The 144,179-nt window shown below is 40.1% G+C and overlaps 4 protein-coding genes across 18 annotated transcripts in view; 1 reads left to right on the forward strand and 3 right to left on the reverse strand.

Moving 5' to 3' along the window:
• Positions 1–50,901: 50,901 nt before the first annotated feature.
• Positions 50,902–88,900, reverse strand: slc5a9 (solute carrier family 5 member 9). Of its 7 annotated transcripts, none has more exons than XM_044198996.1 (14): positions 88,202–88,900; positions 77,581–77,684; positions 73,777–73,848; positions 68,703–68,807; positions 68,115–68,279; positions 67,883–67,988; positions 65,526–65,606; positions 64,686–64,891; positions 61,878–62,013; positions 61,298–61,405; positions 57,953–58,103; positions 53,556–53,724; positions 52,428–52,643; positions 50,902–51,555 (listed from the first exon to the last, which is right to left on the reverse strand). In XM_044198996.1, the coding sequence occupies exons 1-14, from the start codon at positions 88,221–88,223 to the stop codon at positions 51,244–51,246; spliced, it is 1,953 nt and encodes a 650-aa protein (XP_044054931.1). In that variant the 5' UTR covers positions 88,224–88,900; the 3' UTR covers positions 50,902–51,243. The 7 variants fall into 7 exon arrangements, with proteins under 7 accessions (XP_044054931.1, XP_044054930.1, XP_044054928.1 ...); XM_044198995.1 differs by lacking the exon at positions 88,202–88,900 and adding an exon at positions 84,113–84,278; XM_044198993.1 differs by having other exon boundaries at positions 67,883–68,279.
• A 1,708-nt stretch (positions 88,901–90,608) lies between these two features.
• ndufa11 (NADH:ubiquinone oxidoreductase subunit A11) lies at positions 90,609–107,240 on the reverse strand. Its single transcript, XM_044199012.1, has 4 exons — positions 107,085–107,240; positions 97,437–97,529; positions 96,249–96,371; positions 90,609–90,802 (listed from the first exon to the last, which is right to left on the reverse strand). The coding sequence occupies exons 1-4, from the start codon at positions 107,161–107,163 to the stop codon at positions 90,690–90,692; spliced, it is 408 nt and encodes a 135-aa protein (XP_044054947.1). The 5' UTR covers positions 107,164–107,240; the 3' UTR covers positions 90,609–90,689.
• Positions 107,241–109,150: 1,910 nt separating this feature from the next.
• On the reverse strand, positions 109,151–114,685 carry mrpl55 (mitochondrial ribosomal protein L55). 3 transcript variants are annotated; one of them, XM_044199010.1, is made up of 3 exons: positions 114,525–114,685; positions 113,939–114,179; positions 109,151–109,607 (listed from the first exon to the last, which is right to left on the reverse strand). In XM_044199010.1, exons 1-3 carry the CDS (start codon positions 114,566–114,568, stop codon positions 109,458–109,460), a joined length of 435 nt encoding a protein of 144 aa, XP_044054945.1. In that variant the 5' UTR covers positions 114,569–114,685; the 3' UTR covers positions 109,151–109,457. The 3 variants fall into 3 exon arrangements, with proteins under 3 accessions (XP_044054945.1, XP_044054944.1, XP_044054946.1); XM_044199009.1 differs by having other exon boundaries at positions 113,939–114,203; positions 114,525–114,648; XM_044199011.1 differs by having other exon boundaries at positions 113,939–114,208; positions 114,525–114,629.
• A 14,431-nt stretch (positions 114,686–129,116) lies between these two features.
• Positions 129,117–144,179, forward strand: part of ctns (cystinosin, lysosomal cystine transporter) — a 24,721-nt gene continuing 9,658 nt past the window's right edge. Inside the window, exons 1-9 of one of the 7 annotated variants that reach the window (XM_044199001.1) lie at positions 129,117–129,262; positions 131,362–131,495; positions 135,002–135,096; positions 135,449–135,527; positions 138,161–138,251; positions 139,588–139,691; positions 141,866–142,003; positions 143,061–143,160; positions 143,992–144,111. In XM_044199001.1, coding sequence (XP_044054936.1) covers positions 135,021–135,096; positions 135,449–135,527; positions 138,161–138,251; positions 139,588–139,691; positions 141,866–142,003; positions 143,061–143,160; positions 143,992–144,111 — 708 coding nt within the window. In that variant the 5' untranslated portion in view covers positions 129,117–129,262; positions 131,362–131,495; positions 135,002–135,020. Of the gene's footprint in view, positions 129,263–131,361; positions 131,496–135,001; positions 135,123–135,448; positions 135,528–138,160; positions 138,252–139,587; positions 139,692–141,865; positions 142,004–143,060; positions 143,161–143,991; positions 144,112–144,179 lie in introns of those variants that run through there. The other 6 variants (XM_044199004.1, XM_044199002.1, XM_044199005.1 and 3 more) reach the window with 6 other exon arrangements.

Raw genomic sequence — 144,179 nt, forward strand, 5'->3', positions numbered from 1 at the left:
GTCAGGCAGAGAGATGAACACTTGCCATACCGAATGCGGCGTGTTCCAGACGTCATTACGACTGCCCTTCAAGGTGTCGATGAAAATGATGATTGAAAAAGCAGACAAACTGAAGGATCTCTTCCTAAGAAGTCAGACATTGAGAGACATTCTGATGATAAAATAGACTCTGTTCACAGAAGACACCGCCCCCAACTCCTCCTCTGACTCCGCCCCGTAATTCATTCCGCTTAAAACGGCAACTTCAAATCATGTCTGTTCCTCTTCTACCGCAACCAGAAAGCACAGATTCAGAATCTCTGATTCTGAGAAAAGCCATGTCTCTCCCTTGTATCCTGCGACCCGGGAGCCCAGATACCATCAGCACCCCTACAGCAGCAGCACCACCGCACGTTGGGAGCCCTACCCTTGATACAACACCCCCACCTTCACCGCTGGGGACCCCTGACTGGATTATCTCTCCTCCAACACCATCTCCCTCCCCTGACTGGCCCTCTTCTTCTTCTTCAGTATCCTCAACTCCAAGCACCTCACCACCCCCCTCTCCCAAGAAAGAGGTCAAACCTGACGGGGTGCTCTCCGACCTATTTCTGAACATGGTGAGAGCCGCGGTGGTTCGCCTGTCGAGCAAGGTTCTGACCATGTACAGATCTGAAATCTGTATCGGCTGTCAAATTGATCACCCGAGGCAGCTAGAGCACGAATGTCTGTTTGAGATGCCAGATTATTTCTTCCATCAGCACTATAACGAGTTGACGAAGCGGCTTTGGAGGGATCGTTTCATCAAAGCCATTCAACGGGCGCTTCAGACATGCCATATCCACGTGTCTGCATACAGAATCCACGGCGCTTACCTTTCTTCATAACCTCAAACAGACAAGATGCATCAGAGAGAAATTGGAGAAGATGTACGACGCTCTGATCGTTCAAGACGAGAAAAAGATTGAACTGATGAACAATGTGGCGGACTTTTGGAAGGGAATTGAGTAATTAAAAAAAAAAAGAAAAGGGTAACTTTTGCAGAAAATTTCAAAATTATGTAGAGGAACGTGTAATCATTAATCAGTTAATCAATGTTTTAGATAAGGTGATTAAAAACAGAGTCACCCATGTTTTAGGATGACAATGTTTTTTACTTTAGAGACGAAGTCGCAAGACTAGAAAATATTTTGGATGTTGTTCAAAATGTTGAAAACTGGGAACAGTTAGTAAGTGACACATTGCTAACGGTAAACAAATGCCTGATACCTTTTGTAAAATTATAAAAGAGATGACTAAAGATTCTTGCATGAAAATGTCTCATCTGTTTACTCTTTATACTTTATTTGTAGACGTTATTAGTTATTGTGTACAAAACAACATGTATCTGAATACCTGGAATGAATTGAGAACATCACACAATGATATTTACCATATGTATGGAATCAATGTGTTGAAGTTAACCTCCTGTACTTTGAGAAATGCTGTGTGTGTTTATAGTCAATAAAAAACGATTTAAAGAAGCTTGTGTCTCATTGTTTGTTTTCAAAATACCCTAGAGCGGGCAACCAGAAACATGACTGAAAAACATGTCATGAAAAAAGTGTATTATAAGCCCTCACATCCTGGTAGTTTTGGGGGAGTGGAACGACTACGCAGAGCTGTGCAGGATGAAATGGGGAAAAAAGTCAACGTAGAACGGGTCAAAGATTTTTTATCGGAACAGGACTCATATACTCTGCATATACCGGCCAGGATACATTTTGTCAGAAACAGAGTGTTTGTACCACGACCGCTAAATCAGTTCCAGGCAGCCCTTTGTGATATGCAGGCCTTAACTGAACACAATGATGGGTACAATTATTTACTCACGGCCATCGATGTATTTTCAAAACGGGCTTATGCCAGAGCTTTGAAGACAAAAACAGGGGCCGAGGTCTCTAAGGCCTTTGACTCTATTTTAAAAGAAAGCCAGATCCCTGAAAAGTTACAAACGGACGCGGGCAAAGAGTTCTTTAACAAAAGCTTTGAGGGGTTGCTGAAGAAACGAGGAATTAATAATTTTGCAACTGCCAGTGAACTGAAAGCGTTTGTTGTCGAAAGATTTAACCGCACGTTGAAAACACGAATGTGGAGGTATTTTACGGCTACAAACAGGGCGTAGGTACGTGGGCGTCTTACAGGAATTGCTTGACCTACAATAACAGTTATCATAAAAGTATTAAAATGACGCCTATGCAGGTGACGTCAGAAAAAGTCTCTTGTGTGTTTGAAAACCTGTACGGAACATTTCCCATACGCGACAAAAACAAATTAAACATGACTTTTAAGGAGGGAGATTTGGTGAGAATATCCAAACTGAGAGGAGTGTTTGATAAAAAATATCAACAGTTATACCGATGAATTGTTCACAGTAACCGAACGTATACCTCGCCAACCCCCTGTGTACAAACTGAAAGATTATGACGGAGAACCTATCCAAGGCTCGTTTTAAGAAGCAGAGTTGCTAAAAGTCAAGGTTGGTAAAGACAAAGCATTTCAAGTTGAAGAAATTCTGGACGAGCGTTTTCTCAGGGGTAAAAAACAAATGCTGGTGCGTTGGAAAAACTGGCCTGAGAAATTCAGCAGCTGGGTCAAGGCAAGCGACCTGAAAAATGTATAAAAACAATTAGGTACGTCAAATCTGAATCATTACAACATGGACCAAATCACAGGAGAAGGGTTCTACGTTATCCTACCCTCCAACGCCAGTCACGATGTATTTAAAAATATTGATTTGGAAGGCCCGTGGGAGGTAGCTCTGACAGAGATTTCATACCCCCACACCTGGTTTAACATTTCTAGGGAGGATGCTTATTTTGAATGGAGGAATAAACCAAAAGATGATGATGATAATGATGATAATGATGCTTCAAAGAGCGAGGTGTTCACCCGTCAGGGGTTTAGGGCAGGTTATTATCACAACCTGTGTTTATTATTTATGCCACAGAGCCTGCGGTTTATCTTTTGAAAATTTGTATCAAGATGATGTGATGAAGAATGATGTTATGGTATCAAAGTTTGTGAAAAAATATCAAAGTTGTATGAGGTTGCAAAGAGCCGGATCTTTTCACCACACCGACTGTTCGTTACAAATGTTTAAAGATTGTTACAATTTTATATAAATAAAGACGGATCTGGAGACTGTTAAATTCGTTTGAATCAACAAAATGATGCATCAGAGACTCGATCCTCACCGTTTTGTGAGTTATTATGAGAATCAAGTAGGGGGCGCTCTCCCTGGTTTTTACGGGGTGCCTGTTATGTACGGGAGAGGAATCGGTTCGATTTTTTCTAAAATATTTAATTTTGTATCGCCGTTGATGAAAAAAGGATTTGCCATTGCTAAGCCTCATCTTAAATCAGCTGCAAAAAACATTGCCTCAGAGGTGATAAGCCACGCGGTTAGTAGAATAGGGGGTCGATCGGACAACGGGGCTCAAGAAGGATCCGGCGGTATGATAGCCAGACGACTGAGGAAGAGACCTCCCGGGCAGCGAGTAAAAGTGCGTAGGTCAAAAAAGAGAAAATCAGTAGGGAGAAGTAAGTCCAAAGGAAAGCACGCTGTTGCGAACTCCGGAGATATATTTTATAAAACAAATATGGCGCTTTTACATCACAAATCGGCCGAATGTACTATGGGTGAGCTGGATTTATTTTCAGCACCCATGACGCAACTGTCTATCGATGAAAAGCTCTACACAGAAGTCCTGCCTTTGGCATCCATTACCGATGGAGGTCCTATTGAATTTTTTATCCCCGGAGATGGGGAAAAATACATGGATCTGAATGATACTTTGATTCATCTTCGTGTGAAAATTACCGCCGCCGACGCCGCAGTGGGTCTCATCAATTATCCTCTGAACACAATTTTTAACCAATGCAACTCACCCTTACAGAGCGATGATAGAGACCCTCCTCAACTATTCAGACGACACGCTAAAAAGTCATTTCACTGCTGGGCTATTTTACAAAGACACGGCCGGTGCTATGGACTCTATAGTACTAAATAATGGGCCAAACAGGGGATTAAATCAGAGAGCCCGGTTCACCTCGGAATCTAAAGAACTTCACCTACTAGGTCCTCTACACGCAGACATATTTTTCTGCGAGAGGCTTCTCTTGAACTCTGTGGATTTGAGAATTAAGCTCACTAGAGTTAACGACGCCTTCTGTCTCATGGGCAACACTGCCAGCACTTTCCGTTTAAAAATACTGGGGGCCTCGTTGTTTGTCAAGAAAGTCACTGTTTCCCCCTCCGTGTGGTTAGGCCACGCATCAGCTTTAATGAGGGGGAACGTTCTCTACCCTTTATCGCGTGTGAACGTAAAAACCTACTATTCCATCCCAGAGAATTCCAGAATATGTAACCAGGAAAATCTCTTCCTGGGGACAATGCCTAAATATCTTGTGATAGCCATGGTGAACCATGAAGCCTTCACAGGAAAAAGAGATCTGTCACCCTTCAGTTTTATTCACAACAACGTTGAATACATGGCTCTGTGTCAGGATGGGAGACAGGTGCCCGCCAAAGCTTTCCAACCTCAATTTAATCAGGGGTTATCCGTCAGAGAGATTTACCGCTACAGGGAGACACTTGAAAGATTTACCTCTAAGCATCGACCGGGAGGAATTTCAGCGGGGCTACTCTTTGTTTGTTTTTAATCTCAACGCCTGCGAAGATGCTGACGCATTGTCGCGCGTTTCCAACGGAAGTTTAAGACTGGAAATGAGATTCAGAGAACCGCTGCCCCATACTACCACTCTCATTGTTTATGCTTGTTACGAGTCTATTTTGGAGATTAATTCCAAACGACAGGTGCTTGTTCATACTGAGACAATATGAACAATCACCAATTGGACGGATTACTACGTCATTTACTAGGAGATGCTTTTTGCGGAGTGTGGGCCGCTGATCAGTTACCTTTACTGCGTCAGTCCTTTAGATTTCCAGCCTTTTTTATAGTCAACACACACCCTGCACACGAACCAGGAGAGCACTGGCCCTCACTCTTGAGGAAGGCAAAAAAGGCAGCTTCTTTAAATCTTTCGGATTCTCCCCGGATTTTTCACATTATCCTAAAAGCATCTTGCAATTTTTAGAAAACCGTTGCGAATCTATTTTATACCACAACCGTCAGCTTCAACACGTTCTGTCTACGGTGTGCGGTCAGCATTGTGTTTATTATTTATGCCACAGAGCCTACGGTTTATCTTTTGAAAATGTGCTGTCTTTGTATCAAGATGATGTGATGAAGAATGATGTTATGGTATCAAAGTTTGTGAAAAAATATCAAAGTTGTATGAGGTTGCAAAGAGCCGGATCTTTTCACCACACCGTCTGTTCTTTACAAATGTTTAAAGATTGTTACAACTTTATATAAATAAAGATGGATCTGGAGACTGTTAAATTCGTTTGAATCATTTTTTATTCAAATAAAGCCAGCTAGGGGATAAAGGTATATGTTTCTTTCGTTTTCCTGATCTTAACTGTGGAGGTGATGTTTCCATCTCATAGTCCCAACGCGGTGCTAAGGGCGTCTGTTTTTTTTTCTTTCCCTTCTTCAACACTAGGGGTCCCTCATCGTCGTCGTCGTCCCAAAGCGGTCCTCCCTTCTGAAGTTTGTGATATTGCTCGCGAGCACGGGGGTTACTCATCAAGGATGAAGGGATGTTGAGCTCCCGTAAAGTATTTAGAAAACCCATCCATCCCTTGGGTTCTCTGGATTTTTCATGCGTGATGGAGAGATTTTTAATCAGGTCTAGCAGGTGTGAGCCTTTCACAATCTTTCCTTTATGGACAAACTCTCCTGAAGGAGCCCATCCGCTCTTGGTTAGTTTCTTCATAATGTACTCTGCATTGTTACGGTAGCGAACAGGTAGGTTTTGCAGCACCTCGCTAGCAGTTTCATCCAGCGTTACTTGTTTGTCTTCTCGCTGATTTCTTGTTCCCCCGATTCTTGGGTTAGAGTTAAAGTGATACGACGGTCATCTTTCTCATCTTGTTTGAGGCATGCTAGGTATCTTTGCAGCAGACCGTTGTATTTTTTAATTTTATCATGAGTGTTCAAACCTTTTTCAATTAACACATCCCTCATTTTTACATCCAAATCATTTTCTGCCGTACGTCTCATCATTTCCCCGGCGCTGGGAGCAGAGGCTACCGACTGACTCAGACGGTTTAGCTGTTGCGGCGAAATCAAAAACATCTTTTGACTCATGATTTATCTTCTAATAAGCCCTCCCAGCAGCTCTCCAAATATCGGCACCACCGCTGACAGTAAAGGTAAAAGAAAACCTCCAGACTGTTTTCTCAGAGCCTGGTGTTTGGTTTTTAGACTGGTTTTTTTATTGGTCAGCAACTTGATAATTTTCTTTTGTTTTCTGAGTTTTTTATATTGAGCCGAGGTCAGGGGAATGTTTCCTTTTAAGAGATTTAAGGAGCGCTCGCACAGAGACTGCAGAAAGTCAGATGAACAATGGTTGAGAATATCTTTACGTTTCTGAGGCGTGGCATGACATAAAGCCATAAAGCGCGTAGTAAAGGCGCATTTCTTTTTAAACACGCCGACATACTGGATCAGGACTTGGATTTAGGTAGATAGACGACGGGCCACCGGTGGGGGAGTATGTATTGTTCTGGGCAGCTGGGTGTGATATCGATGATTAAATACCCGTGAGGACCTTTGGTAGCATCTTCAAAACTTTCTAATAAAAAGGCTTTTCGTCCGGGAAACATTTGTTGAGCCAATATATTCAACTGTAATCTGTCTCGAGGGATTTTAAACAGTACCAGATAATTACTGTTTAAACTGATGGTGCGGCTGTGCTTACCTTGATGGAAAAGATTTTGAGTCAGCATCATGACGGACATGTTCTTGTGATGTCTGTGTTGTGTAAAAATTTTGACTACATCGGGATGGTCAGAGGCCTGAAAAATGACATCGTCCAAAATAATCAAATGATTTTGATCAGCGGGAAACAGTTTTTCATCATCAAAAGAAGGAGGCAGGCCTTCAACAAATTTAATCTTTTTATTCTTCTTTTGCAGTTCAGCATACAACGGTTGAAACGATGTAAAAATCCATACAATGTTATCAGGCAGTATATCCATCACATAATTACAGTTTTCTAGAACAGATTTTACAAAATAAGTTTTGCCACAGCCACTCGGTCTTGTGACCAGACAAGAAAAAGGCACTTTAAGCCGGTGGTCAAAGTCAATTTCTTCAGTTGAAAACATTTTCTCCTCTATAACCAAAAGGCGGTGTATGTCCTAGACTCAGCAGCCGTCTTTGATCATATACAACTCTGAACTTTTTTTGGAATGATGTGTTTTTTAGAAGGAAGCCTTTCTTATCTCGCACAATATTGTGTTGAGGTATTTCAAGGACTCCCCTCTCATCAGAGTTTTGCACATAATCCTGAACCAGGTCTTTGACGCTATCAAAGTTGACAATTTCACAGCATTGGTGCGTCTGGTAATGCCTTTTATGCGTAAAACAACCTTGTTGTTTTGCGTTTGGTAAGCATAACTTTTTGGACCCGCCGCCACAAATTCTTTGATGCTATCTCCCCCTAACTCATCCGTCAAATCTCCCAGGTAATTACCCAGCTTGAGCAGCGTCTCTCCCTCTTTTGTGACATAGATGAGGCTGTCTGTATCGCAGTAAAGGACTCTGTCTTGCAACTGTTCCAAATACCTGTACAAAGTCAGACGTCCGTAGGCTGTGGTGAAAGCGGCTATAAAAACGTTATCTACCTTGTTTGGTAGCGGGATACAACGGTCTCCATAAGACCACTGAACCAAAGCCACTTTGTCACTGATGAAGGAGAAGTACTTGACTTTATATTTTTCAGAAAACATGAGGTTAAAGAATTCTTCCGGGTCTGTGACTAGTTTGGTTTGTGTTTGATTGCATCTCTGTGCGAACTTACCCCAAAAGGAGTTCAGACATAATTTAGACACTTGTCTTTTAGCAGGGTTTGGTCTGATTTTATCCGCCTCCAGCAATATCCCTTGGTTTGCATGATAGTCACTGATGTACTTTTCTCTGCTTTCCTGATCTACAGCGTCGGACGGGTAACCCGAAGCTTCCTGTTTACCTTTCAGAAAAGTGTGCATATAATCAGCAAAAATAGAATCACTGCGTCTATCAAAGTGCCATACCTCAGTTATTTCAGCTATCCGATAGCCCATCTCCAAAGCCTTGTTAAATTCAGGAGTGACCCAGACACCTGTCAACGCCCTGTCATCATCGCTATGCCGACACGGACCCTCCTGCAAATTGAGCTCGGCGCATGCTCGACAAAGGGTAAACACAAGCTTAGCCCCTGTCGTTCTATAGGGCAGGACTGGAAAGTACAACTCTCTCGGCGGGTAGACCCTTGCCCTGATTAGCCCAAAGTAGCATTGAGGTTCTTGGAAATCTTTATAGATTATTTCAGGGTGGCTGAGAGGATAGGGGAAGTTGGTGTTACCGTAAGGATAGAGATGTCACATCTACATAAGAGATTGTCTCATTCGACGCAGCAGTGTGTCTCAACTTTATAGCAGAGGTACGTCCTCCATACAAAGCTTCGCGGGGTGACAACGGCTGTGGAGCCTTATATTGTTTGAGAAACTCCTTCAGCCTGTGATGAGATTTTTTCAACATCCTCCACGTATGCGTGCGCATGATGAGTTTTACCTTGTGTGTGGCTTCTAACTCACGTAATTTCTCCTCGCAGCGCGTCTGCAACTCTCCGAAGGGACGGCCCGTCAGAGGATGATGCGCTTTGAACAAATTGAACAACCGTGATAGAAACATCCTAGAAACTCATAGGCATATTTCACCCCAGCGATTTCAGCATACATGTCTACAAAGAAGCGCCCCAGCTATTTTTCACCCTTATTTAAAGCATGTTGGATAGGGATGCCACGGGTGTGTGACAACCACTCTAAAGTTTGTCAGAAACAACTTCATGCATGCTGACGCAATGGTCGCACGGCTAAAGGGGTCAACGGCGGTTTCAGAGATATACTATTTTCTGAACAGCATGCAACCCTCAGCGAAAATGTCTACATCATTTTGACAATAGAGGCGAGCCTCTTTCATGAAGTTGAATGTGCCGTGCCGCACCGTCACATACCAACTGTAAAAGTCTGTTAGTTGCTTCGTTGTCGTGGTCTCAATACCGTAAGCCCGAGGGGGAGGGTACTCACCTGTATAACTCAAATGGGCCTCTGAGCTGAAACCATGAGGAAAGTACCCCTTTACTTTATCACTGAAACCGAGTGCTTTCGGGAAATTAGCTAAACGCATGGTTAAAAAGGATAGAGAGTTGATGTATCTTTGTTTGTAATCGATATCGGTGATACAAATTACTTTTGATCGAGATAGCTGTCAAAACCGCGGGCATTGTGTGCTATAAACACTGTATTTTTGTACAAAGGTCGTCTAAAATGCAGTAGAAACTCTTTGGCATAAGCTGTACCCTGAGAGCGCCATGTTTTACCATCTAAGGTTCGTGTACACACTAAAAACGGAATGTGAACGCCGTTCTCGTCAACATAGGTTTCAAAATCATAAAACACCACTTTTTCATTGTGTTTTGTTTCAGGGGGTATCGTTTGGATGTAGCACTGATGAACCTCAGTCTCAGAGTCAGAGTCAGAAATCAATTTCTCATCGCAAATTTTACATTTCGCAGTCTGACATTTGTGTTGTTTACCATTACCGTTCATAGCACAGTAGTACAGCCTTGCACATTTGGTACATTTTTTGTACAAGGCACAAGTGCTGGCATATGTTTGACTTCTCGATCTCTCTGTAGGTTCTTTGTGTTTGGCCAAACAGAAAGGCGAGCGACACGTTCTGTTGCATTGGTCACACACAACAGGTTGACACGGCCTCTGTGTACAACTGGGGTCAAAGCATACGGTGCAACGAGCTTTGCAAGTATGGCCTAACACGGTGTTAAAACCTGTAAAGCAGTGCTCACAAACATAAGGCGATTCTAGAAAGGCTTTGAGATTTTTAACTGCATAGTAGTGATTTTGGAAGAGAAACAAAATCAGGGTTTTACTCCGTCTTGGGCTATCTGTCAAGAATTTGCGGAGAGCCCTGTCTTCCTCGGTTCTGTAAAACACTACAATTGTACAGTCCAACGTGGTTTCAAATTTTGGGATGTCGCTAAAGGATACAGCTGTCTGCTCGTCTAACCCTACTTCATTTTGAAGCTGTCTACCGCGTTCGAGGGCTTCTCTATCGCTGATATCAGGATCTAACAGATGAGCCAAGACAGATGGCAAAACATAGTTGATTCTCTCTGTTGTGGACAATGTACAGAAAACGTCTTTTTTTTTTATGATTTCACTGTCTAGCATTTTCCCAAGAAATCATTTCCCCCCACCCCTAGGGTTCAAGTTCTAGCTGACCATCGGCCATAACAGCCCAGTTAGACTGCGCAACAAGGAGTAAGACCCTTTCAAAGTCGGCTAGGCTGGGGAGCTCGTCATTAGATAAGACGACGAGACGTTACTATGGAGATTTTGCCCGCGCAGCTCTAACTGTACCGTGTCTCGAGGAGTCACGTATGCTAATGCTTGTTGTAGCAACGCATCCGCTTGCTGTAAGGCCGTGTTGTAATAAATGCTGTAATACACTATTCCGATTGCGTTAAGAGGGGGTGGAAAGTTTAACAACTGTCTGATATGATAATTTGCAAATCGGCTTCGCCACACAACGCGTGGTTGTGGGGAAATACGAGCACCTCCTTGCTGCACAGGAGGACTGGGTATGCTGAGATCGATGTAGTTTGGAGGTGTCTGAGGGTCTGATAAAGTGGGACATTGTTCGAGCTGGACATTATTTATTCTGATTGTTTCGTCTAGTGATGATTCATTCTCTAACTGTTCAAGGTTAGTGAGAGCTTGATTTAAAGCAAGGAGAGGATCTACCGGCTGTTCGGAGGTGTTAGATGTAGCGGCTGTGTTGTTTTCATTCAAATCATTTTCTTTTTTTTTAAACTTTATTTTTTTCTTTTTTGACAAGAAAAAGAAAAAGAAAACCAGACAGACAGACCAAGGGACATCAGGCAAAATCATCATAGGTTAACATAAGTGCTCAACATCAAATAAAACATAAGTAGAGGAAAAGAAAAGGGAAAGAAATGAATAAAAATACATAAATAAAGACATATACATCTCAATTTGTATTCAGATAAGATATCCATTTTTCCCAATATGCTTCACATTTCTTTTGGGCATGTCTCAAAGAGAAAGTTAAACGTTCCATAACGTAAATTTCCTTAATTATTTCTATCCATTCAGCAATTGTCGGGGAATCTTTACATAGCCATTTCCTGGTTATTGCTTTCTTGCTACCTGCTAAAAGTATTTTTAACAAATATCTAACTGACTTTCTCAGCCCTGTTGGTAGATTTCCTAAATATATAACATTAAAATTAAACTTGAGCTCTGAGCCAAATATTGACCTAATTGCCTTCACCACCTCTATCCAATACGAAGAAATAATAGGACATTCCCAAAAGATATGGAAGTGACCAGCAGACATATTACCACACATTCTCCAACACTGACCATGTTCAGGATTGTTACTCTGTGCCATTTTTATATTAGGGGTTATAAAGAACCTTAAAATGTTTTTCCAGGTGAATTCCCTCCACAGACCTGAGCTCGAGGTGGTAGATAATGTCCTGCATATATTTGACCAGTCATCTTCGCTCATTTTTATATTAGCTTCTTTTTCCCACCTCTTTTTTACATACATTGTTGAAAGTCCCCTATCTAACTGTAAACATAAATATAACCTGGAAATCAGTTTTCTGTTAATGTTACCCTTATATGCATCAATGAATACTCTAATCAGGTCTTTTCCCTTCTCTCCAGTAGTTTTAATATGTTTATCAAAGTGATGTCTCAGCTGAAGGTATCTGAAAAAATCTTCCTTCCCTAAGTAGTAGGTATCCATGAGTTCTTTAAAAGTATCCAAACCATCAGTGGAGGATACTATACAGTACGAAGTGATACCTAAATTAGTCCAGTGTTTAAATCTACCGTCCAGTCCAGCTGGTGCAAATTCTGTATCATATTTCACCCAACGTAATATTCGTACATTTCTTTCGAATTCCTTATTTTTAAATAGTTTGTACCAGATGATAAGAGGGGCTACCGTCCAATTACTTAATATTTTCAGATGTTTTTTTCAGGAGAGTTTTGTCCCCCAGTATAGATTGAAGAGGTATGCTTATTTGATTTTGCTCTAGGTCCTTCCATTTTGCATCACACATAGGGTCACACCAACAGATCAGAGAACGCAACTGTGCTGCTCTATAATAATCCTCCAAGCACGGTAGAGCCATACCCCCTTTGTCCTTGGGGAGTTGTAATGTTTGAAATCTAATCCTTGGTCTTTGTTTTCCCCAAATAAAAGATGAGATAGTTCTATTCCAATCACTGAATTGCTTGGGAGGCACTTCAACAGGCAAGGATTGAAAAAGAAAAAGCAGCCTGGGTAGTATATTCATCTTTATAGCGTCTATTCTGTTGTACATATTCATTGGTAATAGTGACCAACGGTTTAAGTCTGCTTTAATATCAGCTGTTATTGGAATATAATTTAGGTCATAAATGGCCGAGACCTCTTTAGGTATATGTACCCCTAAATATTTAATTGTATCACTTTTCCATTTAAATTGAGAGATCTTACAACTATTTTCTTGTGGTTCGTAGTTGAAAGTAAGCGTTTGAGTTTTGTGCAGGTTTAGTTTATAGCCGGAATATGAACCAAATTCTTTAAGAAGAGATAATAATTTAGGCAGACTTGCATTAGGATTAATAAGTGTCACAAGTATGTCATCCGCATATGCGCATATCTTATGTTGTGTATCTCCTATTACTACCCCCGTTATATCATTGTCTTCTCTAATTGCTTGTGTCAAAGGCTCTATGAAGAGGGCGAAGAGAGTGGGGCTGAGGGGGCATCCCTGTCGGCATCCCCTTTCAAGAAATATTGTTTTGGATAAATCCCCATTTATTTTGATTCTAGCCGTAGGAGAGGAGTATAGGGAATTTAAACTTCTAATTACCTGGTCATTAAAACCAAAACGGCTAAGGACCAAGTATAGATATTCCCATTGAACAGAGTCGAACGCTTTTTCGGCATCAAGACTTATAACTACAGATTCCATATCACTGTTCCTCATATGGTCAATGAGGTGGAGAGCCCGTCTCACATTGTCCTGGGTTTGCCTATTTTTAACAAAGCCTGTCTGGTCTGTATCTATTAAATCTGGGATTATGTTTTCCAGCCGTTTTGCAAGTATTGATGCATATAGTCTATAATCTATGTTTAAAACTGATATAGGTCTATAGGAGCTGCAGTCTGTTTTATTTTTACCCATTTTAGGAATCACTGAGATTACTGCTTGTCTCCAGGACACCGGAGTCTCACCACCTCCCAGAACATAGTTAAAACAATCCTTTAGCATTGGTGTTATTATTTCCCTGGTGGCTTTGTACCATTCTGATGGGTACCCGTCTGCACCTGGCATTTTATTTGTTTTTAGTCTTGATATTGCTTTATTTATCTCATCCTCTGTTATCTCCTGAGTTATTCTTTTGTTTTGCTCTGTCCCTATAGATGGTAGGTCCAAAGATGTTAGAAAGGATGATATGACAGCTGACTCAGTTGCTCGGGGCTGAGCATATAATTTTGTATAATACGTTTCAAAGGCATTTTGAATGTCTTCCAAATTATGATACAGCTCCTTGGTCCTAGGGTCTCTCACTTTATGTATAAATCTCTCAGCCTGTTGTTTCCGTATTCTCCATGCAAGTAGTTTTTTGGACTTAGGGCCATTTTCATAGAAATTTTGTTTAATTAGTTTAGCTTTCTTCTCTACTTGGTTTTCGTATAGGTTGTTTAAGGTTCGTTTAGTCTCCGTTATGTCATTTAGAATACTGGTATCATTATATTCCGTATGTTTACTTTCTAGTGATTTTAATTTTTCAATCAGGTCTTTAATTTGTCTCTCTTTTCCCTTTTTCTTCTGAGCCGACCACATTATGAGTTTACCTCTAATAACAGCTTTTGCAGCATCCCATAATGTGCTAGGAGACACTGCTCCGTTGTCATTATGGGTCATATAATGTTTAAATTCTGTCTTTATATACTTTTGACACTGAGGATCATTCAGAAGGCTAGTGTTAAGTCTCCACAAAGTCTCTTTGGGTTTGTTGTCTAAATGTAATGTTAAGTATACCCCTGCATGGTCGGAAATGTCTCTTACCCCTATATCACAATTTATAATCCTATGTCTATCTAAATTTAGCATAAAAAAATAGTCAATTCTTGAATATGTGGAGTGAGGGTGGGAGAAAAAGTAAATTGTTTGTCATATGGATGCAGTTCCTCCATATGTCTATCATTCCAATTTCTTTAAGCATTTTTTTAACATATAGCGCTTCAGATCTTATATTTTTTGTTCTATTTGAGGAGTCCAGGGATGGCTGTAACTGGATGTTCCAGTCCCCCCCACAAATCAATACACCTGATGTTTCCATGGAGATCATATTAAAAACTTTCTTAATCAACTGTTTATCGTGTCCTGGTGGTCTATAGACATTCATTAATGTAACTTCTTTGTGGTCGATAAAGCCTTTGACCATTAGGTATCGCCCTTCCTTGTCAGTAATTTGTGAGGAGAACTGGAAATTTACCTTATTTGAAATTAGTATAGCTACCCCCCTTGCACTTCCTCTTTCGAAGGAGGAGTAAAATGAATTTTTGAAACCCATTTTCCGCAACTTTTCATGTTCAATATTCGAAAGATGCGTTTCTTGCCAAAAGATTATATCTTGTTTTTCCCTTTTCATTTTGGCAATTACTTTACTTCTTTTTATAGGATTATGTAAACCATTTACATTAAGTGTGATTATTCTGTATTTTTGATGCGGCATTTCAGTCAATATGAGAGTAAAAATGTTTACCAAGGCGTTTAAGCATCCCTGGAAGGCCTGAACAATTGAACTTCTGTCTGTGAAACAAAATGAAACTTAACACATAAACACAAACGCTTAACATAGATGACTTCCATCTCTGAAGTATGAATTCTACTTCCAAAACTAGAGGGGGAGCCCTACATCTGGAAGGGGCCCCTCTAAGCATGGACCAAAGTCTCTGACTACCTGAAATCAGAACTGTCCACATAGAAAACAGGCATGAATTCCCAGATGTGGTCAATTTAGATTTCTCAAACTAACATAAATAGGAAAGTTGGCCCGGTCTCATATTACCTCCTGGAAATACGAAACTGTTGAAGATATGATAGGCTACACTCTTACCAGGCGGTCTTTTCAAAAGTTACTCAGTTACTCAAGGCACCTTCGTTGCGTCGAAATCCCTTTAGTTTCTCCTGGATGTGTTTCATGCGTGCCTCCCTGTGACGACGTGATGTACCACCTGCCGTTTCCCAGGAGGGTTGTCTCCGTCTCGTCGCGGGTGTGGTACGATCCTCCGCCGGGGTCCCGGCCTCGCCATTCGGCATCAATCCCCTTTTCTTCAGGTCGTCCATCGCCTCTGACGCGCTATTGTAGATAACTGCACCGGTGTCAAGAAACACTCTAAGTTTTGCTGGATGAAGAGTCTGAAAGCGGAGCCCCTGTTCTTTAAGCGCCTTTCTGATGGTGGAGTAAGCCTTTCTTTTCATAACTATTTCAGTTGGGTAGTCTTGCTCAAAGAACACTCTTTTTCCGTCGCACTGGATGTTATTCTTTTTCCAGGCGGTACGGAGCACCAGCTCTTTGGTTTTATACTCCAGGAAATAGACAACCATAGACCTCGGATTGGCTCCTTGCGGTGGTTTGGCTCCAAGAGATCGGTGACAGCGTTGTATAGCGAGGGTGACATCGGGGAGGGACAGCTCCGCTTTAATGAGTGACTCTAAGAACTCCTGTACATTGTCTCCTTCGGCCCCCTCCGGGATTCCATGGATGCGTATGTTGTTTCTGCATGAACGCGACTCCAAGTCTGTCAGCCGAGCTTGTAATTTGTCTTGGAGCTCCAAAGTGTGGGAGAGCAACTCACTGTTTTCTGCACCCTGCTCCTCCATGTCCGCCACTCTCTGCTCCGTCTCCTCGACTCTGTCAGTTATTTCTTTTAAATCCGTAACGATAGCATTTAGCTTTTGGCTAACATCTTCCCTGAAGTCCACCAGTTCCTTCTTTAGTGGCCCCATTGTTTCAATAAATTCTTTTTTCAAGTCCAAACGGACCGCCTTTATCTCGGCAATAATGTTAGCCTGGATAGCATCCATACCCTCGTGGTCAGCTTGCTTGCTTGCACCGTCGTCAGTATCTCCACTTTCAATCGGTGATTTATCGCCTATCATCAAGTTTTGTTGCGGTTTTCCTTTTGTCTTTCTCGTGTTTCCCCCTCTCATGCTACAGATGATAACTTTTCCTATCTGAATAATCAGTATTTATTTCGGGGGAATAAGACCATCTGGGAGCCTCTAACTTATGCTGCCGGTCGCGTCTGTATCATGCCGGAAGTCTCCATTCAAATCATTTTCAGTTAAATCGTTTTGAAAACCCAACTCATTCTGAAGATTTTGTGCTTGTTCTTCAAAATTTTGATGCGGTATCACATCCCTTGGATCTACATTATGTAAAAATACATAATGTAGATCTGTACTTACCAGACTCTTCTGCTTGAAGGTCCAGCCCTCCGTTTAGAGTCACTGCAAAGAATGAAAAAAGTCCCTATGTTTCTGTCTAAAGGTTTAAACGCGTAAAATTTAGCTTTAAAGATATTGGTAATTTACCGGATGCTTGAGCCATTCTCCGTTGTCAGATTCAGAAGTCCTGTTCTCTGCGTCGTCTTTAACTTGTATTTATATCCCCCAATACAGATATATCTGGAGACACAGCACAGAGACCTCTCCACGCGCTCTCCCTGCTATGTCTGAAGCAGTTGGTAATATGACCTGAGCTCCTCCTGGTACACAATACTATGTAAATGCCTAAGTTCACACATCCTCCATTCTTCTTGATCTTCACAGACTGCTGCATTCCATTCTCGGGTGTTATCAGAGCGGCTGGTCAGTGAGGACATGTGAGTCACCCCCATGCAATGATCAAACAGTCCATATCAACAGGGTGCTGACCTGTACAAAGACAAACATCTTACATACAGGGTGTACGCAGCACGAGCTATCAATCATAATAACACAGCCCACGTTTTCATATCCACAGTCACTAGGTACCCCTGTCTTTATAAGGTCCTGTGTGAAAACAATGCAATGATCAAGCAACCCATATCAACAGGGTGCCGGCTCCGGCCTGCCAACACATAAACTCTTGATCTTCTCTGGTTCCCGTGTGTATGTGTGTGTGTGTGTGTGTGTCTGTTTGATGCAGAGATTAGCCTCTGAGATTTAACATTTATTTTACTTTCTTGTCATTTGAGATGTTTATTATCCAGACCTCCAACACGGAGCTTCACACAGAAACTTACAAATGTCAAAGTACATTTGACATCAGGCTCAGTGTTAAAGACACTAATTGTAATTTCCTATAATGATATTGTGAAACTTTAAAGTATAATCTTTTTTCAATATGCCTTAAGACCATAAAAGAGACATTTCTTGATCTGTCTTCATACAAAGGGCCTTCAGAAAGAGCAGGAAACATTGATCCTCTTAGGGACACAGGATGTATAGATGATTGAGAATTGCCTTAGGCAGCTGTATGGTTTTATTTACTCTGTGTGTGAGGAGATTCACACGCTGATTTCAAACTGTCTTTAGGGGTATTACAGAGGAAAATCTGACGCCCTCATTCCTTAATCTTCACACAATCTGCACAGGAGTTGCAAGAGATGCTGCATGTAGACATTCATCAACGGATATCTGGACATTTACTCAGCTTCAAAACTTAAATCATTTATTTATTAGTTCACAAAATTATTGCCTCACGCAAGCTCCTCCTAACCTATTTTCCCATTGGCTAACCCTCCCTTTGGTTCACGCAAACTCCGCCTACCCTCCCACATTTTTCCAATTCATTCACACCTCACTCTGCACCGGACAGACAACAGAGAAGGACGTGTCTTTTGCTCCTGAAAGATTAGATTTTACAGATGGTAACTTTGTCAATTATTTTTATACTTTTGATACTATTGATTTCACTGAAATGATTGAATTATTTAATCATATTATTTAATTTGCAGGGTTTTTCATTCCCACGCCTACTTTACTCACATTCGCTCCTGCTCACCACGCATACTTCACGCTCATTGGCTCCTGCTAACCACGCCCAATTCACGCTCATTGGTCCACGCATAATGCCACGCACTTCTGGTGTGACGTACGTCCTGGGAGGGAGACATCCGCGGGGTTTGATCAAAGGTCACCATCAATCATTTGTCAATTAAAAAGTGACAAAAGGTAATGCTTATCTCTCTCTTCCATTATTACAAGCTTCAAGAATCAAGCGATTAATCGTGATTACTCATAGCAAATTCTGCAAATCCACTAAAGTCAAATGACAACTGAAAGTGGAACAATAGTTTGAGAAGGAGCACTGTGTGGCATCTAGCTGTGAAATTGCAGATTGCAACCAACTGAACACCGCTCGCCTCATCCTCCCATTCCAAGTGTGCAGGAGAAACAATGTTGGCCGCAAAACTCTCGAAAAACACGAAAGGCCATATCTAGAATTGTTGTACTTATGATGAATTCAGAAATTAAGTCAATTGCAGTCGTACTTTGTATCAAATTAGACCAAAACTAGAAATAATATGTGCTTTATTTGACAATAAACGAACACAGATATACCCTAATTAATACACCTAAATTGTGCTGTAATTAGAAACTGCATATAATGTGTATTAGACCCAAAATGTACTTCACTATTATACCAACTTATGCTCTAATTAGAAACCAAATAGGAGATCCTAATAATTCACTCAAATTTGGCCTTTATTCAACGAAATAAAATTCACCAAAACCGTCTTGGTTAGTCTTTAAAGTGTTCCAACAATAACCGGCTCTGGTTTGGTCGAAATAAAACCTTAATCCACAGAATTATATTTTATAAGAATGGACCTATATTTAGTTTGTATTTTTAGTTTTTTCAGTGTAAATCCAGATCACGGGCTGTCTAATGGCAGCAGCTGATCTGCTCTCTGCACTACACTTAGGTAAAGATCTCTCTAAATCCTGGTCCAGGATTTCATTAAAATCAAAAAACCAACATTGATCATTGATCATGGTCATTCCCTAGTTCCAAGAGGAGCTAGGACAAGTCCTGAAAGAATTTTATATACATATATATATATATATATATACACATTACATAGAACAACAGTAATAAAACTGTGTAATAGTAACTGTAAAGTTCAGGTTTGTGTTGGAGTTGGGCTGTACTATAGTTTTGAGGAGGCTTCCTTCACTAAGGTCACAAAGTAGCAGCCTTTGATACTGACACTGTATAACATCTTGGGCAGGCTTATTTGTGCTGATTACTTGTCTTTGTATTTTGTAGTACTTACAAGGTTCTGCTCTGCCTCTGCATATCCGGAGAAGGCGCAGATACCTATTTCCTTCATTTAAGCTCATGTGTGGTACAGTATTGGAAACATGACAGAATATTATTTGAAAATGTCAGAGTTTTTATTGTCCAGTACTCTTTACTTTTGTACTTCTGATTCTCAGTTTAACGAGAGAGATCATAAATAAAATGAATGTATGGCAATGTTCCTTACATGTTCTTTAGGTATTGGGGCAGTGGCCAAGCTGACAGCAACAATGATAAGGCAGGTGAGAGCCAACAGGATAAGGAGCTAATTTAGCAGGCCGACGATCAGGCTGACCACAGGAAGGAGCTATATAAGAGAACTCCAGAACCATGCGGATCAGTCCCACCACTTGTCCAGTCTTCAGACCCAGAATGCACCCTGAGACATCCACATACACACAAATATTAGTTACAGAGCCACATGGAACTGTCAAAAAAGAGCCTTAAGGTTCTGCATTTTTAAACTTGTGGCCCTGTCTCGTAGAGGTGCCCAGTGTCAAATACACGTTGGGGTTACAGCGGCTATGGAGCTAGGAGCTTCGAAGAACTGTAATTGGCTGCTTGTGTTTTCTCATTCAAGTTTCTGATGCAAGTAGAGATTGTTGATAGTGACGACAAAGTTAAGGAAGTTGAAGAAACACTCAGCAGTCTTCGCCTTTTCAGTAACACATTTAGCAAAGCTATCACCACTGCAAACCTTCTGCTCTCCTTCTCAGCTGATATCTAATTTTAATGGGCTTGATGGCTTCGAAATTCAACTGGCACATATTGGCCTGGGTTTTGTTATTTCTGTTAGTGCATATGACAAATATGCCTTTCAAGCTGACAGTCAATTGCCTTGATGGTTTGATTGAAAATGTGTAGTACACAGGAGAGAATCTGTGTTCAAAGGTAAAAAGATGCCTTTAAACAGTAGTATTTGAATTTAAATATACTTCCATGGTGTTGATTCTACATTAATTCAAAAGAGTTAAAGTGATTTTACATTTTTATATCCATTATTACAAGCTTCAAGAAAAAAAAAGCGATTAATCGCGATTACTCACAGCAAATTCTGCAAAACCACTAAAGTCAAATGACAAACAATTGCAGTCGAGACAACAGGCAGTGAGCTTCGGTTCTGTGCAGCCTCGCTTCATTGTATGTTTAATCACAAAATATTCAAAAAGCATTTTTTCAATATGTTGTCAGAATCTGCCAATCTAACAAAAAAAAACATCTGGTCTTTCACACTCAAACAGTTCCTACCAGAATGTGTATTCATTTTAGAATTAATATGCATCTCTGTGTTTTTATGCATGTACACAAGCTAACTTGTTAATATTTATACTAGAAATAAAATTCTAATTACTTGGTCTGCACATTGACACATTTTACACACCAACATATTATTCCAATAAATGTAGTTTTTACAATTCTTGAACATTACTTTCTTAACATTACAACAGTTTACTCACGAAGTGATATCTAAATACTGCAACCGTGTCTGGGATACTACATGCTCATTTCGCATGGGAGTTCAAGTTGCCGAGGGGCGCCGCCATTACAAAACCTTGTGTTCGCCTGACAGTGACTAGCAGAACATAAAACAAAACTTTTCTGTAGTCTACGTTTACAAACCCACTCTTACGTTGGCTATAAACAACCAAAATAGTATACCGTTCTCTTGTATACATGTTTATGTGTGTTTTACATTATATTACCTGAATATACAGGAAAATAAGAGACAACAGGCAGTGAGCTTCGGTTCTGTGCAGCCTCGCTTCATTGTATGAAAGCGAGCGGCACAATCCGTATCAACAAGGGCCTGGCTGGGAGGCCCGCCACTTGCTCACTACACTGCCCCCTTGTGGCGCACCCCAAGAATGCAAGAGTACCTCACGATTAAACAAAAGCATATTAATATATCAATTCAATGAGGATTTAGTGCATTTTATCAGTAAAGTGATAAAATGTGTCTTTATAAGTTTAAAGAGACATTGTCCAGTTATAAAATAACATAAAAATGTGACTGCACATTTTTGTGTGCGTCACACATATAATGTGTATTAGACCCAAAATGTACTTCACTATTATACCAACTTATGCTCTAATTAGAAACCAAATAGGAGATCCTAATAATTCACTCAAATTTGGCCTTTATTCAACGAAATAAAATTCACCAAAACCGTCTTGGTTAGTCGTTAAAGTGTTCCAACAATAACCGGCTCTGGTTTGGTCGAAATAAAACCTTACTCCACAGAATTAAAATATTCTGGCTCTGCACGCTGTCGCTGCCTCTGAGCTCTCACACGGATTCGCAAAGCTCCTAGGAAATGTGTAATATCGCCTCTCTTTCTTATCAGCAAAGAGCAGTGTACAAAATCAGGTAGCCCGCTTAAACTGACAAAAGTCGCTGGCAGCCTCATTAATACCGTGAGTACCTTGTTGGCAGGTACTCAGTCAAATACATTTTGTGAGGGAAGAACCTCCACTATATGTGACACCAGAAACAGTGTTTCTCTAATTTGAACAGCTCCAAATTAGACTAGAGTCTTCTCTCTAGTGGATCGCTCACGTCATTTTCAGGAGTCGCGTTCTCCCAGTTCACCGTTCATCCACATCAAATCAATAATTTAAGCTTTTAATCGGAATAGTTTTGAAACAGGACATTCAGTATTTTAATCAAGAAGCTCGTTAAAATAGGTGTTTATTTACCATTTAGTTAACATATGTATCAGCAGATAATGACTCGGATCGGGGCCAAAAAACACAGTCGAGACATGTCTATTTGTTGCAAATACTACCATGAAAGTGCATCACATGAAAGTGTATCACAATTGAAACCTCGTCCTCCAACTAACAACATTTGAAATCAAAAACTATGGGGACTTTATAGGATGCAGCAGAAAAGTCTGTAGATGATCCTGGCATTTTTAGAGCAGAAGACCAGATGCAGGGATTCAAACCCTGGACCTTTCACAAGTTGAGGTAATGACATGAGGCAACATGTGCCTGACTAGGGTATTTTTTTCTGTTTAATCTTAAAACGCTTACAACGCTTACAACAGTTGGTGAGAAAATTCAGAAAAATATCACACATCATTCTGCTGGTTTCGGGTGTATTGACAAATATATTGATGACGGTTGATCCAACAATGAGCAAAAAAGAAAAATGTGTTAGTTTTGTTAGTCAGCAAGATATTGACTATCCATGACATAGCACAAGTTGTTATGTCTTCCCAGAACCTCTTGTATAAAGGATTCTGGATGAGAAACCTCAATATAGCGGAGGAATTTGAAGGACAATTCAAGTTTCTTTTCTTTTCTTCTAGACAGCAGATGTTCAAATTGATATCGGTGAGCTACGTTTTTTGTCCGATCCATTATAGGTGAAGTTGTTATTTCTTCCCTGCAGTTCTTGGGAAAAGCATTCTGAATGAACAAAAGTATTGTAGGAATGAGAAGAAATCTGCCGTTTGATTTGGTTACTTTTGATACTTAAAACTACACCATACAACTTAATTATGCTGTAATTAGAAACTGCATATAATTTATATTAGACCCAAAATGTATACCAATTTATACGCTAATTAGAACAAAAACATCCAGCTATACAGTTTATTCTTTCTGTGGCAGCGATTTTAGAGATGTGCCTCGAGGAAGTCCCTGTCATCATCGGAGAGTTGTGAAAGATTAAGGTCTGCAAGAAAGTTATCAAACCTGTCTAAATCACCCTGTGATGACTAATATTCTAAAATGATCTAAAACTATCATTTATCTGTTTAATGGAAGTAGAGATAGTCCCATCTGAGTGCCGTATTAGTATGATTCATACTGTTCTGTTGATTTAAGCGGCAGGCCAGGAGCCGGGCAGGTTGGTCGCCCATCTCCGAGTGTGTCTGATTAGTTCGAAATAGGGCATTTCTTATGGTACAATTTATTTAGTTGATATTTTGTGGTAATTATTTTATTAAGAATGGACCTATTTTTAGTTTGTATTGTAAGTATGGTGCACCACTTTACTTGAGGTGGCATGCAAAAAATGGGTGCATTACTTAGCACATTAATGAGCACATTATGGATTATGAGTGGAAATGAAATATCTTCAGGACATTTTTTCTTTTCCATAATTTTTCCATTTATTGCTTACATATTGAACAGCCACTTCTGGTAGGAGTGTCCGAATAACTGCATCAGTGTCACTCAGGTAGAGCTCTGTCTGCTTTCTTCTTAAGAATGTTTAAAAGTGATTACAGACATTGTAAGTTAGAGACTAAATGTCTCTCCTGATAAATACACATCTAAATGCATATAAATTTATAAATACACATCTAAATTTACAGTATGTTGATGTGGGTCTATGAACTTGGCTTGCTAAGTTCCTGATGTGCTGATTACTGGATCCAATATGAATGTTGTTAGAATGCAAAATGCTCAGTAATAAAACTGTGTAATAGTAACTGTAAAGTTCAGGTTTGTGTTGGAGTTGGGCTGTACTATAGTTTTGAGGAGGCTTCCTTCACTAAGGTCACAAAGTAGCAGCCTTTGATACTGACACTGTATAACATTATTTGTGCTGAATACTTGTCTTTATATTTTGCAGTACTTACAAGGTTCTGCTCTGCCTCTGCATATCTGGAGAAGGCGCAGATACCTATTGCCTTCATTTAAGCTCATGTGTGGTACAGTATTGGAAAGATGACATAATATCATTTGAAAATGTCAGGGTTTTTATTGTCCAGTACTCTTTACTTCTGTACTTCTGATTCTCAGTTTAACGAGAGAGATCATAAATAATATGAATGTATGGCAATGTTCCTTACATGTTCTTTAGGTATTGGGGCAGTGGCCAAGCTGACCGCAACAAAGATAAGGCAGGTGCGAGCCAACGGGATAAGAGCAAAGTACAGGTAGTGGACATTAGCTAAGATAGCAGGCCGACGATCAGGCTGACCACAGGAAGGAGCTACAGAAGAGAACTCCAGAACCATGCGGATCAGTCCCACCACTAGTCCAGCCTTCAGACCCAGAATGCACCCTGAGACAAATATTAGTTACAGAGCCATATGGAACTGTCAAAAAAGGGCCTTAAGGTTCTGCATTTTTAAACTTGTGGCCCTGTCTCGTAGAGGTGCCCAGTGTCAAATACACGTTGGGGTTACAGCGGCTATGGAGCTAGGAGCTTCGAAGAACTGTAATTGGCTGCTTGTGTTTTCTCATTCAAGTTTCTGATGCAAGTAGAGATTGTTGATAGTGACGACAAAGTTAAGGAAGATGAAGAAACACTCAGCAGTCTTCACCTTTTCAGTAACACATTTAGCAAAGCTATCACCACTGCAAACCTTCTGCTCTCCTTCTCAGCTGATATCTAATTTTAATGGGCTTGATGGCTTTGAAATTCAACTGGCACATATTGGCCTGGGTTTTGTTATTTCTGTTAGTGCATATGACAAATATGCCTTTCAAGCTGACAGTCAATTGCCTTGATGGTTTGATTGAAAATGTGTAGTACAGAGGAGAGAATCTGTGTTCAAAGGTAAAAGATGCCTTTAAACAGTAGTATTTGAATTTAAATATACTTCCATGGTGTTGATTCTACATTAATTCCGTGATTGTATATTTTTATACCCATTATTACAAGCTTCAAGGGAAAAAAGCGATTAATCGCGATTACTCACAGCAAATTCTGCAAATCCACTAAAGTCAAATGACAAACTGAAAGCGGAACAATAGTTTGAGCAGGAGCAGTGTGTGGCATCTAGCTGTGAAATTGCAGATTGCAACCAACTGAACACCGCTCGCCTCATCCTCCCGTTCCAAGTGTGCAGGAGCCCTATCTAGAATTGTTTTACTTATGATGAATTCAGAAATTCAGTCAATTGCAGTCGTACTTTGTATCAAATTAGACCAAAACTAGAAATAATATGTGCTTTATTTGACAATAAACGAACACAGTTATACCCTAATTAATACACCTAAATTGTGCTGTAATTAGAAACTGCATATAATGTGTATTAGACCCAAAATGTACTTCACTATTATACCAACTTATGCTCTAATTAGAAACCAAATAGGAGATCCCAATAATTCACTCAAATTTGGCCTTTATTCAACGAAATAAAATTCACGAAAACCGTCTTGGTTAGTCTTTAAAGTGTTCCAACAATAACCGGCTCTGGTTTGGTTGAAATAAAACCTTACTCCACAGAATTAAAATATTCTGGCTCTGCACGCTGTCGCTGCCTCTGAGCTCTCACACGGATTCGCAAAGCTCCTAGGAAATGTGTAATATCGCCTCTCTTTCTTATCAGCAAAGAGCAGTGTACAAAATCAGGTAGCCCTCTTAAACTGACAAAAGTCGCTGGCAGCCTCATTAATACCGTGAGTACCTTGTTGGCAGGTACTCAGTCAAATACATTTTGTGAGGAAGAACCTCCACTATATGTGACACCAGAAACAGTGTTTCTCTAATTTGAACAGCTCCAAATTAGACTAGAGTCTTCTCTCTAGTGGATCGCTCACGTCATTTTCAGGAGTCGCGTTCTCCCAGTTCTCCGTTCATCCACATCATATCAATAATTTAAGTTTATAATCGGAATAGTTTTGAAACAGGACATTCAGTATTTGAATCAAGTAGCTCGTTAAAATAGGTGTTTATTTAACATTTAGTTGGCATATGTATCAGCAGATAATGTCTCGGATCAGGGCCAAAAACACAGTCGAGACATGTCTATTTGTTGCAAATACTACCATGAAAGTGCATCACATGAAAGTGTATCACAATTGAAACCTCGTCCTCCAACTAACAACATTTGAAATCAAAAACTATGGGGACTTTATAGGATGCAGCAGAAAAGTCTGTAGATGATCCTGGCATTTTTAGAGCAGAAGACCAGATGCAGGGATTCAAACCCTGGACCTTTCACAAGTTGAGGTAATGACATGAGGCAACATGTGCCTGACTAGGTATTTTTTCTGTTTAATCTTAAAACGCTTACAACGCTTACAACAGTTGGTGAGAAAATTCAGAAAAATATCACACATCATTCTGCTGGTTTCGGGTGTATTGACAAATATATTGATGACGGTTGATCCAACAATGAGCAAAAAAGAAAAATGTGTTAGTTTTGTTAGTCAGCAAGATATTGACTATCCATGACATAGCACAAGTTGTTATGTCTTCCCAGAACCTCTTGTATAAAGGATTCTGGATGAGAAACCTCAATATAGCGGAGGAATTTGAAGGACAATTCAAGTTTCTTTTCTTTTCTTCTAGACAGCAGATGTTCAAATTGATATCGGTGAGCTACGTTTTTGTCCGATCCATTATAGGTGAAGTTGTTATTTCTTCCTGCAGTTCTTGGGAAAAGCATTCTGAATGAACAAAAGTATTGTAGGAATGAGAAGAAATCTGCCGTTTGATTTGGTTACTTTTGATACTTAAAACTACACCATACAACTTAATTATGCTGTAATTAGAAACTGCATATAATTTATATTAGACCCAAAATGTATACCAATTTATACGCTAATTAGAACAAAAACATCCAGCTATACAGTTTATTCTTTCTGTGGCAGCGATTTTAGAGATGTGCCTCGAGGAAGTCCCTGTCATCATCGGAGAGTTGTGAAAGATTAAGGTCTGCAAGAAAGTTATCAAACCTGTCTAAATCACCCTGTGATGACTAATATTCTAAAATGATCTAAAACTATCATTTATCTGTTTAATGGAAGTAGAGATAGTCCCATCTGAGTGCCGTATTAGTATGATTCATACTGTTCTGTTGATTTAAGCGGCAGGCCAGGAGCCGGGCAGGTTGGTCGCCCATCTCCGAGTGTGTCTGATTAGTTCGAAATAGGGCATTTCTTATGGTACAATTTATTTAGTTGATATTTTGTGGTAATTATTTTATTAAGAATGGACCTATTTTTAGTTTGTATTGTAAGTATGGTGCACCACTTTACTTGAGGTGGCATGCAAAAAATGGGTGCATTACTTAGCACATTAATGAGCACATTATGGATTATGAGTGGAAATGAAATATCTTCAGGACATTTTTTCTTTTCCATAATTTTTCCATTTATTGCTTACATATTGAACAGCCACTTCTGGTAGGAGTGTCCGAATAACTGCATCAGTGTCACTCAGGTAGAGCTCTGTCTGCTTTCTTCTTAAGAATGTTTAAAAGTGATTACAGACATTGTAAGTTAGAGACTAAATGTCTCTCCTGATAAATACACATCTAAATGCATATAAATTTATAAATACACATCTAAATTTACAGTATGTTGATGTGGGTCTATGAACTTGGCTTGCTAAGTTCCTGATGTGCTGATTACTGGATCCAATATGAATGTTGTTAGAATGCAAAATGCTCAGTAATAAAACTGTGTAATAGTAACTGTAAAGTTCAGGTTTGTGTTGGAGTTGGGCTGTACTATAGTTTTGAGGAGGCTTCCTTCACTAAGGTCACAAAGTAGCAGCCTTTGATACTGACACTGTATAACATTATTTGTGCTGAATACTTGTCTTTATATTTTGCAGTACTTACAAGGTTCTGCTCTGCCTCTGCATATCTGGAGAAGGCGCAGATACCTATTGCCTTCATTTAAGCTCATGTGTGGTACAGTATTGGAAAGATGACATAATATCATTTGAAAATGTCAGGGTTTTTATTGTCCAGTACTCTTTACTTCTGTACTTCTGATTCTCAGTTTAACGAGAGAGATCATAAATAATATGAATGTATGGCAATGTTCCTTACATGTTCTTTAGGTATTGGGGCAGTGGCCAAGCTGACCGCAACAAAGATAAGGCAGGTGCGAGCCAACGGGATAAGAGCAAAGTACAGGTAGTGGACATTAGCTAAGATAGCAGGCCGACGATCAGGCTGACCACAGGAAGGAGCTACAGAAGAGAACTCCAGAACCATGCGGATCAGTCCCACCACTAGTCCAGCCTTCAGACCCAGAATGCACCCTGAGACAAATATTAGTTACAGAGCCATATGGAACTGTCAAAAAGGGGCCCTTAAGGTTCTGCATTTTTAAACTTGTGGCCCTGTCTCGTAGAGGTGCCCAGTGTCAAATACACGTTGGGGTTACAGCGGCTATGGAGCTAGGAGCTTCGAAGAACTGTAATTGGCTGCTTGTGTTTTCTCATTCAAGTTTCTGATGCAAGTAGAGATTGTTGATAGTGACGACAAAGTTAAGGAAGATGAAGAAACACTCAGCAGTCTTCACCTTTTCAGTAACACATTTAGCAAAGCTATCACCACTGCAAACCTTCTGCTCTCCTTCTCAGCTGATATCTAATTTTAATGGGCTTGATGGCTTTGAAATTCAACTGGCACATATTGGCCTGGGTTTTGTTATTTCTGTTAGTGCATATGACAAATATGCCTTTCAAGCTGACAGTCAATTGCCTTGATGGTTTGATTGAAAATGTGTAGTACAGAGGAGAGAATCTGTGTTCAAAGGTAAAAGATGCCTTTAAACAGTAGTATTTGAATTTAAATATACTTCCATGGTGTTGATTCTACATTAATTCCGTGATTGTATATTTTTATACCCATTATTACAAGCTTCAAGGGAAAAAAGCGATTAATCGCGATTACTCACAGCAAATTCTGCAAATCCACTAAAGTCAAATGACAAACTGAAAGCGGAACAATAGTTTGAGCAGGAGCAGTGTGTGGCATCTAGCTGTGAAATTGCAGATTGCAACCAACTGAACACCGCTCGCCTCATCCTCCCGTTCCAAGTGTGCAGGAGCCCTATCTAGAATTGTTTTACTTATGATGAATTCAGAAATTCAGTCAATTGCAGTCGTACTTTGTATCAAATTAGACCAAAACTAGAAATAATATGTGCTTTATTTGACAATAAACGAACACAGTTATACCCTAATTAATACACCTAAATTGTGCTGTAATTAGAAACTGCATATAATGTGTATTAGACCCAAAATGTACTTCACTATTATACCAACTTATGCTCTAATTAGAAACCAAATAGGAGATCCCAATAATTCACTCAAATTTGGCCTTTATTCAACGAAATAAAATTCACGAAAACCGTCTTGGTTAGTCTTTAAAGTGTTCCAACAATAACCGGCTCTGGTTTGGTTGAAATAAAACCTTACTCCACAGAATTAAAATATTCTGGCTCTGCACGCTGTCGCTGCCTCTGAGCTCTCACACGGATTCGCAAAGCTCCTAGGAAATGTGTAATATCGCCTCTCTTTCTTATCAGCAAAGAGCAGTGTACAAAATCAGGTAGCCCTCTTAAACTGACAAAAGTCGCTGGCAGCCTCATTAATACCGTGAGTACCTTGTTGGCAGGTACTCAGTCAAATACATTTTGTGAGGAAGAACCTCCACTATATGTGACACCAGAAACAGTGTTTCTCTAATTTGAACAGCTCCAAATTAGACTAGAGTCTTCTCTCTAGTGGATCGCTCACGTCATTTTCAGGAGTCGCGTTCTCCCAGTTCTCCGTTCATCCACATCATATCAATAATTTAAGTTTATAATCGGAATAGTTTTGAAACAGGACATTCAGTATTTGAATCAAGTAGCTCGTTAAAATAGGTGTTTATTTAACATTTAGTTGGCATATGTATCAGCAGATAATGTCTCGGATCGGGGCCAAAAAACACAGTCGAGACATGTCTATTTGTTGCAAATACTACCATGAAAGTGCATCACATGAAAGTGTATCACAATTGAAACCTCGTCCTCCAACTAACAACATTTGAAATCAAAAACTATGGGGACTTTATAGGATGCAGCAGAAAAGTCTGTAGATGATCCTGGCATTTTTAGAGCAGAAGACCAGATGCAGGGATTCAAACCCTGGACCTTTCACAAGTTGAGGTAATGACATGAGGCAACATGTGCCTGACTAGGTATTTTTTCTGTTTAATCTTAAAACGCTTACAACGCTTACAACAGTTGGTGAGAAAATTCAGAAAAATATCACACATCATTCTGCTGGTTTCGGGTGTATTGACAAATATATTGATGACGGTTGATCCAACAATGAGCAAAAAAGAAAAATGTGTTAGTTTTGTTAGTCAGCAAGATATTGACTATCCATGACATAGCACAAGTTGTTATGTCTTCCCAGAACCTCTTGTATAAAGGATTCTGGATGAGAAACCTCAATATAGCGGAGGAATTTGAAGGACAATTCAAGTTTCTTTTCTTTTCTTCTAGACAGCAGATGTTCAAATTGATATCGGTGAGCTACGTTTTTTTTGTCCGATCCATTATAGGTGAAGTTGTTATTTCTTCCCTGCAGTTCTTGGGAAAAGCATTCTGAATGAACAAAAGTATTGTAGGAATGAGAAGAAATCTGCCGTTTGATTTGGTTACTTTTGATACTTAAAACTACACCATACAACTTAATTATGCTGTAATTAGAAACTGCATATAATTTATATTAGACCCAAAATGTATACCAATTTATACGCTAATTAGAACAAAAACATCCAGCTATACAGTTTATTCTTTCTGTGGCAGCGATTTTAGAGATGTGCCTCGAGGAAGTCCCTGTCATCATCGGAGAGTTGTGAAAGATTAAGGTCTGCAAGAAAGTTATCAAACCTGTCTAAATCACCCTGTGATGACTAATATTCTAAAATGATCTAAAACTATCATTTATCTGTTTAATGGAAGTAGAGATAGTCCCATCTGAGTGCCGTATTAGTATGATTCATACTGTTCTGTTGATTTAAGCGGCAGGCCAGGAGCCGGGCAGGTTGGTCGCCCATCTCCGAGTGTGTCTGATTAGTTCGAAATAGGGCATTTCTTATGGTACAATTTATTTAGTTGATATTTTGTGGTAATTATTTTATTAAGAATGGACCTATTTTTAGTTTGTATTGTAAGTATGGTGCACCACTTTACTTGAGGTGGCATGCAAAAAAATGGGTGCATTACTTAGCACATTAATGAGCACATTATGGATTATGAGTGGAAATGAAATATCTTCAGGACATTTTTTTCTTTTCCATAATTTTTCCATTTATTGCTTACATATTGAACAGCCACTTCTGGTAGGAGTGTCCGAATAACTGCATCAGTGTCACTCAGGTAGAGCTCTGTCTGCTTTCTTCTTAAGAATGTTTAAAAAGTGATTACAGACATTGTAAGTTAGAGACTAAATGTCTCTCCTGATAAATACACATCTAAATGCATATAAATTTATAAATACACATCTAAATTTACAGTATGTTGATGTGGGTCTATGAACTTGGCTTGCTAAGTTCCTGATGTGCTGATTACTGGATCCAATATGAATGTTGTTAGAATGCAAAATGCTCAGTAATAAAACTGTGTAATAGTAACTGTAAAGTTCAGGTTTGTGTTGGAGTTGGGCTGTACTATAGTTTTGAGGAGGCTTCCTTCACTAAGGTCACAAAGTAGCAGCCTTTGATACTGACACTGTATAACATTATTTGTGCTGAATACTTGTCTTTATATTTTGCAGTACTTACAAGGTTCTGCTCTGCCTCTGCATATCTGGAGAAGGCGCAGATACCTATTGCCTTCATTTAAGCTCATGTGTGGTACAGTATTGGAAAGATGACATAATATCATTTGAAAATGTCAGGGTTTTTATTGTCCAGTACGCTTTACTTCTGTACTTCTGATTCTCAGTTTAACGAGAGAGATCATAAATAATATGAATGTATGGCAATGTTCCTTACATGTTCTTTAGGTATTGGGGCAGTGGCCAAGCTGACCGCAACAAAGATAAGGCAGGTGAGAGCCAACGGGATAAGAGCAAAGTACAGGTAGTGGACATTAGCTAAGATAGCAGGCCGACGATCAGGCTGACCACAGGAAGGAGCTACAGAAGAGAACTCCAGAACCATGCGGATCAGTCCCACCACTAGTCCAGCCTTCAGACCCAGAATGCACCCTGAGACAAATATTAGTTACAGAGCCATATGGAACTGTCAAAAAAGGGCCTTAAGGTTCTGCATTTTTAAACTTGTGGCCCTGTCTCGTAGAGGTGCCCAGTGTCAAATACACGTTGGGGTTACAGCGGCTATGGAGCTAGGAGCTTCGAAGAACTGTAATTGGCTGCTTGTGTTTTCTCATTCAAGTTTCTGATGCAAGTAGAGATTGTTGATAGTGACGACAAAGTTAAGGAAGATGAAGAAACACTCAGCAGTCTTCACCTTTTCAGTAACACATTTAGCAAAGCTATCACCACTGCAAACCTTCTGCTCTCCTTCTCAGCTGATATCTAATTTTAATGGGCTTGATGGCTTTGAAATTCAACTGGCACATATTGGCCTGGGTTTTGTTATTTCTGTTAGTGCATATGACAAATATGCCTTTCAAGCTGACAGTCAATTGCCTTGATGGTTTGATTGAAAATGTGTAGTACAGAGGAGAGAATCTGTGTTCAAAGGTAAAAAGATGCCTTTAAACAGTAGTATTTGAATTTAAATATACTTCCATGGTGTTGATTCTACATTAATTCCGTGATTGTATATTTTTATACCCATTATTACAAGCTTCAAGGGAAAAAAGCGATTAATCGCGATTACTCACAGCAAATTCTGCAAATCCACTAAAGTCAAATGACAAACTGAAAGCGGAACAATAGTTTGAGCAGGAGCAGTGTGTGGCATCTAGCTGTGAAATTGCAGATTGCAACCAACTGAACACCGCTCGCCTCATCCTCCCGTTCCAAGTGTGCAGGAGCCCTATCTAGAATTGTTTTACTTATGATGAATTCAGAAATTCAGTCAATTGCAGTCGTACTTTGTATCAAATTAGACCAAAACTAGAAATAATATGTGCTTTATTTGACAATAAACGAACACAGTTATACCCTAATTAATACACCTAAATTGTGCTGTAATTAGAAACTGCATATAATGTGTATTAGACCCAAAATGTACTTCACTATTATACCAACTTATGCTCTAATTAGAAACCAAATAGGAGATCCCAATAATTCACTCAAATTTGGCCTTTATTCAACGAAATAAAATTCACGAAAACCGTCTTGGTTAGTCTTTAAAGTGTTCCAACAATAACCGGCTCTGGTTTGGTTGAAATAAAACCTTACTCCACAGAATTAAAATATTCTGGCTCTGCACGCTGTCGCTGCCTCTGAGCTCTCACACGGATTCGCAAAGCTCCTAGGAAATGTGTAATATCGCCTCTCTTTCTTATCAGCAAAGAGCAGTGTACAAAATCAGGTAGCCCTCTTAAACTGACAAAAGTCGCTGGCAGCCTCATTAATACCGTGAGTACCTTGTTGGCAGGTACTCAGTCAAATACATTTTGTGAGGGAAGAACCTCCACTATATGTGACACCAGAAACAGTGTTTCTCTAATTTGAACAGCTCCAAATTAGACTAGAGTCTTCTCTCTAGTGGATCGCTCACGTCATTTTCAGGAGTCGCGTTCTCCCAGTTCTCCGTTCATCCACATCATATCAATAATTTAAGTTTATAATCGGAATAGTTTTGAAACAGGACATTCAGTATTTGAATCAAGTAGCTCGTTAAAATAGGTGTTTATTTAACATTTAGTTGGCATATGTATCAGCAGATAATGTCTCGGATCGGGGCCAAAAAACACAGTCGAGACATGTCTATTTGTTGCAAATACTACCATGAAAGTGCATCACATGAAAGTGTATCACAATTGAAACCTCGTCCTCCAACTAACAACATTTGAAATCAAAAACTATGGGGACTTTATAGGATGCAGCAGAAAAGTCTGTAGATGATCCTGGCATTTTTAGAGCAGAAGACCAGATGCAGGGATTCAAACCCTGGACCTTTCACAAGTTGAGGTAATGACATGAGGCAACATGTGCCTGACTAGGGTATTTTTTTCTGTTTAATCTTAAAACGCTTACAACGCTTACAACAGTTGGTGAGAAAATTCAGAAAAATATCACACATCATTCTGCTGGTTTCGGGTGTATTGACAAATATATTGATGACGGTTGATCCAACAATGAGCAAAAAAGAAAAATGTGTTAGTTTTGTTAGTCAGCAAGATATTGACTATCCATGACATAGCACAAGTTGTTATGTCTTCCCAGAACCTCTTGTATAAAGGATTCTGGATGAGAAACCTCAATATAGCGGAGGAATTTGAAGGACAATTCAAGTTTCTTTTCTTTTCTTCTAGACAGCAGATGTTCAAATTGATATCGGTGAGCTACGTTTTTGTCCGATCCATTATAGGTGAAGTTGTTATTTCTTCCCTGCAGTTCTTGGGAAAAGCATTCTGAATGAACAAAAGTATTGTAGGAATGAGAAGAAATCTGCCGTTTGATTTGGTTACTTTTGATACTTAAAACTACACCATACAACTTAATTATGCTGTAATTAGAAACTGCATATAATTTATATTAGACCCAAAATGTATACCAATTTATACGCTAATTAGAACAAAAACATCCAGCTATACAGTTTATTCTTTCTGTGGCAGCGATTTTAGAGATGTGCCTCGAGGAAGTCCCTGTCATCATCGGAGAGTTGTGAAAGATTAAGGTCTGCAAGAAAGTTATCAAACCTGTCTAAATCACCCTGTGATGACTAATATTCTAAAATGATCTAAAACTATCATTTATCTGTTTAATGGAAGTAGAGATAGTCCCATCTGAGTGCCGTATTAGTATGATTCATACTGTTCTGTTGATTTAAGCGGCAGGCCAGGAGCCGGGCAGGTTGGTCGCCCATCTCCGAGTGTGTCTGATTAGTTCGAAATAGGGCATTTCTTATGCTACAATTTATTTAGTTGATATTTTGTGGTAATTATTTTATTAAGAATGGACCTATTTTTAGTTTGTATTGTAAGTATGGTGCACCACTTTACTTGAGGTGGCATGCAAAAAATGGGTGCATTACTTAGCACATTAATGAGCACATTATGGATTATGAGTGGAAATGAAATATCTTCAGGACATTTTTTCTTTTCCATAATTTTTCCATTTATTGCTTACATATTGAACAGCCACTTCTGGTAGGAGTGTCCGAATAACTGCATCAGTGTCACTCAGGTAGAGCTCTGTCTGCTTTCTTCTTAAGAATGTTTAAAAGTGATTACAGACATTGTAAGTTAGAGACTAAATGTCTCTCCTGATAAATACACATCTAAATGCATATAAATTTATAAATACACATCTAAATTTACAGTATGTTGATGTGGGTCTATGAACTTGGCTTGCTAAGTTCCTGATGTGCTGATTACTGGATCCAATATGAATGTTGTTAGAATGCAAAATGCTCAGTAATAAAACTGTGTAATAGTAACTGTAAAGTTCAGGTTTGTGTTGGAGTTGGGCTGTACTATAGTTTTGAGGAGGCTTCCTTCACTAAGGTCACAAAGTAGCAGCCTTTGATACTGACACTGTATAACATTATTTGTGCTGAATACTTGTCTTTATATTTTGCAGTACTTACAAGGTTCTGCTCTGCCTCTGCATATCTGGAGAAGGCGCAGATACCTATTGCCTTCATTTAAGCTCATGTGTGGTACAGTATTGGAAAGATGACATAATATCATTTGAAAATGTCAGGGTTTTTATTGTCCAGTACGCTTTACTTCTGTACTTCTGATTCTCAGTTTAACGAGAGAGATCATAAATAATATGAATGTATGGCAATGTTCCTTACATGTTCTTTAGGTATTGGGGCAGTGGCCAAGCTGACCGCAACAAAGATAAGGCAGGTGAGAGCCAACGGGATAAGAGCAAAGTACAGGTAGTGGACATTAGCTAAGATAGCAGGCCGACGATCAGGCTGACCACAGGAAGGAGCTACAGAAGAGAACTCCAGAACCATGCGGATCAGTCCCACCACTAGTCCAGCCTTCAGACCCAGAATGCACCCTGAGACAAATATTAGTTACAGAGCCATATGGAACTGTCAAAAAAGGGCCTTAAGGTTCTGCATTTTTAAACTTGTGGCCCTGTCTCGTAGAGGTGCCCAGTGTCAAATACACGTTGGGGTTACAGCGGCTATGGAGCTAGGAGCTTCAAGAACTGTAATTGGCTGCTTGTGTTTTCTCATTCAAGTTTCTGATGCAAGTAGAGATTGTTGATAGTGACGACAAAGTTAAGGAAGATGAAGAAACACTCAGCAGTCTTCACCTTTTCAGTAACACATTTAGCAAAGCTATCACCACTGCAAACCTTCTGCTCTCCTTCTCAGCTGATATCTAATTTTAATGGGCTTGATGGCTTTGAAATTCAACTGGCACATATTGGCCTGGGTTTTGTTATTTCTGTTAGTGCATATGACAAATATGCCTTTCAAGCTGACAGTCAATTGCCTTGATGGTTTGATTGAAAATGTGTAGTACAGAGGAGAGAATCTGTGTTCAAAGGTAAAAAGATGCCTTTAAACAGTAGTATCCATCCATCCATCCATTTTCTTCCGCTTATCCGGGGCCGGGTCGCGGGGGCAGCAGTCTAAGCAGGGACTCCCAGACTTCCTTCGCTCCAGACACTTCCTCCAGCTCCTCCGGGGGGATCCCGAGGCGTTCCCAGACCAGCCGAGAGACATAGTCCCTCCAGCGTGTCCTGGGTCTTCCCCGGGGCCGCCTCCCGGTGGGACATGCCCAGAACACCTCCCGAGGGAGGCGTCCAGGAGGCATCCGGATCAGATGCCCTAGCCACCTCAGCTGGCTCCTCTCGACGTGGAGGAGCAGCGGCTCTACTCCGAGCTCCCCCCGTGTGACTGAGCTCCTCACCCTATCTCTAAGGGAGCGCCCAGCCACTCGGCGGAGGAAGCCCATTTCGGCCGCTTGTATCCGCGATCTTGTCCTTTCGGTCACTACCCAGAGCTCATGACCATAGGTGAGGGCAGGAGCGTAGATTGACCGGTAAATCGAGAGCTTTGTCTTTCGACTCAGCTCCTTCTTCACCACAACGGTCCGATACAGCGCCCGCATCACTGCAGACGCTGTACCGATCCGCCTGTGAATCTCACGCTCCATCCGTCCCTCACTCGTGAACAAGACCCCGAGATACTTGAACTCCTCCACTTGAGGCAAGGACTCCCCACCTACCCGAAGAGAGCAAACCACCTTTTTCCGGTCAAGAACCATGGCCTCAGATTTGGAAGAGCTGATTCTCATCCCAGCTGCTTCACACTCGGCTGCAAACCGTCCCAGTGCATGCTGCAGGTCCTGGTTTGAAGAAGCCATCAGAACGACATCATCTGCAAACAGCAGAGATGAGATCCTGTGGTTCCCAAACCGGACACCCTCCGGCCCCTGACTGCGCCTAGAAATTCTGTCCATATAAATTATGAACAGAACCGGTGACAAAGGGCAGCCCTGGCGGAGTCCAACATGCACCGGGAACAGGTCTGACTTACTGCCGGCAATGCGAACACAGCTCCTGCTCCGGTTATACAGGGACCGGACAGCCCTTAGCAAAGGGCCCCGGACCCCATACTCCCAGAGCACTCCCCACAAAGCGCCCGGGGCACACGGTCGAATGCCTTCTCCAGATCCACAAAGCACATGTGGACTGGTTGGGCAAACTCCCATGAACCCTCGAGCACCCGATGGAGAGTGTAGAGCTGGTCCAGTGTTCCACGACCGGGACGAAAACCACTCTGCTCCTCCTGAATCCGAGGTTCGACTATCGGACGAATTCTCCTCTCCAGTACCCTGGAGTAGACCTTACCGGGAGGCTGAGAAGTGTGATCCTCTGTGATTGGAACACACCCTCCGGTCCCCTTCTTATACAGAGGGACCACCACCCCGGTCTGCCAGTCCAGAGGCGCTGTCCCAGACCACCACGCGATGTTGCAGAGACGTGTCAGCCAAGACAGTCCCACAACATCCAGAGACTTAAGATACTCAGGACGGATCTCATCCACCCCTGAAGCCTTGCCACCAAGGAGCTTGCCAACAACCTCAGTGACTTCGCCAGGGTGATGGATGAGTCCGCCTCCGGTCCCCAGCCTCCGCTTCCTCTTCGGAAGACGTGACAGCGGGATTGAGGAGATCCTCAAAGTATTCCTTCCACCGTCCGACAACATCCCCAGTCGAGGTCAACAGCTCTCCACCCGCACCGCACACGGTGTTGGTGAAGCACTGCTTCCCCTCCTGAGCCGTCGGACGGTTTGCCAGAATTTCTTTGAGGCCGACCGATAGTCCTCCTCCATGGCCTCTCGAACCTCTCCCAATCCTGAGTTTTTGCCTCTGTGACCGCACGGGCTGCAGCACGCTTAGCCTGCCGGTACCTGTCAGCTGCCTCGGGAGTCCCACGAGCCAACAAGGCCCGATAGGACTCCTTCTTCAGCCTGACGGCATCCCTTACTTCCGGCGTCCACCACCGGGTTCGGGATTGCCGCCGCGACAGGCACCAGAAACCTTGCGACCACAGCTACGAGCCGCGCATCGACAATGGAGGTGGAAAACATGGTCCACTCGACTCAATGTCCCCAGCCTCCCCGGGATCTGGGAGAAGCTCTCCGGAGGTGTGAGTTGTAGACCCTGCTGACAGCGGGCTCCGCCAGACGTTCCCAGCAGACCCTCACGATACGCTTGGGCCTGCCAAGTCTGTCCGGCTTCCTCCCCTGCCAGAGGATCCAACTCACCACCAGGTGGTGATCGGTTGACAGCTCCGCCCCTCTCTTCACCCGAGTGTCCAAGACACGCGGCGAGGTCAGATGATACGACAACAAAGTCGATCATCGACCTCCGCCTAGGGTGTCCTGGTGCCACGTGCACTGATGGACACCCTTGTGCTTGAACATGGTGTTAGTTATGGACAAACTGCAACTAGCACAGAAGTCCAACAACTGAACACCACTTGGGTTCAGATCAGGGGCCGTTCCTTCCGATTACCCCTCTCCAGGTGGCACTGTCGTTGCCCACGTGGGCGTTGAAGTCCCCAGTAGAACAACGGAGTCCCCGGGCGGTGCACTGTCTAGTACCTCTCCCAGGGACCCCAAGAAGGCCTGGTACTCTGCACTGCCGTTCGGCCCATAGGCCGCCACAACAGTGAGAGACCTGTCCCCACCCGAAGCGGAGGGACGCGACCCTCTCGCTCACCGGGTAAACTCCAACACGTGACGGCTGAGCTGTGGGGCTATGAGCAGGCCCACACCAGCCCGCCGCCTCTCCCCGCAGGCAACGCCAGAGAAATGGAGCGTCCAGCCCCTCTCGAGGAGACGGGTTCCAGAGCCCAGGCTGTGCGTGGAGGCGAGGCCGACTATATCTAGCCGGTAACGCTCAACCTCCCGCACAAGCTCAGGCTCCTTCCCCCAGCGAAGTGACATTCCATGTCCCTAGAGCCAGTTTCTGTGTCCGGAGATCTGGTCGCCGAAGCCCCCTGCCTTCGGCTGCCGCCCAGATCTCTCTGCACCGGCCCCTTACGGATCCTCCTGCGGGTGGTGGGTCCACGGGAGGACGGCCCCACGTCGCTCCTTCGGGCTGTGCCCGGCCGGGCCCCGTGGGGAAAGGCCCGGCCACCAGGTGCTCGCCGTCGAGCACCCACCCCGGGCCTGGCTCCAGGGTGGGGCCCCGGTAGCGCCAATCCGGGCGACGTTAAACAGTAGTATTTGAATTTAAATATACTTCCATGGTGTTGATTCTGGTTTGATTGAAAATGTGTAGTACACAGGAGAGAATCTGCGTTCAAAGGTAAAAAGAAGCTTTTAAACAATAGTATTTGAATTTAAATATACTTCCATGGTGTTGATTCTACATTAATTCCGTGATTTTACATTTTTATATCCATTATTACAAGCTTCAAGAAAAAAAGCGATTCATCGCGATTACTCACAGCAAATTCTGCAAATCCACTAAAGTCAAATGACAAACTGAAAGCGGAACAATAGTTTGAGCAGGAGCAGTGTGTGGCATCTAGCTGTGAAATTGCAGATTGCAACCAACTGAACACCGCTCGCCTCATCCTCCCGTTCCAAGTGTGCAGGAGCCCTATCTAGAATTGTTTTACTTATGATGAATTCAGAAATTCAGTCAATTGCAGTCGTACTTTGTATCAAATTAGACCAAAACTAGAAATAATATGTGCTTTATTTGACAATAAACGAACACAGTTATACCCTAATTAATACACCTAAATTGTGCTGTAATTAGAAACTGCATATAATGTGTATTAGACCCAAAATGTACTTCACTATTATACCAACTTATGCTCTAATTAGAAACCAAATAGGAGATCCCAATAATTCACTCAAATTTGGCCTTTATTCAACGAAATAAAATTCACGAAAACCGTCTTGGTTAGTCTTTAAAGTGTTCCAACAATAACCGGCTCTGGTTTGGTTGAAATAAAACCTTACTCCACAGAATTAAAATATTCTGGCTCTGCACGCTGTCGCTGCCTCTGAGCTCTCACACGGATTCGCAAAGCTCCTAGGAAATGTGTAATATCGCCTCTCTTTCTTATCAGCAAAGAGCAGTGTACAAAATCAGGTAGCCCTCTTAAACTGACAAAAGTCGCTGGCAGCATCATTAATACCGTGAGTACCTTGTTGGCAGGTACTCAGTCAAATACATTTTGTGAGGAAAGAACCTCCACTATATGTGACACCAGAAACAGTGTTTCTCTAATTTGAACAGCTCCAAATTAGACTAGAGTCTTCTCTCTAGTGGATCGCTCACGTCATTTTCAGGAGTCGCGTTCTCCCAGTTCACCGTTCATCCACATCATATCAATAATTTAAGTTTATAATCGGAATAGTTTTGAAACAGGACATTCAGTATTTGAATCAAGTAGCTCGTTAAAATAGGTGTTTATTTAACATTTAGTTGGCATATGTATCAGCAGATAATGTCTCGGATCGGGGCCAAAAAACACAGTCGAGACATGTCTATTTGTTGCAAATACTACCATGAAAGTGCATCACATGAAAGTGTATCACAATTGAAACCTCGTCCTCCAACTAACAACATTTGAAATCAAAAACTATGGGGACTTTATAGGATGCAGCAGAAAAGTCTGTAGATGATCCTGGCATTTTTAGAGCAGAAGACCAGATGCAGGGATTCAAACCCTGGACCTTTCACAAGTTGAGGTAATGACATGAGGCAACATGTGCCTGACTAGGGTATTTTTTTCTGTTTAATCTTAAAACGCTTACAACGCTTACAACAGTTGGTGAGAAAATTCAGAAAAATATCACACATCATTCTGCTGGTTTCGGGTGTATTGACAAATATATTGATGACGGTTGATCCAACAATGAGCAAAAAAGAAAAATGTGTTAGTTTTGTTAGTCAGCAAGATATTGACTATCCATGACATAGCACAAGTTGTTATGTCTTCCCAGAACCTCTTGTATAAAGGATTCTGGATGAGAAACCTCAATATAGCGGAGGAATTTGAAGGACAATTCAAGTTTCTTTTCTTTTCTTCTAGACAGCAGATGTTCAAATTGATATCGGTGAGCTACGTTTTTGTCCGATCCATTATAGGTGAAGTTGTTATTTCTTCCTGCAGTTCTTGGGAAAAGCATTCTGAATGAACAAAAGTATTGTAGGAATGAGAAGAAATCTGCCGTTTGATTTGGTTACTTTTGATACTTAAAACTACACCATACAACTTAATTATGCTGTAATTAGAAACTGCATATAATTTATATTAGACCCAAAATGTATACCAATTTATACGCTAATTAGAACAAAAACATCCAGCTATACAGTTTATTCTTTCTGTGGCAGCGATTTTAGAGATGTGCCTCGAGGAAGTCCCTGTCATCATCGGAGAGTTGTGAAAGATTAAGGTCTGCAAGAAAGTTATCAAACCTGTCTAAATCACCCTGTGATGACTAATATTCTAAAATGATCTAAAACTATCATTTATCTGTTTAATGGAAGTAGAGATAGTCCCATCTGAGTGCCGTATTAGTATGATTCATACTGTTCTGTTGATTTAAGCGGCAGGCCAGGAGCCGGGCAGGTTGGTCGCCCATCTCCGAGTGTGTCTGATTAGTTCGAAATAGGGCATTTCTTATGCTACAATTTATTTAGTTGATATTTTGTGGTAATTATTTTATTAAGAATGGACCTATTTTTAGTTTGTATTGTAAGTATGGTGCACCACTTTACTTGAGGTGGCATGCAAAAAATGGGTGCATTACTTAGCACATTAATGAGCACATTATGGATTATGAGTGGAAATGAAATATCTTCAGGACATTTTTTTCTTTTCCATAATTTTTCCATTTATTGCTTACATATTGAACAGCCACTTCTGGTAGGAGTGTCCGAATAACTGCATCAGTGTCACTCAGGTAGAGCTCTGTCTGCTTTCTTCTTAAGAATGTTTAAAAAGTGATTACAGACATTGTAAGTTAGAGACTAAATGTCTCTCCTGATAAATACACATCTAAATGTGTATTTACACATCTAAATTTACAGTATGTTGATGTGGGTCTATGAACTTGGCTTGCTAAGTTCCTGATGTGCTGATTACTGGATCCAATATGAATGTTGTTAGAATGCAAAATGCTCAGTAATAAAACTGTGTAATAGTAACTGTAAAGTTCAGGTTTGTGTTGGAGTTGGGCTGTACTATAGTTTTGAGGAGGCTTCCTTCACTAAGGTCACAAAGTAGCAGCCTTTGATACTGACACTGTATAACATTATTTGTGCTGAATACTTGTCTTTATATTTTGCAGTACTTACAAGGTTCTGCTCTGCCTCTGCATATCTGGAGAAGGCGCAGATACCTATTGCCTTCATTTAAGCTCATGTGTGGTACAGTATTGGAAAGATGACATAATATCATTTGAAAATGTCAGGGTTTTTATTGTCCAGTACTCTTTACTTCTGTACTTCTGATTCTCAGTTTAACGAGAGAGATCATAAATAATATGAATGTATGGCAATGTTCCTTACATGTTCTTTAGGTATTGGGGCAGTGGCCAAGCTGACCGCAACAAAGATAAGGCAGGTGCGAGCCAACGGGATAAGAGCAAAGTACAGGTAGTGGACATTAGCTAAGATAGCAGGCCGACGATCAGGCTGACCACAGGAAGGAGCTACAGAAGAGAACTCCAGAACCATGCGGATCAGTCCCACCACTAGTCCAGCCTTCAGACCCAGAATGCACCCTGAGACAAATATTAGTTACAGAGCCATATGGAACTGTCAAAAAAGGGCCTTAAGGTTCTGCATTTTTAAACTTGTGGCCCTGTCTCGTAGAGGTGCCCAGTGTCAAATACACGTTGGGGTTACAGCGGCTATGGAGCTAGGAGCTTCGAAGAACTGTAATTGGCTGCTTGTGTTTTCTCATTCAAGTTTCTGATGCAAGTAGAGATTGTTGATAGTGACGACAAAGTTAAGGAAGATGAAGAAACACTCAGCAGTCTTCACCTTTTCAGTAACACATTTAGCAAAGCTATCACCACTGCAAACCTTCTGCTCTCCTTCTCAGCTGATATCTAATTTTAATGGGCTTGATGGCTTTGAAATTCAACTGGCACATATTGGCCTGGGTTTTGTTATTTCTGTTAGTGCATATGACAAATATGCCTTTCAAGCTGACAGTCAATTGCCTTGATGGTTTGATTGAAAATGTGTAGTACAGAGGAGAGAATCTGTGTTCAAAGGTAAAAGATGCCTTTAAACAGTAGTATTTGAATTTAAATATACTTCCATGGTGTTGATTCTACATTAATTCCGTGATTGTATATTTTTATACCCATTATTACAAGCTTCAAGGGAAAAAAGCGATTAATCGCGATTACTCACAGCAAATTCTGCAAATCCACTAAAGTCAAATGACAAACTGAAAGCGGAACAATAGTTTGAGCAGGAGCAGTGTGTGGCATCTAGCTGTGAAATTGCAGATTGCAACCAACTGAACACCGCTCGCCTCATCCTCCCGTTCCAAGTGTGCAGGAGCCCTATCTAGAATTGTTTTACTTATGATGAATTCAGAAATTCAGTCAATTGCAGTCGTACTTTGTATCAAATTAGACCAAAACTAGAAATAATATGTGCTTTATTTGACAATAAACGAACACAGTTATACCCTAATTAATACACCTAAATTGTGCTGTAATTAGAAACTGCATATAATGTGTATTAGACCCAAAATGTACTTCACTATTATACCAACTTATGCTCTAATTAGAAACCAAATAGGAGATCCCAATAATTCACTCAAATTTGGCCTTTATTCAACGAAATAAAATTCACGAAAACCGTCTTGGTTAGTCTTTAAAGTGTTCCAACAATAACCGGCTCTGGTTTGGTTGAAATAAAACCTTACTCCACAGAATTAAAATATTCTGGCTCTGCACGCTGTCGCTGCCTCTGAGCTCTCACACGGATTCGCAAAGCTCCTAGGAAATGTGTAATATCGCCTCTCTTTCTTATCAGCAAAGAGCAGTGTACAAAATCAGGTAGCCCTCTTAAACTGACAAAAGTCGCTGGCAGCATCATTAATACCGTGAGTACCTTGTTGGCAGGTACTCAGTCAAATACATTTTGTGAGGGAAGAACCTCCACTATATGTGACACCAGAAACAGTGTTTCTCTAATTTGAACAGCTCCAAATTAGACTAGAGTCTTCTCTCTAGTGGATCGCTCACGTCATTTTCAGGAGTCGCGTTCTCCCAGTTCACCGTTCATCCACATCATATCAATAATTTAAGTTTATAATCGGAATAGTTTTGAAACAGGACATTCAGTATTTGAATCAAGTAGCTCGTTAAAATAGGTGTTTATTTAACATTTAGTTGGCATATGTATCAGCAGATAATGTCTCGGATCAGGGGCCAAAAACACAGTCGAGACATGTCTATTTGTTGCAAATACTACCATGAAAGTGCATCACATGAAAGTGTATCACAATTGAAACCTCGTCCTCCAACTAACAACATTTGAAATCAAAAACTATGGGGACTTTATAGGATGCAGCAGAAAAGTCTGTAGATGATCCTGGCATTTTTAGAGCAGAAGACCAGATGCAGGGATTCAAACCCTGGACCTTTCACAAGTTGAGGTAATGACATGAGGCAACATGTGCCTGACTAGGTATTTTTTCTGTTTAATCTTAAAACGCTTACAACGCTTACAACAGTTGGTGAGAAAATTCAGAAAAATATCACACATCATTCTGCTGGTTTCGGGTGTATTGACAAATATATTGATGACGGTTGATCCAACAATGAGCAAAAAAGAAAAATGTGTTAGTTTTGTTAGTCAGCAAGATATTGACTATCCATGACATAGCACAAGTTGTTATGTCTTCCCAGAACCTCTTGTATAAAGGATTCTGGATGAGAAACCTCAATATAGCGGAGGAATTTGAAGGACAATTCAAGTTTCTTTTCTTTTCTTCTAGACAGCAGATGTTCAAATTGATATCGGTGAGCTACGTTTTTGTCCGATCCATTATAGGTGAAGTTGTTATTTCTTCCCTGCAGTTCTTGGGAAAAGCATTCTGAATGAACAAAAGTATTGTAGGAATGAGAAGAAATCTGCCGTTTGATTTGGTTACTTTTGATACTTAAAACTACACCATACAACTTAATTATGCTGTAATTAGAAACTGCATATAATTTATATTAGACCCAAAATGTATACCAATTTATACGCTAATTAGAACAAAAACATCCAGCTATACAGTTTATTCTTTCTGTGGCAGCGATTTTAGAGATGTGCCTCGAGGAAGTCCCTGTCATCATCGGAGAGTTGTGAAAGATTAAGGTCTGCAAGAAAGTTATCAAACCTGTCTAAATCACCCTGTGATGACTAATATTCTAAAATGATCTAAAACTATCATTTATCTGTTTAATGGAAGTAGAGATAGTCCCATCTGAGTGCCGTATTAGTATGATTCATACTGTTCTGTTGATTTAAGCGGCAGGCCAGGAGCCGGGCAGGTTGGTCGCCCATCTCCGAGTGTGTCTGATTAGTTCGAAATAGGGCATTTCTTATGGTACAATTTATTTAGTTGATATTTTGTGGTAATTATTTTATTAAGAATGGACCTATTTTTAGTTTGTATTGTAAGTATGGTGCACCACTTTACTTGAGGTGGCATGCAAAAAAATGGGTGCATTACTTAGCACATTAATGAGCACATTATGGATTATGAGTGGAAATGAAATATCTTCAGGACATTTTTTCTTTTCCATAATTTTTCCATTTATTGCTTACATATTGAACAGCCACTTCTGGTAGGAGTGTCCGAATAACTGCATCAGTGTCACTCAGGTAGAGCTCTGTCTGCTTTCTTCTTAAGAATGTTTAAAAGTGATTACAGACATTGTAAGTTAGAGACTAAATGTCTCTCCTGATAAATACACATCTAAATGTGTATTTACACATCTAAATTTACAGTATGTTGATGTGGGTCTATGAACTTGGCTTGCTAAGTTCCTGATGTGCTGATTACTGGATCCAATATGAATGTTGTTAGAATGCAAAATGCTCAGTAATAAAACTGTGTAATAGTAACTGTAAAGTTCAGGTTTGTGTTGGAGTTGGGCTGTACTATAGTTTTGAGGAGGCTTCCTTCACTAAGGTCACAAAGTAGCAGCCTTTGATACTGACACTGTATAACATTATTTGTGCTGAATACTTGTCTTTATATTTTGCAGTACTTACAAGGTTCTGCTCTGCCTCTGCATATCTGGAGAAGGCGCAGATACCTATTGCCTTCATTTAAGCTCATGTGTGGTACAGTATTGGAAAGATGACATAATATCATTTGAAAATGTCAGGGTTTTTATTGTCCAGTACTCTTTACTTCTGTACTTCTGATTCTCAGTTTAACGAGAGAGATCATAAATAATATGAATGTATGGCAATGTTCCTTACATGTTCTTTAGGTATTGGGGCAGTGGCCAAGCTGACCGCAACAAAGATAAGGCAGGTGCGAGCCAACGGGATAAGAGCAAAGTACAGGTAGTGGACATTAGCTAAGATAGCAGGCCGACGATCAGGCTGACCACAGGAAGGAGCTACAGAAGAGAACTCCAGAACCATGCGGATCAGTCCCACCACTAGTCCAGCCTTCAGACCCAGAATGCACCCTGAGACAAATATTAGTTACAGAGCCATATGGAACTGTCAAAAAAGGGCCTTAAGGTTCTGCATTTTTAAACTTGTGGCCCTGTCTCGTAGAGGTGCCCAGTGTCAAATACACGTTGGGGTTACAGCGGCTATGGAGCTAGGAGCTTCGAAGAACTGTAATTGGCTGCTTGTGTTTTCTCATTCAAGTTTCTGATGCAAGTAGAGATTGTTGATAGTGACGACAAAGTTAAGGAAGATGAAGAAACACTCAGCAGTCTTCACCTTTTCAGTAACACATTTAGCAAAGCTATCACCACTGCAAACCTTCTGCTCTCCTTCTCAGCTGATATCTAATTTTAATGGGCTTGATGGCTTTGAAATTCAACTGGCACATATTGGCCTGGGTTTTGTTATTTCTGTTAGTGCATATGACAAATATGCCTTTCAAGCTGACAGTCAATTGCCTTGATGGTTTGATTGAAAATGTGTAGTACAGAGGAGAGAATCTGTGTTCAAAGGTAAAAGATGCCTTTAAACAGTAGTATTTGAATTTAAATATACTTCCATGGTGTTGATTCTACATTAATTCCGTGATTGTATATTTTTATACCCATTATTACAAGCTTCAAGGGAAAAAAGCGATTAATCGCGATTACTCACAGCAAATTCTGCAAATCCACTAAAGTCAAATGACAAACTGAAAGCGGAACAATAGTTTGAGCAGGAGCAGTGTGTGGCATCTAGCTGTGAAATTGCAGATTGCAACCAACTGAACACCGCTCGCCTCATCCTCCCGTTCCAAGTGTGCAGGAGCCCTATCTAGAATTGTTTTACTTATGATGAATTCAGAAATTCAGTCAATTGCAGTCGTACTTTGTATCAAATTAGACCAAAACTAGAAATAATATGTGCTTTATTTGACAATAAACGAACACAGTTATACCCTAATTAATACACCTAAATTGTGCTGTAATTAGAAACTGCATATAATGTGTATTAGACCCAAAATGTACTTCACTATTATACCAACTTATGCTCTAATTAGAAACCAAATAGGAGATCCCAATAATTCACTCAAATTTGGCCTTTATTCAACGAAATAAAATTCACGAAAACCGTCTTGGTTAGTCTTTAAAGTGTTCCAACAATAACCGGCTCTGGTTTGGTTGAAATAAAACCTTACTCCACAGAATTAAAATATTCTGGCTCTGCACGCTGTCGCTGCCTCTGAGCTCTCACACGGATTCGCAAAGCTCCTAGGAAATGTGTAATATCGCCTCTCTTTCTTATCAGCAAAGAGCAGTGTACAAAATCAGGTAGCCCTCTTAAACTGACAAAAGTCGCTGGCAGCATCATTAATACCGTGAGTACCTTGTTGGCAGGTACTCAGTCAAATACATTTTGTGAGGGAAGAACCTCCACTATATGTGACACCAGAAACAGTGTTTCTCTAATTTGAACAGCTCCAAATTAGACTAGAGTCTTCTCTCTAGTGGATCGCTCACGTCATTTTCAGGAGTCGCGTTCTCCCAGTTCACCGTTCATCCACATCATATCAATAATTTAAGTTTATAATCGGAATAGTTTTGAAACAGGACATTCAGTATTTGAATCAAGTAGCTCGTTAAAATAGGTGTTTATTTAACATTTAGTTGGCATATGTATCAGCAGATAATGTCTCGGATCGGGGCCAAAAAACACAGTCGAGACATGTCTATTTGTTGCAAATACTACCATGAAAGTGCATCACATGAAAGTGTATCACAATTGAAACCTCGTCCTCCAACTAACAACATTTGAAATCAAAAACTATGGGGACTTTATAGGATGCAGCAGAAAAGTCTGTAGATGATCCTGGCATTTTTAGAGCAGAAGACCAGATGCAGGGATTCAAACCCTGGACCTTTCACAAGTTGAGGTAATGACATGAGGCAACATGTGCCTGACTAGGGTATTTTTTTCTGTTTAATCTTAAAACGCTTACAACGCTTACAACAGTTGGTGAGAAAATTCAGAAAAATATCACACATCATTCTGCTGGTTTCGGGTGTATTGACAAATATATTGATGACGGTTGATCCAACAATGAGCAAAAAAGAAAAATGTGTTAGTTTTGTTTGTCAGCACAAGTTGTTATGTCTTCCCAGAACCTTTTGTATAAAGGATTCTGGATGAGAAACCTCAATATAGCGGAGGAATTTGAAGGACAATATGCTTTAGGATTCAAGTTTCTTTTCTTTTCTTCTAGACAGCAGATGTTCAAATTGATATCGGTGAGCTACGTTTTTTGTCCGATCCATTATAGGTGAAGTTGTTATTTCTTCCCTGCAGTTCTTGGGAAAAGCATTCTGAATGAACAAAAGTATTGTAGGAATGAGAAGAAATCTGCCGTTTGATTTGGTTACTTTTGATACTTAAAACTACACCATACAACTTAATTATGCTGTAATTAGAAACTGCATATAATTTATATTAGACCCAAAATGTACTATACTATTATACCAACTTATACGCTAATTAGAACAAAAACATCCAGCTATACAGTTTATTCTTTCTGTGGCAGCGATTTTAGAGATGTGCCTCGAGGAAGTCCCTGTCATCATCGGAGAGTTGTGAAAGATTAAGGTCTGCAAGAAAGCTATCAAACCTGTCTAAATCACCCTGTGATGACTAATATTCTAAAATGATCTAAAACTATGATTTATCTGTTTAATGGAAGTAGAGATAGTCCCATCTGAGTGCCGTATTAGTATGATTCATACTGTTCTGTTGATTTAAGCGGCAGGCCAGGATCCGGGCAGGTTGGTCGCCCATCTCCGAGTGTGTCTTATGGTACAATTTATTTAGTTGATATTTTGTGGTAATTATTTTATTAAGAATGGACCTATTTTTAGTTTGTATTTTTAGTTTTTTCAGTGTAAAGTTTCAAGTAAATTCAAAAGCACTGTTTATTGAATAGTAGTACTCTCTTCTGTCAGTGTCCATATGTCTTTTAAATCCAGATCTCGGGCTGTCTAATGGCAGCAGCTGATCTGCTCTCTGCACTACACTTAGTTAAAGATCTGTCTAAATCCTGGTCCAGGATTTCATTAAAATCACAAACCAACATTATATGATACTTCCTAGATCCAAGAGGAGCTAGGACAAGTCATGAAAGAATTTATATATATATATATATATATATATATATATATATATATATATATATATATATATATATATATATATATATATATATATATATAACACATTATGGATTATGGACATTATGGATTATGGATTATGAGTGGAAATGAAATATCAGGACATTTTTTTCTTTTCCATAATTTTCCATTTATTGCTATTCTGGTAGGAGTGTTCGAAAAACTGCATCATTGTCACTCAGGTAGAGCTCTGTCAGCTTTCTTTTTAAGAACGTTTAAAAAGTGATTACAGACTTGTAAGTTAGAGACTAAATGTCTCTCCTGATAAATACACATCTAAATTTACATTAATTTTGTATGATGTTGCATACAAACAAATCCAGCACAGAAGCTGATTGGTTTAACCACTGGACCAAGACTTTTCTTTTAATCAAAAAGAAAAGACCAAATGCCAGTCCAGCACATCAGTCTTCAGGTCAACTTTCAGGATTTCATAGAACCTGCATATTATGCGAAGTACCCCCAGAAAAAGACATTAACAGCCAGTAGTAGCAGGGCGTTAACATTGCAGACTCTTCTCCAGAGTGGCTCCTCTTGTAGGGAATTCAGTTCACCGTTTTCCATCACTGGAGATACAGAGCCAGAGCTTGAACCAGTCAGACCACACAGCCACAGAGCAGCTCTCTGCCACCAGGAATGTGGCAAGCGGACAGAGTCAGGGTTAAGTTCAGAGTTCACTGGGTCAGAGATCATCCGGGGACCTGTGAGGTCGATCCGAGGCTCCTGGCTGTATCTGGACCACCAAGTCAACCGGTACAGCTGGACAGGAGAGGATTAGATCCAACACATATGTCTGTGTTAGTGTTTCTGCTAATGGTCTAATTTCCAATCGATGACATGTAGTACAGGTTCACATTTGAATGTGGACTAGCCATTTTCCGCTGCAGGAATGTAATGGTAGTCATTTTCACGGGTTCTGCTTTTGTTTCTACTTTTCTCCACCTGTTGTGGGGATGAGTTCCTGGAACTAAATTTCAGCACTCCTCAGCAGGTGACACTAAATGCAAGTTACAAGAACTTTTACATTTGGCAGAAATGGGGATACAACACAGCCAGTGTTGGGAAAACATTAAAAAGAAAGCTTAACGAGATTAGAGCAGAATAAAACCTCAGTGTGTGCAGTGGTGCAAACTGAAACATTACAAAGGGGTCTCATAAAGGCCAGTGCCGTTTTGGGCCACCAACTGGGGCAGGGCCCTAGATCTCTGTGGGTCTATGAACTTGGGTTGCTAAGTTTCTGAGGCTATATGCTGATTACTGGATGTTAAAAGTGCTGTACACCCGTCACAAATTGAGGTGTTTGCCTCTGCAGTGCTTCAACAAACATTGGAACAGACTCGCCATTTTTCTTTATTGTGCATGTGATACATGTTGAAGGTTGGCATTGAACTATCCAATGTGAATGTTGTGAGAATGCAAAACGCACAGTAATAAAACTGTGTAATAGTAACTGTAAAGTTCAAACCTTATAGCTAATACACCAGATGTGATTGTCAACAGACAAGTGTTTGTGTTGGAGTTGGGCTGTACTATAGTTTCAAGGAGGCTTCCTTCACTAAGGTCACAAAGTAGCACTCTCGATTTAAAGAGAGAGATCATAAATAAAATGAATGTATGGCAATGTTCCTTACATGTTCTTTAGGTATTGGGGCAGTGGCCAAGCTGACAGCAACAATGATAAGGCAGGTGAGAGCCAACAGGATAAGAGCAAAGTACAGGTAGTGGACATCAGCCAGGATTGCAGGTCGACGATCAGGCTGACCACAGGAAGGAGCTATATAAGAGAACTCCAGAACCATGCGGATCAATCCCACCACTAGTCCAGTCATCAGACCCCAGAATGCACCCTGAGACACACACACACACAGACATACACAAAAATATTAGTTGTAGAACCATATGGAACTGTCAAAAAAAGGGCCTTAAGGTTCGGCATTTTTAATCTTGTGGCCCTGTCTCGTAGTGGTGCCCAGTGTCAAATACACATTGGGGTTACAGTGGCTATGGAGCTAGGAGCTACAAAGAACTGTAATTGGCTGCTTGTGTTTTCTCATTCAAGTTTCTGATGCAAGTAGAGATTGTTGATAGTGACGACAAAGTTAAGGAAGTTGAAGAAACACTCAGCAGTCTTCGCCTTTTCAGTAACACACATTTAGCAAAGCTATCACCACTGCATATCCGTGATCACTGCTCTATTTTAAAATGAATGAATGAATATAGCCATGGCGACTGCACTGAAGTAAACTCCAATTCAGTAATGAGTCATGGTGAGATGAGATGTTACCTGGATGTAACTGCAGCTCTATAAGTATGTCTACATTCCACCTTGTTGCATTGCGGGAATGCTATAAAAGGGGTGAAATCACTGAAAACTGAACAATAAATCAAAACATATGTTCTATTGATGGTGGGACTCATATTAATTTACTGCGTAATGTATCTGGCTTTACACGTTTAAAGGGTGCATCTTCCTTAAATTAGTGTCTACTCAAATCAAGCAAATTACTACAAACATGCTGACACACTCACATGCTCCTTCCCACATTTATTGGGAATAAGGAACATTTTGCAACTTCAGACCTTCATCAGTGTAAAAAATGCTTGAATGTGAGTAATTTGATGTTTACTAATAGTCTGCAAACATGCACTCTCCTCACAAACTGACAGAATTACATTTGGCCATGTGATTTTTTTTTGTCTAGGTTAAGGTTGGGAAAGTGTCATGTAAGAGGATTTGTGTTTGTGTGTGTGAGACCTACCTGCTCATTGGCACGTGGCCAGAAGATAGCCAATAGGAATACCGCGGTAATGGGTGGAGCTAGAAAGCTGGTCACTGACTGGATATAATCAAACAGCTGTCCACTATTGGCTGTTTGGATGACTGGAATCCACAACAGACTAACACACACCAAGACCACGATGAAAACCCTGAAAATACAAAAAGAGAGGAAAGTTTTAGAAAGATGTGTCTGAAGCTTTAAAAATTAACTCAAACTCATAAATTTGCAATGTCTAATCTCAATAATCTCTTCCTCTTTTTTCATATTTACATGGACTATTGTGGACTTTGTTGAAATTCAACTGGCACTTGAACATGGAACACATTTATTGTTGTTAATTATCATTTGTATTAGTGCATATAAGAAATAGTTGCCTTCTAAGCTGATATCTAATTTTAATGGCCTTTATGGTTTTGAAATTCGACTGGCACATATTGGCCTGGGTTTTGTTATTTCTGCATATATGCAGCAATATGCCTTTCAAGCTGACAGTCAATTGCCTTGATGGTTTTACTGAAAAGGTGTAGTACACAGGAGAGAATCTGTGTTCAAAGGTTAAAAGATGCTTTTAAACAATAGTATTTGAATTTAAATATACTTCAACATTAATACCGCGATTTTACATTTTTATATCCGTTATTACAAGCTTCAAGAAAAAAGCAATTAATTGACTCATAGCAAATTCTGCAAATAATTAGTCATTTTTTATCAAATGAGAGCACTAAAGTCAATTCAAATGATGAACTGAAAGCAGAACAATAGTTTGAGCTCCTGCAGTGTGTAGGATTTAGTGGCATCTAGCGGTGAAATTGCAGATTGCAACCAACTGAATACCGCTCGCCTCATCCTCCCGTTCCAAGTGTGCAGGAGAAACAATGTTGGCTGCGAAACTCACGAAAAACACGAAAGGCCCTATCTATCTACCCTAATTAGACACCATACACCTAAATTATGCTGTAATTAGAAACTGCATATAATGTGTATTAGACCCAAAATGTACTATACTATTATACAAACTTATACTCTAATTAGAAACCAAAATAGGATATCCTTCAGAGATCCTTCAGTTTTATTTATATAGCGCCAATTCATAACAGAAGTTATCTCTTTGCACTTTTCATATAGAGCAGGTCTAGACCGTACTCTTTATAATATTAATTACAGAGACCCAACAAATCTCACCATGAACAAGCGCTTGGCGACAGTGGCAAGAAAAATCTTCCTTTTAACAGGCAGAAACCTTGGGCAGAACCAGATTCAATGGTGGGCGACTATCCGCCCCTGCTGTGTTAGGTTTCGAGAGTGAGAAAGAGAGAGAGAGAGCGTGAGAGAGAGAAGGAGGGAGGGGAGAGGGTAGTAAATTGCAGATTTGGCCTTTATTCAACGAAATAAAATTCACCAAAACCGTCTTGGTTAGTCTTTAAAGTGTTCCAACAATAACAGGCTCTGGTTTGGTCGAAATAAAACCTTAATCCACAGAATTAAAATATTCTAGCTCTACACGCTGTCGCTGCCTCTGATCTCTCATGTGTTTTGTCTGCCTATTATGAGGGCTAGGCCCGATATAATATTGCATTAAATGCGTGTAATTACAGCCTGTGTTGTCTCTATCTCTATCTATCATAGGTCTTTGTTGGTAGCATTATAAGTGGTGTCTAATTACAACATAATTTGGTGGTAAGAGTAGAATAGCGTCTCAATATTTTGGATCTGATATGGCATTGTATTTGATTTCTATGGTGTAAAATGTCTAATTGTGTATTTGGTTTCTAATTAGAGAATAAGTTGATATAACAGTGTCTAAGTATAGTATATTTTGGTTCTAATACGGCATTATTTGCAGTTTCTAATTACATAATTTAGGTGTATGGTGTCTTTTAGGGTATTAGGTAATTATGGTACAACTGTGTTTGTTTACAAAATACGTCTTATTAGTGTACCGTAAAATAAAGTGCGACAAAATTCAGAATCAAATGTAATTGAATATTTAGTGATTAGAAAATGACCTTGGATGTCTTATGGGTATAAGACATCCTCGCTCACTCCAAGGTCATTTTTAAGAGATACCAATTACTCATAAAGTACAGCTCTGTTTGTTTCAATCCAGTGAGACTGTGTAGAAATAATTGGACAGGCCCCCATCGGAACTCAAACTAGGATGTTATAGTTACATACAAATACATGGGATCACATGCACTGGGTTCCAGTGCATCACATATTTTGGTATAAACATTTCTCCCAAGCTGTCAGAGCTGTTCAATCGTAGAAAAGGTTTCAGATATCTGAAACTGAGCTGTTCAATCTTAACTTTACACCAAAAATAAATTATTTGTTCACCATGATCCTAATTCAGCTCACACTGTGTCCTGGTTCAATTCCCAAGACTTCATCATCTCCGCATTTTTACTGGAGAAACAAAACTCCCAAAATTAAATTATCCACTTTTCAAAAATCCAAAACACTCAACATTTTGAGCCAACTACTTCAGCCAACTCAAATATATAATCAGTTGGATCAGTCCTACTCAATCAGACGCTCTCTGGATAGATGTAGAGTAAAACACTTTACAGATGGTCCTAGTTCCAAGACAAGTGACTGACCAAACCAGACAATCATTCAGGTGTCTTTGTACAAATACTTAGGTGTCCACATAGATAACCTTCTTTGCTGGAAAACACACATTGAAAATCTGTGCATAAAACTGCAGCAGACTGTTGAACTCTAATGCGAAATCTTAGTGCAATAGAGAAATGTGCAATAACTACACAAGCACTTAGTACTTTTGCACTTTAATTCTTACAGTTTGTTTAAGCCGCCATGTTGTCAATATCAAATGTATCTTGTATGTTTTAAGATGTTTTCATGTGAAGCAACTGTCTCATCGTGTCAAACATTTCTTCCGCAATAACACGCTGGTTTCATTTCGTCATTTGGGTCAGAAGAACGGCATTTGGAAAGAACATTTCCTTGAATACTTGCAAATCAAATCCTCCATTTCGGCCAATATCAAAATAAAGACAAAACAATCGTATCTCTACTAGTCCCCAAATTAGTTAACATCAAGTCACTTTTGGCCAGCTGTCTAATCTAGCTGCACTACATCCCACTATCCCTGTCACTTTGCCTTCTTGGAGACATATCCACAGTTAAATTAAACAAACCAGCAGGACAAGTAGCTTGAAGTCAAACTAATCCGATGTCCTGTTGAGATACACCTCACGCTATGGTGCAAGACTCAGGAATGTGGAGTGCAGCTGAAAATAAAGCTAAGCCTGTTTATTAATTTATGACCCTCACTGACTTGGTAAACTGAAACTGATCTCTTGTTTTTTTAACCTTAATATTAATCAGTTGAACTTGCCTAAGGTTACTGAATGTTAGATATTAGCCTATGATGTGTTATGTCAGCCTTATTCTGAGGAGAGTGAGATCTGGCATCACATCACTGTCGTCAACACCATCATCACAGTTATTATTATCATTGCTACCTGCCTCATCTATGTATCTCATACTCTGGTAACATTACATTACATATACCTATCTCTCTCCTTCACTCTCACTCTCTCATGCACTTGTGAAATAAATAAATAACAAATTAGTTCTCACTCTTACTCATTTTAATTTGTACTATATTGCAATTGTATACTAATACTAAATATACTAAAATACAAATGACTAAATCCAAAATACTCCAGAAAATGATGTCCTCTGTCAAAACAAACAGTAGTAAACATTTTTCACTAAAATGTTGTTGACTGGGTATTGTTTACCTCAGTCTCTGGGTCAGTGTCATAACTCTGAATTTGGTATTTTAATAACACTGTATGGGCTGTATTTCCCTATAAAAATACAATACGTCATTGCTTCAGTTAACAATTTTGCCTTCAACTGGGAGGGGCTCAGGGCCAGTTGGAAGTTAGCATTAGCTGCTAACACAACTGTTACTCGCCCTGTGTTGACTCCTCTCTGTAACTTCGTAAATTAGTAGCAGGGTGTGTGGTGCCACAGGCATATTTTGATATCGCTGTACATTTTGAAGACAAATGTGATGTACTGACACGGTCAAACAGCAGTGAACACAGTGGTATCAACATTTCAGCAGGTATGTGATTGGGAAAAGTTGCAAGCCAGCCACAGAGGGGCAGGTGGGACACACACACACACACACACACACACACACACACACACACACACACACACACACACAGAGGCTTCAGGCAAAAAGACAGAGAAAGTACTTTGGAGAGATTGTTTTTTACAGTTATATAGTTTTTTTCAGAATTTTGTGTAGGATTTAGGTCAGATATTTGGATAGCAGATTCTGTGACTCTTGTAGTGGTTTTCCGATATGTATCAGTTCATCTATACACCCCTACCTTCCAACAATCATGAGTTCCTTCTCTGAAGCTTTAGGTCTGGCTCTGTGGTAGAGGTCCAGTGTAAACAGAGTGGAGCTGCTGTTAAAGATGGAGGTCAGAGATGACATCAGAGCAGCTAACATCACTGCTAGCATCAGACCACGAAGACCTGCACAGACAGAAGGATCAACCACAGTCTTGGTGAAGAGGCAGTGAGGTAACTTCAGGTTTAAGCCTGGGTTTTCAGTGTTATGAAGGAGGTTCACTTGCTCCGGAGCAGGTTATGTTTGAGATAACAGATCAGCACGTATAAAAGCACTGCCTACTGACCAATCAATTCTCTTCGAAAATGGCATCATTCAAAGAAGATTCCGTGGAGCTCAGTACATGGATCGCAAGAGGGGCAAGAGTGTTCAGAGACTGACAAAAGCCTTGTGCTTTTGTATGCAGATATCATCCTACAACAGAGACTGATTGAAGCACTAAAACCTTGTTCTTGTTATACTTATAAGATATGAAAGCAATGGCAGGGACACACAGGAGGTGGAAGCACCGCAATGGGTCAATTCTTGTGCGAGCAGTAGCTGACACCAACAGCGCATTTCTCTGCGCTGGTCAATAAGCAATTCTGCTCCTCATGTTATGTTTGAAAGCAATCATCCAAGTTTCAAGAGCTTGTTTGTGAAAATTGTCAAGCTTGAGGGGCAGTTTATTACACTTATAATTACAAGATAACCAAAATCTTAGGCCACCACACTTATCAAATAACAAATTAGGAATATAAAACCATTGATAATTATTTTTAGAGAGACACTGCTTAATGTTGAAAATCTGATCGATTGTTTGAAAATCGTTAAAGCAACCTTCAGAGTAGCTTCTAATACATGTTTTTCTTTTAACGTACTGTTTTGTTTTTCCATAAGAAATTAAATAGAAGAGAATCGATGCCTGCACATGTCTTAGGATCAACATGGCAGGATATACTATATTATACTATATAGTATATACTATACTTTTCTTGAGATACCGTCCGCTTTTGACAGCAGTACACGGTATGGTAAGGATTCTGCAGCCAACAGTTAAATACTTTTTTTTGCTTTTTCTATCTTGGGCGAGAAGTTGGCAGATACACTATCACACTATCACTTGTAATAATAATTTATTACAAGGGTAGTATCTATGTAATATCTTCATGTAAACTTCTTTTATTTTATTAGGGTCTGACCAAACTGCTAAGATTTCTGGAAAAGTTAGTTCCCATAAGAGAGACTTATTAAGAGACTTATTAAGATACCAAGATATCTTACTGATATTTTTTTTACTTCTATACCTATTGATGGTGTTTCAGAATTATGTACTGTTAAAATTTCACGTTTACTCTGATTAATTGTAAGACCTGAGGCCTTGGAGAAATTCTTTAAAGCCTCCAATATGATTTAATCTTCTTTCTTTAAAAAGAGACAGGTTACATCAGCTAGTTGACTATTAAGTTATTTTCTCCTATTTTTATACCTTCAGTATCTGTATAATGTACAGTTTATAGGTTAATAAGTTCGGCAGCAATTAAAAATAAAATTGGGGATATCCCTGTCTGATACCCCTGTTTAATATCAAAAATTAACTTCATTAATTAAATCAGAATAAACTAATATATCTAGGATTAAATTAATCTTATTATTTATGTGTGTTATAAACCCAGATTGAGTTGATGATATAATTTCATTCAGACAGGGTTTCAGTCTTTTAGCATAGAGTGAAGCGAACCATTTATAATCCAAATTTAATAATGATATTGGATGCCAATTATCTAAATAAACTAAAATCTTTGTTTGGCTTAGGGATTAGAGCAATGAGGCCTTGTTTCATTGATTCAGTTAGCTCTCCGTTCTCAATACAAAGACAGCCAAAATCATATCTTTAATGTCCTCCCAGAAGGTTCTATAATATTCAAATGGCAATCCATTGGGTTTACATTTCTTAATGATAGCATCACAATAGCAAATTCTTCAATAGTTCAAGACATAGTTCAAGACCTTCCTGAGTTATTCTAGGAATAAATGAACTAACTTTATCAAAAAAAGAGCTGCAAGATTATAAAAGAGTAAGAGTATAAAAAGAAGTATATAATTTTTGATACAAATTAAAAAGCAGGATGTACAGATTTGGATGTACAAATCTGAATGCATCTCATAATGACAGATGACTACAAAAATCATTAATTACTAAATTGAAGTTATTTGTTAATTCCGAATCTTCGTTCAATGGACAAAAGATAAGGTCAGTAAATAAACATTCATTAGGAAAGAAAAAAAGTTATCTTGCAAGAAGTGGAGTGCAGGCAAGGAGGCCACAGCTTGGCTCTTGCATCCCTTACATGCCTGTTGTGTGTCTGTGATCTTGATTTTTAATTTTTTTTTGCTTCAGAAGAGTGTTACACGATCACGGTGTGGTGTAATATGGTTGCGTGTTAGTACCATTCCTGCTGCTCTTATCATTCTTTGATACAATTCGATGTGCCACATCCACAGATGTTTTTGCTTTCTCGTTCCAGGACATCCAAGATATCTTCAAATTCCATCTTCTCTTGTAGGCGTTGATTTAATTTACCTGGTCTCATAGCACATTGTTCTCTTTCATTGGAGATTGGACCTTCTGCTTTCAACTCCGTCATGTTAGTAGTAAGACCTCTCATCTGCTCCTTCACAACTCCAACAGAAAGTGGACAGAGTGCGGATGGCACTGGTGTTCTCGTTGACACATTTCTCAATACAGTGTAATTTCTCGAGAAAGGAGTCTTGATTTTTACCGATCTTGTTGATTGCAGCGAGTAGGTGACGTTTGATATAAGCTCCGGGGACTCCCTTTGGCAAACTTTCTTGAGAGGACTGTTAGGTGTATCTGCAAGAGACTGATATTCGGCTGAGTTGTTGTCAGAGGGCTGTTTCGTGTAGTTGTGTACACGTTTTACACTTTCCACTACTATCCTCCTCCTCATTAACATCATTAATCATTGCGATCTTTTCAGGTGGACGTAGTGTGAAGTTGAGCTAAGAATGAGCTGTGTTAGCTAGCACGGTTTTCTCAAATAGAATAGCAAAAATTGCTAACGTGGTAGCTTAGCCAGCTAAGTTATCTTGAGGACAAATAGAGCTTGTCCTCCCGTTCTGGCTCTGTCCCTTTGTTTGAGATCCGTGGGCTTGCCCGCCATTTGGCTTTGTGCATGACGACCACCAAAATTTTTAATTTTTTTAACAAAAAGGAAGGCTCTAAGGCTTTAAGTCCAACATTTAATTTCAAAGCCAAGCTTTGTGTGTGTGTGTGTGTGTGTGTGTGTGCGTGCGTTTGTGTGTCTGTTTGACTCACCCACAGGCATTAGCTCTACCACTAGTTTAGGGTAGGCGATGTTGGAGCAACCAACTGAAGCGCCACACACACTCTGACACACTGCTGGAGCCACACAACCTACCTCATCTACAAACACACAAACACAGAAAAGGGGAGAGAATAAAATATGTAAAACCTTACTTAGTTAGTTAGTTTAGTAGTTAGTTAGATAGTTAGTTAGAAAAAAAACAATATAAAAGAGGCAATTACTAAGATTTTTCTCTGACAAAAAACATAATGACCAGAATACATATATCTTCATTTGTCAGTGTTATCAATGATTAATTTATTCGTCTGCCTATTGTGTGATAATGTGCTGAGTTTTGCAATAGATCTGCACTTTGAAAGCTGTTAAAGAAAACTTCAGTATATTGAAATTCATGCTCAATTCCAAGAATAAATATGACGAAAACCCCATGGATTTATTTTTTATATTTTGTAATTGAAAATATTTTGTCTGGTTTAACGAAGTAATGATCAAATCAAAATTATGCATGTACTTCAACATAAAGAAACATCTGACATGACAATCCAGCAGAGAGAGGCAACACAGACTGACCTGGGAACAATGCTCGGCTGATCATGCCTGGCATGACAATGAAGAACATGGGCAGCAGTTTGAGGTAGCCTCCCAACACACTGCCTGCTTTGGCATGAGACAAAGACTTGGCTGACAGAGACCTCTGGACAATAACCTGCACACACACGCATGCACACGTTTTTGTCTTTATACCCTCATTGACATAATGCATTCCCTAGCATTTCTCACCGGGTGGGGGGCATGTTCAGAGAACGTCGGAGGGCGAAGGAAACAATATTTTTGTAAGGGTTGGGGCATTTGTTTAAGGCGAGTTTACACCAAAGATTTACCACAAGATGAGTTGAAACTTGCAACTACTTGCAAACAAATTTGGTCTGCAACATTCTAAAACGTGCCAGTTTACACCAATGCGACTATATGAGACAGTGTATTGTTTCCATAGCAACGACTCTTTACTTCAGTGTTTCTGTCAGGTTTCAGAGTATCATCTATAAAATTTCACCAACATGGCGTTTATTGTTTATTGTTTATTGTAGCTGAAACCCAGAGTTTCAGGAGCAGGCCTGCACCTCAGTCACGCCACTTCCGGAATTCCCATAAATACCCACCTTACTAATCTCCTCCTCTTTTGCTCTCGTATTCAGAACCGAGAGCACACAACATCGCCTCGAGCACACTCAGAAAAGTAAGTAAACATTACTATTTACCCTACGAGCAACTTCATCCATCCACTCACCTCATATTGAATATGGACTTCGTTTCACTATCCCCATCAGACGATGAATTATTTGGACGGAATCAGGATGACCACGTTCAAAGTTTCCCTCGCTAGCAGACCCAGCAACAGAAGCCGAAAACTTTTCAACGCTCTCCTGTCAGCCTGTCATGCCCACAGTTCCGTCAACACAGCGCACAACAACACACTGTGACATTACCTATATCCTTCAGCTCAAGACAGCAGAAAGGCCAGCAACAATGAATAACGGGAGTCATCAGCAACCACCTCTAATCATATCTTACATAATCACCTTCAGACGAAGCAATCGACACAAGAATTATTGTGTGTTATAATAAGGTTATCACCAGAGAGCAAAAACATCTTTTCCATTGAGAAACGCTTCAGTGCCGTTCTTTGATCTTCTTTCAATGAAGAAATACTCTCCACCTCTGATATAACTGCTGCTCTCCACCTCTGATATAACTGCTGCTAGCATATATGCTAACCTCTTTAGCATTGTTGTGTTTGCCAGTCACTTCTCACACACATCATAACGCACACCTAGCATTAGGACACATCCGTAGCTCGTGCTGTAGCTGCTAGTACTTCCTTGGATCGGTGCGAATGAACTGTGGTGCGGACACAAGTGCATAGCCCAGCAATTTGGAGTCTTGTGATTTCATGATCTCACAAGTCCAGCTGCCTAGCAAGGTTAAGCTACCACAGCAGCTTGCTCTACCTGGGGCTTGTGGCACTGAGATGTCAGTGCCCCTGCCGTCTATTTCTTTTATCTCCTGTTCTTCTCCAGTTCCCACCAATCTACACCAACAGATCATAGACATACACAGATCTTGTTCCTCATCATGCCTTCCCTTCATCAACCACCTAGCGACAGATTACTCAAAGGACACAAAGGGCACCTCTACCTGAAAGGGAGAACACCTACCTATTCCAGAGAACTTACAACCACAGAGTTCGCTTATGCTTTCTATCTCTTCAGAGACATATTTTGTTCACAATTTTCCACCCACCAGCAGGAAATGGACAATTACATCACCATCATCCTTAATCTGGCCTTCGGTTTTGGAGGCAATGGTTTCCACCAATATCACATCCACTCTGCCTCCGAAGCTGCAGCCTGTCTTCAGCAGGTCAATGAGAACACATGCTGGGGCACATTTGACAATGAAATATAGTGCCACATCCTCACCACCCGTGCAGCCCTACCGTGCTCCACATGTGGTGCCCTGTCTCACCCACCCTCTTCCTACTCTGTTCCCGCCCACACTAAGCCAATTTCATCCTCGCCCCATGCTGCACTAAAAGCCAACTTCTCCTTCCCTAGGTCACCTCAACTTCGCCTACGTATTATTCTCCAAGGGCAAGCCTTTATCTCTCACTTACTATCAACTGTTTTCCATCTTGCAAGCTAACGCAAAACATATTGAGAGGGAACGCAAAGTATTGCAAGGAAACGCAAAACATATAAAGTAATCGTCAAAATATTCTTGCCATGACCTTTAGGGGGCTCCGTAGTTTTCTCACTGGGTTAAAGTTAACTTTTAACAATTGTAACAATTACTTAGACAGCTCACACACAGACATACACACATGCACGGAACATACGTAACACATAACATTTGTGCCCTTTTTTACCAGTAGTAACACTTACTTGATCCTCATGTTTGAAGAACTCAACAGACAGTAGACTCCTGCAAGTGTGGCACTGAAATTGACTCGAATGTTTGTAAATTTCTTCTGAGAATGAAGTCATAAAACAAAGCTCACCTACCAAACAAACATGTTATGTGCCAATTATCCAATTAGTTTACTGTTCATCTGATGTAAACATCCTAAAATCAAAGCTCAAAGTCTATGGACTGCATGTATTAGTGTAGGAGATACAGTTAGCTGCACTCACCAGGGCAGAGTTGCGCACACACATTTAAAATGACTGATGACACGATTTTAATTTGATTGAATGTATGTTTCTAATATTATTTATTGCAGCTTTAGAAATGCTAATGGTTACCTATCAGTTTTTTAGACTCTACACCCCTATTCAAAAATTCTGTTTAGTCCACATGTATTAGTGTAAGTAAAGTCACCTGATCTGTGCACCAGACCCATGTAGCCAGTACAGTGAGCCCAAACACCAGACCTGGCCAGGGTAAATCCCCTGACACGGGGTCTCTGAACAAGTGGAAGGCGTCACTCAGAGGTAGGTGGCAGGTGGTATTGGCGACTGTCACCAAAGGAACAGCTGACATATAGCGATCCACAAGGCCCTCATACCAGCCAACTTTGGAGAATGCTGGAAAATGTACAAACACACACATACACTATTTTATTTTAGAACGGATCGATATTATACTGGGTTTGCCCATGAAATGCTTCCTAGAATTAATGTGAATGTGAATTGGGCGGAATCAATGAATAGTTATTTTCAGTGAGATATGTGACATAAAAATGTTCATTCAACGATACCCATTATTATTAAATATCAGTTATCATCATTCGAAAACATATTGCTTCAATCAGCATCATTATCAGTCATCATAGGCCAGTTTGTAGTTTTAGTTTTCTAAAAGTCCACACAGGACTGAAAATCCTTCAGTAGGCTGCTACTGTTTCCAGAAAGTCTGTCTCCAGCCTGTTGGAGCCTTTATTGGTCGTGCGTGTACTTGTTACATAGTGAGGACTGAAACACGTTTTTACCTACAGAGTGAGGACATTTTTGGAAAGTGAGGGCAATTTGGCCAGTCCTCACAACTTCAAAGGGCTGTTTGAAGGTTAAGACTTGGTTTTAGGGTAACCAGGGCATATACTTGTGATGGTTAAGGTTAGGGTAAGGAAATGCATTATGTCAATGATGGTGCTCACAAAGATAGAAGTGCAAAGATGTGTGTGTGTGTGTGTGTGTGTGTGTGTGTGTGTGTGTACCCTACCTATAAACATTAGTGCAAAGGCTCCTGCAACCATGATCAAAGTCTGGAGTGCATCAGTATAGATCACTGCTGCCAAACCACCTACAAACACACATACACACACATTGATGTTGTGCACATTGTGTCTTAGTAAGACAATTCTTTTATAATTGGGTTAGCAGCATTCAAAAGGAAGTGGCATCAGACAGTTTGTTTAAAGAGGACACAAGTAAGATGAGATCAAAACATTATTTTAATCATTGTTTTAAACCACTGACTTGAATTTCACAAAAAAATCTTGACTCAAAGACAACTTACTACTTTTTCCAGAGCTTTCAACTACATCTTACAGTCTTCTTCAGATTCCACCACCAGAAGCTGGACTGTCAGAACATCTAGCCGAGTCTTCAAATCACAAGCACTTACTACAAACCATTCAACATATCTTCTGGTACACCCTAGAGACAGGACCCCCCCCTAAAAGAAAGACTGCAGTGGTGTATGACTTCATCATGACAGCGATGGGGTACACTACAGTGGACAAAACATGCAACATCAGCTGTCTGTGAACACTAGACCAAAACCACTCACAAAATCGACTGGGAAGGGGTCAAAGGTCATCAACCAGGAGTCCAGTGGACGGTTGGAGTAAGATCAAGAAGGACATTCACATCCATCTCCCCCCATTGCCTGTTGGCATTTGACCAAACTTCAACTATTACCGTATGGGTGCTTTTCATTTGCCTTATTCCTCCTCGGGTGACTCGAAAATTGACCTGGTCCACCATCATGAAGGATGTCTCAATTCCCTTATTTCTGTTTGCAGGAGCAAGGAGGCTGCCCAGAGGAGACATGAGCGAGGATACAAGAGACCAACCTTCACAGAAGTCTTTTAAAAAGACACCTCTTTATGAGAAATCAGTAACTGGACAGTGCAGCTGATCAGACTGCTCTGTTACTACATCACTGCAGTTTTATATTGGGAGAAATAACAGATTCATCTCAGGTGTAATCTCCCTATCAAGTTTAGATTTTATCTGTGTTCAGATTTAACATTTAGTTAAAATAATTGGATCTGTGATAACCGTAGGTTTGATTAATAAAAGACTTGGTTTGATGGATCTGTTCACAATATAAATACAAAATACAGGTTTTTATTTCACATTCACTTTTGTCATGTTGGAGGACATCAATATTCTGTTGCCAGTAGCAACTTTGTGTATTATTATTTGAACAGTTAATTACCTGTTAAAATACAAACTCCAAGGCATGCAGAACTGTTAAAACCTGCAAACTGACAGGTGATCCAGCTGTCCTGTCATCATCAGAAACTGACATTGCTTTGGATGATGGTTCACAGGAAAGGACGTCTCATTTCACTAAAAACGTGTTTGCCTGATTCCTCTTTCCTCACATCTTTTACTTGCATCTCTTCCTCGCATCTTACTTGGGAGGGACATTTTCTGACATTTTCAGCTCCGGTGCTGAATGTTAGCGAAGTTGGCTGAACTACTTTTGAACCAGCGCTGGTACAACCTCCACTACTCTACCCTACTTCTGTTCAGTGTGAGTCGATTCATTGGCCTGAAGTACCGTCTCTGAGTCGACTCTGAATATCCTGATTCAGCTACAGCCCTAAGAAACACCCTAGGTGACATGATGAAAACTGAGCCATTTACATGACAACTGAGCAATCTCTATTTGTGAATGAAGACAGAGAGATGAGGTTGAAATCTCCCCTTCAGCTAGTAAATAGACATTTGAGATTAGATTATTTTGTCACTACTAATTCCAAGGTCAAGGATGAACTTTTATGTTCTTTTAATTAATTTGATTTCATTCACACCTCCACACATCCACTTTCACACCACAACAATTAACAGAAACAAATGTTACAATTAATTATCATTTATGATACAAATGAAAAAACAGCACACTAATAAAGTACTTTTTTAACGTGATATTGATGTAAAATAATATTATCATCAGCTGTTATTAAGGTTTCTAGACTATCAACAAATCAGCTCGCAGTCTTTAGAATCCTGCTTTCCTGTTCAGCTCACGTGTCCCAAAAGCTGTCCACAGTGCTGAATCTGGTAGCCTGGTTGCAGACCAGATGAACACAGCTATATATGCTGTTGTAAGTCAATTTACAGAAATAATCTTAAATTGATGTATCAACAAAATAACATCAGCAGGACAGATGCGCACTACTGATCTGTTAGGGCAAAATAACAATCCCTGCTGAGCAGAAATCGGCTGACTAAATCAGACTGAATGAACAAAGTAAAACCAAATGGACATTTAGTTTGTTCTATCCATGTTTATGGTAATGGATTATGATGGACAAGAAATTGTGTTTGTGTGTGTGTGTTTACCTGCCACAGTGTAAGCAGCTGTGACCAGCAGCAGTATGCCTGTGGACAGATAGAGATCCCAGCCCAATGACACCTGGATGAACAACGCCCCCGAAAAGATATCTGTCTGGGTAACACACACACAGAGACAAATGTTTCTACTGTGGAAACTCTTGGATTGTACCTCATTTGTATGTCTCTTTGGACAAAAGAATCTGCCAAATGAATGAATGTAAATGTGTGTGTGTCTTACAGATATTTTGGTGAAGATGTAGAGGATGAGTGACAAAACAGACATGTATATGCGTATTCTCTGGCCTCCAAAGCGTTTGGCCAGATATTCAGGCATGGTCACCACACCAGCAGAGATGTAAACGGGGATAAAGATCCAACCCAGAGCCACCAGGACCCACACTGCCTACACACAAATGCTCAAGTTACAACAACACATTGTCAGTAAAAGCTGTAAAGCTGAATGGCTTCAAAACAACAATTTAATGTCCTGGAGTGACCGAGTCAGAGTCCAGACCTCAATCCAATCGAGGATTTGTGGCCGGATTTGAAAAAGGCTTTTCACTCATGATCACGATGCAATCTGACAGAGCTTGAGCAGTTTTGCAAAGAATGGGGGGGAAATTGTAATGTACAAGGCTGATAGAGACCTATCCATACAGACTCAAGATTGTAGTTGCTGCCAAAGGTAAATACTGATTTGGAGGGCATGGTTATATGATTATATATTTATACATTATGGTGATAGAGAAGGAATGAGAAGAGGTGAAGAAGTGGCTGTCCCATTCCTCTCTCAAAATCACATATAATCCCTGACTGTGTTTCTTACATTCCATTCAAATCCCCCAACAGCGATTCCTCCGGCTGCTCCTGTTCCCGCCAGACCAATAAACAAACCGCTGCCAACATTACTGGACATCAGAGAGGCTCCAATCTGTAAAAACATACAGAAAATAACAAGAAAAGCATACATTTCTGTAAAAAATTGAGTGCTTGCTTTAGTTTAAAAATTCTGAAAGTTGACTTTAAAAAATGTTTGATAACACTTTAGATTACAGCACATGTCATTATTTTGTATATACTGGGTATCAATAAAATACTTACTGGGTACCTATACCCAGACAAATGTGTAAATACAGGGGAAGCACACGGCAGGTTAGGGAACAAGGGGATAACAACTAGTTATGACATTTTTTTTAATCATGACATATTCACAAATAAGTTTTTAAATAAGCTGTACTTACTATTAATATGGTGTACATGATTGTTGCTGGGGAACAAAACATTAGGGTAAGCCTGGGGAAGGGTGTACCTCTATGGCTGTAGCTATAAAATGGTTGTTTGTTTTCAAAATAATTATAACATAGCCCCATGATAACGTGTGTGCAAGTGCTGAAACAAATCAACTACTATTAGCATCACCACCCTGGAATCAGGGACCAATAACCAAACTGTAGATGCAGTTTCAAAAAGGGGTGTTCTCTTAAAATGTCAATAATGAAAAACTTGTTTACATTTAGGTGAACAGTGAACAGTTGAATCCGAGCACGGACAGTGACAAGCAGCTGTTATCACAACACATATGCACAAATAATTACAGGACACTGCTCTTTAAAAGTACAATAGAATTTATTTAACTTTAGCAACATTGATCAACAATTAATAATACTTCAATCAATAAACATCCATTGTCCAAATACAACAACAAGCATTAAGGCAACAAGCAAGCTTGTGGCATATGTGAATGTGTGTATGTGTGTACAGGATGTCACTCATTTCAACTGACATGATTACCTCGATAATGTTGCGGCAGCAGTGAAGGAGGGTGAAATAATTTAACCAGGAGTAGCTGCAGTGCGCACCAACAACCACCAGGTGACATATGTGAACAATCCAGATGTAGTCTCTCTCTGTCTCTCTACTGTAGGGTGTCATGACAACCATGAGCGCCTGGTTATGTTTTAAAATGGGGGGCAAACTCGGAAAGATACATTGTTGGTGGGGGTAAAAAAAAAGTAATTTAAAACAAATTTCCTTCATTTCTACACCACCTAACCTGACTTATATAATAATAATAACAATAAAGGATAATTTCCAAAACACAAAATAATTCGAATTTTGTATAGGCTCTACTCAGTCTTACAGTTTGATGAATAATTATGACTATGTTCTATTATGTTAAATAGAACTGCATGGCTCATAAAATCCCATTTGAGCCAGTTGTGGCTGGGTTGGATGGAAAACATGCTGGACAGAGGGTACATGCTCTAATACTCTAGGTTAGTCTGCTGTGTGGGGCGAGGGAAAGACAGAGACAGCAAAGTAGCCTGAGATATTAACAGTAATTGGACAAAATCACAGAGGGGATGTAGTGGTAAAATAAAAGGTGGGTAAACTATAAATATCAATATAACTGTCCAATGTTAGGTACTGGTAAACTCAAATGGTGAGTAAACCCTATGTTGCGTTTGAAAAAGGTGGTTAAACTGTGTGCTTACCCTCCACTACATCCCAAATAATAAAATCAACAGGGCTAATGCAAACTATTAATAGCCACGTTTCGCTCTTTGATTTGGTTCCTTCATGAACGTCCCATCTCCACAGCCGAATCCTATCCGATCGCAAATCGGTTCGACATTTTGGCAACATTACAATTATACTTTTAGCTAATTTAAAGTTTGGCTGGAGTCAGTTGGCCAATTCAAGTTCATTCAACCTACACTAGCCTTTTCCTATGTTCTGCTTTCCGTCCATGATCGCAGTTAGGCTAAATGGCATGTTTCTGACCTTTGTAAATACTCAGACTCCTGTGTGGATTGACAGACTGTGATTGAGGGTGGTCCAAAAATGTGTGACTTTCTAATGTGTGGACTGCAATGTCCCAACTAAGATGGTCCATTGTTATCCAAATAACAAACCGTGGGTAACAAAGACATCCTGAATGCCAAGAGGAGGGCCTTTACTGATGGTAAGGGTGAAGGCAATCCAGGCTGACCTGAAGGTGAAGATCAGGGAGGCCAAGGAGGAAGCTGGAGTGGAAACTCCATCAGAACAACATGAGAGAGGTCTGGAGCGACATGAAGAGCATCACTAGCTTCAGACCGACTGGCAGCAGAGGAGTTGAAGGTAGCTTGGACAGGGCCAATGAACTTAATCTGTTCTTTAATAGATTCGACACACCAGCTCCTGCTCATCCCCCCTCTAGCTGTCGGCCCTCAGACTCCTCTGAGTCCATCATCTTCCTGCTGAACCACATCCACACCCACCTGGACAAGCCAGCAAGCACGGTGAGGATCATGTTTTTGACTTCTCCAGTGCTTTCAACACCATCCGGCCAGCCCTGCTGGGTGAGAAGCTGGCAGCGATGCAGGTGGATGCCCCCCTCGTGTCCTGGATTGTTGACTACCTGACTCTCTGTTGGTGGTGTCAGAGAGGAGGATGTTGGCCAAACTACATGCCATCTTGGACAGTTTCTCCCTCCCACTCCATGACGTGCTGGTCAAACAAAGGAGTACTTTCAGCGGAAGACTCATCCCCCCAAAATGTACCACAGAGCGCCACAGGAAGTCATTTCTGCCTGTGGCCATCAAACTCTTTAACTCCTCCCTATAAGTGTCAGTCTATATGACCCTAAGTCATTAAACTGGACATTGGACCATTAACATCACTGCAATACTTGAAATAATTGTGCAATATTCTCTGTTTAATACTGCTGTGCAATATACTCCTTTCAGTTTAAAGTTCCCTATCTATTGATATTTATTCATACTTCTATTACTGCTGTGCAATAACCACCGTCTCATAATAATCTTAATAAGCTACACTTAACTTTACAGTACATGCACTATTACTTACTACTTGTATTATTACATTGTATTATTATACCGTACATACTTATCATCAACCGGTAAATCCACTTTGTACTTACACTTATTTTAATTTTATACTTATATCCACTTTGTATTTAATTTATCTTGCCTGTATTATAGTGTATTATATTCTGATTGCTTAGAACTTCTATTCCTGTGTGCACTGACGTGATAGTGAGCTGCTGTAACAAAAGAGTTTCCCCTCGGGGATCAATAAAGTATTTCTAATTCTGATTCTGATTATATCTATTTATATTAGATATTTTATTTGACAAGCCAAAACATCACAGATTCTACAGAAGCTGGTCTGAGCTGCTGTAAGCCAGCCAACTTTGAAAGCAAAGCCTTGAAAAAAGCCTGGACAACGTCTGTGTTCTAACACAACAAAAAGTTAGAGCCAAAGAAACTTTGAATCCTGCATCTCCCAGAGAACTGTGCCAGCAGTGTCTTGGTCCGGACCTTTGCCCTTGGCCATAAAACAGCTCGGTGACCAACTGCTTTCACAGAGTCACCTGGGAGCGGCCTGCTGCGCTCCTAAATCACAGAGTCTGAGTCACAGGCAGATACGGCGGCAGCTTCCACTTCACAGCAGATTCAACCCTGAACACCATACTGGAAAGTCAGCGGGCACATCTCATTTTTGTCAGTGCTTCAAAACAGTAGGCTAAACAGGCAGTACTCTGCAGTCAAAAAACTTTTCGACCGCTTTCCATTCCTTTGCTTGCTTCACACACAGCTCCCTGTTCTTCACACGGGTCATTGGAACTGTTCTGTAACCGGAATATGATAACATAATGTTAAGAAAGCTATATTCAGGCCCAGATTAACACAGTGTGGTATTATTGAAATAAACAGCGTCTCATTACTCTAATTCACCCTATATACATATATTATATACATCGAAGGATTACTTAATAGTTTTATGTGTGTCATCTGTATCATTTGTTGCTACATTTTTTGTGAAGTGTTTTCTTTTCATTTATAATAAACACTTTCTGTGAAGCGCCTTCTTGACTTTCAAAAGCTGCAATAAAAGCTACTGCTGTGTGATGCTGCAGGTATTTAATAAACCCAAAGGAAAGGATCTAACGCAAAAAATGAACAACAAATTACAATTTGCATGATGTCACTTGGGAATTCTCATCGACCCGAGTATGGTATTTCTTTATTTTTTTAGTTGTATACAGTGGTTTATTAGCTGTCTAGCAAATGCGAATGTACTGTTTACAAAATGCTTGCTTTTAGTGTGGCTAAAAATGTCAAGGCTTCAAAAGTAGATAAATTTGGCAGTCCCCGTAAACACATACTGTAAATAAACATAAATACACACAGGTACACATTGTTTTTCTTACCGTTCATCATGAATATACAACAAGACAACATACATAACAAGATACATAACAAGACAAATATCTCATATTTTGGCTAAAGTTTTCAGCAAAGTTACTAACTTTGAAACATTGCTTCTGCAGTGGCTTCACTTTCCTTGGAGTCAATGAGCGGAAATACAGACAGCGCCACTCTGCCATTGCAACCCACATTGTGGTCGGTGGTTCTATAATCCTAAATTCCTGTAACCAGGATTCAAGCATTCTGCTGCCACCTAGCGTCTACAGTTATCAAGTGCAGCCCACACTTAATCGCCCCCTTTTACTACCGAGATATCACTGCGTTAAGGCAGCAGGAAGTGCACTTGAAACAAGTAATATCTGTATGTGTGTGTATTTCCGCTCGTGGTGAGTGTGAGAAAATGAGAGGGCTAAGAGAGAGAGAACGCAAGATGGTGATTCACACGGTCCGTTTAACAGACTCATTTGACTTCCTTTTGACCTCCCGCCTACTGACTGTATCAGTATAACTGTTCTGTAATGTTAAGGTAGGTGTAAGAGCTGCCAAACTTAACTATTCAGTACAAAACAGGACAGGAATTCAGACAACATAACAGGCAAAGTCATATAGTAAATAGCAAATAGCACATTAACATGGAATTGAAAACAAAACATCATGCACACCAGTCAGAAGTTTGGTACTCACAGGCCACCAGGTCATTGAACGGCCAGCCAAGAAGTACCCCCCCACAGTGCTGCGATTGGCTCGTACTGATGACTATAGAAGAGATAGAGGTAAAGATTAGGCCAGCAGTACACTAAAAACACTGAAAATTTATGTTGTCTCACTGCAATATCACATATTTAAACCAAAAAAAAAATCTACATTTCCACACTGGATAGATCAACCAGCTCTGACACAATGATAAATCAGTTCCTGGTGACTTGGACAGAAATCAAACCAAGGATGAGCTCCCAGAATTGCTGTGTTCTTTATTATTATAATCTCCGTAAGTATATGTACTTTCATGAGCATAGACCATGCCACAACAGTGCTATTTGAAAGGTTAAATTGAATAAGGTAATAGGATGTTGAGGATGGGTGAATGGATGTGAGGGAGGGGCAGGTCATTAGGCTGGGATGGATGTATTGGGGGCTGGGGAGTAGGAAACTCAGTGTGGGGGATCCGTCTCTGGAATAGAGTCACCCAAGTCAATTAGGGCCCCAGTACCTGGAAAAGGAGAGATGGGAGAGGTATACACGGGATCAAAGAGGGGATGAACGAGGGTAAGAGAGCGCATCGATGGATGCAAATAGAGGGAGGGAAAGGGTTGGGAGGTAAATGGATGAGGGGGAGGGAAAGGGAGGGTGGGTCGAGAAAACTGAGACAAACTGGACAGGCTTTGACCAGCTATAAGTAGGCTTGACAGGTGATTAGAGGTGTGGTTGAAGCGTGGCCCTGCTCCTGAACCTAAGTTAACTAGTTAACTTCATTTCACTAGCAAGGACCATGCCACAACAGTGTGATTTTAAAGTTTTAATGAAATAAGGTAGGATAGTATGTTGAGGATGAGTGACTGGATGTGCGATATGCCTGGGAAGACCAATGCCCAAGGCCTGAATGGTTTGATCCAAAATGCCCAGTCTGGCTCCTGTGGAAACTGCACCAATGCGGAAAGAATGGCTGGAATAGTCTTCTAAAGTTATGCCAGAAATGCGGAGGACTTGGTGAAAATGTTTGTGAAACCAGTATCTAGTGTGCATTCTCCCTGTTTCTGTGAGAAAGAGCCAGTCCTGAGGTGATGCTTTGGCGGTGTACCTGGAACTGATGTATTTGGTCAGCGGCTCGTACAGGCTGAGGTTTAGACGGAAAATGTGGATGGGGAATGAAGCTCTTAGTTGGTCAGTTTTACCTCTGGGAATATGAGAAAGTCAGAATCATGGATGGTGATGTAAGATAGACTGGGATAAAGAGAAGGGTTGTAGGTAGATAAAGTTTCAGGAAGCTGAAACAAGTAAGCAAGAACATGGATTCTAGAGTTAGGTTAACCGCAGGGGATGAGTAGCCTGAATGTATAGAATAGATGTAGAGGATGAGAAGGTCTGAAGTGAGTGGTAAGTGTTCCTGTTTTTGCAAGCTAGTTTGAAGAAAAAAACAATTCCCGATAAGTAGGTCTGAATGGTAGAAGAATTTCAGAATGTAATGAGCGTGGGTAATGAAATTGCAGCTGGTATGCAGTGTGAAATGCCTTGAAACAATTCCAGCAAGTTAGATAGGCTGAGAGAGTGCTTAGGGTGAGGCTGTTAAGGATGGCTTCTTTCAAGGCATTTTAAAAGGCTCTCCAGCTGTGGAGCTAGTCGAATGTTGTGGCTGAAAATTGTGGGACCAGTATGGGATGGATGTCTGATTCTGGAACCAAGAGTCTGAATTTCTGAAATGAGAAGGGGGGCAATGAATCAGCAATGCTGTTTTGGTACCCCGGAAGGTGAGCTGCACTGAGAATGATCTGGTGAGTCTGCGCATGAACTGCATGATGGCTTGAGAACGAGATCGACTTTTGTTTATGATTTCTACAACTGCCGTGTTGTCAGAGTGGTTGAGTGCGGACTTCCTAGACCATTCGTGCCCCCAAAGATTGGTAGCTATGACGATAGGGTACAGCTTACAAAGGAGAGCGAGAATCTGAGTCAATAGATCTGAACTCTGAGGGCCAAGCAGAAGCGAATCATCTCCTCCATAGTAGCCACCGAAACCTGTGGAAGGAGCTGTGTCAGTGTAGAGTTGGATGTCTTCAGGTTGACTGATTTAGTTGTTGTAGAAGACGCATTTACATTTTGCATGAGTCATCCAGGACGACTATCATGGAGAGAGGGGATTGCTGCTGCTTTGGTTAGGAGGTTGGACAGGAAGGATTTCCCTTGAGGGATTATGCGTATGGCGTAATTGACGTGGCCAAGAAGGGGTAGCAGCTGGTGTTTGCTGCATCTGTTTGCTCGGAGAGTTTAACAGAAGCAGAGTGAGGCGTTGTATTTTCTCTGTGAGCAAAGCCGCCTGGACAGAAATGGAGTCTAGGGTGATCTCTTAAAAACTCTTTGGAGGTGCAAGGCCCTGAGGTTTTCTCTTCTCTTCCAACACAGGGCTTCTGAAAGCGAGTCAGAATTCTTAGGATTGCTTCTGCAGCCGAAAGTGAGGTGAACAGCAAAATAATAGTAAAAGAATATGATTTCTATGCCTAGATGAAAACCATGTGTGAAATGAAGTGCTTTGCTAGTCAGTCTGCAGGTGTAGTTGGGTTGTGGGAGCAGCTGATCCTGGCGTGGGCACCTCGACAGAAGAAGCAGCTGTGTAGGAAGCGGCAGTTGGAAAGGCAGTACCTGAGGTGGTTAAAATTGTTGTCTGGTATAGACCTTCCCCATTTGTCAATGCCTTTTGGGATGGGAATGTTAACTGTAGGGCGTATGTCGATGGGCTTGGGGATGATGGGAAAAGGGTGTGCAGCAGGCGATAAGTGGTTGAATACTGTGGTGTTGTGTTAGGAAGAGGGTCGTGAGTGAGGTGGAGCAGCGATGACTGATGACAGAGCTTCAGTAAACCTTGGTTAGTCTGCACTTTCCTTGGCTAGCTAGTGTCGATGAGGGATGGCTGAAGGAGCTGGGCTAGATCTATGTAATTACCGGAGACAATTGGCTGGCATTATGCGGGAGAGACGGGAGAAGGGTGATAGATGGATGAAACTAGCCGAGAGGGTGGTGCTGCTGTGGTTAGTGTGTAATGTTTATTACAGGCTGTAAAAACATTTGGGTAACAGGGAGGGATGGGGCCGACTAGGTTAGCCGGTGGTGGGGCCCCCTGGGTCACTGGGTGGGGCTGTTGGGGAGAAATATTTGGAAGAGCTGAGGTCGTATTACTGTGAACAGCTGAAGGAAGGGTAGAGGAAGGGATGGTAGGATGAAAGGATGTGTGTGCGTGGGGATAATATGAAGCTTGCGAACACAGGGATGGAGGCACTGTGACGTCATGTGTGACAATCCTGGAGATGGATGGCTCTGGTGAGGATGTCGTCGAGAAAACTGAGACAAACTGGACAGGATGGGTTGACCAGGTATAAGTAGGCTTGACAGGTGATTAGAGGTGTGGTTGAGGGGTGACCCTGCCCTAAGTTAACTATTTAACTTCATTTCTGGTAAATGGACAAAGACGATCATAATGGCTGTACTCATTAAAGAACAAGAGCCAAAAGGAGGCAAGCAACTTTCAGGTCTTTGTCAGGTACCTTAGTATCCAGGGTTTAGCATATTTCCTCTGAACATGTTTTAGGACACTTTAATATCATTTGTGGAATCAAAAAATTGTTATTACTTTAATTTGACTTTGTTAAGTATAAGCTCACAGGGGTTTAACACAGTATCATGAACACCTGACATAGGTTTTAAGTTATTTTTAAGACAGTGTTAAAATAATGGTGAAGGTGTAAGTGTAAAATAAGTTGAGCCACTTTTAGGTCTTACCCAGATTCCAACCACTGTGACAAAGATAAAGTAGACGACAACCACAGCGATGTCAGCAGTATCCACACTGAGACCTGTGCTGGGAGGTGCAGCAGTGGTGCTGCCTGCATGCCAAGTACAGAATAGACATTGTCAACATCAAATAACGTAAAAGGGTCAGGTGAAAGGAACAATGGTGATGGTTAAGTAAGTCTGGTGGTGATGAAAGTAGTGGTTGACTTCGTTCAGTCACCAGAAAAAGGATTAAAAACACCACTTGGCAATAGCTAGAAAACATCTTCAGACAAATGAAGTGGTGCACAAATTAAGTTTCAGCAGAAGTGAAGTTGATAAATGAGCTAAAAGTTACATGGTTAAGTAAGTGAGGTAAGCAATACATGTAAATATGGAACAATGGTGATGGTTATGTCAGGTTAGTTGTGATAAAAGTGGTTGTTCTTGCAGTTGCAGCGCTAGTTCAGTAACCAGAGTAGGGGTTTGACTGATTTTCAAGATACAATAGTTGCTGATTGAGTTTCTGACGACTAATTCACTGATAGCTGCAGCTCTAGTTAAGATTACTGTTTTTAGTAATACTATTATTAATATAACTATCTTTATTGATATTATTACAGTGATGATGTAAATGGTGTAATACTATTATTTTTGTTATAAATTAATTATTACTGACATTTCTGTTGCTTTGACATTTCTGTTGATTTGGCTAATAGTGTTTTCTTCCACATCACACACACACACACACACAAGTATCCTCCCCCTCAACTTCTGACTCCACCCACTCATCCATATTTATCATTATTACTGACATTTCTGTTGCTTTGGTTAATAGTATTTTCTTACCTATTCATTCAGTCCATACTTCCCAGTTTTTTCGTCTTTGTTTTCTTTCCATTTTTTCTATCACTCCACCTCATAATGTACCCTGACCCTCTCTCCCCCGCCATTGGCCAATACATCTCAGCTACACCTTGCACCAGCATGCCTGCCCTGTCCTTGGTGCATGGAGCACAGGGGCTTGGGGTTCTCTGATGGAACTTGATGGGGGAAGTGTTGGAGGTCAGGAGTCCAGGTCAAGGCCGTAGATTAAGTCTGGATTCCTTTTCAACACTGCTACTTATTCAGAGTCTTAAGGCGACCCAAATAAATCACTGGAGAGGGTCAGAGTTCAGTGCAACAGAGTTTTATTTCTTTCACAAGAAGCAACCCTGGAGTGGTCCCGGAAACCGACAGATTTTTGAGCCTCGTGCTTAATTTTATATAGCCCACAAAGTCCCACAACATCCCAACTCACTCATGTTTCTCCCAGAAATTATGGTGTCATGTTTTTTTATTTGGGCAACAGGAAAGTCCCATCTTTCTCTGAGCCGGTTCTAATGGTGTCTGAAGAATTCCCCATCTCTCTTTTTTTACACCAATATTTCCAAGGGGTTTTTGGCAGTATTTTTAAAAACTTTAATACGTTTCACAGATAAAACACTGTATAAGTTGTATAAGTCACTACTTAAGTTTCACGTTACTATCAAGCTGAGTATCTGTAGCCCGGACATTGAACTGTTAGCTGTGAGTCTCCGGCCATGTTATCTGCCACATGAATTCTCACATGCCATTGTTGTGGCTGTTTACCAGTGACCCTGGTTTCCATTCAGGGGGACATTGTTGAGGATTACAAGTATCTGGGAGTACACATGGACAATGAACTGGACTGGGCTAAGAACACTCAAGCTCTTTATAGGAATGGCCAGAGCTGCCTCTATTTTCTGAGGAGGCTGAGGTCCTTCAACATCTGCCGGACAATGCTGACGATGTTTTATGAGTCTGTGGTGGCCAGTGCTATCCAGTAATTCCTGCCTGTGGCCATCAAACTCTTTAACTCCTCCCTCTAAGTGTTAGTCTATATGACCCTAAGTCATTAAACTGGACATTGATCATTAACATCACTGCAATACTTGACATAATTGTGCAATATTCTGTGTTAATACTGCTGTGCAATATACAGTGGAGTGAAAAAGTGTTTGCTCCCTTCCTGATTTCTTTTTTTTTGTTTGTCACACTTAAGTGTTTCAAATCATCAAACAAATTTAAATATTAGTCAAAGATAACACACGTAAACACAAAATGCAGTTTTTAAATGAAGGTTGTTATTATTAAGGGAAAACAAAATCCAAACCTACATGGCCCTGTGTGAAAAAGTGATTGCCCCACCTGTTAAAACATAACTTAACTGTGGTTTATCACACCTGAGTTCAATTTCTCTAGCCACACCCAGGCCTGATTACTGTCACACCTGTTCTCAATCAAGAAATCACTTAAATAGGACCTGCCTGACAAAGTGAAGTAGACCAAAAGTTCTTCAAAAGCTAGACATTGAGATCCAAAGAAATTCAGGAACAAATGAGAAAGAAAGTAATTGAGATCTATCAGTTTGGAAAAGGTTATAAAGCCATTTCTAAAGATTTGGGACCACAGCGAACCACAGTGAGAGCCATTATCCACAAATGGCGAAAACATGGAACAGTGGTGAACCTTCCCAGGAGTGGCCGGCCGACCAAAATTACCCTAAGAGCACAGCGACGACTCATCCAAGAGGTCACAAAAGACCCCACAACAACATCCAAAGAACTGCAGGCCTCACTTACCTCAGTTAAGGTCAGTGTTCATGACTCCACTATAAGAAAGAGACTGGGCAAAAGTGGAGTGCCAAGACGAAAACCACTGCTGAGCAAAAAGAACATTAAGGCTCATCTCATTTTTGCCAGAAAACATCTTGATGATCCCCAAGACTTTTGGGAAAGTACTCTGCGGACTGACGAGACAAAAGTTGAACTTTTTGGAAGGTGTGTGTCCCATTACATCTGGTGTAAAAGTAACACCGCATTTCAGAAAAAGAACATCATACCAACAGTAAAATATAGTGGTGGTAGTGTGATGGTCTGGGGTTGTTTTGCTGCTTCAGGACATGGAAGACTTGCTGTGATAAATGGAACCATGAATTCTGCTGTCTACCAAAAACTCCTAAAGGAGAATGTCCGGCCATCTGTTTGTGACCTCAAGCTGAAGCGAACTTGGGTTCTGCAGCAGGACAATGATCCAAAACACACCAGCAAGTCCACCTCTGAATGGCCAAAGAAGAACAAAATGAAGACTTTGGAGTGCCCTAGTGGGGCTGAATTACAACAATTTTGCAAAGATGAGTGGGCCAAAATTCCTCCACAGCGCTGTAAAAGACTCATTGCAAGTTATTGCAAATGCTTGATTGCAGTTGTTGCTGCTAAGCAATCACTTTTTCACACAGGGCCATGTAGGTTTGGATTTTGTTTTCCCTTAATAATAACAACGTTTTGGAGGGGGGTGGGGGGCGCAAGGAGGGGCTTAATTTTTGAAGGCTGACTTTCTGTTGTCAGTAGGTGGCGCTATGACTATGACTCAGTTTGGGGTTGTGGGTGTGTTCAGGCCTGGACTCTTATCTAGAATGTGAAATCTGGGAAAGCTTGGACAATGTAAAATGAAGTTACAACAGCTTTCTGTGTAAGGCCGTTTGCCGAAAACTCACAATCTTTACAGTGAAGCATCACCATGGTCTTAAGTCCATTTCTGACTATTTGAAGTGGATGTACTCAACCAGGGCAGGACCCTGAACACATCTATATATGTATGATAAATACATATGAAGTTTGGTTGAGATTGAACCATGTACAATAAAGTTACAACCATTTCCTGTTTCATGGTGAAACATCGAAATTCGCCACCCGTTAATAACCACATCGTTCGACAAAAACTCAAGCCTTTGATAACTTTTCATCTGCAACCTATTATATGTATGCTGACTAAGTTTTAAGTTGATCAGATTAACGGTCTAGGACGAGTTCGTTAAAATATGACCCCTATAAATTGCCAAAAATATGAAAATGAATTAAAAATGGCCGACTTCCTGTTGGGTTTAGGTCATGTCACTAAGAGACTTATTTGTTGATCTTGGCATCTTACATGTGCCTCCAACATTTCGTACATGTGGGTGAAACCGCAAGGAGGGGCTTCATTTCTGAAGGCTGACTTCCTGTTGTCAGTAGGTGGCGCTATGCTTATGACTCAGTTTGGGATTGTAGATGTGTTCAAGCCTGGACTCTTATCCAGCATGTGAAATTTGGGGCAGCTAGGACAGCATAAAGTGAAATTACAACAGCTTTCTGTGTCATTGCGAAGCATCAAAATTAGCTGCGTCCCCACTCCAAGGCTGTTTGCCGAAAACTCACAATCTTTATAAAGAAGCATCACCACAGTCTTAAGGCCATTTCTGACGACATTTGAAGTGGATGTACTCAACCTGTTGGCTGGAGTAAATCAATGCGTAAAACATCTTTTCCTGTTGCCAGTAGGTGGCGCTGTGACAATAACTGAATATTGTCATATAGATGTGTTCAGGGCGGGACCCTTATCATACATATGAAGTTTGGTTGAGACTGGACCATGTACAGTCGTGTTACAATCCACATCCGGTTTCATGGCGAAACATCAAAATTCGCTGCCCCATAACAGCCACACTGTTCGACGAAAACTCAACCAAAACTCAACCAAAGCAATTTTTCATTGTGAAGGTCGTTTATATACATTATCCAAGTTTGAAGTGGATCAGATTAACCATCTATTACGAGTTCGTCAAAGTACCTATAAATAAAAAAAAAATGAAAATAAATTTAAAATGGCCAACTTCCTGTTGGGTTTAGGCCATGCTACTGGGAGACTTTTTTGTTCGTCTTGGCATATTACATCTGCCTCCCACATTTTGTACATGTACATCAAACCGCAAGGAGGGGCTTAATATTTGATGGCTGACTTTCTGTTGTCAGTAGGTGGCGCTATGACTATGACTCAGTTTGGGGTTGTGGGTGTGTTCAGGCCTGGACTCTTATCTAGCATGTAAAATCTGAGAAAGCTTGGACAATGTAAAATGAAGTTACAACAGCTTTCTGTGTAAGGCCGTTTGCCGAAAACTCACAATCTTTACAAGCATCACCAAGGTCTTAAGTCCATTTCTGACGACATTTGAAGTGGATGTACTCGACCGGGGTAGGACCCTGAACACATCTATATATGTATGATAAATACATATCGATAAATACAGTCGTGTTACACACCACTTCCTGTTTTATGGCAAAACATCGAAATTCTAGTGATTGGAAGTTCGGCTCTTTTCAGAGAGCCGGCTCTTTTGGCTCAACTCCCAAAGAAGAGCCGGCTCTTTCGACTCCTGAACAGTTCTTAATTTAGGATTTTTTGTGGGCCATTATTTTACCATAACTTTGCAAAAATTAATGGTTTGTGTGTTGAAAACCCTTTCATGTGCAGTGTTTTTATGAGAATCCTTATAGTTGCCTAATTTTGTGCATTTATTCTGTATTGCCTAATTTTGTGCATTTATTCTGTAACCCTAACCCTAACCTTAACTAACCCCAACTGAGTGGTCCGCCGCTCCACTTCTCAGCACCCCCCTCTCTGTTTTTACATAATGGTACGATCCCAAATCCTCACATCTGATTGGCCGCGATGCCATTGCTGACCAATCAAAACAAAGTTCTGCCTTGAGCAGAGCTCAGGCTGAGCACTGAGGTAAGCAGCGAAAGGAAAAAAACTGGGAGCCGGCTCTCGCTCGATGCAAGCCTTCTGATTCACTACAAAGCTCTCAGAGCTGCATCTTTTGCGCATGACACATCACTACGAAATTCGCATTTAGGTGAAACATGTCACAGTGGCTGCTCTGTAGCCATAATTATGGAAGTGCAATTGACTAATGGTTGAAACTGAAGACAGTCAGTTTCAACTGTTTTTAAGTATTTTGGATGTTTTTTGAAGCAATTTTTGTATGTAGTGATACAACTGAAAGATATGTTACTGGCATAAACAGTAAACAGAAAAAACATTTCAACAAAATGGTTACATGGTCTGTTGTGAATGTGTGGAGATTGGCCAGGGCCGATGTTAGGTTCCTGGCCCGAATTATAATCCCAGTCCGGCCCTGCTGGATAATCTACAGAGCTCGCTGCTTCATCTCAATTATATTTGGGGTGGTGTCAGAGGTCTCTGTGATGGGGATCTCAAAACATAGGCAGATGTAATTGAAACTATCTGCATACCGTATATAGCACAAGACATAAATGAGAAAATGTTTTTTGTTACTTGCACAAACTGACATTTCAAGATGTTTTTACCACCTACAGGGCCTTGCATCAACAGGCACCAAAGATAGGTTGCTCAACTGCTTCTTCCTTATTATACCCGTTGGCCAATAAATCTTGTCCAGGCTGAAGGTAAAATGGCTGTTGTGGTAAAAAGCCCAGGCAGACTGTGTAATGCTGTTAGCTGTTTTAACTGTCTCATTTATAGTTTGTATCTCTGCTTTCCCTTGTGTTCCTGTCTTACATGCTCTGGAAAGCTGTCTATAAAATCTGCTTGATGTGCCATGAATAAAGTTTGTTCTTGTAAAAGCACTTGTCCAAAGAGCCTACAAGCATAAAACTGAGTTAAAGAAGGTACAGACCTGCAGTGAGACTGGCAGACATTCCAGATTATGTTGACTTCTTATAGACACTCTGTCCTGCAGCGTTTCTCCTATGTATGAGTTCTTCTGACTCTGTGTAACAGAGTTAGTCGATCCTGCTGATAAACCTGACAGAAGTATGTGAATCTGTGAAGTCAACCTGAAGCTTAATTATTAATTAGTTTGTTATGGAGACAGTCAAACTTCACTGGTCAGCTATTATCTCTTGACAAAGACTGACATTCATGACGTCATTTAAAAAGGGGTCCACAGTTTGATACAGTATGTATGTAGGTTATTCACAATTTATATTTAATTGGTCAGTGCTACACTAGTCAATGATACTTGCAAGGGAAAAAGTAATAGGCTGCTCATATATGCTACTTAGAATTGTATAGTAATATAGTGAATAGTTAAGTTCTTAGGTTAGCATGTTATTCAAAAAGTGTGTAAATCTCACATCAAGCTGTATATTAATTTAATCCTTCAATAAAGCAGCATCCAACGGCCCTTTTTTCTAGGACTTTTTCTTTGTTTTTGGTTCTGGGTGAAATGTCTCAACAACTGTTGGATTGATTGCCATGAAATTTGGTATGGACAGTCAGGTCCCCATCAGAATGACTTGTATTAAGACGGTGTAGTCCCTCATTCGTCCAGGAGTGTTCTATCATAGAAAAGGTTTCAGTCGTAGTCATCTGGACACTGTTTTTAGAATCAAGACGTTTCGGCTCCCATCTGGAAGTCATTCTCAATTGTGAAAAATGGACCGGGAACTCAGAAATTTAAGCTATTCTGTGTTACTTGAGCCCTGCCCTCAGGAAGGAGTCTTCCTGAGTATCTGCTAATTACTCTGCCTAGTTTCACCTGAAACTGGCCTAATTGTTTCCATGATGGCCCAGTAATCAGTAATCAGGCCTATTGTTTTCTGGCTGCACCTCCCTCATCACAAAGCAAGGAGCGGCAAATTAAGAAATTTAACATCCTTTTGAATAAGGAGAATCTAGGAAAGGACCAGCACAACAGGAGAGCAGGGACTGAACAAAGGGAGACGTGTGTTAACAGAAACAATTGGATCAAAAACTTATCAGACAAAGATGTGCTCTCCAAAGGGTTCAACTTTTCAGTTACGTCCAACGTAAACGTAACGTCAACGTACGTTGAACTTTTGTTAGGAGACTACATTCTCTTTTGTCCCACAATCCCGAGAGCCACTGAACGCAGCATTGGCCAGACAACCTGTGACCCGGATGTCACCAGGTCAATAAAAAGGTCAGTGATCATTTGTTCTGTCTCTTTCCTCTTGGCTGCGCTTCTCTGCTACCACCGCCGTGTAATCTGCCTGGAGCAGAAACACGCAGCAGAACCTTGATCTTACTGCAGCCTCACGGGAGCCTGCTAGATCTCTGCAACAAAGTTTAGTACTAACGGCTGCCACACACAAAGCCTGTCAGCTAGAGGCAGAAAAAAAACATACACACATTCCTTTTGGCTCGCAACCAGACCTACGCACACACACACCCTTTGTTCTGTAGTTTAGTGTATTTAGAGTTAGTCTTCATATTGTGTGTTTTTGCTTCATTATCTTTAATAAATGCTTGTGTATAATTATGCTGGCTTCTTTAATGTTTCTTCTGTGTTGAACTCCAAATCCTTCAACCTACTAGCTATTGGTGGTAATTCTGGTTAGTGTATTTCATGGGACTCAATCAATTAATTCTCTTCTAAGAAGAGTGGTGCCCCGAGGACTTTATTCATTAGTTATTTATGATAATCTTTGATCATTCTGATAGCCATAATTACCTGATTGCACCTACACAAGTTGGTGCCCCCCCTTTAACCATTGTAAATCCCAACACCTTAATTTTGGTAAGAGGAAGGAGCAGCTTTACACTCACTTCCAGCTATCAGAATAAAATCAGCGTTCATATTACATAACAGAATCTAACTTATGTTAACTTTACCTCAAGGGCACCACTCTTTTACAAAGAGAAAATCTTGATAGCGATTTATAATTAATACATCAATTAATTAAAAATTTATTTGATGTATTGAGTTGAATTGAGTTATTGTCTCGTGTACAGGGACCGGGATATTTCATACACACATACCACATAGACTGATCAAGTTCTTTTATAAAAAAGCTTATTAACTAGGCTACTACCTATATACACACACAACTTTAACTATTAGACACACAAATGAACAGATAAATGCAACTATGAATGATATGAACCATTAATGAATTAAATGAGTACCATATGAGACCAAATGATGCTGTGAATGATTATTTTGGCTAGTGGTATTAACTTTTGTAAACACAGGAAACAAGTGGACAAACTTTAATAATTACCAGTGAAATAACAGACCTCCAAACAGACCTGCCCGTAAATCGTGAAATTGTCATTTCCATTAGTGCCCTCAAGTCTGGCAAAGGTCATGGGACAGAGGAAGTTCCTATGGAAAGCTTATCAGTTCTCTGGACAGGCTTGTTTATGACGCAGAGGCCAACTTTCAGAAAAATTTTATTCTTTTTATCAATAAGGATACAAAATGTTCATCCAAATCGGCGTTGATCACACTACATTAGCAAATGTTTTCATGTTAACACACTCAACTAAGAGGCTGAACATTATACCTGCTAAACATCAGCATGCAAGCATTGTCACTGTGAGCATGTTTTCATGGTAGTGTTAGCATTTAGCATTTAGTACAGCCTCACAGACCCACTAGCATGGATTTATACTATCAGGGTGCTTCTCGTTTGCCTTATTTTATGGGTACATCCCAATTCTCTTAATTGCATCCACGTTTCCATTGCTTATGTCTTTTCCTGACATCTTAGTCCCTCTCACTAAAAACTTGAGGAGAGATGCAAGAAAAAGATGCAAGGAGAGAGGAAACGAGGAAACACATTTTTGGAAAAATGAGATGTCCTCGCGTCATCACAAGCAACTGATCACAGCTGGATCAGTCTGCTTTCTGCTCTGTAGTGACTATTTATGGTTTGTCTTTGCACATATATAAATTGTCCAAATAAAAATGGCACACAGATACTACTATCAGCACAGCTGTTTTTTTAAGTCTCTCTGTATTCTGTTTCCCCTTACAATAAAATGTTTAACAAACATTGGCATTTATAAAAGAAACCTGCATTCTGCATTCAACACAATCTCCCCCATGAAACTGATTGGAAAACTTGGCACTTTGGGCTGAGTACCACTCTCTGTAATTGGATATGGGACTTCCTTATGAACAGACCTTAAACAGTTTGGATTGGCGGTCATACCTCCTCCACTCTATTCAATTAAATTATATTTATTTATATAGAGCCAATTCATAACAAGTTATCTCATTGCACTTTTCCTATAGAACAGGTCTAGACCGTACTCTTTATAATATTATTTACAGAGACCCAACAAATCCCACCATGAGCAAGTACTTGGCGACAGTGGCAAGAAAAAAACTTCCTTTTAAAAGGCAGAAACCTTGGGCAGAACCAGATTCAATGGTGAGTGACCATCCACCACTGCCGTGTTAGGTTTTGAGAGAGAGAGAGAGAGAGAAAGAAGGGGCGTGGGGGAGAAGGAAGCACAATGCAAATTCCACTTAGAATTTTAAAATAGCAATAATGTAATGGTAGTGGTAATATTAATAAAGCAATAATAAAATGATATCATAGGAATAATAATGACAATAATAGTAACAAAGTCAATAACAACAACTGTAGTAGCAGTTGTCGAGCAGGAACACGGGTGCAGCAGGTGGCCCACAACCACAGATCCTGTCTCTGCAGCACTGGAGGTAGAAACACCTGCTGAAAGCGACAGGAGAGAGGAGAGAGACGAGAAAGCACAAAACTACAGGAGAGGGAAGATGTAGAGTTAGTAACATGCAGTAATGGGATAGAAATGCATACAGATGCAGAGGGAGAGGAGGAGAGAGGAAAGAGGTGCATCATGGGAAGTCTCTCAGCAGTCTAGGCTTATAGCAGCATAACTAAGGGATGGTTCAGGGCTCAAAGTTTGTTCTTGTAAAAGCACTTGTCCAAAGAGCCTACAAGCATAAAACTGAGTTAAAGAAGGTACAGACCTGCAGTGAGACTGGCAGACATGTTGATTCCAATCTTCCAGATTATGTTGACTTCTTATAGACACTCTGTCCTGCAGCGTTTCTCCTATGTATGAGTTCTTCTGACTCTGTGTAACAGAGTTAGTCGATCCTGCTGATAAACCTGACAGAAGTATGTGAATCTGTGAAGTCAACCTGAAGCTTAATTATTAATTAGTTTGTTATGGAGACAGTCAAACTTCACTGGTCAGCTATTATCTCTTGACAAAGACTGACATTCATGACGTCATTTAAAAAGGGGTCCACAGTTTGATACAGTATGTATGTAGGTTATTCACAATTTATATTTAATTGGTCAGTGCTACACTAGTCAATGATACTTGCAAGGGAAAAAGTAATAGGCTGCTCATATATGCTACTTAGAATTGTATAGTAATATAGTGAATAGTTAAGTTCTTAGGTTAGCATGTTATTCAAAAAGTGTGTAAATCTCACATCAAGCTGTATATTAATTTAATCCTTCAATAAAGCAGCATCCAACGGCCCTTTTTTCTAGGACTTTTTCTTTGTTTTTGGTTCTGGGTGAAATGTCTCAACAACTGTTGGATTGATTGCCATGAAATTTGGTATGGACAGTCAGGTCCCCATCAGAATGACTTGTATTAAGACGGTGTAGTCCCTCATTCGTCCAGGAGTGTTCTATCATAGAAAAGGTTTCAGTCGTAGTCATCTCTTAATTGCAGCATAACTAAGGGATGGTTCAGGGCTCAACCAAGCCAGCCCTAACTATAAGCTTTATCAAAGAGGAAAGTCTTAAGCCTACTCTAGTACTCAACACTGGAGCCTCCCAGTGCTGTGCTCAGCCCCCTCCTGTTCACGCTCTATACCCATGATTGCAGTCCCCGACAAGGAGACAACTCTGTCTGTGAAGTTTGCGGATCACACCACCATCATCGGCCGGATTACAGCAAATTTGTTCCCCTCAATATTCAGTGTTAAAGCTGAGCACTGAACACCTCCTGCTTAATGTCAATATACAAATTGTCACCCAGCAACAGGGAACACAACAGCTGTTTGTGCGGCTTAGGAGCAAAGTTTTTGGTCCGTTCTGTAGCCTCTCCACACCACGCACAGATCTGATTTACACAAATTTATCACTCGCAGGTCTACACATTAAAAGTCTGTTTCAATTGCAGTATTTGCCGATGCACATTAAATATAAACCAGTGTGTTAATGCTACTAATGAACACATTGTGTGTTTTCAGTGTAATAGACTGGAGAATTAAGGTTCTCTCACTCAGTCATTTTCCTTTTGAAAACTGGGTCTGTAATTGATATATTACTCAACTGTGTCCAACTGTGTTGTTGGTAGAGAGGGCGAATGATACTGAAGCGCCAAAGCTTGTTTCACTCCTGTGAAGCGCACTGTTTCAATATAAAATGGAGCTTGTGTCAAATGAATACGTGACTGATGACGTCCGAAGTTTCAAACATCACTGCTGTAAAAAGAGCTTCATTCAGTTGGACAGTTTTTAAAATTTTGCAGTTAAACTATGTGATCAGCACATTAGTGGGATGAGAGGAGAATAATTGAGAAATATGGAAATGTACACTAGAAAGACATTTCCACCTGATAATACTAAGTAATAATGTAATAAAAGTAAAGGATAATTTAATGAATATCACATCCCGTCCACAGTGACACTTAATGCAGAACTTCTGAAAATACAAAAAACAAGCTTGTAAACGGACTTTGTGCCAGGTGTGCGTGCATTTGGATACAAATACGAGGCTGACTGATCGGTGAGGTGATTGGTAAGACTACATCCAGAATGTCAGGCTGTTTACATACAGAGCCAAGTTGACCTGCTAATGCTACTGTGGCAGAATATTTCCCAGATCAGCAACATTGACCATTAGTGCTTTATTTTAATCTGCCTATGGCTGTTACCTTAATCTCCATAAACAAATATCTGCATATGGATGCAGAATCTGTAGACAAGGAATTGGACAAAGATTTTGGTATCGGAAGCGTTCTGGTTTCCGTTTGTAGTCCATTGGTTGCATGCAGGTAAACAGTCTTTGTGGGGAGAGCAAAAGAGGCGAAAAGCATTGGCTGAAATCCAATCTCGGAGCCCATTGGCTATCGTCTGACGACAATTTGGCTTTTTATATATCTCAGAACCCTAGAAATAGGTTCTAGGTTTTTTTTGTTTTTTTTTGTTTTTTTTACACATACACACTTAAATATATATATTAAAAAAAGATTAACAGACACACTCATTGATAATACAATTAAGAGATTTGTAACACTAATAAACAGGAAAATTCAAACTGCTACTTGCGTAAATTTCAAGATTTCTTTAACTTCTCCAAAGAGTCTTGTTGTCAACAACTGAGATGAAATCAAGTGAACTGACTCAAGAGTATATTTTGTCATTTTCACAATAACTTTATTACATGAACTCTTTTTGCAACATACAGTTAATCTTACAGCCATCTTCCTTCTCATAGTTTGGGGGGTCCAGCTAGCTTCCATCCCTCCATCTTTCCGACTTTTGTGAAGAAGGCCAGTGTACCCAGACCCAGACACGCTGAAGTACCGGTCACAGCACTGTGGGCTGGGGATGGACGGACACACACACACACACACACACACACAATATGGTTTCAGTTATGCAAGCTTAGCATACATTTTACACTTCATAAAGAGTAATTAAAAAATGTATCAATCAAATCTTATTTAGTCCCCAAAGGGCAGTTGGTTGCGTAGCAGTATTGGCACCCTGCTACTCAGGATTTGCCTGTGGCAAAGAAATTTCTTAGATCTGAGACAAAAACCCTCCTGTCAGCATGAAATCTGATGCCCGTCATGACAGGTACTGACCACGTCAGACGCTATATATCAGTTCTCAAACATGTTTGATTTCATCATAGCCAAAAACAAGATGCACATCTAGTTGCAGCGCCTTGGAGACAAGTCTGAGATGGGAGGAGAGCAGTATCCAATCAGAGCGCTCAAGGAAATAGGGGGCTCTGAAAAGGGAAGTGGACATTCCAAAACAAAACAAAAATCATGGCTACAAAGAGTGCAAAGATGGGGACGTTCCAAGTGTGGACACGAGATGGAGGGGGGGCTCATTGAACTCTGGCCATTGTCAAGCTTCACCCCCTGGCGGATGTAAACAAACAAGACGTCATTTCTGGGCAAGTGACTTCTCATGTTTTTTCGTCGTCTATCGCAATCATTCGCTCCTGTCACAGATCTCTGGGGTAATCTTGTAATCAATACACTTCATCTGAGATCAGTTGTTATGGAACGCCATTTGTGCAAGTAACATCTTAGAGATTACTTGTTTAAACTACATTAAAATGCGTGTTAACACAGAGTTTTGTAGTATTAACATGAAATATTTCTACATGTTAACACAACAAAAATTGACGCCTTAACGTGGCTTTTCTGGTTGTGGCCAATGAGGGAATGAAGGCACTCATACATATTCATGAGGAAGGTGGCATCAATGATGTCGAACTGTGGAGATCGTTGTGCATACAGTAAATTAGTGATATGGGCGTCTAAGTACACGTTAAAGGGACCTACATTGAGCATAAATTACTGATGTGGGCATCTATGCACTCGTTAGAGAAACCTGGGTCCCTCAATGGCCACAACCAGAAAATCCACGTTAAAGGTGTCAATTTTTGTTTTGTTAACGTGTTGAAATATTTCGGGTTATACAAAACTCTATGTGTTAACACGCATTTCAATGTAATCTAAACAAGAAATCTCTAGTAATTCGCAAATTTAATAAAAAATTAGATTTAACGTGAGTTTAATCCCACCATAATTCAATAGGGAAAGTTTGAAAGACTATTCAGGTTTTGGGTGAATAACCTACAACATAATTTTGAGAAATCCACTGTCTGCCTCAAGAAACCAGTCTGTTGTTTTTATCGACATATTAGTGTAGTTAGCCAACGTCAGCGCTGCTTGTAATTAGAGCTGGGTATCGCCACTAATTTCCCAAATCGATTCCGATTCACAAGGTCCCGATTTGATATTGTTTTGGTTAGGGATAATTTAGTAATACAACTTTTGCTTGGATATGAAAGAGATTCTCAGAGAACGAATGCTGTAAATTGTACAAGGAACCCTCTAACCTGGTGCATGTTTACATTAAGAATTGACCCATTAAATCACCTATAACAGAGCTGATATTTCCACTCAGACACCCCATAGTTATAAATATATAGATATTAAGAAAAAGAACTTGACATTAAAGGTTCAAATAATCATCAAGTATTGCATTTCTAAATGTTGTGCTGTTATTTCCGCGTTAAAAGAAAAAAGGTATTGTTAGAAAGATTAGACAGATTGTTTAATGACTGCTCACTCAGTCAGTCAGGTGAGCCTGGGAATCTGTATACCTGAATGGCAGATTTTCACTCGACTCACAAAACCTCTGTGATACATGTATTCACGCATTTGTGAACTTCCTTCATCTTGCCTTCGGCGAATCTATGTGCTGTTTTTAGCTCAGAGAAAGAGCTCGTCAAGCTATCAGCACAACACGTGAAAGCGGCCAAATCTGTAAAGTTTCCCCAGTATTGTACCCTTGGTATGCCTTCCGATCTGAGGAGTCCAGCTCGCTCCGCCTCACAGCCGGAAAAAGCTTCTCCTAGAGAGGAGCAACTAACACTGGTGGCTAGGGTCACGCTGCAGCTCAGGGGAAACCAGCTACATCCCAGCGTCGGGTGAACTCCACTTTCTGACCTGGGTGGGGTTTTTTTTTTTTTTTTAGCTATGTAGCTAATGTTAATCTAATGTTGCTTGTCATAGAAACAAAACCCACGGCAGCATCTTTCTCTCTCACTGCACAAGCGCTTCACTCCAGCAACCTGCCAGCGTTTCTATGCCAGAAAAAAATAAAAGCTATAAAACGCTAGGCTATATGGACACAAGACCTAACAGGATTAAAAGCACTGCTCACGTCTACATGACAACAGTCAGGAAGATAAAATGTGTTGTGGTTTGAGCTGCACAGCAACTCTCAGATTTATAAAGTCTTGTACCAATCAGTGTCTGGACACACGGTTCACTCACAGTCACCATGCAATGTGTCAGAGCCTGAACAGTTTCATATAGAAAAATGGGATAAACCACAGTGTCCAGATGTTTAAAACTGATCCACAATCAATGCTGTATCTTCTGCCAAAGGTGCCTCTACTAAATACTGACTTGAAGGAAGTAAATACTTATAGTCCAGGTGATATGCGCCAAAATTGAGGTGCTATGTTCACTTTTTTATAAAAGCATGAAACTTGGTAGACTAGACTTGGTAGAAATAGAGCCATCGCAATAACACCTCGTGGCGGCCATTTTACTTTCCACCATAACTGATGAATGATGTATTTTCCATCATATCTCCTGAAGCAGACATGATATAACATTTTCTGTGTTATCTACCCCCGTGTTTGGATGGTCAAGGATAACAATAATACCATATACAACATCATAAACTGTTCAGATGAGTAATTAATGGTGAATTCAGTGACGTGAGAAGGAAATCACAGTATCTGAGAACCTAGGCTAGCCTTTATGATATCATGTCTGTTGCATGCATGTTGAGTAGAGTTTTAAAAGCTTAATCATTTTGTTCATGAACCCTGACAATACAGTGAATGTAAATGAGAATTAATAGAAGAATATTCAATATGACCGTAGCAACTTAAAAAGAAGAGCTTAAAAAGAATGTTTCAGACAAAGATTTACTGTACTTCAAAAAAGTATTTCAGAAACATATTTGTTTTGTTGTTGAACCTATTCTTCACGGTCTCCTCCACATTGACACAGACCTGTACACTTTAAAGAGGCTTTTTTGCATTTGCAATACCCCCGGCAGCCTTTCTTGCAGCCACAACTTAAGAGTTCAAGGATGGACTGGCTTGCCTGTGGAAGAGTTGACCACAATGGTCTCCAATTGTTTGGGTCCATTCAACCGGAGATGGTATATTTGGTGCCACCTCAACTGCTTGTCACCAACAGTGTCCTCCTTGGTACACTGCTCTTTTGAGATGCTGCACTGTGGACACAGATGTTGTGGTCCTAGCCATTGCACATGTCTCAGAGCTGGATATTGAGGAGCTGTGAGTGACATTTAGGACTGGAAAGAACTAAGACATATACCTGCCCATGATTGTCAAGTCTCAGGGTCCTGACAAATCCATGGCCCTTCCTGTGTTCCATGCCTTTAATGGCTGTGACACAGTATCTACATTTGCAACCAGGGGCAAGACAGCATAGGATACCTGGAATGCAAATTACATGGCAAACAAGGCCTTCATGGCTCTGTCAAAGGCTCTAAAAGGCATTCCAGAGGAGGTAATTTCCATTGTGGAGCACTTCACAATTCTCCTCTATGATCGCACTAGCAGCCCACTCAACATGGATCAAGCTCGTCTTGAGTTGTTCACAAAGAAAGGAAGAGGAATGGAGCAAATCCCCAACAACTAAGGATGCACTAGTGCACCATTGTGGTAAACTCTTCCACAGGCAAGCCAGTCCATCCTTTAACTCTTGTTGTGGCTACAAGAAAGGCTGTTCAGGGCCCCCAAACTGTACAAGTGTACCAAGTTTCATGCTTTTATGAAAGTCATCCTTACATATCACCTGGACTATTAGGCAACCAATTATTTGTCAACTTATATTTATATAGAAGTAAATGTGTAGAAATGTATTTTCACATTGACATTTAACTATTTTTTTGTTCAGTTTAGGAAAATCCTAATATCCTCTGTGATTTATTGTAGTAAAATACAACATGAATCGTAAGGGGTTGCTTTTTTATAGGCACTGTACTGTATGTGTTCATGTGTCAAATTTCATAACATTACAGACCACCCATATTTACAGACCACCCATGTTATAAAAAACTGTTTCCCCTGATGTTTTCTGATGTTTCAGCCTGTCAAAAGCAACTCTATCAAAGAGCTTAATGGGAGTTCAACAAATGCAACATAAACCAAAATGGTGTTAGATGTCTGTTGTTAACTGCACATACATAGTCATACCTAACTGACTGTGTTCATTAAATGGTAGATAATGATGAAATTAACTTTGCCTGCAAAATTATACAAATGATATAGATGCAAGGACGAAGGAACTATATTCACCAAATAAGACATCCTTGCTCACTCCAGCATCATTTTGATGAGGCAGCAATTACTCAAGATGCACAGCTACTTCATTGTCCTATAATGTTTAGAAATAATTAAATAACTCCAATAGCTCCAACACTGGGTGTAGATCTATTTTGGCATCAAGCCGTTACAGAATGTGATGTGATGTGACACCAACACACAATTAAAATGTGTTTACTAAAATGTATTACTTAAAGAACAGATTGGATGTGAGGGAGCAACGAAATCAGCTATATATTTACTAAGTCAAATCCATAGCCTAATTAGATTGTGAAAGGCTGCAGGTACAGCAAGTCTAATGTCCTTTTCAGACTAAGGCTGATATTTTAGGGTTTAATAATGATAACTGCGACAGTGCGGCTGTATAGGACTGTATGGATGTATATTTTTCTTGAATGAGCAAAGATTAACTTGGAACAGAAAATTAAAGAGGAAGAAAAAAGCCTTTTGGCTAATGAAGAAAAAAGTGAGTGTTTTCATGATTAATTCATTAACCAGATTTACACACATGTAATATTTTTATTTTATGAATAAATATGAATAACTATAGCATTATTGGTGCTGTTCCTGTTTCCACAGGTGGTTTGCCTAATCTACAGTATTACAATCATGCAATATTATTAATATTACAGTATTCCTGTTCCCACAGCAACCCAGCAGTTCTTTTTACACGTGGTTCCTCGCTCTAAGCTCCTCCAGGAGCCTCTTTTCTCATGCTCCTCGTCTCCACTGAGACGCATTTAAGGGATTGAACATCCTAAATGATGGCAGACCTCGATCGATTTCCAGGCCACAGGCAGGAGAAAGCAGAATTAGCTAAATCAATGGAAAGCCCCCAGTGCCTCCTCTGGCAGGACTGATACTTACTTCTGGCTCCTAGGAAGATCCCAGAGGCACAGCCCCCAATGAAGTAATTCAGTGGGTCATCTGGGGCTTCACGAGCCTGAGCACTGAGACATGTCGCCATGCCGAAGATGGCTCCCATGGTGGCTGGTACAACACAGACATCCATATCAGCATTACACAATTTGATGCAATTTATGGAATCCAAAGATCAGTACTTGAACACATTTAGACCAAAATGTTTGAAATTACTGCAGCACTTTGGATTTAAAATTAAACAATGAAGTTGAAGTGCCTACTTTCAGTTTTAATCTTAGGATAATGCAGCTGTATAATATAATATACAATACTTTAGATACAGCCAAAGCAACCAAGGAGTTAAAGTGCTAGCCTATTTTTTTCAGTGAAAATGAAATGCAAAAATTACCATTCCCCTTAAAATGGTGATTCAAATTGCAATCACAATATCTGTCAAAATTATCACAATACGATTTTTTTTGCATATCGTTCAGACATATTTTTAACAAGGGGATGGAGGGTTTCCCGGTTCGTTTCGAGAGAGAATATTATAGATCCAAGATGCAACTGACAGAAAAGGAAGGCTACTGATATTTCAGAGCCATGGTTGGGGCCATAGATTCTAACTTGCACAAATCTCAGTCAGATAAAGGATCAATGAGTCAGGCAGACTAGACTAACATATTTAACTAAACAACCCCTCTGCCCCTGCACTCTCTCTGCTACTAGAGAATGGAGAGGGGGGATAGCAGATTAACAAGGGGGATGCATTTTGGTCATTTTGCTACCAAGGGGGATGGCACCCACCCCCCTCAAATTGCCTACTGGTTTTAGAGTTCCATTTGCCTGCCAGGAAGAGCACGTATTCACAGTAGAACAGAAAACGTTCACGTGAATGTTTTCTGAAAAAACGTTTAAACAGATATTAACCTTCATCAGTGATGATAGATGGCCTTTATTTTAGGTTATGACGGTGCAATCAAGTGCATTATAAGGCTTGCTAAAAAATATTTCCTTGGAACAATTGCATAATTTTGCAAGGTTTCCATGACTTATGCAGCAGGAGATATATTTTACCTTATCACTGTGTTTTTAAGCAGTGGGATTTGGGACATATAATGTATGATCTGAAAAATGACACTGTAGACCAAACAACTGTGTAGCTGTGGATTTTTGAATAATATGAATATTTACCCAAGGTAACAGTTGTGTTGGTAGCCCTCTGTAACGCTGCCAATGTAGAATCAGGTTGGAATGCCACTATGTGATAGGCTGAACCAACCAGGCCTGAAAACACACACACACACAAAAAAAAAATTTCAAATCAACACAATTGAAACAAGTCACAATTCTCATCTAGGGCTGACTTTGGAATATCAGTTATTTTTGAACTGTGTTTGTAGTAGTATGAAAAGCTGTTGATTCTGAATTCTTAGTCAGACTCAGTCTTGATTACTTATCAGACATTTCCTGATTTTCCTGATCACTTTGTAAATTGCATGCTGTATTTTATTCAGGCAAACATGCTGTTGTTTGTGTTAAGACAACATCAAACACTGGTGCATTTCAAAAGTTTGGTTTATTTTATTAAAATAAAAAAAATGTATTTATTTGTATTAAACGTTCTTATACTTACACGAGTTTATACTCGTCTAAAGACCAGAATATGGGTGAAAACAAACTAGTTTGTATTATGTGTTGTCCAACCTCATCTAAAAGGCCAAAGTGATTATTGCTATTTCAAATGGCCGCACAAAAAGCCTGCCATCATAGACAAGAAAAGATGTAATCATTTAAATAAGGATAACCCCATACTTGAGAGAAAAGTTCTTGAGAGAGAAGTTCAAATCTTGCATATTTCGACACCTCCACACCTAGCCAATTGTTGAGCATTGTGGGCTTGATTGTTGAATTGTCTGTTTTGGAAAGTACATTTCAGACGTACATTTATATAAGTAAATAGGCCAAACCACCCATTTAGTCTTCGGATCTTGTAAAACCGAAAAATACTGTCTGAAAACACTGACAAAAGGACAGCCCCCTTCATTACTGCCCCCCCAGCCTCAGGGGGCAGTAATGAACACATTACTGCTTGGCACACCAAAATGAGGTGAAGAAGACGCTGCATTAGAAATCTTACTTTGACAAGCAAAATCAGATCAAACTAGGTTTACTTGTCACATACACAATCAAACATAGAACATGTAGTGAATTTTTTAGGCGCATAGCTGAAACAATGTAACAATATAACCAGTAATGAGTTTCAGAAAAATTAAATAATATAACCAGTACATAAGATATGCAATATATTAATGACATCATATCAACATATCCCAGTTCCTAATTGACTAGGCCTTAACATATCAATTATCAACTTAAATTTAAATTGAAGTCATTTACACTCTTACATTTAACACTTTCTCAATTCCTTTTAGCAAGAATCTTCTCTTCACAGGAAAGTATTTAAAGGTAAACATTAACTGGTAAGTATTAACAACTAAATACTTCTCACAGACTATTCAACTGGTAATTTCTATTCTATTCAAGTCTTTCTCTTCTATCTTCAGTCTTCTCCCTGCAACAAACAAAGTTTAGTTATGGGTCTTTGAATGATGCTGGTCTTCGTCCAAACTTCAGCACTTCAGACAACGCCTTTGGAGTTGGGCATCACGTGATTCTGGCTAACATCCAGGAGTTTCTTGGCAGGAAAGAATCTGCATTTCTCTGGATCATTCTCATTCTGCTCAAACTCTTTTTCTCTTCTCGCTCAGGTGCCGCAACGTCCTTCTTAAGTGCGAAATCCAGGCTGCTGCCTATTTCATCTTATGCCAATTGGAGTAATACTCAACAAGCTGATTCAGTGGATCTGTGCACTCGTTTGAGTTTGTGCATGACACTGCAGCGAATGTCTTCACCTCAACATCATCGTCAGTCAGGTAAGGACACTGTTCAGGTTGTTCCGGCCATTCAACTTCTTTTCGCAGGAAACTAGGCCCCTGAAACCAGCTCTTACTTTCCAAGCTCTGTATCTTCAAACCTCTGGAAGCCTGATCTGCTGGGTTTTGTGAGGTGTTGACATACTTCCACTGAGAAGATATAGTCGCTTCTCTAATGAAAGAGACACGGTTGGCTACAAACGTCTTGAAACGAAGGGCATCATTTTCAATGTATTTTAGTACTGTTGTACTATCCGTCCAGAAGACCGACTCCATCAGGGGAACTTCAAGTTCTTTTTTCAACATCTGATCGATCTTGACTGCAACCATTGCTGCTGTCAACTCCATTCTCGGGATCGGGATCTGTTTGAGTGGAGCGACTCTGGACTTTCCCATCAAGAATGATACATGTTTCTCACCCCGGTCATTTGTCAGCAAGAGATACGACACAACGCCATATCCGTCTTGACTAGCGTCTGAGAAATTGTGAATTTGAGCAGTGTTTGTAGGCCCAAACGCAGGGGGTTTGAAACATCTGTCGAGATGGAGTTCTGAAAGCTTGTTTAAGTCTGTCAGCCACTTCATCCTTGTCCGGCATTCCTTTTCATGGATCTCTTCATCCCAACCTTTCTTCTCTTGGCAGAGATCTCTTAAAATGAGCTTGATGGGTAGTAGTAGTGGTGCCAAAAAACCCATTGGGTCATACACCAAACTGACTACAGATAAAATGCCCCGTCTTGTGCATGGCTTGTCCGGCAGATGTATTTTGAACCTGAAGCTGTCAGAACTTGTGCACCACTGCATGCCTAATGCCCATTCCACTGGTAACTTATCATGCTCCAAATCGAGATCTTTGACTTCAGCCGCTCATTTGTGGTCAGGAATGGAGCCCAGCAGGGCTCTACTGTTGCTGAACCACTTGGTTAAATGGAAACCACCACTGGCGCACAACGTCATCAGCTCCCTCACAAGAGCAACGGCTTCATCTTCTGTGGCTACTGACTTCAAACAGTCGTCCACATAGACGTTCTTGAGGACTGTCTGTGTGGCTTCAGGGGTACTCTTTGATGCTGCATCTTCCGCTGTTCTTCTTAATGCATATGACGCACAACTAGGAGATGATGTAGCACCGAACAAATGCACACACATTCTGTACTCTTCTGCTTCCACATTTAGATTACCACCTGGCCACCAGAGAAAGCGTAGCATATCTGTGTCCGTGTCTGGAATCCACACCTGGTAAAACATGGACTCTATAACTGCCATCATGGCGACAGGCTCCTGTCTGAATCTCAACAATACTCCGATGAGGGTGTTAGTTAAGTCAGGCCCTTACAACAACTGGTCATTTAGTGACACAGCTTGGTAAGTTGCCGCACAGTCAAAGACGACTGAGTTTCCTCTTTTTTGGATGGTAAACCCCACGGTGTGGAATGAACCATACTCTTCTAATCACTGCGAATCAACTGTTCTTCTGGAATCCTTACTGCGTAGCCTTTTTCCAGTATGTTGTCCATAAAAGCCTTGTGCTCTTGAAAGAAGTCTGTATTCCTACTGAACTTCCTCTTCAAAGAGTTAAGCCTCTCTTCAGCAATACCATGGTTGCATGGCATCTTCACCTTGTCATCCTTCAAAAGCAACTTGATGTGGAAGTGAACATCCACGAGCTGAGCTGATATCACCGTACGCATGAACTGTTTGTCATGTTGTGACTGTTCTCATCTGTCGTCACATCTTTCTGGAAAATCTACATTGTAGTGCTTCAACAGCATGTCTTCAACGCTTATTACAGAAATACAGTTGACAAGGAAACTTTTTTGCCATCATCTGATTCCTTCTCTTGGCATCTGCTGATTGGCCCACTGACGACCCAGCCAAGAGCTGTCTTCACAGCGTATGGCCCATCGCTCTGGCAATTAATGATCTCCCATGGCTCCATGGCTTTGACACCGATGAGCAGACCAACTTCTGCTTCAAGTTTTGGGAGATGGACTCGATTCAGGTAAGACCACTTCTCCAAATCTTTCTTCTGCGGGATGTTGGCCTTTTTTGCAGGTATATCTGGCTGAGTATACACATTGGGAAGCTGAATGTAATCTTGCTCCTCTAAGCCACACACCTCCAGATCGGTAACTTCATAGCTATTCACTTTCTGTTCTTGCGCTATAGTACGAAGCAGGAACTCTGTCTTTCTGTCCCACATATTCAACTTCTTCGCCAATTCTTCAGTGCAGAAAATCGCTGTACTTCCTTGATCCAAGAAAGCATAGGTCTTGATTATCTTTGTGTCTTTCTTGTGTTTTATCTGCACAGGTACGATGGGAAGAATACACTCATTGTTCCCAGCCCCAGTATGGTCACCTTTTCTGCACCCTGCAGACACGAGAGCACTTGTGATTTCACTCATGCTTTGTGACCTGTCATCTGCACTGTTGTTCTTTGATGAACGTGCAAGATAGCTGGGTGCTTGAGTGAACCATCTGGACAAGAGGCCCCCCTTTTTTTTTTTTTTTTACAGTCCTTGGACACATGATCTGCCGTCAGACACCCAAAACAAAGGCCGTTCGTTTTTCAAGAACTGAATTCTTTCTTTCAGAGGCTGTTTCTGAATCTTGTTGCAAGCATTCAGTGCATGGTTCTTCTGGCAGTAAAGACAGGGACTTTGAAAAACACTTGCTGACTTGGCAGCTTTGCAAAAAGTTTCTTTTCAGGTTAGCTTTTACTGACATTTTCGGTAGCAGACACATTCACAGCAAAGCTGCTTCTTTTAGACTCACTTTTTCTAATTCTTGGTTGCTTTTTTGGGCTGTTCTGATTACTTATAGTGGAGTCCAGGATATCTCCAAACAGCGGGTCATTGGCAATCTTTGCTTGTCGGTACACATATTCCACAAAATCAGGAAATCTGGCTCTTTTTCTTGTGCTTTCTTAAAAGTCATAAGCATAACTTCTCCATCTTTCTTTCAGTTTGAATGGAAGTTTGGATAAAATGGACATCATGTTGGTAGGATTGTTAATTTCATCCATGTAGTCCACATCATTCACTGTGTTACAACATCCAACCAAGAACAAAGCATTCAATCCTTTTCTGTCTTCTGGCCTTATCTGAGGCCATTCCATAGCCGCCTTGATATAAGCTGTAGCGATGGTCATTTCATCTCCATAGTGACGATCAAGCAGTTCTTCTTTATAAGCTCTGTCTGGTTTCATGTGCTCACAGCTCCGAATGAGTTCAAGTGGCTCTCCACTCGTGAACTGTTCAAGGTAGTACAGCCGGTCCTGATGACTGTTTTACTGTCGATAGCATGATCGAATGCCCTTATGAAAGATCTGTAAGTCAGAGGATCTCCTGTAAACGTGGATATGTCTCTTTGAGGGAGTTGAGATAAACTCTGTTGTTTAATGAGCATCTTGGTGCTTCGTGCAGGCTATCTGTAGAAAACTCAGTGTGATCATGATGATTAAGATGTGGCGTGCTGCTGACAGCATCAAACCTTGACAATGACTTTCTTCTATCTGAAGCACCAACTTGAGTGGCTGGCTTTGGAATGAATGTAAGGGATGTCTTACCAGCTCCACAACACACATAATCGTCTATATTGTGTTTTTCTTGTCTACACATCAGGGGTTCAAATCTGGGTCCTGAAGGTAGCTCTGATAAATCATATTTATATTCATGAGCATCTTGAAATTCTTTGTACACCTTCAGTTTGGTGTCTGAAGCAGCAAGCTCAGTTTCAAGCTCCAATTTCTCTTTTCTAATTCTCAAGCAAATTTCTTCCTGTTCTATTGCTTCTCTCTTTTTCATTGCTGCAGCTCTTGCCAACAGTGCTTCACGTTCAGCTTTAATTCGCAGCATTGCAGAAGTAGTACTGGAAGTGTGGCTTACCACAGAGTTAGCTTTAGATACACTATCATGTGGCCTAATATCATCTTCCTCATCTTTTAAGACATCTGCAATCCATTTGTTTGTGTTTTCTATAAACCGCTGAAATTCCGAATATCTGTTCTCATAAGCATCTTGATCCGCTTTCTTATCTTCAGCTATTAACTCACACAACTCTTCATTAATCCGTTCATACTGTCTTAAACATCTTTCGAACCGTAGCAATTCTTCATCTTTAATGAAATTAACATTGTGTTCATTTTCCTTCAACTTGGCTAAATCATTCTTCTGTTTGGTTATTTGTGCCAACTTTCCCTTGCATTCTCCTTTCAGCTTGTGTAGTTTCTCCTCTACAGCCTTTTCTGTGGGCTTTGGCGCCCTCTTTTGGTCAACACACGCAGCTGTGCTTTCTTCTGCCATGTCATGTCACTTTAAAATCTTCACACAAAACTGTCACAATTCTTAATATTGTCCACAGCTTCTAATCTTCTTATAAACACTCATTTAAAAGAGTCACTGATGTGGATTTATTTATGTCAAGCTCTATGACTTTCAGGATGAAATATCCAGTGAACACTTACTGTTACTTTTAGACGATGGCTAATAGAGTCATGAAGAAAATATCAGAACTGTTCCAGGGAAAGTTTCATTCAGCCGACAACTCACTCTCTAGGTAGGCTACCTCTGGCTTTCTTTCTGTATTCTTTTGCTGCCGTTTTCGTCCGTATTGGTCTATTGTCTTTGTTAGCAGCCACTAGCAGGTTTCCCTCAGATTCGCCCAGTCGATTAGCTCGCCTGTCTATTTCTTTAGTGATCTTCTCACGCGGCTCGAAATTTTGACTATGTCGAGCAGTCTTTTGACTTTGAGTGCAACAAACTGACTCACAAAGTTCTTTTGTATCAACACAAAACGTCAGTGAATAAAAGTCTTGAATCCAAAGTTATTTGTTTGACTGTTTAATTATGAATCTCAAAACATAAAAAATAAAAACTTAGGATCTTTACTTTTCTTACAAATTAACTGCAGTTCTGTGTAGTTCCGTGTAGGTCAAAAGACTGTGTTGCTCCAAAGTTCAGTGGCTTCTGACTGTTTCGCAGGGTTCTATTTCCTTCATACTAAATCTAACAGCCAATCAAATTGCATTATACTAAATCACTGGCTAACTGTTTACATTCCAATTTCTACGTTTCATTTGCAACACAGGTTTTTCTCAGATTTACAAAATAAACTCAAAAAATGTATTACTTCCATAGAAATGGCTTCAACAACCTTCATTCACTTTTCACACCACTGTAAGTCTATGATCTATACGCATTCTTATCCCACGCATGTTACTAACTCGACATCTTCTCTCTCCCGTAGTTTTGTGCTTTCTCGTCTCTCTCGTGTCTCCTTCTGTCACTTTCAGCAGGTATTTCTGCCTCCGGAGCTGTAGAGTCTGACTCTATGATGGCAAGCAACCTACTGCCCCTTTATGCTCAACACGTTGTTCGTTGCAGTATTCTCCAAAAGGCCAGGGGACATACAAACAAAATATCCTGTAAATAAGCAAGAAGTCAACGAGTGTTACCGAAAGGACGTCATTATCAAAACATGGCGATCCCTCATATTTTTTCCCACACTTTCCTACAAAATGACTACCTTCGAAGGCATCCATGTTGAAATGAAAAGCGCACCGCTCGCCTAGGGCACCTAGTTACAAAAATTCAGAGATGCACGACCAAGCGCCACGACAACTTGCAGCTCAATGCAAAAACATAACACGCAGATCCTCACACTGCATCGAGCATAAACCTAGCTTTAAAGAGTAGCCCACAGCTACTTCCCTGAGCTTTTCTATGTAGCCACTCGAGATTGTGTCCAAAAGCAGTTGAGTCTTGAGCCAACAAGTCCATTTTACATATAACTAACTGACTGTTTGCTCATTGTACATAGATATTATTGAAAAGGAATAATAGATTATGTATTTCAGATATGTAATGAAAAAATACAAATATTATGTTACTGTTATGTCACGACTGAATAAAGAGGCTTAACTTCACCCGGTGACTATGCGCTCTCTGGAATTGTGCAGATCTCAGTACAATCACTTTAACAGGTGTTGGGACTCCACAGATGAATTAATTCATTTGGGTGACTGTTAACTGAACTTTTGTTAGGAGACTGTATTCTCTTTCGTCTAACAATCCTGAGAGCCACTGAACGTAGCATTGGCCAGTCTGACCTGTGACACGGACGTCACCAGGTCAATAAAAAGGTCAGTGATGATTTGTTTTGTCTCTCATTCTCCTGGAATCCTTTACTGCGCCGTGGCTGTCGCACTCTCAGTGCGGCTTGCTCACCAGCAGACACCCACCTGAACTCTCTCCTCCTGGCTTCACCATGTAATCTGATCGGAGCAGAAACATGCAGCAGAAACGAAGTCTCCTGATCTACCAAAGCGCTGCGAAGGCCTATTAGATCCACACACAAAGCCTGCCAGCTGAATTCACATGCTAACAGGAGCACGAAGCAAGTTAACACCGAGCGGTTAACTCTGTAAGGACAACCACAGACGGAGCGACCGGCTTCCTCCGATCTCTACAAGCAGACACTGAACAGCAACAGGCACTTCCACAGCGGAACCACAATTCTTCCCAGCTTAGCTCGTCTACAACAGACTCACCACCAGCTAACAGCAGCACCAAAGCCACCTCTCTTTCCCTCCCACGGACAGGTAACGTAACAACTGGGAATAGCATTGAGTAACAGTGTATATAGCTAAGGACTGTTTAACTTTTGTACATGTAACATTACTGATGTGTTTTTCTGAGGTTTTGTTGTTGTGACGCGTTTATCTGTTAGGTTAATTTGGTAGCCAGACGCTAAGTTGATGTTAGTTTATGTTATGCTCCACACAGACAGTCTTTGCATGCTAACTAACTCCTTTTTACTTGGTACCATTATCCTAAACAAATTATACACCTCTAGTTTGGCCCTTAAAGACAACCACACCCGGCGGAGAGTAACTTTAAAGCACCCGCTTCACATTTCTGACCACGTGGGTTCATGCTTGTGCACGTGAGACATACGGAGAACAAACATACCCACATTCCTTTTGCCGTGCACCCAAACCTGCACACGCACACATGAACTTTGTTCTGTAGTTTAGTACTTAGTTAGACTTCACATTGTGTTTTTATCTTTTAAATAAATGCGTGTGTATAATTATGCTGGCTTCTTTAATGTTTCACAAGAGTGAGTAACTTGCCAACCTCCGATATGCTGAACTTCAAATCTTTCATCCTACTAACCTTGTAACCTTATGGTTACAATTATTAATTTAATTATTAACCTGAGTTCCAAATTGATAGTTTAGTGTATTTTATGAGACTCAGTCAATTAATTGGCTATCATTTCTCTTCTTTAAGAATAGTGCCCCCGAGGACTTTATTAATTAAAAGTTATTTATGTTTATCTTTGATCATTCTGAATTAATTCATCCTACACAGGTGGGTGCCCCCCTTTAAACATTGTAAATCCCAACACATGGTTGGCAAATACCAACCAGTCACCAAATCAAGACTAAGTTTTTATTAAATAGTCTTCATTAGGGATGACAGAAATATTGAAGTTCAGTCAAATAGTTTAAATTCAGATGCCAAATAGTCCAACAAAGCTATACAAGTTACTCTAACTTACACAACACCAGTGTTAGTGTGTGTTGTTAGCTCTCTGTTAGCAGCAACAATCGTACTATGGGTTGAGGAACTCATACATTGGTTGTTTGTGGTTCAAGAAAACACTGAATCCAAAACACCTCCGCAGTCAAATTCGCGCAAATAAAGGGAAACAAAATTCGTTTAACTTAGCGATTGTGTTGTAACCTGAACGCAGTTTGCTTCATATCAGTCCTGGGATAGCCTGCTAGCTTAATCGCATTAGCTAAAACATTAACACTAGTTCAACACAGTTAGTTAGCTTTCACAACCCAGCGCAACCCACTGCATCTAAATGCTTTTATCACTGCTGATATTTACCCAAAGCAGTGCCTAGTTTGGTGGTGATCCATGTTTTTTCGACGCAGTCTGTGCCCTCTGTCAGGTCCCAGTACCCCATTGCGGACTTAGCAAGGACACGGTCTAAGGAATTAAATTCTCACGAGAAAGTTATTACTCATGTGTTTTTGGCGGCTGACACAACCCGGTTTATGGTGCATTACCGTCACCTACTGGAATGGAGTGTGAAGGAGTCGATTGGCACTGAAATAGAAGGGGGGGGGCAAACCTGTGCTCAACCGGTTTCTTAATTAAGTAATTAAATGACCATAACAAGGAGACTCTAAAGTCACATTAACTTATTTTGCTCCCTTCAGTCAATAAGTTTCCTCCACTCATTGCAGTAAAAATAGCACATCTTAACTGATTCTTTATGCACACACTACTGTTGCTGGGCGTTTATTAAGTGCGTAATTGTGCGCTGAATGTTCTAACCTTAAAGGGATAGTTCGGGTTTTCTGAAGTTGGGTTGTAGGAGGTACTTATCGAAACCTACAGTAGATGGGGGTCGGCGCGCAGCCAGTTTGGAGATGCAGACAGCTGCTCCGCCACCGACTCTCAGCTCTGTATTGTTGTGAATGGGGATCAGCAGTAATATGTATTTTAACCACCAAAAAAAAGTTCGACCTAAAACAAATATCAGTCTAAGTGTACACTATAAAAGTAAATTTAACACCGCTTTACCGTGCTGTCAGACAGCACTTTCCTTTGGCACTACATTTTCTCAACCGCGGGACTTCCATATTCCTAGCATAGGTGCTGCGCACTGTATTACACCACTCGTAAATCAGCTGTTTAGGTCGTAGTTCGAGCGGTTTATTGAAGAGACAACAAATACAAGAAAATAAAAACGAGTGATTATGACAGCGACGAAGAAATACCGTACACTGTGGAGACAAGATGATACCTTTATGAACCGGAGTATACAGAAGAACTGCTGCAGATGGAGACTGAACGGGATGAAAGAGAGAGACAGGGAGGCAACTTCTGTGGAAACTAGAGGCCGAGCTGGAGGCCGAGAAAGAGCCCATGCTACCTGGTAGTGCAGATGTATAAACTGTAAGCCCATGCCCACGGACCCGGAGAGCTTCTGCTGCCATGAGTGGGACTTGGTTACAACACAATTTGAAGATCTTTCTGAATCCGCGGATGCCAGCGCCTCACACACAGTCTGCATCGCCAACCATCCAGTTACCTGCGTAATTGACTGCCGGTGTCTTGCGGACCTTTTCCGCTTTTTCTTGCGGAAAATTTTCTTTAGATAAATTAGAAAAAACGTCCCAGAACAGAATGGCCTAATGAAAGTTTGTCTTTAAAATAAGGTTTTAGTTCTCACTACATTTTATTGCATAATAACTGATTATTACACAACTAAAGTTTCGGGCTACGTTTTCCTTATCAACGTAGATTACTTGTGTCAGCTCTTTATATCAGCAAACTAAGCTGAAATCACAAACACTACAGCCATTAGTTTACTGTGGTATGTGTAGCCTACAACACCTTACACAACTTTCCCTGTGTAATACAGTGCGCTGCAACGGGAATGCGTACGATTAGGAAGTCCCGCGGTTGAGAAAATGTAGTACCAAAAGGGCTGTATGGCAGCACGGTAAAGCGGTGAGAATTTAACTTTTATAATGTACACTTAGACTGATATTTATTTATTTATTAGGTCGAACTTTTTTGGCGGTTAAAATACGTATTACTGTTGATCCCCATTCACAACAATACAGAGCTGAGCATCTACTGTAGGTGATACTCTGACTCTTAAGTACCTCATACGACCCCACTTAAAAAAACCCGAACTATCCCTTTAAACGGATAATGACGCCCCACTTCTGCTACAACATACACTGTTTTTCAAATTCCAGGAGGGTATAGAGAATCTGTACTAAGTTAATCAAACCTGTTAAGTCAATGCTCCCAGGAGTTAACCAATAAAGCATGTTTTTGAGTGGAGGGTTTATCCCATCAGCATTTTTCAACAGCAGAATTTGGAGCATCAAACAACAAGTGTGTGTGTTTCATGAAAATTCACTATTCTGATACACAGCTTTAAAACAATTTATTAACTTAAGATTTTGTTACACTTTAAGGAAAGTAACCCCAGAGCCAAAGTATAATTCAGCAGCAGAGCTCCAACTGCTACACATGGTGTTCTGTCATCCTGCCATAAAAATGTCATTAGTCTGGGTTTCAGTGTTCAACAATTGAATCTTTTGGAGGAATGACTTTTTTGCATGAAAATGATCCAATCTATACATACTGTATATGGTCAAATGAAAGCTTCAAGTGAGAGTCTGATTTTTAGGGATGCTGCCCCAGTCATGCTTTACATTCACATAAAAAAAGACATTATTTCTTCTTCCAGAAGTGGCTGTATTTGTCAGCTTTGAAGTCATCTTCATAGTGGACGGTGGTCTGTTTTTTCGGCTTCTTCACCTCTCTCTTTTTCTGTCGAGCTCGACGTTCTTCTTCAGACAGAGTGGACAGATTGACTGGCATCTTTTAAAAACACATGAAGAAACACCAATAAATGTACAAAACATTAAATATGAATGAACACACTCATGGACTCATGCTATAGGACCAGTGCACTTTATTATCTAATATATATATATATATATATTGCATCTCGCCCATCTCCGAGATGCGATAGGCGAGATGCGATATTGATTGATTGATATTGGTTGATCATGGCGAGGATGAATCCAAGGCAACCCCGACGCCAATTACAACGGCTAAGTGAAGTACCATCAGAAAGTCTCCTAGAAGATGTGAATGCAGCATTGAGAGCGATCCCTACCACAACCATCACTGAAACCAATGAGCTGATATATGCCTCAGCAGCAGTGATCCTCGAGATGCTTGGCTGCAAGAGCAACCATGAGAAAAACATGGAAGCTCATGTCAGGCATCATCGCGGCTAAGATAAGTGGACACATGGATCAATACATGAGCAAAGCACAGAAGGGCATTGGCGCACCAACCTGAGCACTGCCTGGATTGATTACAAGAAAGCATATGACTCAATGCCATACACATGGATTCAACACTGAATGCTTGGAGATGTACAACATCAACAGGACTCTAAGAGACTTCATTGCAAACTCGATGAGGCTGTGGAAAACCACCCTTGAGGCCAATGGCAAGCCACTTGCACAAGTATCCATCAAATGTGGCATATACCAAGGAGATGCTCTGTCCCCACTGCTGTTCTGCATAGGTCTGAACCCCCTCAGCCAAATAATCAACAAGACTGGCTATGGATACCGACTCAGGAACGGGGCCACCATCAGTCACCTCCTCTACATGGATGACATCAAGCTATACGCTAAGAGCGAGCGGGACATCGACTCACTGATCCACACCACCAGGATCTACAGCTCTGACATTGGGATGTCATTCGGGCTTGAGAAGTGCAGTCGAATGGTGACAAAGAGAGGGAAGGTAGTCCACACAGAAGGGGTCTCACTCCCAGAAGGAACAATAGCAGACATTGAGGATGGGTACAAGTACCTTGGAATACCACAGGCAAATGGCAACCTCGAAGAGGTAACAAGGAAGACAGCAATGGCCAAATACCTCCAACGAGTAAGGCAAGTCCTAAGAAGTCAGCTCAATGGCTGTGGCCAAAGGAAGAGATACAGACCACAGACGTTAAGACGCGAAAACTCCTCACCATGCAAGGAGGGTTCCATCCCAAATCCAGCACCCTGAGACTGTACGCTAGCCGTAAGGAAGGCGGCCGTGGACTAGTGAGTGTGAGAGCCACTATCCAGGATGAAACATCCACGATCCACAAGTACATCCAAGATAAGGCCCCAACAGATGACGTGCTCAGGGAACGTCTCAGGCAATGGGGAACAGAGGAAGACGTGCTGGAGGAGGGACCATCATGGGAGGACAAACCCCTACACGGGATGTACCACCGGAACATAACTGAAGTGGCTGATATCAAGAAGTCCTACCAATGGCTAGAGCGGGCTGGATTGAAGGACAGCACAGAGGCACTCATCACGGCTGCACAGGAGCAGGCCCTGAGCACCAGAGCAATAGAGGCCCAGATCTACCACACCAGACAAGACCCAAGGTGTAGGCTGTGCAAAGAGGCCCCTGAGACAATCCAGCACATAACTGCTGGGTGTAAGATGCTGGCAGGAAAAGCATACATGGAGCGCCATAACCAAGTAGCTGGCATAGTGTACAGGAACATCTGCACTGAGTATGGACTGGAAACCCAGAGGTCAAAGTGGGAAACACCTCCAAAGGTGGTAGAGAATGACCGAGCCAAGATCCTGTGGGACTTCCAGATTCAGACTGACAGAATGGTAATGGCGAACCAGCCTGACATCGTGGTGGTGGACAAACAGCAGAGGAAAGCCGTTGTGGTTGATGTGGCAATACCAAGTGATGGCAACATCAGGAAAAAGGAACATGAGAAGCTAGAGAAAGACCAGGGGCTCAGAGAAGAGGTGGAGAAGGCCTGGAAGGTGAAGGCAACAGTGGTGCCCGTGGTCATCGGAGCACTCGGGGCAGTGACCCCCAAACTGGAGGAGTGGCTACAGCAGATCCCTGGAAGAACACCAGACATCTCGATCCAGAAGAGTGCAGTACTAGGAACAGCAAAGATACTGCGCAGAACCCTCAAGCTCCCAGGCCTCTGGTAGAGGACCCGAGCTCGAAGGATGAGACCACCCGCGGAGGGTGAAGGACAAGGTTTGTTTGTTTTTATATATATATATATATATATACTGTATGCAAATTATAAATGGCTTATCACTCCTATTTCACTAGTAAATACCACTGTTCACTGGTATGCCGATTCTAAGTGGTATGCCACTTGGACTAGTGGTATGTTGGCATATGCCAGTAAAGAATGGTCATAAGCCCCTGGGGAGTGGTATATGACAGTGGAAGAGGAGTGAAATACCGTTTTCATGTGCCATATGCCGGCATCGTGTCAAAACACGCACCCAGCCTTATCCCTAACCTCATATGAGATGCTTAACCTGACCCCAACCAGTTTTCTCTGTAATGCCTAGCAACAACCTAACCTAAGACCTAACCCAAACCCAGAGTGGAACGCTGCAGGAAACATAATTCTAACTGGAGGGAAACACTATTTGATAAGGTAACAAACTTCGGCATAAGACCTGTTGAACGGCAGTGACATACTAATCAAACTTAGAATCCACATATGACAAAAAAAAAAAAACAGTCACACGTCACAGGTATACCGGTCAACAGTGGTTTCTATAGAGTAATAAGCCATTTATAATTCCCACACACCATCAGTATATCATAATAGGCAGCATATGTCAATAAGAATCTGTATATACCTGTGAGATGTGGTATATGAAAGTAGAACATGACTGACATACCGGTTATAAGTGCCATACTCCCGGAAAACAGGATTGGCATACTAAAAACCATTAAAGACACATACGACTCAGAATCGACATATGCCACTAGAACAAGAGTTGCATATCATCAGCCACTTTTTGATCTCTGTGCTGCTGCAAATTTATGGAAGTGTAATACTGAAATCGCTACAGTCTCTCTTTAAAGGGTGTCTTAACTAGTGCTGACCGATAAATCGTATTTTCATCATCATCGCGATATGAACATGCGCAACAAACAACGCAAAACACTGCCTGCCATTTTTTTAGGGATGTGTACCGTTATTAAAACGGGCCCAGGACCTAAAGACCGTATTATTTATTATCACGCTGCAGCCTCTGCCCTACTCTCTGTGTCGGGGCTGAGCTTGTCCACATACACACACGCACAAACAAAGCGGCCAGTAGAGCAGACAGGCCGCGGTGGAAGTGAAGTGACAGTGAAGTGAACCAGATGAAGTGAAGATAACTCGAAGATTACTCGAGTTGAGGACAACTACACTTGTAAACTTTAAGTAAGTGCAATAAAACCTTCGTGAGTAAAAAAGCCAGTACTTTATCAACAGACCTGTTCAACAAGCATAAACATGTAGAAAGCGATATTTTAATCTCTGTCTGCAGTCTCATATGTTTTACACAAGCACAGCGTGCTAGCTTGGCTAATATCGAATTGTTACAAGCTCAAACGAAAGGTGTCTGTATGTAGTCTAACTGTTTATCTTAGTTTGCCACATACCTTAAAATTTGGCAAATTCTTGTAAACTTAGCTGCTGGCTGAGACAAATCAGCCCCTCTTCCCTCTACCAGTGGTAGCCTACCTGCAGGCAGTGAATCACATCAGCAGCAGAGGGAGGAGGACAGAGGACAGGAGGAAGAACCGATGTCTGAGTTTTTCATTCTTTCTAAACTTCGCTCTGTAGTTTGATGTCAGGAATATGATTTATTTTATTGAGATTTTAGATTTTTTCCAGTGAGATATTATTAGGTTTATACAGTGACTTAATTCAGTATTTGTTTATTTATCGCAAGTCATATCCCCATCGCAATATTGAACAATGTTATAGCACATCGCAGATTTTCCTCATGTCGTGCAGGCCTAGTCTTAACATTGTAACACTCATTTACTGAACCTGCTTAAAGGAAGAAAACTAGCACATTTATCTCATGACTGACTATCTCTGTGTGTATTATGATGCAGGTCCAGAGCCCAATGACATTTTTGTATCAAAAACTGTCTGCAAATGCAGTTTGTCAGTCGTGTTACCATAAGCATAAGAATGGACAAAACTATGAAAATAAAATCCATGTTGAAATTTGAATTTTAACTTGAATTTATTCTAATGAGACATTCCCATTTTATTTCTCACAAATCAGTAGTTATTAAAAAGCACTGTATAGAAACAGAGCGCAGGGTGATGGAAATGGTGTACTAACCATGAGGATGCGTCTGGGTTCTTTGTATCTGATGTTTACTGTAGATCCATTAGGCCGGACCAGGATCACAGGGTACAGTCTCTCATATCTCTGCCGAGCACAGCGCACCACTGACGTCCTGTTGGAGTTGAGCTGAGGATTTTGAGTGTGGAGCAGTGAAGCCTGGCCGACCCTCGCAGCGTGTACACGAAGTGGTAACACTGACAGGTAACCTGTACGGGTGAACACAGGGCAAACACACCTGTCCGTGCATATACACGACCACCATTTCCACACACACAAAATATAATGCAGCGTTAAATGTCGGATGTACCACTGTCAACACAAGCTTAAGGCACACTAAAGTCAGTTTCTTTCATGTAAGTATAAAGCACATTTACCGTCATGTAGCAAGTTAACAACATTGTGTTATTTGACAATAAGCAATTCAATATTAGACTGAAAGAGTTTGGTGAAATTTGACGTGATGCCTTAACGTTAATACACGTTACAGAATATCTGAGCAAACTAACACGAGCCCTAACGTTACTTATCAGAACTCTCCTTAGCCAGCATGCATTTCAGAACATTGTTCTGCACGTCTTACCATGATAACAGACTCTGTGGAGTACAAAGCTTCGTTAAAAACATGTTTGTGAATCAAGACTTGTCTGTTAAACGTCTGAAAGCAGCCGAGTGCAGTAACATGCCCTGACAGGAAGTATTTGAACTAGAAGGTCAAACTTCTTCTTCTTCGTCGTAAAGTTTTATGGCGGTTGGCAATCAACGTTATAGTAAATTACCGCCACCAACTGGAATGGAGTGTGGATCGGACTCTAACTATACATTCACTAATGATTAAATAAAAGAAAATAAACTGAGAAAAATCAATTAAAAAATAAATAAATAAAAATAATAAACACAACATAGTTATATTCTCTTTATCAAATTTGTTCTCCTGAGATAATGAAACAACAATAGATAACACTTCTCTCTAGAACTACTTTGTAAAAGATCACGTAAATCAAACCTCATCTTCATTTCTTTAAGGTTCAGTGTCAGTTCTCTTCTCTCAGCATCATATTTTGGACAGTAAATCATAACATGTTCTAAAGTTTCTTCTTGATCAAAGTATGTACATCTTCCTGTATTATGTTTTCCTATTTTACATAATGTGCTGTGTAATCCTGTATGACCAAAACGTAGCCTGGATATTATTGTTTCGTCTTTCCTGGTTCTCCCTGTTTCCTCATCACGCCTACTTTTCTTTGAATGTTGTATAACCACCTTCCTGTTCTCTCTTCTTCCCATTGCTTTTGCCACCTTTCTTTCAACTTCTCCTTAATTGTGGTTTTCATTTCCGTTTTACTAAGGGGTACTGTAATGTCAGTGTGATTTGTTTTTGTGGCTTCTTTTGCACACTTGTCAGCTATTTAATTTCCTTTGATTCCTATATGTGCTGGTATCTATACAAATGCCACATTTAACCCCATCATTTGAATTCTATATAGTGTTTGTTGTATCTCTATTAAGACATCTGGCCTGCTGTCTGAATGGCTGTGCTTCAAGCTGATTAATGACGACTGCTCTCAAAGGTCTCACATCTTCAACCCATTGCAATGCTAACAAAATTGCCAGCATCTCCCCAGTATACACTGATACTCCATCACTGATTAATTTCCCAATTTTAATGTTGAAATCTGGAACTATGAATGAAATACCAATTTTGTTAGCTGTGTTCTTTGAAGAATCTGTATAAATGTGAACATAGCTGTAGTAGATACTTTCTATATATGTCTGTATTATCTGTGGATGTAAAATAAGCTCCATATCTTTGTTCTTTTTACCAAGCAATGTGAGATCTACTATAGGGTCAGGGCAGGGGGTATCCAAGGATGCATTACTGGGAGTGATACTGTTGGACTAATGTTTATTTCATTTATTCCTAGTTCTTTTGCTTTCTGCTCAATAGTGCATCCAAAACTTTTTGTTTCTCTCCTCTCCTTTTCCCAACAGGGTTTTAGTGCATCTTGCGTTGGATGATCTTCATTATGCCCTTTTAAATTAACCCAGTAGTTTAAAGATAGCTGTATTCTCCTTAATTCCAGTGGCATTTCTCCAATTTCCACTTGTAATGCTGATATTGGGGTTGTTCTGATGGCACCTGAACATAGTCTTAAAGCCTGATATTGAATGTTGTCTAGCTTTCTGAGAGATGTACTTGCTGCAGATCCAAACGCTACACACCCATAATCTAATACTGATCTTATTAATCCTATGTAGATGGTTTTCAATGCTGATCTCTCTGCCCCCCATTCACTTCCCACCAGACATCTCATTACATTTAGTACTTTTTTACACTTGTCCATTAACTTATGAATATGTACTGCCCATGTGATTCTTTCATCAAACCACAACCCTAGAAATTTAAATTGTTACACTCTCTCCAATTCTTGATTATATAATCTTAATTTTGAATTATTGTCCTTTCTTTTTCGTGTAAAGAACATTGTCTTTGTTTTGTCTACTGAGAACTTAAATCGCCACTTAAATGACCATTCTTCTATTTTGACAATAGCCTCCTGTATTTTCTTCACACTAAATTCCAAATTCCTACCTCTTTTCCATATTGCCCCATCATCCGCAAAAAGAGAGAATTCCATCTCATTCTCCAAATTCAGAAAAACATTTATCAAATAGAAAATAACAAAGGACTCAATATACTCCCTTGAGGAGTTCCATTTTTAACAAAAAAAATTCTGAATAACACTTCCCTATTCTTACTTGAATCGATCTTCCATATAAAAAGTATTTAATCCACCTATACATTAGGCCTTTAATCCCTAATTTACTTTAATTAATAATCCTTCCTTCCCCATCATATTATAAGCTTTCTCTATATCAAAAAAGATGGCCACTATGCTTCCCCTATTAATCTGAGCTTTCCTTATTTCATGTTATAAACATAAAGCAGGGTCCATGGTATTTCTGCCTCTTCTGAATCCACTCTGATATTTTGATTCAAAGCCTTTGCTTTCTACATAATATGTCAATCTTAGATTTATCATTCTCTCCATTATTATGCATATATTGGAGGTTAAGGCAATAGGCCTATAATTCCCTGGGTTTGTGCAATCTTTTCCTGGCTTACGTATTGGAACTACAACAGCTTCTTTCCAGACTTGTGGCAATTTTCCGGTCTCCAAAACCTTATTACATAGTTCCAGTAGGATATACTTCGATGATTCACTAAGATGATTTATCATAGTGTAACATATCTGATCTTTCCCTGGTGTTGACATCTTGGTTTTCCTGAGAGCACGATTCAGTTCTGCCTTTGTAAATGGTATATTTGTTAAATCATTGGTATCTTCATTTTGCTGTAATAGTTCCTTATTCTCAGCTATTATATTTTCCCTTCCTCTTTGCCTCTCTTCACTATTATTATTAGAACTGGGGCGACTGTGGCTTAGTGGTAGTCCACCAAACGGAAGGTCAACGGTTCTGTCCTGGCTTCCCCTAGCCCACATGTCGAAGTGTCCTTGGACAAGACACTGAACCCCAAATTGCTCCCGAGGGCTGTGCCTTCAGTGTGTGTGAGTGCATTACTTTCTATCAACTGTGTGTGTGAATGGGGTGAATGTGATATGTATTTGCAGTGCTTTGAGTAGTCAGAAAAGACTAGAAAGGCGCTATATAAGTATAGTCCATTTAACTGTGAATTTTAACAAAAGTTTGTGCCAACATCTTTGCTTTCTCCTCATCTGTATGGATATCTTAATTGTCCATTAAGATATCCATATTCTCTTTTAATCCCATTCATTCTTTTTTTATCATTCCCCATATTTTAGCAATTTCTGTTTCTCTTCCTACTGAGTTACAAAACTTCCTCCAAAACTCCTTCTTTGCATTTTTAATCGTTTTCCTTACCTTAGCTTGCAACCTTTTATATTCTTTATAGTTCTTTTTAACATTTTAAAAGCTTTATTTCGTGACATTATTACATTTTCACATTCCTTTGTCCACCATGGTATGATTTTCCTTTTATGCTTACCTCCTTTCCTTTGAATCGTTTGCTTTACTGCCCCTAGAATAGCTTCACAAACAGAAATATTTAGTTCATCAACATCTTGATTAACATCAACTTTTTGCATTTCTTTATCAATAATCTTCTTAAATTTTTCCCAATCAGCACTGCTGAAAACCCATCGATCTACTCCTCCAGTACGATATTCTTCTACACTCAGCCCTACTTCAGTTAATATGGGATAGTGGTCACTTCCTACTTTTGTTTCTCTTACAATTTCTCACGTGCAAATACCCGCCACTGTTTCTGACACTAAAGTAAGATCTATGGCTGATTCTGTACCCTTTCTAACATCAATTCTGGTACCATTTCCATCATTGAGGCATATAAGATTAGCTCTTCAATCACCTCTCCATTTCCATCATTATAGCTACCCCATACTGTACTATGAGCATTAAAATCTCCGTAACAAATAATGTTTCCTTCTAGATTTACAGCAAATTCCTGCAGTACTTCTAATGAAAGCTTTTTGCAAGGATTGTAAAAATTTACTATTTTAATAGTATCATCTTTTGTCCAAACTTCCATTACTATCATTTCCTAATCTTTTCCTTTCTTCAATACTGTACTGTTTCACAAATACTAAACAGCCTCCTCCATTTCCCTCTACTCTATCTCTGCGTATACTATTATATCCTTTTATTACAAAATTTAATGCTGGCTTTACTTGTTGAATTACCACTGCTCTTTTCCTGACTTCACAACCCCCAAATGCCACACTGAGTTGGCCACCACAATTACAACATGGGCAGGGACCCACACAAACCTAACCCATATGGCACACACCCATAATCCAGAACTGATCTTATTAAACCTATATATATAGCTTTCAAAGCAGACCTGTCAGCTCCCCACTCTGTTCCCACCAAATATGTCATCACATTTAAAAACCTTAAAATCTTTTACACTTATTTACAATACTATCGATATGTACATTCCAGGTGAGCCTAGCATCAAACCACACTCCTAAAAATTTGAATAAGTCTATCCTTTTCAGCTCCTTGCCATATAAATACAGTTGGACCTCTGCACCAATCTTCTTCCTTGTAAAGAAAAGCGTATGTGTTTTGTCAACAGAAAGACCACTGCCCCACTCTTTTAATTGTTTCCTGCAACTGTTTCACAACATATTCAACATTCGTACCTCTTTTCCACAGTGCCCCATTGTCTGCAAACAAAGATCTCCCTACACCTTGCCCAATATTATAATACACATCATCAATCATTATTGAAATCAATGAAGGACTTATAACACTTCCTTGTGGCGTCCATACAATCAATCCTTGTAGAGCGTCCATACAAAAATTCCTTCACTCATCTGAACATTTTACCTAATATTCCTAATTTTTTTATTATTTCTTTATTATCTTACTACACTCATCATTCCACCACAGAACTAACTTCCTCCTATTCATACCAACTTTCCTTTTAATTGTCTGATAGGCAGCCCCGATTATAGCCTCTCTCACATTTTCATTAAATATTTCTATATCCTGTTCTCTATTTATATTTTTAAAACTTGTTTCACTTATCTCTCTGATTTTATCCCACTGAGCCTTTCCAAATACCCACCTTTCTGATATATCTTCTAAGATCACCCTGCTTCCACTACCTACTTTACATAAAATGGGGTACTGATCACTTCCAACAGTTGAATGATTCATTACCTCCCACAAACAAATACCTGCCAAGGACTGTGACGTCATGAAACTCCCATCATTTAAACACACAAGTCCCAAGGAGTCCATCAAATCCTCCGCTATCCATACCTATCAGTCCTATCCCCTCCCCAAAGAGTACTATGGGCATTAAAATCACCACACCAAATGACCCTTCTACTATCTAGTCCCTTTATTGCTTCCAATGCTTCCAATTCCAACCTCCGCATGGATTATAGAAATTCACAATAACCAAACTACCATCCCCTAATCAAACTTCAACAACTACTACAGATCTTTCCCTTTTTCTATTTCTCTATACGAAACACCTTGCATGACAAAAGTAACACATCCTCCCATATTCACTATCCTTTCTTATGCACACATATCCTTGAATCACAAAATATAAGTTATGTTCAAGCCATGTCTCTTCAACACATATTATATCAGGTTTACATTCTAAACCCTCAAGAAATCCTTTAAATTCTTGGCAATTTGACAGCAGACTCCTTGCATTCCACTGAAGAACTAACTTGTGTAAAATTAATCCTGTGACCACAATTCTTTGCTTAACTGTTGCTATTTTTTTAGCTCTACTTAAACAGCCATCCCAGACATTCCTTGAATATTTCAATATCTTGCTGCACCTTTTACAATTATTTCAATCTTCTCAGATCTCCTCCTTGCTTGGAACATGTAGTTAATTACTTCAGCCATGAAATACACAAAAGTATCCTTATTTACAAGCAATATATTTCCATCTCCCATCTGACTTTTTGTTACTTGTTGTTCAGCTGACTGTTCCTTCTCTATTTCTTTTTCTTTCCTCTCCACTCTACTTTCCCTCTGAACCAACTTTACTGCTTCTGCATAAGATATATCCATGTTCACTCCTAGCTGCTGCACTTCCACTGCCTTCTTTCTCACTTCACACCCACCATAGGCCACACTATGTGCACCTCCACAATTAGCCCATTTCATCTCTGTCCCCGTCCTCACGTTTCCCATATTCATGTTCCCCTCCAAACCTTCCACACTTTTGTTTCCCTTTACACCCAGCTGCAATATGTCCATATTTTTGGCATTTGAAACATCTCAAAGGAGGTGGGACATATGCTCTTACATGGTTACTTATGTATCCCACTGTCACTTTACCAGGCAACACACTCTCTTGGAAATCCAGCAACACTGATAAACTATCATCCCTTTCTCCTCCCCTTCTTGCTTGCAGACGTTTAATGCCAATAACTTTACCACTTCTTATGCTTGACCTCAAATCCTATACCTTATGCTTGACCTCAAATAATGCCTCTCACAAAGGGCCCATCACCTGTCTTCTTGGCTTTCTCCATGACTTTGTTGCACACTTCAGTCAACTTCATCGCTTTCTCTCTGTGCTTCTCATCTTTACACTTGATTAACAAACCGCCATCTCCCAACACTTTCACCAATTTTCTCCTTCAACCCTTGAGTCAATGCCACGGGACTAACTTTCCTTATATCATTTCCTTCCTTGAACCTCAAAATGAGTTTAAACTCCTCATTCTCAACAACCCTCTGAGCTTGTGTGAATCAATGGGAGTGAAGCAGGCAGGGTTAGGGTTAGCCAATGGGAAAATAGGTTAGGAGGAGCTTGCATGAGGCAATGATTTCATGAAAATGTGAACTAAAAAATAAATGATGAAAGTTTTGAAGTTGAATAAATGTCCGGATATCCATTGATGAATGTCAACGTGCTGCGTCTCTTACAGCTCCTGTGCAGACTGTGATCTGTGGCTAGCAATAGCCTGCATGAGCAGCATCTCTTGCAACTCCTGTGCAGACTGTGATATACCTTGACACTCTTTGAAAGTTTGATGTAATTTTTTTTGACTCGGCAATTGGCATAAACTGTAGTGCTGGGGGAAACAAAGCTTTTTGAAGCATTGAATTACTATGAAGCAATTGTGTTGAAAATGGTTCACTGTCACTGTTGAAGCATTTGATAGTCAAAAATGGTGACATCTGCTGGCCAAATCCTTGGTATTACATTTGTATGGATAGATGAAATCTGAGACCATGATGAGACAGTTACTAATAATAATACCTTTATTTACATAGCGCTTTTCAACACAAATTACAAAGCACTTTACATATAATTAAGACAATAAGCAAACAGTTATTAAAATATTATGATATAATACAGTGAAAGGTAATAAAACAAACAGTAAAACCAATAAAAAGCTAGTCTAAAACAGTGAGTTTTTAAAAGTGACTTAAAAGAAGACAATGTGTTAGCTTCCTTCATCTCCTCCGGCAGGTCATTCCACAACTGGGAGGCCCTAACTGAAAAGACCCGGTCACCTTTAGTTTTAAGTTTTGACCGAGGAATGGCCAGGAATGACCCACCTGAGGATTTCAGGTTGCATTTAGAGTCATAGGGGGTCAAGGGGTCAGCTATATATTCTGAAACTAACCCTCTATGAGCCTTAAAAGTGATCATTAAAATTTTAAAATCTCTTCTAAGACAGACTGGGAGCCAATGAAGTGATTTTAAAACCGGTGAGATGTGTTCTCTCCTGTTGGACTTGGTTATGAGTCTGGCTGTGACATTTTGAATCAGTTGAAGTTTATTGAGATTTTGTTGTGTGAGGCAGTGTATTGCAGTAATCTAACCGGGATGAAATGAATGCATGAATTACTGTTTCTAAATTCTTGGCAGATTAAAAATTATTTTTGTATTTTGTGGACAACAGAGTTAATGTGCTGGTCGTAATTGAGGTGGTTATCAAAGATTATACTGAGGTTTCTGAGTTTCTGAGTTAGTAATGTTGGATGAGAGGGGATCAAGGAGGAAATGTAATTCTGTCATGAGTCTGAATTTATGATAATAATCTCAGAATTTTCTGAGTTTAACAGTAGAAAATTTGATGACATCCAGTTATTGATATCTGCAATGCACATGTGGAGGTTGTTTAATTGATTGGTGTCATTAGTGTCAAAGGAGAGAAATAATCTAATCGGATCTGCCGCATAGCACACCACACCGAGCAGTTAGGGTTTTGCTGCCTTGCTCAAGGGCACCTCGGCAGTGCCCTAGAGGTGAACTGGCACCACTCCGGCTACCAGTCCACATTCCGTATCCACTGGTCCATGCTGGATTTGAACCAGCCACCCTTGGTCCCCAACCCAAGACCCTATATGGACTGAGCTAAGGCCGAAATACCAGTGGTCTTACTGCTTTCAATCATATTATTTTGTTCAATAAAGCTTGTGTTATAAAAACTGATCTCTTTCAGACGGAATCTACTGCTGTTTTTAAATACTGTGGCAGATTGACAAGAGTAACATCCTGTATTCAAACCAGCGTGACACCTCTCTGACACGAGTGTCAGAATAGTCCCCTCGTTTGGTTATTTTGGGTGTAAATATGGACGTACCCATCACTGTAACTATTGACTAATTCCTGCTTGGCTCACTCCTGAGTTTCCTATTTAAAGAAAATAAAAAAAATAAATATTGTACAATATATATATTTGATACAATGGATTTTCAATGAACTGTTGATGTTAGTGAAAAGCAAATCTTAGTAGCTGACCATCATTAGTAAACATAAGTAAATTAGAAGATGGCACAGCCCCTAAATTTTGGTTGTTGAAGCCTTTCATCTTCATGATGATAACTGAGGGAATGGCATCGAAAACAACATGCTTCCCTTGTTTCTTTGTCAGTTCGTCTTTGTCTTTATGTCAAGCGTCCCGGCATTTGTTTGCTGTGTATTCTTTTGGATTGATTCTTTGTTTCTCCTGGACCTCGCCTTTGGATTTTTGGATTCTGATTATTGCTTGCTTCCTTGGACTTGTGTGCCTCTGCTAGACTGCTTCCCTGGTTTTGACCACTGCCTGCCTGATATCCGTGTAAGCCTTTTTTTCATCATTAAATCATTGAACTGTACCAGCCTACCTCCGTTGTCTGCGTTTGGATCCAATCCCTTGTTTTCCCCTGCTTGACCTCATACAACAGAGAGAGGGGCATTTCTCTCTCCATATGTCTACAAGTTCACAAAAGGATTCCATAAAGGATTGCAAATGACAGCTCGCATTTGATGGGGGACAAGGAGGTCACCTATCAAGCATATTATCTGAGGAAACATTAGTCTCCCCCTATTTATATTAAGGAATCAGGGTATTTACCCATCCAACACAATCTTCCATATAGTCAATGAGACAGTCGTTATTGTTTTTGTAATTATGGCCATAAACATTAAAAATAATACATTTTGTGGACACAACAATACATAAATAATAACCTTCGGGGTCACATTCGGTATTTAAGATTGAGCCAGTATAGTTATGTTGAAGGGTACATAAACCTGCAGCATGCTCTGATCCATGTGACATCCAAAGATTATTGCCCCACTGTGACTTCCAAATATGAATAGGCTATCATTATTAGTTGAGTGAGATTCCAGGAAGAATACAAAATCTGTTTTGAGTTTCTTAGTGAATAAAAGTAAGGCTTTGCATTTGATACTAAATCGTAACCCCCTGGCATTTAAAGAAACAAAAGACATAAACTTGTGGATCCCAACTTGTGAAGAGTCTCTTTTTCCAGCAAAGCGCAAGTGCAGAAATGTGTGTACACATTAATCATTAATCATTAATTGCTTTTCACACAGCATTTCCCTGCCTACAGGAGATAAATTTGATGATGATCGGTCTGGGTCTGTTTTGCTCAGTCTTCTTGGGTCCCAGGCGATGTGCAACATCTTTAGTAACTGGAAGCCTTGTTTTCTCCTCCGATTAAGCACCTGACAAATTCTTAGGGCTTCCTGGCGAGCCTCCTCATTTTCCTTCTCCCGGAGCCCATACAACTTTAGATTCCAGCATCATAAATTTTCTTTTCCAGCTATTCGATTCTGGTCCCCAAACTTTTCTCCAACCCATCCGCCCTCTCATTAATTAGCTGGGAGACTGTAACAATGATGTTGTAGCTGTCGAGGTTTTCCTTTTTTCTTTCTCTCATTGGGGCTGGAAATTCTTGTGGAGAAAGTGGCAGTGGAGGAAAACTTGTCATATCCTGCTCGGCCTCTTGGTCTTGGTTTTCCTCAGTTTCATGTTTTCTATCAATGTTTCCTGTTTTATTTTGAAATATTCTCCCGCCCTCATGTGTCTTGTAGTTTTGCTTCCTGTCTTTGATTGCTTGCCGTTATTGGTTTCACCTGTGCCTCGTTGTCTCCATTTTGTAAATGTGCACGTTCATTTTTCTTGTTATTGGTCTCCAAACAGATCATGGCTCTGCCCAGCAGCTACATATAGCTCAAATCAAGACCCTGTTTAGTCCAAGATAGCTACATCATGATATATGACCAAATGGGGCACATCGCTGACCAGACTGCAAATATAACACTTCAATTTATTAATGGCTCTGATTTATAATTGGCTGGACTCAATGATATGGCCTGTCAGAGTTAGGTAAATATTTTTAAGGCAAACTAGGACTTGACCATATGCTACAATGCCTTGCAATTTGCCTCAGTGATTTACATTTGTACTAGTCATCTAGGCTATATTATTAGCAAGCACACACATAGGTCATGACAACAAATAAGCTAGAGAGGCTTTAACATTTGCTGTCACTCACCAACACTGCAGCGTCCTGACTGAAAAAAATAAAGCACATTCTTCAAACCCTGTCTGTTTCTTTTATACCTTCACAAGGATTATTTCTTGTTAACGGTTTTATCTCCAGCAGAGAGATTGCTGGCTAACATTAGCTAAACAAAGTGCAAATGCTCACTTAGTTAATTGACAAACAAAGTAACAAACACTGGTAAGGGATTAAAGATCCAGATTCATAGAGGCATATAAAATTTAGAGATTAGTGCCCCTTCCTGACAATAATAGGAAGCATTATCAAGTGAGCTGGCTAATATTAGCCCACCTGAATATTATTACATTCTCTCAATATTTTTTTTGGTTGGTGGGGAAAAGCTCCAGTTTTCACACTTGGCACCAATGTGCGTTCACGTGCTACAGTGATGTAATGGCCCTTCTTTTGTAGGGCCTTTCTCAAACCTTCCCCTACACCCTCTCCCTACTCCCTTCCACTCCGTTTGCACAGCCCTGTGGAGGGTCAGCCACAATAAAGGTGGGGTATGTAATTCTAAACCAATACACGTCTTTTTGTCAAATTCAGCGAATATCTCCTCACGGTCCGCTAGCTGTCTGTTCTGTGTGTGCTGAAAAAAAATCTGGTGTTTGAATACAGCCCTGGCTCTGTAAATGCTAAACAAAAAGAAACCGAAAGATTAGCTTGCAGTGTTGGTGCAGGTTAGATTTGCGACGTGCTGCGGTAAGCATATTGTCTCATTTCCGGTCACCAGTGTTTGTGTGTTACTAGTAGTGTATTTTTGCTGGTCTAGCTCATCAGTTAACTTTGTTTGACTCTTTATTATAGTGACTAACTATCTGCTATACATTTAAATGTATACTAGTTCTGCTCAAGCACTCATAGCTCTCTCCTTCTTTCTCACTAATCCCACAGTTTACACACTATTCATTTTTGCTAGCTACCATTCTTTAGCTTAGCAGCTAGCAATGGCTTCTCTCTCTCCCTCTCATCCTGTTCTCTCTTGCTCAGTGTGTCAAATGTCTAGCCATTCCTCTGCCTCCTTTAGTGATAATGGTACATGTAATAAATTATTTGTAGCATTGGAGGCGAGGCTTAGTGAATTGGAAGTGCGGTTCCGCACCATGGGAACTCAATCATTAGCTGCTGTAGTTAGCCAGCCTCCAGTAGCCGGTGCGGACTGACCAGAGGTACCTCCTGTTAGCCGTCCCCCAGCAGCTCCTGATCATCATCAGGGGATCATAGATTTAGGGAATGTGGAGATAATGTACAGACTAAATGTTGTATTTGTGGTGGCCAACACGGTGAGGCATTTGGGGGTTGTGAAGTCAGGAAAAGAGCAGTGGAAATTCAACAAGTAAAAACAGCTAACAACATAAGTTATGCTGAAGCAGTGAAGACGGTGCAAAGACAAAAAGGAATGGAAGAAACAGACAAAACCAGTCAAAACTCAAGACCAGAAGGAGGTCAAAGAGGCCAAACTATAGAACTTACAGTAGATAAGCTGGTTTTGTTCATTGCTTATTTAATCAACTGTGCAGATCAAGTTAAACACAAAACAGAGAAAATCAAAATAATTGTGAAGGGAGCTGAAAAATTCTTGGCTATGAAAGATCTGTCCTAGGAACAAATCAACAAAAGACGTGAGGCAGAAGGGAAACCAGGGGTCTTTGGAGAAAGAACCTAATGATTATTCTTCAATGGAACGCAAGAAGTTTAATAGCAAATGGTCAGGAATTGTTAAAGGTCTCAGAAATAAACCAGAAATAATATGTATTCAAGAAACATGGCTTAAGCCAGCATTAGATTTTGTGATAAAAGGATATAATAGTATACGCAGAGACAAAGTGGAGGGAAATGGAGGAGGCTGTATAGTATTAGTGAAACAAGAAATGCAATATAGAGTACTGAAGAAAGGAAAAGATCCTTGCAAAAAGCTGTCATTATAACTACTGGAGGAATTAGCTGTAAATCTAGAAGGAAGTGCACCAAAACCACTATTTCATATAACTGAAGTAGGGCTGAGTGCAGAGGAATATGGTAGGCCTACTGGAGGAGTTGATCGATGGGTGCTGATTGGGAAAAATTTAAGAAGATTGGTGATAAAGAAATGCAAAAAGTTGATGTTAATCAAGATGTTGATGAACTAAATATTTCTGTTTGTGAAGCCATTCTATGGGCAGCAAAGCAAACAATTCAAAGGAAAGGAGGTAAGCATATATGAAAATCGTACCATGGTGGACAAAGGAATGTGAAAATTTAATAAAAACACGAAATAAAGCTTTTAAAATGTTAAAAAGAAAATTTGCAAAATCTTTTTGAATATAAAAGGTTGCAAGCTAAGGTAAGGAAAACAATTAAAAATGCAAAGAAGGAGTTTTGGAGGAAGTTTTGTAACTCAGTAGGAAGAGAAACAGAAATTGCCAAAATATGGGGAATGATAAAACGAATGAATGGGGTTAAAAGAGTATGGATGATATAACAAATATTCCATTCACAAAGGCAGAACTGAACCATGCTCTCAGGAAAACCAAGATGTCAACACCAGGGAAAGATCAGATATGTTACACTATGATAAATCATCTTAGTGAATCATCGAAGTATATCCTACTGGAACTATGTAATAAGGTTTTGGAGACCGGAAAATTGCCACAAGTCTGGAAAGAAGCTGTTGTAGTTCCAATACGTAAGCCAGGAAAAGATTGCACAAACCCAGGGAATTATAGGCCTATTGCCTTAACCTCCAATATATGCATAATAATGGAGAGAATGATAAATCTAAGATTGACATATTATGTAGAAAGCAAAGGCTTTGAATCAAAATATCAGAGTGGATTCAGAAGAGGCAGAAATACCATGGACCCTGCTTTATGTTTATAACATGAAATAAGGAAAGCTCAGATTAATAGGGGAAGCATAGTGGCCATCTTTTTTGATATAGAGAAAGCTTATAATATGATGGGGAAGGAAGGATTATTAATTAAACTAAGTAAATTAGGGATTAAAGGCCTAATTTATAGGTGGATTAAATACTTTTTATATGGAAGATCGATTCAAGTAAGAATAGGGAAGTGTTATTCAGAATTTTTTTTGTTAAAAATGGAACTCCTCAAGGGAGTATATTGAGTCCTTTGTTATTTTCTATTTGATAAATGTTTTTCTGAATTTGGAGAATGGGATGGAATTCTCTCTTTTTGCGGATGATGGGGCAATATGGAAAAGAGGTAGGAATTTGGAATTTAGTGTGAAGAAAATACAGGAGGCTATTGTCAAAATAGAAGAATGGTCATTTAAGTGGCGATTTAAGTTCTCAGTAGACAAAACAAAGACAATGTTCTTTACACGAAAAAGAAAGGACAATAATTCAAAATTAAGATTATATAATCAAGAATTGGAGAGAGTGTAACAATTTAAATTTCTAGGGTTGTGGTTTGATGAAAGAATCACATGGGCAGTACATATTCATAAGTTAACGGACAAGTGTAAAAAAGTATGTGTATATGTTCATTCTGTGACCAAGAAGAAACTTTAAAACACGTTATGATTTACTGTCCAAAATATGATGCTGAGAGAACAGAACTGACACTGAACCTTAAAGAAATACAGATTAAATTTGATCTATTAGATCTTTTACAAAGAAGTTCTAGAGAGAAGTGTTATCTATTGTTGTTTCATTATATTAGGAGAACAAATTTGATAAAGAGAATATAGCTATGGTGTGATTAGTTATTTAAGTTTTTTTTATTCATCTCAGTTTATTTTCTTTTATTTAATTATTAGTGAATGTGTAGTTAGAGTCCAGATCAACACTCCATTCCAGTTGGTGGCGGTAATTTACCATAATGTTGATTGCCAACCGCCATAAAACTTTACGAAGAAGAACACGAAGGAAGCAGCAGCTGCAGCAGCAGCAGCAGAAGAAGAAGAAGAATTATTCAGATTTGTCTTGTGACCTGCTAAAGAGGAAGCGATCGAAACAATTCAGCTGCTGTAAGTTTAATCATTTTTACTTGTTCAGATAAAGAAAGTGTACGCATTATGCTCGTTTACTACGACAATACGTCAATAACTTACTGTCTATAGCTTTGACGCATTATCTGAGACGAAATGGATGAGACAAAAGAAAGATCTTCCAAGTAAAAGTTTTGTTGTCAAACGTCAAGTTCTTATATGACAGTGAATTTGGACACCTAACGTTAAATTGATTTTGGCTCTCTGGTGATGTGATCACATTTTGAAAATTAATAGCAAAGTCTTTGATTCTTACATTAGCGTTATTTGCTTATCTTCTGTTAAACTAAAGAAGAGCTTCATATAGCAATAGCCTACATAAACGAGTAACTGTTTTTAGTAATGTTTTTTCCTTCCATAATATATAGCCCCTCTTTATCTCTAGCCGCCCAACTTATCTGATGCACTGTGCTACTATTTTTAGAGTTACTACAATTTTTTTTAATGGGTTAGATTTTTACATTTTGACAGAGAGGAGGCTTGAAGGAACATTTTGATGTTTACCTTAGTTTTCCTTGTCTTTAAAAAACACTCCTCTGTGGACGACATCTCAAAAACTAAAATAATCAAAATGATAAAGCATGGTATTAAAACGCATCACATATTTGGAAAAATAACACTGAGGGGAGGCCATACTGGAGTAATTCTGCAAGAACTAGCAGCAGCAGGTGAATAGCGCAGAGGCTGGGAGACCAGAGTTTGAATCCCAGAACATCATTCCCTTCCAGTCGCAAATTGACTCGCACAGAGGCTGTGTTCAAAATCGCATACTAAAGTACTCCATACTGCCTACTAAATGAACGATTAAGTATGCCATTACCAGCAGACACACTTAGGTATACTCAGCGCCGTTAAACAATAATTCAATGGCCCTGATATACTCAAGCAAGAAAGTCATGTGACTGCATCGCATGATCGCCATTGCGCAGTTTGAAGAAACACAACAGGCTTGTTCGAGATGAACTGCGCCTCGGCTGGAAAGTGGATGAGATCAGGCGGCAGCAGCAGGGGGTGGTGACAAAAAACTGCTGTCTTACAGTTTCCAGCAGCCTTCAAAGAATATACAGGAAGTCAGAAATATTTACATCCTGTTAGATCTGAAGGCTACCTGTAGTTTGCCGACTATGGTTGAAGAAATTGCATATGCGTTCTTAATTGCTGATGAAGTTGAAGCAGAAGAGATCCCTTTACTTTTCCATGAATCAGAATCAGAAATACTTTATTGATCCCCGAGGGGAAACTCTTTTGTTACAGCAGCTCACTATCACAACAGTGCACACAGGAATAGAAGGACTAAGCAAAACATATAAAACACTATAATACAGGTCAGATAAATTAAGTTCCAAGTGGGTATAAGTATAAAATTAAAATAAATGTAAAGTACAAAGTGGATTTACCAGTTGATAAGTATGAATGGTATAATAATACAATGTAATAATACAAGTAGTAAGTAATAGTGCATGAACTGTCAAGTTAAGTGTAGCCTATTAAGATTATAATGAGACAGTGGATATTGCACAGTAGTAATAGAAGTATGAATAAATATCAATAAATTTGGGAATTTTAAACTGAAAAGAGTATATTGCACAGCAGTATTAACACAGAATATTGCACAATTATGTCAAGTATTGCAGAGATGTTAATAATCAATGTCCAGTTTAATGACTTAGGGTCATATAGACTAACATTTAGAGGGAGGAGTTAAGAGTTTGATGGCCTCAGGCAGGAATGACTTCCTGTGGCGCTCTGTTGTGCTTTTTGAGGGGAAGAGTCTTCCGCTGAAGGTACTCCTTTGTTTAACCAGCACGTCATGGAGTGGGTGGGAGACACTGTCCAAGATGGCATGTAGTTTGTAGTTTGATGGGAAACGCCTGGCTGTCGCCTGATCAAAGAGCTGATTGGCAGTTTTGACAACAAACACCACGTTTTGTAGAAAATTCTAATTTTCTGTGTAGGCTAATTGTAATATTTAACACTAGATTGTAGGCTATTAGTCTCATGTTGTGCAATGAAGGTTTAATCTGTTACATATCTTGTGTGGTTGATGATGACAATAATAATAATAATAATAATTAAAGCTTCAAGCAGCATTGAACTGGCCCTCGCCTCCACATGCACCTCGGGGGGAGCGGCAGCCGAGGTGACTGATCTTCTTGACGTTCTCCCCTGATTGTTTGTGGATCCTAACGACTCGCAGATTCCACCTCCTTTTGTAAGTGTCCAGGTTGATGCATCTGTCACAGAGCACGTTGTTTTCTATTTCCAGGAATTCAACTTTGCTCTGTAGGATTTCAACTTTGCTTGTCACAGCCTCCATTTGTTTCCCTGTGAATTCAAGTGTGTCAGTGACACTTTTGATGGAACTTGTGTTATTAACTGTTAACTGTTTTCTCAAGTGACTGCAACCGTCTGAGAGACTCTTCTTGCATCTTCTCAATTCTCTCCATTATCGCCCAATTCACTTCTGAATTGGGCACAGGCTGACTGTCATTCTTGTCGCTGGCGAGTGTCTTGAATTTCTTTGCTGGTCGTGGTTTTGGAAATTCTGGTAACAGCTCAGCCAAGCACAAGACCTCTTGCTCTGGTAAAACTTCCATCTCAAACTCGCCGTCCAGAGATTTCCTGTCATAGGAATGAATTATGCCGCGAATATCTTCTTTCGTATCCATTTTAATAGAATACTTATATTATTATATATAGCAAATAATTAATTTTGTTTCTTAATACAAATGCTAATTCTGTTTGTCTGTAGCCAGTGCTGCAGTCACATCACTTCAGGTCAGCCTCGTAGTTAACGTAAGTCAGCTAACGTTAGTCAGCTAGCTTAAGAACAAAAAGAAAAAAAGAAATGTGAGATATGCTCTCTCTCATATATCCTTGTAGTTCTTATAAGTTATAGTAGCCTTGGGAAGCCCTCAAACAAAGTTAGCTGTTTGAAAAACTAGATTTAAATCATCAAATTCCAGAGCCACAATGGTACAATGTTCCTGAGACGCCATCTTGGCTCACCCCCAGACACCCTCTTGGTCACCGGCCAATTCTTGCTAATCTAGTATACATCGGCGCATTTCTCGCCTACACAAAATCCACATACTATGCAGTGTTTTTGTTTGTTTGTTTTTGTTTTTTCATTGACAAAAGGATAATATACAAACATTCAGGTAAACAATATCAGTACATATCAAATTTAAATGATGCAAATACATATGGAGAACATAACATGAAAATGAAAACATTAAAAGACAATGACATAAAAATAAAAAGCAGTACAAATATACACAAATGTAAACATTTTCAGTCAGAGGTGTCATGGAAAAAAGTTTCATAATGTTTAAAAAGCTTATTACTTTCTTTTTTGTTCACTAAACTGAGTGAACATACTATGCAGTTGGAACGCACTGCATACTCAATGTGACATCATACTTAGTATGAATAGTATGAATAGTATGTTAGTATGCGATTCCGAACACAGCCAGAGTTCAATCAGAATGAACTTTGACATGCGAAATCGTGAGGTTCTCCAATGACTAGTCGATTCTTGTTTTATAACTGCATGGCAAAATAATAGCACCAGAGAAAGATGCTGCATGCCCTCTACTGCAAATATTATGGTTTTTCATTAAAAAAAAAAATGTCATCCTGTGTTTTGGAAGATTGAGGCTCTCTGATAATGTAGACTGTCAATGGTCAAAATTGTCACTCTGTATATGTATATACTGTATGTATGAATGTATGTATGTATGTATGTATGTATTGCCAATATGTGTGTGTGTGTGTATATATATATATATATATATATATATATATATATATAAATATAAATATAAATATTTTTTTATCAAATATGCTTCTTTAGAGGTTTATACCACAGAGTGTATAAAAGAAGTGGACATAACCTCCAGGTCTGAAAAGTGACGCCAATGCGGAAGTGCCTTGGCATTCTTTCTCATGGCCAGCAGGGAGTGACTCCACTGAAGTCCGATTGTATAGAAGTCTATGAGAAAATTATGGTCCCATTTAGAGTAAAATAGTAGGGTATTCTTTAGGGTGTGGCTACCTTGTTATTGACAAGTCACTACCACAGTTACCTGTGATAGATAGATAGATAAAGTGGTGTGAAAAAGTGTTTGCTCCCTTCCTGATTTCTTATTTTTTTGCATGTTTGTCACACTTAAATGTTTCAGATCATCAAACAAATTTAAATAATAGTCAAAGATAACACAAGTAAACACAAAATGCAGTTTTTAAATGAAGGTTGTTATTATTAAGGGAAAAAAATCCAAACCCAAATGGCTCTGTGTGAAAAAGTGATTGCCCCCTAAACCTAATAACTGGTTGGGCCACCCTTAGCAGCAACAACTGCAATCAAGCGATAACTTGCAATGAGTCTTTTACAGCGCTGTGGAGGAATTTTGGCCCACTCATCTTTGCGGAGATGAGAATGTTGTATCAAATTCACATCTGAATCCATATAATGTTCGGTTATAATGCAACAGATGTTTAATGAACATTGGCAAACAGTTTGCTCAACTTATCTCCACTAGGCCACTCATTTTCATGAATTCATGAATTCTGCTGTCTATTAAACACTCCTGAAGGAGAAAGTCCGGCCATCTGTTCGTGACCTCAAGCTGAAGCAAACTTGGGTTCTGCAGCAGGACAATGATCCAAAACACACCAGCAAGTCCACCTCTGAATGGCTGAAGAAGAACAAAATGAAGACTTTGGAGTAGCCTAGTCAAAGTCCTGACCTGAATCCTATTGAGATGCTGTGGCATGACCTTAAAAAGGCAGTTCATGCTCAAAAACCTTCAGCCATTCAGAGGTGGACTTGCTAGTGTATTTTGGAACGAACAGATGGCCGGACATTCTCCTTCAGGAGTTTTTGGTAGACAGCAGAATTCATGGTTCCATTTATCACAGCAAGTCTTCCAGGTCATGAAGCAGCAAAACAGCCCCAGACTATCACACTACCACCACCATATTTTACTGTTGGTATGATGTTCTTTTTCTGAAATGCGGTGTTACTTTTACACCAGCTGTAATGGGACAGGCACCTTTCAAAAAGTTCCATTTTTGTCTCGTCAGTCCACAGTATTTTCCCAAAAGTCTTGGGGATCAAGATGTTTTCCGGCAAAAATGAGATGAGCCTTAATTTTCTTTTTGCTCAGCAGTGGTTTTTGTCTCAGAACTCTGGCCATGTAGGTTTGGATTTTGTTTTCCCTTAATAATAACAACCTTCATTTAAAAACTGCATTTTGTGTTTACTTGTGTTATCTTTGACTAATATTTAAATTTATTTGTTTGATCTGTAACATTTAAGTGTGACAAACATGCAAAAAAATAAGAAATCAGGATGGGGGCAAACACTTTTGCACACTACTGTATATAAATGTGTATAGTACTTTTTGAATATATTAGTAAGGTGTTGGACCACAAAGACCCTCCAGCTTCATTGCTGCTTGGCATGGAATCTAGGTTGTGGATGTCTACACATTGATTAAAAATGGATGATAGATGGACATACATTTGCGCTTCATGTGTGAAAATGGCTTTAGAATTACAGCCCAGGTTATGTGTTTACTGTGGTAGTTTCATGTGCACCACATTTCACCTGAAGCAGCTGTTCAATTAAATGATTTTACATTATTAATGTGAAAGATATTGCTCTGTCTAATTGCTATGATGCTTTGTGTGCCTTGTGTGTTGTGTTGGCAGTATCCATCATTTTGCAGAGATGTCTGGTCTGGGCTTGGCAAAGAGATGGCTACCTGCTCAGCTGATCCTCATGTGGACACTGACCAACATATCTGGTGACTGACTGTTATGGCTATTTACGGTGAATCCACCAGCGTTGACACGACAAAAAAATGCAGGGTCATTTTTTTCAAAAAAGTTTTACCTGGCTGTATTTTGACATGGACTCAGTTGTTTTTTTTATCCAGTAAATGGAAAACAACATGTTCAAGATGTACAGGTTCTGAAGATGTTAAACATGTTCAGTGAAGCAATAACCTCATGATGATTATGATAATAGTAGGATTTAAAATAAATATGCTCTATGATGATGCCAGTACATACTATCTTTTGATGCCAACCTATGTACTGTTTCTGTGAGCATCTTGGATTGATTGTCCTTTTTTTATTTTTTTGTCTGTCCCCCAGAGTCCAGAGTGCATTTGTTTGCTCCTATTGCTGTCACACTTGAGGAATATTCTAAAGCCAACATCACCATTACTTCCAGGTAGCCACAGAAACACAGTCTGCACAAGAGTTTCAGAAAAGTCGCATTCATATTATAGCCAAAAAAACAAGGTTCTTGCAGTGCATGCACTGCTTTGCTCTGGTCAGTATTCTTGGGAGGGAGTGGGGGAGATTGTAGGAGCTAAATAGTGGTAAATGCCAATTTGCAAATATGTAGCATTAATATTTTATAGTTATTTGTATAACCTGTCACGATCTGTTCTGAGTAGCAGATGAAATTACTTTTTCAAAAACCTGTGGGCCACAGTTGTATTGACAGTTATAGGCATTAGGCGGCAGTGTCACTATGCTGTATGATACAGATGTGATGTAATAAAGCAGTCTTGAGAGTTAACGCAGTCATGGCCTTCTGTCTCATCAACACATGGTACCAGGAATAACTTCATGAATTTTTTTTAAATGAGTTACCTTCACCTGCCAGAAGAATCGAAGTTGACGGTGAATATTTACGAGCGCTGGAAAGTTTTCCAGCAGAGTTTTAAGTTGTACATGCTCATCGTAGGAACAGAAGAGGGAAAGGACACACGGAAAATGGCCCTTTTCCTGACTGATCTTCGTCTCAAAATCTTGCAACTTTGGCACTGGCCGATTTACTGATCAGAGATCAGATAGTCAAAGGAGCGCAAGACAAACGACTTAGAATGCTTCTGTTAAATGCTCGGACTTAGGCGTTTCTACGAGTGCAGGGGCGTTTTTGATCAGCCCCACATCGTATTTGTCTTGGGCCCACAGTTTCTGTGTGACTTCAGCCAATCAGGGTCATCAAAGGGCATCTGTAGAGGCAGGTTTAGATTTAGCAATGAGATGTAATGCATGTTTGCCTGGAAAGGTATAACCAAATGTCTTGCAAACACCTGGTCACCCAGGGACCCAAATCTTTCCGCTCTCTTTCAGTGGGTTTGGCTAATGGCATATGTGGATCAACACTATGCAGTCTGTAAAAATATTTACATCCTCTGTCCTTTGCACACAGAGTGCACAAAACCCATGTTCCCAGAACAAGTTAGTTCCTTTCACTGTCTCCTTACCTACCCTGAACCAATCCCTCTCAAAAATTTCATTAGCAGTTTGTGACACAAGTACATTGCAGTGCAAATCAATTATCCCTTTAACATTCTGTTGAGCGAATTTAATCAGGTCTCGTGACACTCAGCGCGGGCTGTGTCAGATCCCATGAATGCAGCACGTCCATTAAGACATGTTAAGTTACTTGTTATAACCCATTTGAGTTTTTGTAGGATTTGTTCAGCTTCAAAATGATTTTCACCATCCGTAACTGCACCTCACATTCATCAACAGGTTTGCTAATTTTTTTGCAGTCTAAATCCATCATAGGCTACATTCTAAAATAACATGTAGGCCAAGCCAAGATTTGATTCACTTCTGTTTGCCAAGATATATAATGTAATTTTTGATGTTGTTGTTTAAAAGCCGTAGCTTCAACCTCTGTACTACTATAGACTGTGGTTATGGTCTGTTAGTGAATAAATGAGTGGCATACTGTAGTTGTATAGTGGCAGCTTAAACTGAAAAACATGTCAAACCAGGTGTGTTTCAGCTGTGTTTTGCAGTTCTCAGTTCTCTTAAACCAATGAACATTTCTGCACTGGCCACGTGACAGCTTATACAACACTCTATACACAGTGCTGCCTGTACAGCTGTCCTGAAGCTGCTGATGTACTGCTTTTACCTCAAAGGCATGAAAATGAAACCGGGAAAAACTACAAAAGCAAATATGCTCAGCAAGTTAAAGAAGTAAAATCCAGATACCGGTTGCTCTTAAAAAACAATGGTACAATGTGTAATTCTTGGCCACATGCTCCAATCAAATAGGGGGCATCATTTCACCTCCTCCCCCTCTGTCTCAGCCAGAAGCTAAGTTTACAAGAATTTGCCAAATTTGAAGGTACGTGGAAAACTAAGCTGAACAGTTAGACTACATACAGACAGCTTTTGTTTAAGCTTGTTTATAACAGTTCGCTATTAGCTGAGCTAGCACGCTGTGCCTGTCCACGGCAGTAGATGAGAACCTGCGGACAGAGCAGATTAAAATATCGCTTTCTACATGTTTCCATGTTCATGCTTGTTGAACAGGTGTATTAGTAGGTGTGTTACTCGCAAAGGTTTTATTGCACTTAGTGTCTCCACAGCAGCCTCTCTGCTCTGCTGCTCGCTCTGTGTGTGTGTGTGTGTGTGTGTGTGTGTGTGTGTGTTACACCAAAATGTTAAAAAATACCAATAAAAGAACCAGTAATGTCAGAGCTTATCAATACTACAGTCTTTAATAATTTAGATCAAGTGGTGGCAGGAGACAAATAGAGGCAGTGGAGGAACGAGAGGTCGAGGAGCACGAGTAGAGCAGCCGGCTAGTGCAGCAGCATCAAAAGCTCAGAGCAGCTCTACTTCTACGTCCTCTCATGTTGGACACAGGGCGCAGGGCTGGTTAGCATGCTCATTTCAGTAGATATCTCTGCGACACAATACATATATGATGTTTTAAACTATAATTCTGGCAATAGCTTACACATTGTACCTTTTAATGCTCCTATAGTTTTGTAAAAGCAGCTGTCAGGATCAGTGTTGTTCTGACTGGATTTTTGTGTCTTTCTCTAGTTCCCCTGTCAACCAGTCAGCTTTGATTCAGTTAAATGTAACCTACAGCTCCAAGTGGAACTACTCATCTATAATCACAGTGCCTGAGCAGGTAACACATGAAACCAAATTTAAAAAAGTTGTGCTGCATACTGCAACAGTGAAACATACTTTCAAACTAGTCTTCCTCTGGGTTAGTCTGGATGTATTATGTATGTGTGTGTGTATGTACTTGATAGTGAAATGATTACAACATAGACATAGTTAGCACTACACTACAATTGCACCCAGTCTAATAATCTGTCTTGCCCTGCTAACTAGTGGTGACCACATGCTCACCCTCTCCCTGTGTAGTGTGTAAGTGTGGTCTGTTGTACTTTATTTCCGAAAGTCATTCTCAATGACTTCCGGATGGGAGCCGAAACGTCTTGATTCTGAAAACAGTGTCCAGATGACTTCGACTGAAACCTTTTCTACGATAGAACACTCCTGGACGAATGAGGGACTACACCGTCTTGTCCGTTGTACTTGTAACCACACCCAGCTGTGATGTTGGGTTTACATGCTTCCAAGATGATGCCCCTTTCTACTTTTACCCCTTTTACTATCCTCGGGTCAAATTGTGAACTTTGCATCACAGATGATAAAGAGAGAGTATGAATCCCATGAAATGCAAATTTGCAAAGAAAATGCCTTAAATATAGAGATATACAGCAGATGCAGTATTTAAAATCATTTATTTTATTTAAAAATAAAAAGAGGAGAAAAGAAGCAACAATAAACTAAGAAGTATGATCTGTGTCACTAAAGCCTGATCTAGCTTATTTTTCTGTGCCAAAGAGCTCCATTGTTGTCCAAAAATTATATTAAGATGCCTTGAATACAAAACACAGAGCCCACATCTCTGAGCTTGAACCACAAGAAATTCAGTATCACTCAACATTGTGTATGCTGAGTGCACGATTAATAGCATGGTTCAACCAAAGTAAACGGCAGTCTCTCTTTTCTGAGGTTAGATATATCCTAAGTGACAAAGTAGGAGTTGAAAAGTGTGCTGAAGCTGAAGATTTTGATATGCTAATGCTTTGAATAGTGAACTAAGCTACCGCAAGTCTATCCAAAACTGAGAAAATGAAAGGGAACATTAAGGATGTTGAGGGGATCATAGGGGGACATAGGGTAAAGGCCACTGCTTAAGCTTATCTCTAAGCAGTGGACACTAAACGTGTCTCTCCTTAATGATTAGGAGTTCATTACCTTTATTACAACATAGCTTAAATTATACTTAGATACAAATGGATAGATACTTAGATCTTGCTGTACTTTAGCAGCAGACAAGGATCATATTTATTTCTATGTACTCATTACTTAACCAAGGATACATGGGACTGTCTACCAATAAGTTGTTGACTAAAACCACTTGGGTTTATATTCTTGTTTTTGTTTAGGTGTTGCTGCCAGTGGAGGCAACCTCAGTCAGTTTCAATGTGACAGCCCATGATGTCGGTCAGGTGACCACATACCTGCTTAGCAACAACACAGACCTCAACAGGTGGGTATCAGCACAGTAGCAGCACGCACTGACATGAGACTTTGAGCACAGACTCATGAGTCTTTTCCCCTCTTCATTAATTTCTACGTCGGTCCACTGTTCCATCAGTCCAGCATGACAATAAGAATCACTTTATTCACTAAGTAGAATAAATGAACAGTCTTGTTGGCAGTGATGTCTGACAGCTAATACTGTAGTACAGAAAATAATAAAGGGGACCTTTTATGCTTTCCCTTATTTTCTGTCATATATATATATATATAAAATGTTACAGTGTTGGATGTTCATATTAAAAATGGCCTTTTCAAATAGTGAGGTAAACATATGTAAAAGTAATCCCTGTGAGCAAAAACGGTTTTTTCTACTTTCAGCACGGATGTCCTTATACGGTCATCTGCTCATGATCTGTTGCAGGCACAGCACGCCCACAAAGTACAGGGGCGGGGCCATCCACCCACTCAGTCTGTCTTAAGTTATTCGACTGCTCTGCTCAGTATTACTCTTCAAGTTTTTGGTGGTTGTTTAGTATGTCTCGCAGCTAGCGGTCCTATTAGCTTAGTTGACTCTGCCCGGACTGGGAGCTTGGTGCACCAGGGTAGTGTTGGTGTTTACACCACTAGCACAGGAGCTTTGGACCGCTGGGAGGAGAAGGTTTTCAGGTCTTGGCTCCGAGCTCCCAGTCTGGGCAGAGTCAGCTAGCTAATAGCACTCGCTGCACGGCTAACTGAGCTAACTAGCTAATGGCAGCTGCAGTTAGCGGTTACTTTAAAGCTTTCTGTCCATCAGGAAACGGCGTAAATCAACGAGATTTGAGGCAGAGCAGCCAGAGGACATCAGAGGGAAAACAAGAAAATATTATCTAGTTTTACCAAAATCAGTGACTAAAGTTATAAAAGTTGTGTGTTTTGTACGGCAATCAGTGAGGCCACAGCCTCCAGAAACACTCTGCTCCGGCGACGTCTAATGTTTTTCAAACCTTATTCTTTTCTTATTTGTGGTCTGGTAAACAGTAAATTCATCAAATTCAATGCCCCATATCGCTATTTTTCAAGCTAAGTTATTGTAGCTGTCATATGCGGTGCGGGTGGTGCTAATCTCACAAAACACGAGGTGCTGCCCCTTGGTAGGCTTCCTGGAAATTGGCCAATCAGTAGAAAGTGGGCTTTTAGGGAGGGGGGCCTTAAAGAGACAGGAGCTAAACAACTTGTTTCAGACAGAGGATGAACTGAGGAGCTGCATAAAGGGCCAGTATAAGATAATTATGCAAAGTAACTCTAGTGGAGTCCCAGAATAAAAACATTGAGTTGGAAATGAGCATAATAGGTCCCCTTTAACATACGATGGCAACTGTCCTGTAAGAGACATAATAGGTAGTTGATTTAGCAGAGTTGGCTCCCCTTTAATCTCACTCTTGCAATGCTCTGCCTTCCTTCCAGTGTTCCTTTAGAAAAGAGGTGTGCCAAGATAGTTAAGTTGGGGCTAAAGTAATGTTCACACAAATGCATGTTTTCCTTGAAAATGCATCTTTTTATAATCTATTTTAGACTTCCACACTAATTCATTGTTTGCTCCCTCAGTTGACTCTTTTTGAAAAACCATGTTTACCATATTTTGCTTGATGAGTAACACCTGTTTTTCTTTTTTGTTCTTTTCATGAATCTGTCCATCATGTACTTAACATGTCATTTTGCTTTCTGAATAAATCTTGTTAACCTGAATCTTGATAGCCTTACTAACATTAGAGCACTCTGTGCGGTTATTATTCCATGAGTCAAATTCATTCATCTTTAGGTACACTCCACATTGTTCCCACCATGGACAGACATACTCGGTTTTATGTACAATAAAAATATCATAATCTCTTAGACACACCAATCAGACTGTATTTATCAGGTTACATTAATACATTCAGCATCAGTGTGTGACAAGAGCTAATAATGCTGGACAAACTACAGGCTATGCTCAGAATGAGATGCAGGGGTCTACCAGAACTCCTGGGTATGGGTGATAGTGTATTACCAATATATTTTCTATACTGTATGCTGAAATTACATGAGAATAAGCATTTAAAAGGCCTATTTTGACAGTGTAATGATGATGCTACTGTAGAGTATGATGGTACATCACCACTGTCCAGTTTCTTTGTGTCTGTAAGCCTGATTCTCTCTCCTTAGTTGGTCCGTCAGGATCCGCTTTATGGTCGTCCATAGCAGTGTCCTGTCAGTAATCAGTCAGGTGATTGGCTGGATCTACTTTCTGGCCTGGTCGGTGTCCTTCTATCCACAAGCCTGGGAAAACTGGAGGAGGAAAAGGTAGTTTTATGTCTGTCCTCTGCCCTTCTCTTCATTCATCTAGGTTTTCTTTGACATTTTTCTTGTGCAATTTTGCTCAAGTGAACTAAATAGGATGGTGTTTTTATACTGTCAGATATCTACATCATGACTTTTGATTTAATAGCATCCCCACTCACTCACATATACTGTATAAACCCGTATGCATGCACTCAAATATACTCTTGCTCAAACAGACTTCCAGCTCAAAGCTCTGACCATGGATTTTCAAACTACAAAATCATGATGGCTGCACTGGAAATGTGAAAATGAAACTCAAAAATCAGTTTCTGAATAATTTAAAGTAAAATAGGCCATATACTGTATATGGAGAATTCTCCTTTATGCACATGTTTTGCAGTTGTTCATGAGTTGTATCATCATATAAACACTCCCTGTAGTTTACTAATTGCATCTGTTGGGCTCATAATAAATTCTCAGTGGATATTTCTTAAATTATTGTCATAGTGAAAACTAGTTGAAGTTTTTACATTTTGAAATTTTTGCAATAATGATTACATTTGGTTCCCCAAAATAGCTGTAGCAAAACTTTTGTCTTTGTTAGATAGGCGGACAGTAGATGGCTGACAGTAATTGAGGGGAGTGAGATTGGGGATGACTTGCAACAAAGGTTCACAGCTGGACTCAAATCTAGATGTTCCAGTTACTTGGTCAGCATCTTAAATCCCTACGCGCAAGGACGCCCCAACAAATAGTTTTATTCATAGTTTCTTTATTAATTTTATGTAATAAGCAGAAGAAAATACACATGGTTCATACTGGTGTCCAGTCATACTTAGCAGATTTTTGCATAGTCTTTTGATTACGGTAAAATTAATTGTTTAGAAATTGCTGCTAAATATATTTTGGTGATATTTCTTTGGTGATCTTTGCTTTACATTGTCTAATTGGGTCGCATGGGATGTCCTGGTGACTCAGTTTCCAGGTGTGGACCTTACAAACCCCGGATATGTTTGATTAGGCTGGACATGCAAAAAATAAACTGACTCAGACAAATAATACTAACATTTGTTTTCAGTGTTGTAGGTCTCAACTTTGACTTCCTGGCTCTCAACCTAACTGGCTTCATTGCTTACAGTGTCTTCAATATCGGGCTCTTCTGGGTGCCTTATATAAAGGTAACTTCATCCTTTAAAGGGGCAGTTCAAGATCACTTCACCAATCATGTTTAGTACTACTGAGCCTGGTGAAACCTTTCAGAAGTGAAATGTTGATTATGTGGGTTACAACAATAGTGTACAATCATAGACACCACTGTACTTCAGTGGGCAGCTACTGAACAGTAATATTCTATGAGCCTTACATTGCAATCCAGAGGAAATGAACAGGAATAAATGTTTGATTTATTGAAGTTTCAGGGAAGTGAAGTGAATGTGCCCTTTAAACTGCTAGAATAGTTTTATTGTGAAACATATCGAGGAAGTGCTCAGCACAGCAACAGGAGCACATCAGTAAACAGGGACTTACAGGCAACTTAAACATATATTTCTTAAAAAGTGAAATTAGAAATAAAGGCCACATTTACCACATGGCACCTGTCCTTGTTGACAATACCAATGCTGTCTGACTTGATCATTTTGGTAAATAACATTATAAATCTTGTTTTCCATTACAATTCATGTTTTCCTAATCAGACACAATTTCACATTTTTGTCTGATAAATTTTACTCCCAGGTGTTCAAGGTTTGAATCTCAGGTCAGTTCACACACAGAACCACATTTGGCTGTTTTAATGTTTTAATTAATTCAGCGCAATGTAGCCACATATTACATATATATTGGGCATTTCTTGTTCATGTGTATATATATTTACATGAGTTTTGACCCCTTATAAATGGCTGAACTGTTGCATAACTTGACTTTGGTTAGAGCTACAGTAGGTTTTTAGTAAAGCATGTACAGTATATTGTGTCTGTTGTCTGTTAAGCTGCTGTGTGCCTGCCCTGTAGGAGGAGTTTCTGAAGAGGAACCCTAATGGAATTAACCCTGTCAATGCTAATGATGTCTTCTTCAGTCTCCATGCTGTCCTGCTCTGTTTGATCTACATCAACCAGGCTGCTGTGTATGAGGTGTGTGTCTGCTTGTGATAGAGTGGATGTTGAAAATATATCTGAAGTCCCATTATTCAGAAGGTGAA

Source organism: Siniperca chuatsi, linkage group LG6, assembly GCF_020085105.1.
Source record: "Siniperca chuatsi isolate FFG_IHB_CAS linkage group LG6, ASM2008510v1, whole genome shotgun sequence".
Classification (NCBI taxonomy): Eukaryota; Metazoa; Chordata; class Actinopteri; order Centrarchiformes; family Sinipercidae; genus Siniperca; species Siniperca chuatsi.

What these genes read in the sequence shown, in the direction of transcription:
- ndufa11 (XM_044199012.1), bottom strand. Translation starts at nt 107,163, where the DNA reads ATGGGGTACTGGGACCTGACAGAGGGCACAGACTGCGTCGAAAAAACA. An exon ending in CAACACAACTGTTACCTTGG is followed by an intron (nt 96,372 to 97,436) that starts GTAAATATTCAT and finishes GTGTTGTACCAG; the next exon opens with CCACCATGGGAGCCATCTTC. An exon ending in GATCTTCCTAGGAGCCAGAA is followed by an intron (nt 90,803 to 96,248) that starts GTAAGTATCAGT and finishes GTCCATCCCCAG; the next exon opens with CCCACAGTGCTGTGACCGGT.
- slc5a9 (XM_044198993.1), bottom strand. Translation starts at nt 88,223, where the DNA reads ATGTCTGCCAGTCTCACTGCAG. An exon ending in TTGGGGGATTTGAATGGAAT is followed by an intron (nt 68,280 to 68,702) that starts GTAAGAAACACA and finishes ATTTGTGTGTAG; the next exon opens with GCAGTGTGGGTCCTGGTGGC. An exon ending in GGGTCTGGTGCACAGATCAG is followed by an intron (nt 62,014 to 64,685) that starts GTGACTTTACTT and finishes GTGTGTGTGCAG; the next exon opens with GTTATTGTCCAGAGGTCTCT.
- mrpl55 (XM_044199009.1), bottom strand. Translation starts at nt 114,568, where the DNA reads ATGTTTTTAACGAAGCTTTGTACTCCACAGAGTCTGTTATCATG. An exon ending in CCACAGAGTCTGTTATCATG is followed by an intron (nt 114,204 to 114,524) that starts GTAAGACGTGCA and finishes TGTGTGGAAATG; the next exon opens with GTGGTCGTGTATATGCACGG. An exon ending in AACCCAGACGCATCCTCATG is followed by an intron (nt 109,608 to 113,938) that starts GTTAGTACACCA and finishes TGTTTTTAAAAG; the next exon opens with ATGCCAGTCAATCTGTCCAC.